Here is a 141,542-nt window from a genome sequence, read left to right on the forward strand (position 1 = left end):
AATTTCCAAAAATGTTCTTTTTAGGAAGTAAATTAATAAAAAAATGTCCCCTTTTTCAAATATTATCCTAATTTTCTCAAAAGTCCTTCAGAAAGTCCTTGTTTTTTATTTCCAAAAACAGTCATTATGATGCAAAAATGTCATCCCTTTTTGAAGTGTCCTCACTTTCTAATATGTCTGTATAAATTCCCTCACTTTCCTTCTGTGTATATGACAAAGTCTGACATCAGTCACTTCGGACTGAAGGTTAGAAATACAGCCGCTCGTAAGGTGACAGGGAGGAACATAGGCCCTGATGCTTTCACTGCTTTGTTTGGTGTGTGTCCTTCTCCACTCTCACTTCCTTCAGACACAATGGACTTGGTTGCTTTTACAACTCTGCTGGCCAGAAGGTCGATACTGTTAAAATGGAAATCATCAGTCCCACCTACTTACTCAGCCTGGGTTAAGGAGGTCCTCTGAAAGGCGAGGATGTCTGTTTTTGTCTGTATTCTTTTATTACTATCTTTGCTTAACATGCTTTGCTTTCGCTTTTCTTGCTGTTTGTTTAAATTTCAATCTGTGATTGTACATGTCTATTTTGAAGAAAATCAATAAAACAGATTGTTAAAAAAAAAAAGAAAAGAAGTACAGCCGCTCACTACGCTGGAAGCAGAGATTAAAGTTACTCGAGTATTTTTATTCGTAGTATTTTTTCCATGTTTAAAGGAGTTTCTGGGGGAGTCTGTCCACACCTGACTCGGGGGTCTAAGGACCGAGGGCGTCGTGCAGATTGTGAAGCCTCCTGAGGCAAACTCTGATTTTGACTAAAAATAAATTTGACTATTTTATTCTCAAGTCTTTAATTCTTTTTTTTCTTCCTCTTTTTAACTGTCAGGACTTTTCCACTGTAAATAATCTGATTTTCATTCATTTTTTTGCTTCACTTCTCTGCTTTTATTAAAGTGAAACTGTGACTCTTTTCACTCTGCTGTATTTCTGCTTGTATCTTAACGAGTTCGTCTCCCACTGATGCTACTAAAAAGCAGACTGAGGGTATCTGAGGAGATGGTAAACTGAAGTCGTACTGTAAGATGTCTCTCTCTCTCTCACACACACACACACACACACACACACTGATCAAGATATCCTCCCACAAACACAGTTAATCAGATCCAGTCGCCAAGCTATTCCCCTCAGAAACCGCCTCCATATTTTGTGGGCCTGACTCTAAACACCACGATGCATTTTGCTCTGGGTGACACATTCCTGAGCTGCATCACCGAACCACAACAGGCCAGCTGATACCGGGGGACTGGGAACATGGTGGTCTGATACCATGGGAACCAGTCACAGAGATCAGTAGAGTCACACACATTCAAACTGGCAGACAGCAGACACAAACAAAAACCGACAGGACCAGGCTTTCGGTTTGCTCGAGCGTTGGTGCCACTCAGGTACGCGCCACGTGTGCCGTGCATGGACCGGGCGGCTCAAAGCACACTTAAACACACAGCAGGTGTGCTTACTGTACGCAGACAGGTGAGTGCATTCCCTCAACATAACAAACAGAAGCGTTTGTCTTTCCGGTCGGTGTTGGACGCGATAGAAAATCAGTTTCTGTTCATTTCTGGAGGACAAACACGGCAACGGACTGAAAGTAAACATGAAGTCGTGGCTAAGTTTGTTTTTCAAATGTCATCTTGTTGAATTTGAAGTTTTTCTCCTCGTAGGACGTCTCCTGGTAGCTGTAGAGGTGGGCGCTCTTCTGCTGCTCGTCCGGGGCCGAGCGAGGTGGTCCAGACATCCCTCTCCATAGCAACGCTTTCCAGCTCCTCCTGGAGGACTCTGAGGTGCTCCCAGGCCAGATGAGATATATAATCTCTCCGGCCTGTTCTGGGTCTACCCCGGGGGTCTCCTACCAGTTGGATGCACCCGGAAACCTCCAAAGGAAAGGAGTCATCCAGCTTCTTGAGCCACCTCCACTGGCTCCTCTCAACACAAAGGAGCAGTGACCCCCCTTCCAGAGCCTCAAATGCTAATCCTCTATCAACAAAGTATTTTACTGCTGATAGCTGAGGACACTGGAGACTTTAGTGTTTTCTTTAGTGTTGTTATGTTTCAGATCTCTTCAACAATCCAAAGTCTGGTGTTGAGCTCATTGACGGCCGTTTGCAGGCGAGATCGAGGATGAAATCCTGCGCCACGGCCAGAAAGAAGGTTCTGAAGTGTGGATGAGACTGACACAACTTCTCCTGCAGAGGAAGCAACTCTTAAATCAACAGATTGTTTCAGTGGCACAGCAAACATTAAGCTAACTGCTGAAAGCATGAAGCACCACAGCTTCTGAACAACGGAGCAGCGCAGCGCGATCGTCAGGCTGGAAGACGTGAGCCCAGCCTGGTGAAGCAGCTCGAGCTGTGTGTGACGTAACTGATTCTGGTTCAGTCGTGACGTGAGGAAGAAGTCGACGCCGTTTCTGATCCCTCCGAGTGAACAGCTTTAAACGCCATCGTCTCGAGGAGCAGCACAATAGACAGCCGAGTAATTTGATTTCTGCCGTTTGTTTATCTAATTTGAGTTACAGCCTCATAAATGTATCTGCTGTCGCCACCGCAGCAGTTTCTCTTAACGCCCGTCTAAATTTATTCCTGAATGAGCCGTTTGAATCTGCGGCCAAGCTCTTTCATCAGCGCGTTTGTTGGTGTTGATCATTTCTCAAAAAGCTTCTCCCTCTCTCCGTCTGTCTCTGTCTCTTGGTCACATGATTACCACGGCACCACATCAGAGCCCCGGCGGCGTCGCGTGTCCCACATTTAACGTAAACATGAGGGGTTGCCATGGGGAGGCTGGCAGGGCTGCCCGCCGGTGCCCTCTTTCTTTCCTATCGTCATCATTATCAGACACCTCAAACGTTACACGACGCCGCGCTTTCCACCGCAGCGCCTGCCAGAGCTGCACAAACATCACTTATTATTCACGTCCGTCAAACACAACCTTTCTGGAATCCAGTGGATCCCAAAGTTCACAAACGTCGAGCCAGCTGCGGCTCGTTCTCGTCCCTTTTGGTGCCGCCGTGCAGGAATGACGGCTCCTGCTAATGTGACCTGAGCCGACTCCGGGCTTTCACTCACGAGGGCCTGGGGGGGACTAACGCAGATACATTTACTTGTCATACTCTTTTCCACGCTTTGTGTTCTCAGATTGTTTTCTAGAAGACCCAAACAACTGGAAAAACAGCTAAATCTCCTCCACTTCCACCAGCATCTGGTCCAAACATGGTCCATTCCACGTCTTGGTTTCTCAGCACGATGGAGCTTTGTTCTGTCTCCTCCGACTCGCCCTGTGATCTTTTATTTACTTTCTAAATGCAGCCAATCGCAGGTGTTGTCAATAACTTCTTATATGTCTGTGGCTGACCATCATCCAGCAGCGATTTCACAGGGCTCACTGTTCTCCGTCCACACTGCGACACAAAAGCACATTTAATTTGATCCACGTTGGAGGTTTCTCCTAACAGCAATAGACGTCTTCCCTAATTGGCGAATTTGTTTTTGTTTTTTTTTTTGCAAATGCATAGCACAGCAACCAATCTGAGCGTTTCGTTAATCTTTGGCCGCCATCGGTAAGATGAAAACAAGATGCAGGCGGTACCACAGAATTTGGTTTCGATCCTGCACCGAGCAGCACCGGGACCAGAATCAGCACATCAATGTTTCCTTTAACTCATCTCTGCATGTTAGAATCAGACAGTTCCTAAAGGTGCATAACAAATGCAACCAGGACTGATATCGTGACTGATGGTGTTAGACACCGCTGTGCAGGGTTTAGATGTCTGATGCGTCTTCAGACACTGTGTGATGAACTGAACTGGAAGCCTCCACCGGCGCAGCTTTGAACCTTTCCAGCGACGGCAGTCTCTTTGAAAACGATGCATTTCTGCACGTATCTGTGTTAGTGTGAACGCGGCCGTGCTGCTTCACACCCTTGAACGTTCTCTCTGTTTCAGCCTCGTTTCGCTCATCACACAGGTCCCCCGGAGCCCCCGTTAATAAGCATGTGTTTGTAATTACACCCCTCTAGCCACCAGTGACATAGAGGTGCCCTGGCACAGAATCACTGGCAGCCAGCACCCCACCACGCCAACCCCTGTGCCCAAAATAGTTTAATGAGGAGCTTTTTAATGCCTTTATTATGGCAGAAACTGGCACCGCGTACCGAAGCCTAACGCCGCGCCGCCCCCACCTCAGCTCGCTAACTAACCGCCAGAGGTAATACTGTGTGAGCGCCTTGCCCTCTGGATTGGGGGAACATTTAAAGCCTGTGTTGCTATTTTGTTTTTAATATGCGAACCCTTAACCACACGCTCCCGCACGCACCTTCCTCTGCATACATCTGACCTGCACGCAAAAACGCATCCATCATGCACGCACACACACACACACACACACACACACACACACACACACACACAGCTGTGCAATCAGGCATCCTCAGGGGCAGTGATTTACTACCCGGGACTATTTTATTAATTTAATTACACATTTACAATCATTCTTCTCAGAGGAAAACAGGGAGAAAAGTGCTGCCTGTGTGTTTTTTTGCGGAGGCAGCCAAACCTTGTTTTATTTTATGGGCGAGAGAGAAAGATGTTGTTTTATTTTACGAGTGGCCTCAAGGTTTCCTTAATGTGTTAGAAACACAAAGGGTGTGTCCAGTAAAGCAGAGGTCTTTAATGCTCTTTTTGTTTGTTTGGTTTCTTCTCTTTAAATTTCCACCAGCCCGACGAGGGAAACAATCACTCACCGTAAAACAAACAGGGAAGTTTTTTTCATTTCTAAACCCGAGCCGTCTGTCAGAAAGCAGCCGTCACAGCCGGAGACAACGCCGGGCCTTCGGACCAGCCAGCTGACGATCTGATTTCCGTTCCGCCGTGTCATTATTTCTTAAACTGCGGATCAAAGCGGGCCATTAGTCTGTGTCACATGGTTTCCCACATTACAGGAAGGAGAGATGAAATTTGCATGTTTCATCCATGACGTGGAAAAAATCTGTCACAACATTGTTGCTCACCAGGACGCGAGCTGCATGACAAACCGTGAAACAGTGCAGCAGCTCAGAGGGATGCTCGCCAACGCAGCCACGAAGTCTTTAGGAAACATATTTAGATCTCTGTCAGGGTTCGACCGACTAATCGGTTCTTCTCACTACATCTCACAAAAAGCTGAAGAAGTCTCGGTCTGTGATTTTAAGAGACAAGAACTCTGTCAGTCGAGAAGATGCGAACAGACGACGTCTGAACGATGACATGAAAACATCACTGTGTAAAGACTTGACGTAGTTTTACGTCTCAGGTTGTGTAAATGGGATCGAGGCCCTGCTCTTGTCAAGTAATTTGACAAAAACAAGTCCCATTTTCTTGACTTAAAATGCTCAGGAACACTACTGTACTCCCTCAGAGCTTTTAACGTGTTCCTTGTTTGCCTCAAATCGCCGTTCCAAACCACTCAAGTCACATTAACACATGCTGATATTACAACAGGGCCTGACAGTCCGACGTGCAAATAGTTGAAGGAGTTCAGATACAAAAAAAAAAACGTGCTCGTGAACCTGAGGTGTGCACTGATTGTCCTGAAGGCGTTCTCTCTCCCTTGTGTTGTAATCGCAACCAAAGAACCAAATCTCAGACGTCCACGGGTCGCGACCTGGAGCTGAGAAGTTGGTGGGCGTATCGCACCAATCATCTTATCACCTTTCTCCACGGGGGCCGGTCGGATACGCTGACATTTGCATGCACGGATCTGTCGTTAGCATGTGGCCGTCAGCTCTCAGGGAGGTTCGTCTGCGGTGGAAAACATCAGTCAGCCGCCAGCGTCTGACAGAGCTCATTACTCACGTTACCGGCTGACGATGGCAAGGAGCCTCGGCTTCGAGTCAAGACATCCAGCGTTGCCTGTTATTTGGGCCCTTCAAGTGCCGGGGCAGAACACACACAGACAGGGCTAAACACAGCCAGAGTAGCCACCAGGAATGTGTTTTTGCCTTATTTCTGTTGACGTGTAAGAGCAGCGAGGGAGAAGCATCTGTCTTCGTTTTCCTTGAAACTCAATATATGCAGAACAAGCCTTAATGCTGTCATTACACGTACTGTCTTATTGCTGCAAATCAAATCCATGGTCATGGAATTGGTAATAGATATGGCTGACAATCATTCTGCATGTGTGTGTGTGTGTGTGTGTGTGTGTGTGTGTGTGTGTGTGTGCGCGTGTCTGCAGAGGCGTGCACAGATCCTCTCAGGGCCAGGGGCAGTTCTTGGGCTGATCAGGGGGGCACTAAGGCTGATTAGAGGGGCATTCTGGTCAATCATAGGAGCACAAGGACCACAGGGAGAGACACTTGGTCATCCAGAGGGCTACTGGGGCCAATCAGAGAGGCAGGAGGGGTGAACGTAGTGATACTGAGGTGGACCAAAGGGGCAACATCAGACAGACCAGATGGACACTTTGGTAAAGAGGGGTACTTTGTGATCTGGTCCCATCCAATGGAGCCCTTCCTATACTAGGGCCTAACAGAGTGAACTCGGGTGAAACAAGGGGGCCTAACGAGGGGCAAACCAAGGATCACAGAGAAATTATGTCTGTATTAGATACACATTGATCAGCATCACTGCATGTGCCAGTGTTTGCCAGCAGGCTCATTTTCAACTGCTGCCTCTTGACCAGATGTTAAATTACCCATTAAAACAATAAAACACACAAAATGTAAAATTAGAACAAGAGGAAGCAAAACATGAAGCAGTTAAAAGCTTTGAGGAGTAAAGCGGCGTCATGTACGACGGGCAGTGAACGCAACACCAACACAAAATCACATGACATTTCGCACAATCTAGCACAATCAATCAGAGGAGCCACAGGGACTCTGGGGCCAATCAGAAGGACATTAACACCAAACACAGGTGTATTTGAGCCATTAACAGGGACATGTGACCCAGCAGGTGAGGCTCCTGAGCCACCACTTCAATCAGGGGGCTGTTTGGTCTGGTGGGAGTATTCTGACCCCTGAATGCTCCTCAGCTGTGAGATTAGAGAAAGATGAAGCGACTTTTAAAACCAAAAGGCAGCTTTAGCTTTTCACATGAGTCTTTTATGGCAAACAAGCTGCGCTCTGAGCTCCCCGTAACACACACAAAACCAACACACACACACACATACAGGTCCTCCACGACCGAAGTAATGATCGCATCAAACTGCGACACCTGTTCGTGTTCACGTCTGTTCACGCCTCCGCCGCCGCTCAGCTGTGTACAACAAGCTGACTAACCTGTGGCCTGCAGAAGGCAGATCACTACAAGACGTTAGCTTAATGAAAACAGACACGCACACATTAAGCCGTCACAGGAAGAATGACTCGCAACGGAGATTACAGCATCCTCCGTGAGTCAAATGTGTGATATGCTTTATAAGAGGAGGGGAAACAAGAACACATGGATCCACTTTGATTTTATAAATGGAGGATCTGTTGGCTTAACAATGTCCAAGGTCATGACACACACGTGCACAACACACACACACACACACACACACACACACACACACACACACACACACGCACATGCATACACTCTCCCAACCCATAATTAGATCTGAATCTCATTTGTGCCATAAAATATTTATGATTACACACACAGACGTTTCTAACCCAGCATGAGAAAAGTGTGTGTGTGTGTGTGTGTGTGTTGGGAGGGGGAGGGTTCTAAATTAGACTGTAATTGAAAACAAATCCACATAGTAGTTTTCTTGGAGCTATAATGAGGTTAAGTCACTATTTGCCTCCGTCAGTCAGAGTGAGGAATCATGTGAGACGGAGACGGAGTCGCTGCCCTGCGCTCTGGCTGCTCCTCTGTCATGGGAGAATAAAGCCAACATCACACCTCATCCATCCAAGTGCTGGACAACTGCCACACACACACACACACACACACACACACACACACACACACACACACACACACACACGGAGTTTACGGCTCTCTAATGCCTGAAACAAAAAATCTAATTCAACTTCAAAAACATGTCCATGTGGCACAGTTACCCCAAATTTGTTATTTGTAATTAACTCAAAATGTGTAGCGCTCCAAAATGTATCACAGCGTTCTTAAAATTTGATCAAACTTCTTATTTGTAATAATCCCAAACTGTTTTTGGTGACTCCACATCCTAAAATTTGCATATCTCAAGCTTGTTATTGTGCTAAAATCCAACATATGGCAGAGCACACTTCTAATCTGTCATGTTTCTTGCGTGACATCGTAAAGTTGCTTTGTGAAAATCAGATCTTATAAAAGCTGTGACAGGAGTCCATGTTGTTTGGTTCTTTGTTGGTTCTTACCTGCGTTCATATTTACATGTTAGCTCGTACATTTAATGATTTCTGCAGCGCACCTGAACTCAGCGCGCTGCCGCGTGCACGCTCGCAGTCGAGCGCTGCGCTGCATGCTGAACCCAGCCGGGAGGTAATGTATCACACTGGCGGGAGTTCGTTCCTCACCACATCTCCTCGGTGGTGGAGGATCCTCCGCCCTGTGATATTAAACCCCGGCGCGGCGCATCATCACAAGAAACCTACAATGTCTGGCAACCGCGCAAAGCGCAGCAATGCCCCCTTATTTTAGCTGAACAAAAGCTTCGAGCTGTCAAAAAACACCCATCTGGAGCTAAAGAGAGAGGCTTCATTGTTCTCCCTCCCTCCACCTCTCCTCCACGACCCCATCTTCCTGTTGTGCTGGCTTGGCAGCGAGAAGGGGATTTTTATTTTGGTTTCTCTGCTGGAGGTCAAAGTTCCCTGGGATGTGGAATCAGAGGAGACGTTGCCATGTTTCCCTTCCCTCATTTTTCAACCCTTCCCAGCAGTCCCTCTGGGATAGCGAGCAGCGCATTTCATCTTCCATGAGAAACGGCAGTGAGCTGCGCGGCGGAGGCGGCGCGGAGCTGCGTGATCACACGGCGTGCAGAGGTCTGTGCAAGCACGCAATCCCACGCATGATGCGTAGGCAAGCGTTTGAGCGAGCACATGTGCTGCAGCAGATGATTTTACACACACACACACACACACACTTAGAGTTGCTCAATCCTCCATGTTCAGATTTTTACAATATTTGTGTGGTTTTAGCCATAATTTGCATCAGTTATGGGAAAGATTTAAAAGTTAACTTTAACCCTGTTATCCAAAGGTTAACATTGCACCATTGCGCTGAAATCCAGTGTAGGCCCCCGTTTACACCACTTTGGGTGACAATACAGAGCGTGTTAAACTGGACTTTTGGTCACATGACTTCACCCTGTGGACGTTGTAACGTTGTGTTATCGTGTTTCTGTGTCTCTGTGATTAAGATGCAGCACAAAATGTTGTCAGAACCAATAAGAATAACGGTGAAAACACCAAAAAAGACCAAAAAAGTCTCTGGGTGGACGTGATGGAGCCAATTACATCATTATCTTAACCAAGTTGACTGAGCAGAGGCCTTGAGACCTTTTCCTGCAAACACAATCAGACGTCAGACAAACATTCATCACAGCAAACGGCCTTTTCTCTCCTCCTTCCACCTCTTTTTTTTCCCCATCTTTGCAGTCTTTCGTCGTGCACATGTCTCACGGCGGAGATGTGTTGATGACACACCTCCGCGCGATGCCAGGTAAGCGTCTGACACAGCGGTGAGTGGGCCGCAGACGTGTCCGCCGGCAGCGGCAGCAGAAGCCGCAGCGTTCCCGTGTTCGCGGCCGGCAGACGGGCAGCAGAGATGACTCTCCCTTGTTGTTGCACAGCAGAATGATGAGTCATTAAGTGTTTTTAGGAGGCCTTTGTAGAAGTCTGCTTCGCTCCCCGCCCTCCCGCCTGCCCGGTTCAGCCCGGCTGTTCGCTGCGAGTTAGGGGGGTTTAATATTTTCCGTGCGCTGTGTCCAGGACATTTACAGTTGGCGTCAGGGTACGCTGTTGGTCTGAGGGGAGGCACTTTGAAGTGTTTGCGGTTTCGCCACATCTGCAGGCAAGATGTGCATACGGGACTGGGGGTTCGGGGAATGGAGGGAGGAGGCGGCGCGGAGGAGGAGGTGGAGAGTTGCTGTCGGTGCTCCTAATGTCATGTGACAATGAACAACATCCCTTAACTCTTTCCAAGGATCGCTCGGAGCAGCCGGTGGTGGCGCGGCCATTAAATTCTCATTTCTCGTAGGGGAATGTGTGCAGCGTGCGTGTTGTCCGTGGACAACCAAATGTGGCAGGCATCATGTGTTTGTGTACACACACAGACAGGGATCCAGTCCACAGGAAGAGGAGGATCATGAGGCTGCGCTGGGACGGGGACTTTCCCAACATGTGCTTTTTATGTTGTCTATAATGTTGATAAATGCCTCACATTACTCCAGCGTTCAGACTCAAAACAAGAAAGCCAGCTGAGTTGATTAGACGCTTGTTAGGACAACTTTGCAGAGTCATTATTTTCAGTTTGTTTCACACTTTCTAAATATAGGCGGAAAAAGCTATAAAAGGGCAATCTGAACATCAGCATCATGGTTTTAAAAGTCCAACCACAGGGCAGGGGTGAAGCCAGGGTGGTGCCGCAGGGCCCCATTAAAGCGCACCGCGGTACCCGTTAAAGCTCTCGTCAGACGTCGGCCGTCTCGGTCTGCTCCTCTTCTTCGGAGCACAAACTTCATCCTGCAAGCCGCCAAAGCAAAGTGGATCATCTATGCAGAATTAAGCCCCCGCCGCAGGGACATCGATTTAATCATCAGTTTATGGAGCTGGATTTCGCTGAGCCCATAGTCGCCGCGCCCACAAGTATTTTCACATTTCATTAGCTCTGCCAGGGCGGCGGCGGTGAGCTGGTGTTGATCCCAACATTGGAATTTTGACTTCTTTATTTTCCACACTCTTATTCCCGCCATATTCGTCTCCCTCCCGCGCTCCCAGACGCCGGCGCTGCCATTTGCAACCATTATTAAAGTCATATTTCACAGCTTAGTTCATAAAATCGCTCAACTTGCTTCAAATTAGTAGGATTGCTCACCCACCTCCCTCTCCTCCGCCCTCTTGGCTCCCCCTGCACAGCAGCAGAGAGACTGATGGGTTAGCGGTGGATTTCACACAGTTTCTGCCATCGAGCTGCGAGCTGCCATCTCAGGTCAGGATCACTCGGCTCACATCGGGTTCAGGTTTGAGTCTTGGCTCCTGTACACATGGCAGCAAATTTCCTCACACCATAAATACTGTGATGATGGAGACCGTGAGTGTGACGGAGTCTCTGCCGGCACAGATACAGGCCGGCTGCTGAGGCTTTCAGCCAGTATGGAGCGTTTCGACTGGTGTTTTCCTGCAGCCTTTGACCAAACTGAGCTCACATACTGCTAATATAATAGATTTATTCAGTCAACATCTACAGGTGAGTCTGTCACAGCTCGGAGGGCAGAGGCTCAGGCGCAGATGAAGAACTCAGTACACGAATAAGTTTATACAAGAATTTATTTACAATAAGTGAATACAAAAAACCCAGAGTGCTAAATACAATAAACAGTGAGGTGAGACCAACTACCAAACTATTCCTAGCAGAATATTTTCACAAGTTCAATGACAAGCCCAAATGGCGATAATCCTGGACGGGAACATATAACTCAGGAGAAACAAGACTAGCAAAAAATGCTGAACACAGGAACCCAACAAAGGACACACTATAAAATAACTGGGAACCACTAAGGCTGCCAACAACTAACAAAACAGGACCAACGAGAGAAAAGGTTTTACTGAAGGAGGCTGAGGGATGGGTTTGGACGGAGCGGCTGGAGGTGAGGCTGACGGCAGCGGGTAGGTGTAGCAGAGGAAGTGGGTTGACTGGGGAACGGGCTGGAGAGTTGGAGAGGCAGAGTTGTCAGGAATCAGAGGTGCATCAGGCAGAAGGCAGCGGGGGTGATCCAAACTACGGCAGAGCAAAAGAAAGCAGAATTACTTTCAAGCGCAACAAGCAAACTTACTACTTTCGAGGAGCTGGCAATAAACTGACGGAGTGCAGAGGGAGAACAATGGAGCAGAGGTAGACCACGCCCCGCCACAGGTGAGTTGAGTTACTAATAGGCAGATTCACCGCACCTGTCTGTGCCTCACACACCAGCCTGCACACGCCCACCTGAGGAAGGAGTGAGAGAGGAAGAGGGAGAGATAGGAGGGGAAAGGGGAGAGGGCGGAGGTGGAGGTGGAGGGCGTGACAGAGTCAGTGCAGCTTATTCAGTTTGTTGTTGGAATTATCACAATTTTCACAGAAAAGCAGAATTAAGAGAAGCTGCTGCCCAATGAAACATCAGCACATTTAAAAAAGAGCCGTTTGGTTTGAGAGGAAATTCAACTCAGATCAGAACAAGAGACGACGTGGCTTCTTCTCACCGTCCTAAAAGACTGATTTCTCAAACACAGAATATCAGTCATATGATTTAATATCTGGCCTTTAATCCGCTCCATGATTTTGTAGTTAACTATTGATTGATTGACTGATTTTATCTTCTCGTTTGATCAGGGCCTGTGGTAGAAAGAGCTTTCTGGGGGTCAACAGTGTTGGAGATGTTGAGTGGAGCCACACAGATGATGATCCACGATCATGAAAGAGGGAACTGTTTGTTTGTTTGTTTGTTTGTTTGTTTTGGACTGTAAACAATTTGGAACTTTTCTCAATATATGCTTATTTATAGAAACTGCATTTCACAGCTGAGTTTATTAACAACGGTGTAAAGTGAGAGGAGTCGCTCGCAGTGATAAACTGACTAATAGCTGTGCAGCTGAGCTTTGTAGCATCTTTCAGCTAATCGTTTTGGTTTCAGCAGCTACACAGCCAGATATCTCCCTCAGGAGTTGGTGGAGACCAAACCAGAGCTAAAAGGAGGACACGAGTACCACTGCAATAGCATCACCATGTGCTTACAGCGCTGTCTGCTGGATGTGGAAGTAGGCAGTGACACATGCTGTTCACAACGGCTTCACTTTACATCCACGTTGTGTGAACGTGGCAGTTTGATGCCGCTTTTAGGTAAAAAGGTTCACCGTCATTAAATTGGGTGCAGCTGCAGGAAAAATGTGCTGTCATAGCACCAGCCAATCACGAGATGAACAAATCAATCCTCCAGCTGGCTCTGGTGATGGTTTTAATTAGACCTTCCTGAGTAGTTCTTCCCTGTTCTGGATCATGTCTGAACGTGTCTTTTCGAGTCGGATCATTTTCCTTAATTTTATGCTTTATGAAGCGCCGTGTGATGTCTGCTCCTCAGAGGTGCTCCGTCACTCTCTAACTCGGTGGGTTTTTATGATCCTTCCTCACATTCCCTTTTTAACAGCGTTGGATATTTTCCTTTAATTCTCTCATATGTGTAACTAAACAAACAAACAAATAAACCTCGTGTGACTGTTTCAAGGAATAAACAGTGATAAAATGCAAAAGAAAGGTATTTCCTCTCCACATCAGTCTGAATATCTGATGTCAACTGTGAAAACGCTTTGATGCTTGTTTTTACTTCATCATTAACTTCAGTAATTAGCATCACTTATCATCTCAGTTCTCCACAAATTACTTCTAGATATCCTCCCTCCCTGGAACAGCCAGCCCATATGAGGGGCAAATTACTATTAGGTTTGACTAAAAATGTCGCCATGTGAGTGCAATAAATCCCCCCCTCACATCTTAACCGCCGGGTGTTTCAATGCTCCCCTTGTATACAAGCCCAGGAACACGACTGAACAATGTCTCCCTCCATCATAAACTCCTTTAGTGTGGTCTTAAAAGTTCACATCCTGTTTTCCTCCAAATGCAAACACCCTGCTTGAGGTTGAGGATCTTCCAGTGGCTAAAAACCAGGAGAGGAAAAAAAAACACATAAGACGCTTAAAGATGCTGCTGCCCTTTCCTGTGTGGGAGCTGGGGGAGGGAGAGAAGAAGGAGTCGTTTCAGGCTGAAAGAGGCGTTCACTGTCGCTCCCTCTGTCTCAATGTTTGTGTAATTGATGCTTCAGGAACATCGAGACGTCCTCACCAGAAGAACAACAGCGTCGGTTGTTTGTTGAAACGCCCGAAACGGCTACAATATTTATGTCATCTGACAAGCGGCCGCTTGTGATCCTCTGAATTATGAGAGGAAGAGGAAGTAGCTCGATAGTGCAGACAAAGCTTTCAGGTGCAGAGCATGTGACTCCAACGCCACGATGGACATTCAAAGATTCCTTTGATAAGACTTTCATGACCCCCAGAGGGGCCACTTCACATGTTCTCCACTTCTTCAGTTCTTTCACATACAAACACTAAGCTTTCATAAACCAAACGTTGTTTTCACACCGAGCCAAACCAAAGCATAAAACTGTGAAATAAACCACTTTAATCACATCTGTCACGGTCTGGAAGGCACTGATAAACAGCTGTGTCATTGCTTCATATCAGACAGCATCAACCGGCTACACTCGGCTTCTGCCTGGAGACCAACGTTAGAGATGGGATTCATGGCTCTTTGAGGGGAGCCGTTCCTTTCAAAGAGCCGTTCAAAAAACTGTCTCATTGGCTAATCTTTATATTTATTAAGTTTTAAGAAGGCAGTCTGGCCTTAACTCGTTGAGTTTGAATTATTCTGAAATATTGATTATAACCTTATTTGACATGTGTGGATTAGATTTTAAACTCTGATCTGGATTAATTGTAAATATTCCACAGGGTGGCGCCACATCACTCTGCTTTGACAGTGGCGTGAACGGTTCCCAGCTGCGACTGCGGTTCCCATCGTTCATGTTAACGAGCCGTTCAAAAGAACCAGTTCGTTCGTGAACGTCACTACTAACCAACGTATCTGGACCCCTCAGTGCATCCTGGGAAATCTGCTAATGAAGACCAACAAAACTAGAACTAGAACTGCTGTTTCCAACCTCAAGAACAAACTTTAATGTTTAACTTTTAAACCAACGTGAACAAAAGGTCTAAAAGTGTTTTGGATAAAAATCAGAACAGCTCCTGAGATCACAAGGTTTGTAGGATTTCATCTATTGGCAGAAATGTGACGATATTGGCAGGTATAGATTCATTAGCATATAATCACCTGAAAATAAGAACGAATGTGTTTTCGTTACCTTAGAATGAGCTCTTTATATCTACAGAGCCATGTTGCACCGCCATGTTTCTACAGGAGCCCAGAACAGACAAACCAAACACTGGCCTTAATGAGGGACTTTTTGTTGTTGAGGGTAAGAAAATCCAACACGCTGGACCTTTAAGATGTCTGTCTTTGAGATTTCTGCCTCATACAGTGGAGGCTGAGTAGAATTCTGTTGGTGTCGCTCACAGCTTTGAACGGGTGGCGTCTGCAGCTCGGACTGCAGATTCATGCTTCACAACAACAACAGGAGTCCACACAGTCGCTGCATTTACTGCTGATATAAAAGATTTGATTAGTGGAGCTTTAATGACGCTTTTTGCTTTGTTAACCACACCTTTACCATACTGCAGTTGTCATGAAGGAGTATTGTGAGAATAACTGATTAAAAAATGGCGATAAAGGTTTAAAAACGTTGCCAATGAATGTAATGTGGAGTTTTATTACAGCTGTTGGCGAGTGGGCTGCATGCTCTCACTGTATAATGGCATCACACACACACACACACACACACACACAGGCTCCACAAAATGAAATTGAATAATAAACTGTTGGCATCAAACCGCAGCATAATATGAGGGCTGAACCCCCACCGGCAGAAATGAGCTCTGCCTCCCAAGATCAAGAGACAGGAAATACCTGCCGCTGAAGGGCCGACTTGCTCAGGTCCCAGCAGATTTACTGGAGCAGCTAATGGCTCCAGCAGCGGGGCCTGTTTCTCTGCCCTCCTTCTCATGAATACATCACATCACACTCACACACAGGCCAAACACACACACACACACACACACACACACACACACACACACACACACACACACACACGGGCACAGGTATTTTATGCTTGAAAAGTATTTGTAATATAAATACTACAATGACAAAAAATACTTGATTACATTAAACATTCTGAAAAATGAACTTATGAATAAAAGTAAAGAAATAAAAGTGCTGCATAAACAATATGCAAGGGGCTGCACTCGTGGGGGGGGTGCTGTTTCAGGTACCAATGACACAATGAAATTCAATCCAGGAAGTTTGAGTGACACATCTGTGAGTCTGAAGGTTTATCAGATGCTAAAACACTGCAAGGTGGTTTATAAAACTCCCACAAAGGAGTCAACAGAGGTAATTATTTTATCTTTCATCAAGACGATCACAAGGTTCATGTTACGTAAGGCACACTTGCATGAATTTGATTGGCCACCGCAGCTTCTCAGACCCCTCAGTGGCAGAGCCCCCGTGTGCAATGATCGAGGGGGCTGCAGAGTTTCAGATAGTGTTCATGGTTAGTGTGAGCTTCCAGTTAGAATCCTTATCTACCTGTGCTCTCAAATCAGTCGAGGAAGGAGAGGAAAGGAAGCAAGGAAGGATGAAAGCAAAGGACAAACGGGAGGAAAGACAAAAAAAGAAGCAGGAAGGAAACACTATCCTCTAAAAAAAGTAAATAGATAATGCAATATAGAGTATCTGGAAATATTCAAATAAAGTACCAGAACCCAAAAACTGCAGTAATCTACAGAAGTTGAGTAAAAGTACTGAGTTACTTTCCACCTCTGATTCAACACACACACACACACACAGACACACTCGACTCCCTGAAGACACACTCCAAACCTCTGCCTCGCCTGCTTCTCTCCTCTGACTCACGTAGGAAAAAAAGATTTAATCATGGGAGTAAATTGGCTCAGTGGAAAAATGATTCGTCGGGGCATAATGTGCATGTGCGAGCCATTTCGACTCATTACGCAGTGATCTGAAAGGTTATGGAATTGAAACCAGCACGAGGGACGGAGCTTCCAAGGGCACCGAGAGCGCGGGCTCCCAGAGCGGCTCCACATGTCGTCAGACAACACGCTACCACAGCAACACTGAGAGCGGGCGGCGGCATGAATTGTGGGTAAATCTAATTGGGTGGCTCTGCTCTGAAACCTCACTCAGAGCAATGAAATTAGGTGTTTGTTGTACCAAATTACGCTGAATTGATGTATACACTTGCACTTACCACACACACACACACACACACACACCAACTTGTACTTCTATACTTGTGAGGACCCTCATTGATGTAATACATTCCCTCACCCCTTACCTGTCCCCTAACCTACACCTAACCCTTAAAACCAGGACACACACACACACGGCTGCCATCGTGTGTGGTGTTTGTTTCCAGCTCTGATATCCTCTGCATGCTGTTTGGTGTTGGGAGCACTTGGTTTAAGTCCTTCCTTCCTCCCTGCGTGGACCTCGGCGTCATTTAACAGCGTCACCTGACTTCCTCCTTATCTCCCGTCATTATTACGTCGCCACCTGAATGTAAACAGATGCCATTTTAGGGGAACGTGTTGAAACAGGTGATGCTGTCGTTCTTCTCCAGAGTCTTTTTTGAACCTCCTGCAGGAGTTACTCACATTCAGACACAAGAGCATCAGTGAGGTGCAGCAGCGATGTCGGTGATCTGGTCTGACGAGGTTCCAGTTCATCCTAAAGGTGCTGGACGGGTTGAGGTCAAGTTCTTCCACACTGAGCTTGGGAAACCCTTTACTCAAGGAGCTGCTTTGTACCAGTGTGTCTATTACACAGCTCAAAGTTCACATCCAGCAACCTTCAGGTGGGTGAGGAGGTCTGGGTGGTAGGTGAGGAGGTCTGGGTGGTGGGTGAGGAGGTCTGGATGGTGGGTGAGGAGGTCTCTGTGGTGTGTGAGCAGGTCTGGGTGGTGCGTGAGGAGGTCTGGGTGGTGGGTGAGGAGGTCTGGGTGGCGGGTGAGGAGGTCTGGGTTCAGTTTGGTACATCACTGTGATTCCTTTTGTTGCCACAGAATTTAAAAAAAGAAGATGAATCTGCACTTCCTGTTGTTTTCCAACGCGATCTTGTGCGATGACGTGTGAACAGCACGCCACTGTTTCCACATGTCATATCTGCATTTAAAGTGTCATTTAACAGCGTCCACACTTTATGAGTGAATACGCAGGAAAGAAACGTAGTCAGCTGACTGTTACAGTCAGGTGACCTGCACCGTCATGTTAACAATCATAAACATATGATTAATGTTGTGAAACAGTCGCTGTTTGATGAGGTTTAAGCACCAAAACTGTTTTCAGATTCAGGAAAAGATCGTGATTTGGGTTTGAATGACTTATGTTCCATACGTGACCTGAAGTCTCATCCAACCACCTCAACTCCTACATGTGGACTTTCTCGCGCTTTAAACATTTTAAATCACCTGACGCCTTTTTTCTTGACGACATTTGTGCCTAAAATGACACACGAAAAGCTGCAGCCCATAAAATAGCACGTGAACACACCTGCAAATGTCACTGTGGTCGAGTTATTTGATGGTGTGTCTGTGCTCCTCAGCACCACTTGGTAGGTAGGTGCCATTTTTAGGATTTTAATGTGGTGATTACTTTTTTCTGCAAAAGGCCGAGCCAGACACAGACAGTTGCTATGCACGCCTCAGTATATGTGTGGAAGGATCTTCATCATTTGCACTAAACATGATTTTTGCCACACGTTGACCACGCTGCATCATTATTGGAATGAAGGAGCCGGCAGAAACAAACCAAGACCGAAAGTACCAACATGATGCTCTCAGCCTTTCAGTCTCCAGCAGATACACAGAAATAAAGAAAGAAGGAAAGTCAGGGGGAAACAGGGAGGAAGGAGCTTTCTGTATTTCTACAGGGAAGGAGTCAGAAAGGAAGAAGCAACACGTAGAAAGAAAAAGATGAAGAGTGAAGGAAGCATGTTTATTTTACTTCATATCTCCTTTGGTCCAAAACTACAAATGCTACTTGAATTTCATGTGCTCGTATTGTTCAATAAAACAAACACTAACAATAGATTTTTTGTGTGTGTGTGTGTGTTGCGAAACATATTTGGAAGGCGGACAGCAATGCACACACACACGCACACGCACACACACACACACACACACAAACACACACACACAGACTGCAGAACAGTGCGGCTGGTCGTTTACAGTGCAGGCCTCAGCGTCTGGCTCTGCACAGATAGCCGAGAACACACTGGCCCTGCGTTGCTCCCTCATAGTCATGGTGAATCACACACAAGCACACACACACACACACACACGCCTGTGGCAGCAGCTCCAGATGGGATGAAATTCCTACTTTCTTGTTGTTGTGAGCAATGCTTTCCGTCAAACGCTGCTCAGCAGGAAGGTCATTTTTGGGAAGAGAAATGAGTCCTGTCGGTATTGCAGTTTCTTTTCCAGTGAACTCAGATTTAGAAATCTGAGGGCACTTTAAGCTTAAGGTACGACCTCCTGCGTGAGCGCTTAGCAGTCAGGATGTCATCGTTTGTCATCCTTTGTTTGACTCAGAGATTAAACCCTTACAGTCAGCAGCACCTGATCCGAGCTCCAAACCCACATCGCTGGGTGAAATATTACATGCTCAGGGCCGGGCCTATAAAAAGTCTGTGTAACTAATCCCTGCCCTCTGAGCTGAGGAGAGCTGAGTGTGGCAAAAAAAAAAAAAAAAAACCCACCCTCAGACCCTCGACGACATGCTGGGAGAGTTAGAACCCTGAATGGGCAGCCAAAGAAAAAGCAGCCCAAAAATCATCAGGTTTTCTTTCAGTGACATGATTTACTATGAGAACTGGAGATGAAGAGAAAGCACATTCCTCTGGTGTGGACTCTCACAGGGAATGGAGGTTAGGCTTACTCCTCTCTCTGTCTCGTTGAAACCGTCTCGGCTCCAGAGACCCACTGAGGTTTCTCTCCGCTGCAGATTCCACAAAGACTCGGTCTGTTCAGGAAGAAAGCTCATGCTGTCTGAGCCGGTGGCTCTCTTCTGAAAAATGACCCCTCTGCTGCTTCCTGGGGGTGTTTACTGTCTTCACACGAGGGTGGAAGCTATAGTGTGACCAGCGCGTTTTACAACAAGAGGCAAAGCTGAAGACCAAAAGGCTACAGCTCTGTTAGCACCCCCCAGAGGCTGCAGTGTTCATTACAGCCCACATGAAGGAAGTACTGAAAACAACAAAAGAGCATTTTTATCCTGTTTGTGTTGTTTTACTTCTTAGCAAAGTTGGTCCAGAGGGTGTCACAGGAGGAATGTTCATTAAGATGAGGGTTTTTATTGAAAGGCTTTGGGCAGGTGGTGTAGGGGCACGATTCCTACCAAACACCACAGAATCCAGGGTTCAGTTGCTGGTTGTTGAAGCTGTGACGTGTTCCCCCCGTGTAGCCACATTTAAACATTTTCTTTAGATGATATCAATAATTTAATAGTATGATAGGTGTATGTTATAGATATTACTGTAGTAGTAATTATGCATTGTGTTTCCTATAAGTTTGTTATGTGGTCTTCAGAATGAATCATACAATGATTTGTTGTTCCTAACTTCGTCCTCGCTCCACATCAGCTGGCACACTGAAAGTGCAGTTTATCAAGTCACCTGTCACATCGTTTTTGGTTCAGGAATCACGTCTGTTTATGATCTCAACATACAAATAAAGCTTTCGGCCTGGTTGCACATAGAGAGTATAGACAATCTATGCTAACCTCGTTAAGAGCCACCATCGTTTTTGAACGTTTGTTTTTGATCGTTTGCTGGCACACCTAAACCACACCTGCCTGTAGCTGCAGGTGCGTCCTCACAGGACACTGATTGGTCCAAGCTCCAAGATCTTGGCCTGCAAGATTCTCACTTCACGTGATCTCATGTGATCTCACAGAGTCTCACAGGGCAACCTTCCCCGAGGCAGCTGTGACACTTGGGAACTACTTGTCTTTTGTTGTTGCCTTTGGAAGAGCTAATAGTCTTGGCCTTTGAAAAATATGCTGAAGTTTGAGCTTCTCCACCTTGCCAAACACCGGTGCAGGCGCCACCATTGCAAACTGACGGCACTGATGTTGGCATATGCAGCACATGTGAGATGGGTCTGGGGATACCAAGCAAACCAAAAGAGGTATTTATTTATTCTGTAGTTGGAGCCCTGGCTTTAGGTTGAACTGTTCCCAGCAGAGCTTTGCACGTTAAGGCGATCTCTCCTGCTCTGAATACAGTGCTGGTCACTCCATCCTCCTGTGGTCTCTGTCCTCCTCCTGTCTCTGAGGACGCCGTCTGGAATCGGGCCCAACGCTCTGCTCCGCTGACGTGACTGGACAAATTAGTGTTACTCCAGCTAATATATTCAAACTGCTGCCGAGCGGCTGCAGAAGACATTGAGAAGTATTAGAAATGATAGCCTTGACTGTCAGCGACGCTAACCACTCCTGAAAAGGTGACAGCACATTTGGCTGCTATTTGCTGGGGGAGGGAAAAAAATACCTACAAGTTTAACTTTGGGCCATTCTGATCTTTAATTCATATGGGATGTGGAAAATGTGTTTGGTACGTTCACATCTCAAAAGAGTCATTCTGGCGAGAGGAACATGCCGTGGAGATCATCTCACGCCATCGCGCCTTCGACACTTTGATGATTTTGTACTTTCTCAGTGCCAGTCTACTCATTGACAAACTATCCTTTCATAAAAAGCTCAGGGAGGAACAACTCCTCACTACTCCCGTCGAGCGCTTACGCACGCAAACGCTGAATATTTGAGGCGACTCCTGGATGTGTTTTATGCAGACAACATTTGACAGGCTTGAAATGAAGCCAGGGCAGATATGAAAGCAGGCACTGTCTGTCAAAACCAGGAAATAATCAGCCCCACCATCCACCTCAGGGGCCCAGCTGAAAGTCATTAGCCCAAAACAATGTGCTGCTTCTACTGTTGGTCTGAAAAAAAAAAATAATAGTAATAATACTTAGGAGAATTACCATAATGATTTGAGAGGATCTCAATTATCTGGCGTGTTTGGAGCCCACTCAGAAGATTACAGCGTGGTCACTGTCAGGGGTGTGGACGGCCGTACTGTAGGAATATTTAGGGAAAATTGGTCAGCATTTATCTTCCAGCCTTGATTATAATAGTGAACAGTACGTCTGTAATCTTATTAGGCTTTGTTTGAACCATGGGAAGAAATACATTATATATGAAAAGAGTATTCAAAAATCATAAAACTACATCCATGTGCCTTCCAAGTTTGACATTTCAGTTTTAGCTAAACGTGTGTGCATGGAGCTGATGAACGCTAAGATGCACAAAAATGTATTGATGGTGTTCTGGAAAGTAGAATCTAAACAAGCAAATACTGCAATCATTCTTATTGTAATTATGGTCTAAATTCAGGGGCCACACAGAAAGAATCAAACAGAGGAAAACATTATAAAACTCTATTCATGTCTATTCATGTGCAATGTTACAAGCAAAAGTATAAAACACATACTTACATAAATAGTGAATTAATATTTACACCGGACCAACCTGCACTGGATGACAATAAACAGTGAGCTACAAACGGTGACATGAAGACCCCATCTCCACCTGGCATTAACATGTGATCTGTATCATGTGATCTGTATCATGTGATCTGTATCTTCACTGGGAAAGCACAGCTTAATCCAGATGTAAATACACACAGCATTGCAACTGGAATACAGACAGACTGGCCAAAAACCCCACGAGGAGGTGACTTATTATAAAATCAATCTGTGGCCATAGTTTTAGAAAATTTGTGCCAGTGGCCACTCACGGTATTGCAACAAAAACCGAGCTCTGCTGCATTTTCCCTGTGAACCTCGAGCTTCAAACAAGCTAAACGATCACTCTTTTCTATTCTGAATTTTCAATACATGGAGGTATTTGTTGTATATATAGGTTTGGAAAACCTTCCACAGCCTAGAAAATATTTGTATTTGTGTGACATCATCCAAATGTAAAGTACATGGGTCGAGTAGGAACGTGCTGGCAGGGACGGTAGGCAAAAACTGATGCACATGTGCCATGTGCTGCAGGAAAAATGTGGGAAAAGTCAAGAATGCATGTATGTATGTAAAGGTGTCATTATCCGGATATGGTATCCTGCTAAAGATCACATGTTAATCATATTCCAAAATATAAAGCAATTAACTTTTTAAATCGACTCTAACATGACACATGATTGTTTTTCATATGTTGTACTTGTGCTGTAACATGTTGGATTTAGTCAGAAACTGATACAAAACCTTCACACAGAGGAGAAACCAAAGAGTAAACCTGAATCCACATGTTATTCCACTGATCCTAACGGGAACAAGCCTCTCCCACAGTTACACCCCAGAGAACTGAGGGTCTGTGTTTGAACTCATCAAGATACGAAACCTGGACGTGGTCAGCCGACAATAAATTGCAGCTTTGTGGACATACTGTGTGCTTCTGTAGAAATTTAATGTCCACGTAAAACCTTTATTTCATATCTGTGCCGAGCAGAGAAAGTAGTCTCCATAAAATCGGCCCTGTTGGCATCACACCACCCACGCCGCCGTTTCAGGATTTATCTCCTGATGACACTGTTCAGGTTTCTGTCTGTGTTGTTGTAGCTTTCAGAGACTTGATCACAAATCTCAACGAAACAAAAGAGGAATAACATTTAAATTAAGCTTTAGGTTCGACTTTCCTTCTAATGGAGCAACAACAATCTGAATCTTTATCAGTAATAATGTCACTTCTACTTCATAGCAATCATCCAGACAGGCATAATGATCTCAGGGAAGCCTTCCTGCTTCTCGATGGCCAGGATCTCCAGGCCGGCCATGGCGATGATGCTCTTCATGATGTCCAGGTGGCGGCTGATGCTGCTGTCAATGGGGTCCAGCTTGCAGCCCTGCCGCGCCATATTATCCTTTATGATGATGACGCCATTCGGACGCAGACTTCTCTTGCATCGAATCAGGAAGTTCAGCAGGTCCTTGTCTGTGAGGTGGCCTGAGGAGAGAGACGGAAAAGGAATGCAGACAAAAAAAAAACAAACACAACCGAGATATCTGTCCCTGTTCCTGTGATTCCCAACTGATGTGCAGCAAAACTAGATGGAGTCAACAGCACTTGACATAAAAACAGCTTATATTGCTTCATCTACCAGTTTACTGCAATCTGGTGGCCAAGACAAGTGACATGATCATATTATAGCATTATATTTCTATTTCAAGGCCAGAAGTCCTTGTCTCCAGCTCCTGAGGGGCCTCGAGGCATCTCCAGGTCTGATGGGATATAATCTCTCCAGCGTGTTCTGGGTCTGCCTCGGGGTCTCATCCCAGCTACACGTGTCCAGAACACTTCCACAGGGAGGCCTCCAGGAGGTTTCCTGATCAGATGCTGGATCTCCTAAACTGCAGCTGCAACAGTGGTTCTACTTCAAGCTCCTTCAAAGATCCTCGTGCTACCCAAAGGCTTTCAGACACTGTCTGTCCTCTGGACCAGAGGTGCTGGAATAGATCAACAGGTGAATTCTGAGCTTCGCCTTGAGGCTTCGCTTCTTCTTCGCTTCAACAGTCTGATATGAAGCCCACATCACTGCCGACCTGGACCCATCTACCTGTTGATCTCATGCTCCATCATACCCTCACTGGTAGACAAGATCCAAATATACAAATCTGCACTTTGGACATCATCAATGTCCAAATGGTACCACAGAAATCAGTGAAGCAAAAGTACAAAGTACTTACTAAAAAACTACTGAGGGAGGTTCAAGTCATAGTCCAGGTGTGTAGTCAGGGTGGTGGAAGGCTGGAATCTGACTCTTTTGTTAATCACGACCATACTTAACTTGTCAAAACAACAATCTTTCCTGGACAGACAGGAATCACTGATTAATAAAGAGCATTAAATACGCCCATTTACTCACCCAGACAACTTTGGTGGCATTTGGAGTCGTTTTGAAGAAATTAGCCCCAGAGGAGGCGCATATATCCGTATAATGCGAGTACTCGGGGCATCCATGTGCAGCCTCTATAAACGCATAATCTGCAGAAACTCGTTCATATTCCAATATTTAGTTATGATATGCTGGTGCTATTCCCCTCTGAGCCAGCGGTCGGCTAGTTTAGCTGTAGTTTGGCACAGCTATGGTTCGTTACTGCGTATTCGTAGCCGACCACCGCAGAGTCAGCCGTGTTGTGGCTGGCTGCTCGCAGCGCCCGGCGTTCGGAAATGACATCATCCACGTCAGAGGTAGTTGTCTAGAGATGCCGGATGTTGATAACATGCCACCACGGGCTCAGAGGGGAATAGCACCAGCATATCAGAACAAAATATTGGAATATGAACGAGTTTCTGCAGATTATGCGTTATATAGAGGCTGCGCATGGATGCCCCGAGTACTCGCATTATACGGATATACGCGCCGCTCCTCTGGGGCTAATTTCTTCAAAACGACTCCAAATGCCACCAAAGTTGTCTGGGTGAGTAAATGGTATTTAATGCTACAAATAAGGTCCAGGTTGTAAATAACCAAAGTTATCCTTTACCCCAACATAAAGGCGTAGCTTGACCTGTGGATATTGTCACAACAGTACAGTTTCTCGATAGGCCCAGCCTGAGCGATGAGCAGACTGCAAACTGAGATCTCTCTCATACTTACATGCCACCCACTGCATCCAGATGACGTCGTACTTGTGTTTCGGAGGCGTGAACTCTTGCAGGTTGTAGCAGTAGTAGGTCTCAATGCGGTCGGCGTCGTCGCCAAGGTACTCCTCGTGTGCGTGGAGCAGGAAGTGCTCCATCATGTCCGCCATCTCCATCTTCTCGAACACAGGAAGGAGGACGCCTTTGGTCACACGGCCGATCCCGCAGCCACAGTCCAGGGCGCAGTGTGTTCCAGCCTTACCAGGACCCTGTGGGGGAAACAGGGGGGGGGATTATTCACTGTGGAAAAATTCAACCTTGTTTAGAGGTTTATCTGTTCTAAGGACAGTCAGTACAACTCCTCAACTGAAGACTGTTCATAATAAATCTGAGGCAACCATGAAAAGAAGAGCTGGATTTGTGTTTCACAGAAAACTAAATGTCAGTTTCCCTGCAGCATGTTATTACCATTTCTACAAGTCATCGAGGAGCCTATTCTTTATTTCCTGTGTTTCCAGATGTCAGGCCTCCGAACCTCAAAGCACCGACAGCACAAACAAGTAGACCTCAGTTCCTCAGGGCAGCGAAGCTATGAACTTTACCAGGAGGGAACAAAAGTCACCTCACTTGAATCATGTTGGTTTTTCTTCCTTTTCATTTGGTATTCTGACCTCACTCCAACCCCTCAGCATCGGGGGCCCCAGTGTGTGATTGTATGAGAGATGGGGCCCCGAGGAGCTCTGTGCTTGTTACAGGAGGCTTCCTGGTTTCAGTGAATTACTGCCACATTGCTGCGTGTGTATGTAGCTCACTTTAATCTGGATGTATTCTAAATCTTTTTCGCCCACACTTGTTTTTAATGGAGATCTCAGGTTTAAACAGGAGCTGTTCACAGCCAGGGAGGAGATGTTGGAAGAGGAGGGTGTGCGGCTGAGCACACACGTGTAGAAGAGTTGGTGGAAGACAGAGACGTTCAGGGTCTGTGAGTCCACATGAAAAGCTCAAACTGAATGTTTGGACATTTGATGCACACTCAGAAAATGAAGCAAACATCACATCAGTCTAAGAGACATGTACCAACCACGTGTTAGCTGCTACAATATTCCACTACATACCTGCCAGCTCTCCCCTTTTTGCCGGGTTCTGTTTTGTTGTTCCTCCCAGAAAACTCCCATAATTTTCATTATTAATGCATACAAGGGTCCCTAAGTTTTGTACGTTTGTCTGACATCCTCCAAGTTGCCAGATCATCTATGAAATATTCCACACACACGATCCACACATTACACACGATTCACCCATCTATCAGCCCAACCTGGCAACCATTCAAGGGTCAGCTGCTCTCTGCACAGGCAGACGGGTCAAAGTATGAGGGCAGGATGGTGGTCCACCTGAAAATCTAAATACTATAACCAACCCACAGACCCCCCCTAGTTAATGATAAGTGTATATTTATATGTATCCTGCTGCAGCAGGTGTAAATAACCTCTTGTACAATGAATGATCAATAATTCAGAAAACCACCATGTCAACAATGTCTAAAATCTAAAATATATTAGGAGAAAACTGCTCAGATCTACATGACCCAGTCACTCACAGCTTCTCGTGAACTCTTTTTGGCTGTTTCAAAACTTTTATTTGATTTAAGTTTGGAGGTTAAACTCAAGTTTAACAGTAGAAAAATGTCCTTTGTTCACATGTCAGGATGCATGTTGTGTTCTGTCGCCTGCATAATAAACACTGGCCTGAAGTCTGAGCCCACTGCCGTAAACTGAGTGAACTGGAGCTGAACTGAGCTTTGGAGCTGAAAGTACTCATTGATTAATCAATTACTCAAGAGCAATTATTCACCAAAGCTTTTGCTAATTGGTTAACTGTCTATGTTGTTTTAAAAGCAATAATTTCTGATTCACGATTCTTAGAATTTGCTGTGATCAACCATTTTCCTCTAACAATTCATAAACTACTTGATTATTCCAAAAATTACAAACTGTTCAATCTATAATTTAAATAATCGATCCCTGATATGAATTGATTCCTGATTTTCTGCATCAATATCATCAATAACAGTTGGTAACCTCTCATGGTCTCCTGACAGAGAAGGGGCTGCATGCTGAGAATAGAAAACTGACATTTAACTTATTTAGTGAACTGTAGTGGTGAACACTGAACCACAACTGAGCTGCGTTAAATCAGGGCTTGTTGTGTTTACATTAGCACCAGTGCAAAAGAAGCCACTTAGCCGTCTGCAGCTCCTTTAAAGCATCCAATCTTAGCAGTTTATAATTAGAGCTCCTGTAAAACTGATCCTCTAAATAACCTGGTCTCTGGGCCAAACCCGTTGCCCTGAATTAGCACTTGGACTCTCCCAGCACCTAAAAAAAAACCTCCTCTAGCGCTCACTGACATACACTCACTTGAACAAACAAAGATGTGTGCATGCATAAAAACATGTTGAGACATACGAGCGTAAGGAGGTTCAAAAGTGCAGAACTTTATGACATATGTCAAAGGAAGGGTTGGACTTTCTGGGACTTTCTGAGAGTTTTTGGGACTTTTTGGATGTTCTTATTCTCTTTAGATGAGAAGACTGACTCTTGTACACTGAACATGAAGCTGCAGCAGCAGCAGGTCATCTTAACATAGATTAATAACTGGAAACCAAAGGTAATGCACCTAACAGCACCTCTAAAGCTCACTAATTAATACGTTGTGTCTTGTTTGGTTAATTTATACAAAGATTCATCATTTTACAGCATGTTATTGCCAGATTATTTCTTCATCCTCTTAGTTATATATAACACTGTACATATTTCTCAAGAGAAAACACAAAGAACATCTCCTCCGTCTTCACTGTAAACTAGTTCGTGTTTGTAAAAGTAGACGACAGTGCAGACTGATTAGCAGCTGTTGGCTCGACCCTGCTGGTGTTTATGGGGCTGGCATCATGCTGCTATTAGAAGCTGCACTGAGGCCTCCTCCCATGCACGTGAAACAAGATGAATTCTTGTTGTACAGTCAGGATGAATTCCTCACCCAGAATAGATTCTACATTCGATGGATCACTGCCGCAGTGTAAATCGATACACACAGCGAACTTCAACGTGACTCACCACAAACCTCTTCAGAAACTGCCGGGAACCCTCCAGATCAACATTGCTTATCTCCACAAAATCTCCCATCATGCCCTCCTCCGAGGCGGGCACGTCCTGGTAGAACTGCTGAGCTCTGTAGTAGAACTGTTTTTCTCCTTTGATGTACTCACAGGTGACAGGAAACAGTTTCACTGAGGACGCAGACAGACATAAAGAGAGCAGAGGACAGAAGACAGCGTCATGTTGTTTCAGATTTAACAGTTTAATCTACCGTTTAAAGAAACTTTGCAGACAGATTGTCAGTGCTGGTGTCGTGACTCTTTCAAGTGACGACACCCAGCGGTGATGTCACCGTTTCCTGTACATCACAGGTGAGAGGTCAGGTGTAAAGCAGGTGTAAAATACAGCTCAGTGGGATATCAGGGTGTGTTGTGCTGGTAGCAGCTACAGTAGCCACAGAGGTCTGGTGAGATCACTTCTTCCTAACTTGTTGTCTTCAGCTGAACCAACTCAAGTGACTTCACATGTTTCACATATGCAGAAATACCCCCCAACACCTGGGAACAAATTGTTTGCTGGGGCTCCTCTTTGGTCACTCTTCAACATGCACTGCAGCTATTTCATATTAGATTTCCATCCAAGCCAAAGCAGAGATAACCCTCAATGACATCAACAAACACGTTTGTAGGTGCCATGAAGGTGAGGTTAAGATTTGATTATGCTCTTGATTTGTTTTGGTATTTTTTTGTTGTGATTGGTGGCAGTGATTTGTGGAATCTGGGTCACAGGAATATGGGCGGTGTCACTTAGTTGATTTAAGCACCTGTTCACCGGTGTTCACGAGGGAAGAGGTTTGAGTGGGTCGCCGTATTTTTTGTTGACCGCACCATGCACGTTAAGTCCATTGATCGCTGTTTGTTAAGTTGCTACGTTGTTTAAGTTGATTATCTTTTTTATTAAAGCACTTTTCTCTAAGTTATTCCTGTGTCGGCGGATCATCGGAGAAGCGCGTCAGACAAATGGACATGACAGTTAGTGCTGGAAGGGATGGATAACCTGGTTCTGATGATGTGTCTTCAGACTGAGAAGTTTTTAGAGGTGGTGTGACTGCATAGTAAATCAATTCAAAGATACAAGTGGACAGTAGCATCTCAAGGATTTATAACTAATTTTTTTTAGTTACTGGAAGGTAAAAGAAAAGAAGAGGAAAATCTAAATCTCCAGACAAAACAAAGTCTCCACACCACTCCAGCGCCTGAGGCCCCGCCCACCTCCATCTACTCTGTGCAGATAAGCAGCGATCAGCTGATTCATCCTCAGGAGACCATGAAAATCCAACCAACTGGCCAACTACACCAGCTGACGTCACCATCACGAAACAAGTCAGGATGTTGAGGATGATCACCAGATCTAACGCTCAGTGACTGTAGTTTTAGTCAATCAGGAGTTAGTAACAGGTTATTTCCAACTGTAGATGCAACAGGACACTGGACTGCTTGTTGTGGAGTTTAACACTGTTCACAATCTGAAACAAAATGTAGAATGATAATTTGATTACCGAAAGACTATAAATAAGGACGTGCTGTGCTACTCTGACACTGTGCCCAGCTTCAAGGATAATTTTGTTTTTTTACAACCTGGACCTAGCATTAAATACGACCATTTACTCCCCCAGACAACTTTGGTGGCATTTGGAGTCGTTTTGAAGAAATTAGCCCCAGAGGAGCGGCGCGTATATCCGTATAATGCGAGTACTCGGGGCATCCATGCTCAGCCTCTATAAATGCATAATCTGCGGCGAAACTCGTTCATATTCCAATATTTAGTTATGATATGCTGGTGCTATTCCCCTCTGAGCCGGCGGTCGGCTAGTTTAGCTGTAGTTTGGCACAGCTATGGTTCGTTATTGCGTATTCGTAGCCGACCGCCGCAGAGTTAGCCGTGTTGTGGCTGGCTGCTCGCAGCGTGCGGCGTTCGGTAATGACATCATCCACGTCTGAGGTAGTTGTCTAGAGACGCTGGATGTTGATAACATGCCACCACGGGCTCAGAGGGGAATAGCACCAGCATATCAGAACAAAATATTGGAATATGAACGAGTTTCTGCAGATTATGCGTTATATAGAGGCTGCGCATGGATGCCCAGAGTACTCGCATTATACGGATATACGCGCCGCTCCTCTGGGGCTAATTTCTTCAAAACGACTCCAAATGCCACCAAAGTTGTCTGGGTGAGTAAATGGGTGTATTTAATGCTACAAATAAGGTCCAGGTTGTAAAAAACGAAAGTTTTCCTTTAACATGATATAAGATAACAGGCTGGTCGATTCGTCTCTACTGTTGTGTGTCTACAAGCCTTTTAGGTCACCAGTTAGCAGGAAGTTGATGTTGCCGGGAAGCCGTGAACCTCGAGGGACACAAGACCACCGCAGCCCCACTTATGCTTGTCATTGTTTTGAAAGCGTTCAATTATGTGTTGCACTGCAGCAGTTATGTCACTGACATACTGTGACATTAAGAAACTTAACACTGGGCTTGTTAAACTATCCCAAACTCTCTCTGCTTCACTTCTGCTGAGCTGAAATAAATCCGGCAGAATGAACGCGACATTTCCGAAGGCTTAGGTGACACGCTGCGGGCGTAGAAGGGTGGAGGTGGGGGTCACAGACTGAAGTCCACCCACTTGTGCAGGATCTCCAGTGGCAGAATTCATGACACCACTGTGAAGCATTAGGAGGGGGGATTCATTCCCCTCCTCCATAGACACATCAGGACGGGGCAAAGAGCCAAGAGAGGGAGTGAACCGCTCGGCACCTGGAAGTCACGTTAAAAACAAGGTGTAGAAACAGACAATTCATGCCACGGCTCTCCCGGCTCGTGCCAGGAAATGTTTGAGGATTTCGTCATGGCATCAGGTTTTATGGGCGCATCTGAAGCGGGCGGTTACGTGTCATGTGACGCCTCAGGAAGGCTTTCAGAGGAAGGGTAAGTATAGAAACATCGAGCGAAGGGGGAGACAGCGTGACGACGATCATGTCTGCCAAGGAAGTCTCAGTCCATGGCCTCCATGTTCCTCTATCTCACACCTGCAGAGTGAACCAGCTCTTCAGAAGCTGACTTTTGCCCTTCAGCGTAACAGAAGAAGACGTCTGATTAAACCAAAGGGACAGAAGATTAATGTTTATTTCTGTGATGCCCCTCCAACTAGTGTACAGTATGTTTATTTTAGGTAGATTTTAGATTGACATTTACTGTATTAAGACATAAACAAGACAAAATCTATATTTGATTCCATCCAGTTGTGGCTGTAAATAATCTCTGACTGTCATGTATAGTACTGACTGACATGAGTTAGTGCTCTCATGCTTGCCGTGCCATGCCATTAATGGGCCTCGTATCGAGTTAGTGGTAAGAAAATAAGGCATCTCAGAGCCAGAATGACCATCAGGTCAGGATCTCCTGTTTCTGCAGCTCGTGGTCTCATGTTGGACTAACGCATAACCCGGGTCAGGGTCAGGTTCTACAATGAAGAGTAGCCCACGGTTACCATGGAGAGCTTGTTATAGGCCTGTTAATTCACTGACCGGCGTGTGCTGTGAAAAATAGATTTTTACATAAACACATTCTTAGATTATATTCAGTGAAATATGCTGGTTTGGTTTTCAATGTATTTTCACTGCAAGAATTTCTTTAATCATTAATAAGATAAGATAAGATAAGATAAGATAAGATAAGATAAGATAAGATAAGATAAGATAAGATAAGATACGATAAGATATACTTCCCCAGCTGGAGAAATTCGGGTGATGCAAGATCAAGATCCATCTCATGACTGTGTGTTCAGTACAGAGCTGCAGTCAGGAGGATGTGGTTAGCTTAGCCTCTAGCTTAGCATAAAGATCTGAGGCAGAGAGAAACAGCTGGCCAGGCCCTGACCACCTCCACCTCTAAAACTCAGTGATTAACATGTTCAATTCAATTCAATTCAATTCAATTCAATATTTTATTTATATAGCGACAAATCACAACTGAAGTTGTGTCGGGACACTTTCAATTTAGAGCAGGTACAGACCAAACTCTTCATCTGCAGAGACCCAACAATTTCCTCATGAACAAACACTTGGTTTGCATCTCGTTTATTTATTGTTCATGCCACAGAGAGAAATGTAGATTCACACGCTGTCCTTTATTATACAGATTTGGGGGATATCATTAGTATAAACAGTTCATTTCGAGTGTTGAAACAAACTAATCAGCTTGTTTGATGTGCAGGGACACGTGCTCTGATTCTGGAGGTGTGTTGGTGTTGTTGTAGCCTCTATGACCTGCAGTATACATGAGAGGGAGGCATGCTGGATTTCTGGGCTCATTAAGAGGATTAAACTTTCACAGGATTGCTGTGAGAGCAGCTGAAGTGTACACCTTGGATGAATGTATCACATTCACACAAAGATGGACTTTGATATGAGTGTTATTAGTAAATGTTAAGTGATGGAGGTGATTTAATCTTTTGAGGAGCGATCTGAATAATTGGTTGAAAGAATACAGAACAGTGACATATGACAGATCGGAGTTGTATATGGGGGAACTGGGAGCAGCCTCAGGCCCCTCCTGATGAGGCTGAGAAGGCTGAAACATCCGATGAATAAAGGTGGATAAAGTGTTTGTGCATCTGAACTGAAGCTCCTGCTGGTCTCCACCTCGCTGTGTGTGCTCTCAGTGTAAGAAGCTGTTTAATTCTAGCACAATGTTCTTTGTTAAAGGCAGATTACGTCACCTTTGCTGAGCGGTGGCCACAGGTGACAATAACAAGATGATGGAACAGTGAATTTCACCTTATTTTCTGTTAGATTCTGTTCATACGCTCACACTCCAGATCTGACAGACGAGTTTGTGTTGACACTGGACGTCCGCTCAGGATGATGTGTTGACGGAACACACGGACCACATTAACGGTCCACGCTGGCATACATCCTGCATGCATGCATGCACTGACACGCAGCCCAAAATATCTCGCTGAAGTTCAGTAACATTTGCCACCATAAGCTGCTGGTCATATCAAACCAAAGCGACAGCAGCAAAACCTCTCAGTGCACCGAGCTCAGAGGGCTCTAAAGGTTGTGCCTTAATGCAATAATGTGTTCACATTTTACTGTCCTGGAAACTATAAGTTCATACACATTTATCTTAAAATAAAGACTGAAAAACTCATCATGTTCCAGGTTTCAGTAAGGCTGAGAAACTGGCTCTGCAGTGCTTTTATTAGCAGCACTTGCACTGAGCATTCATGGTGCTCATGCAGGTTCACTGTCTTGTTAATACAGGAAAAAAAACAACTCATAAATCCAAACATATTCACTTATATTTACATTTTAAAGCTATGTGTGCATCTATGCATGCAGATTCTTTTTAGACTTGATCAGTAACAAGGTGGCAGGTAAAGGAGTGGACAAATGTCTGATATTAGCAGGTCGAACCAGAGTGCTGGCTGCTCCAGTAAAGCTCGCGGTCATTATCAGTGTTTCTGTGTGTTTGATCCCGTTTGGTATGAACACTGTTCGCATTACATCTGACCACTCTCCAAACTTTATTTTCCTAACTTCCAGCGAGCCATTTATTGGATTCACTCCAACATGTAAAACAACTTCAGAGAGATGATGGCATTATGGGTAATGCAGTACAGAGTTTTCCAATCAAATGCAATACCTTTTGATGAAGATGAATTTAAATAATGAAACGCACGATGTTCAGCAGCGTAAAGTGATTTGTACTGAAATCATGTTCAACCACTGTCATGCTTCCTCAGCTCTGCCTCCTCTTTAATGGGGTCAAGGGTCAAGAAAAGGCTGTAAATGTTGACCTGTTGACTGTGAGACTGTGTGAGGTCGGACCCGAGCGTGGCCCTTCTTCTTACCCACAGGAATCTTCTCCAGCAGGTAAAGGTAGCTGGCGAAGAACTCGCTCCTCAGCGTGTGGTGCAGGTGGAAGGACATGCTGTGGCGACACATGGTGTCATCTGTCTCTTTCCAGCGATCCCTGAACGCCTGGTGAGCGCCCTTGTACTCAAAGTTGGGTGATGAGCTGCTGCTATCGTCGTCGAGCGAAATCTCCATTGTGGCTGCACGAGGCCTCGCAGAGCTGCGCTGTTATCCCGAAGGTGTTTGAGAGCAGGAGTAGAGGAGAGTGACGCTCCGCGGCTACGGTGCCCTGTTTCTGCAGCTGCTGCTAAATCTGTCAAGCTGAGTGTTCAACACGTCTCTGCCAGCACTCAAGAGATCGGCGGAGATCTTTTTCAGGATGTCCCGCCAGATTTACAGATCACCTGCTGGGGACTCTGACTTGGGAGGAGTTAGGGAGGGGTGCTGGGGTATGGAGGGAGACGCATGCCGCCTCAGGACGAACAGAGGCAAATGAACTTCGGGCTGCAAATTCCAGCAGGAGATGAGTCCATACGTCTGACCGCAAGCCCTTGTTGCCACATAACGTGGCCCTAAAATTAGCAACGTCTTCTTGTGTTCGTACGTGTCTCCAGTTTCATACTGGCGCAACTCCGCAGACGCCAGAGAACAAAGCTGCAATTTAGGCTCCAAGTCATCCCATTCTCTTACAGACCAAAGTGGACATGGGATTTTTCTGTCTGTAAATTAAAGGGACAGTTCACCCCAAAATCAAAAATACATTTTCTCTGTTAACTATAGTGCTATTTATACATCTGCTGTGAGTTGTGGACGAATCGGCTGCACCAAAAAAGACCCAGTGACTGCAGATAATCCTCAGACCTTCTGAGCAGTTTCATGCAGGAACTACTTTCTATCGACCGAACCACACCTGACAACCGTGACTGCACCCTCTTCAGACATTACTAGCTTGTGGAGATTAGTTTGTAGCTTTCGTAAATCACTTCCAGACAAACATTTGGAGGTGGTTTGAGATGAAGTCAGATCTCTACAGGTGCGTCTCAGGCCGGCTGCTCTGGCCGCTCACATCGGATTTGAAAGTGTCTGAGCAGCATCCAGCGTGGCAGTGTACACCCAGTTCTTCTCCACAGTGTGACATGATGGATCCACATTTTTCATGCTCTTGCATAACAGTGTGGACAGCCTGTCCTAAAGATCTGATTTGACAGACAAACCCAGTTTATCCCTGTCCTCTCTGGTTTCATCGCATGTTCTGGGTTGTTGTTGGTATTTTTTTGCACTGTTTCCCTTTTTTGTTCCCGTGCACCCACCCCCCCAGCCTGCTTTTCCCTCCACACCTGCCCTGCTCTCAGTGTTTTCTCCAGCCAGTCAGCTCCTGCCTGCTCCTCATCCCCACTCACCTGCTCTCTGTTCCCTCATCAGCTCCTCGGTTCATTCATCGTGTGTTCTGATCCTGCGCTCGTTTATGGTTCTGTCTGTTTCTGACATGTGAGCCTGTTTTTGAACTTTGCTTTATTAAAGCCTTTTTCTGTTCAGCTTGTGCTTCCTGTGTGTGCACGTGGTTCCTCCTCCTGTCTGTCCTGGACTGGCCAGCCTGTTGCTTTTCTAATGGTGGTTAAATGCAGAAGATGCTCGAAACTTTTCTATACAAGTCCAAATTCAAGTCCTAAACTTTGTTTTGGGGGAAAACTCAGACCTGACAAACACACCTTTCCCCCAGCGACAACACAATGTGATTGGCTGCTGATAGAGTGATTCAGAGTATATCCAGCTGTCAGGAAAAGGAAGGGTTGATTCACTGCAGACTTGTATTTATTATCTTCTTCCTCTCTACATATGAATCTTTTAGGCTTGAGGAGGAAAAATCGCTCCAAGTCAAACAGCTAAAGTCCAGCTGAGAGTCTAAGTTGAACTGCGTCTTTTCTGTCGTGTTTAGTCTGAAGTCATCGTTCATCATGGCTTGAGTTCAGTGTGACCGCCGGTTAAATAACTCTCTGGGTTCTTCAAAGGTCATCACTGATTTATCTTTCAAAAACAAGGATGCTTAGCTCCAACTCGAGCATAACGATAATACATGAGGCGTGAAAACTTTGAATTTTAAATAGTTTAACTTTTCCAAAAGTTTGAGCCTGTGGAGGTTGAAGCTTTGCCCGAGTGCCTCCGTTATTGTGAGTCGAACAAAAGCAAAGTGTGTTCTTGTAGCATCAGTAATCATTCAGTCACCAGGGAATTCTGCTTATTTTGACCCACATGAGCCGCAGGCTAAATTTAGCACAGTGACATCAGCTGTCTCAAGGTGAGAAACTGACTGGTGCTGAGACAAGCAGATACTTCCTGAGAGCAGATTTACTATGTTACAGTATTGATTACACCTACTTGTCATTAGTTTCTTATTTGTGACTTTAATGAACTGGATACGTGGCTGGTGGAGCTCATATGTTTATGAAGTTTTCAAAATTCACATGAAAAAGTTATTACTGTAGTCTGAAAAGTCTGATTTCATTAAGACAAATGATCTGCAAGTGCACTTCACGGGAAAAGACACAACACTTAGGAGGAATCAGATGACAAAAATCAGATTACTGCCTCAACAAGGAGGAAGCTAAAGCGCACAAGATGAAATATAACAACACAGTTCTAGAAAACACAGACTGGATTGTTTAAGTGATGAACCGCAGCTCAGCCAAAGAGAATGAGCTGCTGGACTGAACACACACAAAGTATAAATAGTCAAAAGAAAGTTAAAGCAGGTGTCAGGTTACCTGACAAGGAGTGAAACAAACCCCAAGTTCACGGATCCTTTTTTACCTCACTTCAGGTCATGTTCAGCGGTATCTAACCCCTCGCTCACCCCGTAACCACACATATCTGCACGTACATTCCTGTCTAAAAGAGGAGGAGCTGTTTACACCAAACTGCTTTCTTCTTTAAATAACACTGAAGAATTTCTAGATCTGACAGTGAGATTCGTTGCATATTAAGTGCTTTATGTATCGTGAGGCAAAGAAAAGTCATTGTGAGATAACGCAAAAGAATTTGAGAGAAAACGTTCCAAACATGACCTTTCAAGGCCTCCGTAGGACTGATTTTGTGTGCTCCTCCTTAAATGCAGTATAGACTTTAAAATGATTAAAAATAGCTCAACTGCTCTGTTAAATAGTGCAACCAACAATGATCACAAGGATTCAGCGGTGTATAGATAATGGATGGATGGATGGAGTTGGTGAGGTTTTTGTATTTTGTATCAGACTGCATACATTATTTTCTCCATTAATCGATTGATTGTTTGGTTTGGAAACATTGTGAAAATAGTGAGAAATGTGGTGACAATAAGCCCAAAGTCACGCCTTCACAATGTTCATTTAGTCCAACCAACAGTCCAAAGCTCCACATTATTACAAATACATTCAAATTGGAAAGGAAAAGCAGCAAAATCAAACATTTATGAAGCTGGAATGGAGTCAAATTGTACCTTAAATTGGATCAGAAGTACAGTATTTGAATAAATGTACTGAGTTACATTCCACCTCTGGCTTCAGCAGCAGTTTATGTTCTCCATGTCTGGTGCAGCGGGCCTGCAGCAGCCTGGTCCCCCGCGCCCACAGGTGGCAGCAGCGCGATCGTCCTTCACACTGCACGCTGGGAGCTGTGCTGCCGCCTGGCAACAAGCTGAGGAGAGAGAAAACATCCGCCCTGTCTGCATCAGCATCAGCCGGTGCAGCTGGGACGAAAGGCACCTGATGTGGGCTTCTCCTCGTATCTAAAATGGACAGTTTGCAGGCAGGAGATCCGCGGTATCTGAAAAGGTAACAGCCGCTAACGTTAGCTTGTTTCTGCTCGTACCGTTAGCGACCAGGTCGGTGAAGCGGACAGCAGCAGGATGCTCAGCCGTTCCCTGACGGTGTGACAGGCCGTTAGAATGATGGCCGCAAGGATAACCGACTGTTCTGTTACCAACATTCATGATAATGCGTTTTTGTGGAAGAACCACCGTGTTAAGGTAGCTGTCAGTAGCTACCGTTAGCCTGATGTTAGCTAACCTGTACGTCTGTCAAGATGACGAATCGACGATCGATCAGTTTGGGGGTTAAAAAAATCCCCAGCAATCTTCGATTCAGGAATTTACGAGCTAAGTTAATGTTCAACGAGGCATTTTACTGTGCTGCAGCAAAATTAATGTTTTAAGGAGCGTAATTAGCTTTTAAAGAAAAATCTGATCTACAGACACAGTGTGGCTGTTAGCATTAGCTTACTTTGAAACGGTTAAAATGAAACAAACAGTTTACATTAAAACACAAACCTAATGTGTATAATCAGTGCAGATCTGCTCTCAGTCCTGGTCAGAAACAAAGTGTTGTGTCTGCACTACATTACACATTAAACAGGATCTGTGACCTGCAGCTTTAGTTTAATACACACAGCACAGATACTGTGATGTTTAATACATTCACACATCAGTCTTCTTACAGATTAATGCCTGTTTTTAAAAAGCTGATGAATTAATCTGGTCAGATGTTCTTGAAATGATTTACATCAAAGAGTAACTGAACTTTGACTCTACCTGGTGTTACACCTGGAAATATTCTGCTGCCATTTTTTTAAATTTAATTTTATTTACTTTAATAATCCCAAACTGGGAAATTACCGTCACACATGCACCATGCAGTGAAACACACAGGTTAAGTGCCTTGGTCAAGGGCACATCAGCCGGCTAATGGAGGGGGAGAGGATACTCGACCACACCCAAATTTTTCCTGCCAGTCCGGTGAGGGAATCGAACCGGCGACCTTCCAATCACACATAGACACACTACCTGCTGCTACACTATTAATGCATTTGACTATAATCATTTTAGTTCATGCTTACTGAATAACATTCATTTTGGATGGACTGTAACTGTGAATAAACTGAACTGAATCAAACCACCACGAGCATTTAGTCTGTTTATCTTAGGTGAGAGAAATGAAACGCAGTGAAGTCGCTGTGGTACGTTAACATTAAGAACATGCTAACTTTGCCTCTTACAGGAGAGTGAAGGGCTGCACCCTCGATGTCCACCCGACTGAGAAAGCCCTCGTGGTTCAGTATGAGGTGGAGGCGACGATCCTGGGGGAGCTCGGGGGCCCGATGGTTGGAGAACGCAAAGAGTGTCAGAAATTGTGAGAATTATACACTATCACTAAATACAGGCTTCAGAACGTGCTGTCATACAGGTGTTCTTCTGTCTGTGTACGATTTAAATAAAAATAACTCAAGACGTCAAACAAAATCCCAGTTTGTATCTGTTTAATTTAACTTCAGACCTTTAGACGTCTGAAAACCAGCTGTCTTCTTACCTGCTGTAATTTCACTTGTCTGTATGTTTATTTCCTCCTCAGGATTCGCCTGAAAAGCTTGAACGCCCACACAGATACGTCCTCTCTGGCCCGGAAGGTTGTGGAGGAATGTCGTCTGATTCACCCGTCGAAACTCCGCGAGGTGGAGCAGCTGCTCTTCTATCTGCAAACCCGCAAACAGTCAAACGGTACTGAAGAGTTTGTGGTCGCCACTCTGCAAACGGCACTGATGTGTTCAAAGTTTCAAATACTCCTCAGAGTTAAAAAGGAAGTGATTGTGATGCTGAACGTTTCCTTTCGCAGACAACCAGGAGAAGAAACGCATCTCACCTCGAGACTTCACACCTTATGCAGGAGTGGAGGTAAGAGCTGAGAGAGGAACGAGTGCGAGTGTTTTTATGTGTGTTTCTGCACATGTCTGTTAGGGCTGCAGCTGACACGTGTTTTCATTGTAGATACAGTACAGTGTGTGTGTGAGTGTGTGTGAGTGTGTGTGTGTGTGTGTGTGTGTATTAATATACCTCCTGATGCTGAGCTGTTTTGTTTCCCTTCAGTTGGACGAAGAGGCGAGCATCAACAGCATCGATGAGTACGTGGAGCTGCTTTATGAAGGCGTCCAGGAGAAGATCAGAGGAGCTACACTCATCTTCCAGCTGGCTCGTAACCCTGACAACCTGGAGGAACTCTTACAGAACGGTACCTCCCACTGTGTGGCAAAGAATTACTTTATTCAGCTTCAGGGGTCGCTTCAGCCAATTACAAAGAAAACTAATTTCCTCTTTATTGTTTATCTGTCACACAGAACATGTTTACAACCACCACCAAGATAAGATAAGATAAGATAAAACTTTATTTATCCCCAGCTGGGGAAATTTGGGCATTACAGCAGCATGTGTAGCAGCGGGAAGAGAAATAGCAGCAGAGGTAGAGAACATTTGAAAAAAAACAAAATACAAAATAAAAAGTAGACTATATATATATGTACATATTATACAAACAAAAAGAAATTTGACTATATAAAAGAAAAATAAGGTATGTAGAAAAAAATTATAAAAAAAATATGTAAAAAGTATTTATTGCCCCAATAGCTGTGGAAAACGAACAATGTTAGCTGCCTTCAGATTAAAAAAAATAATAAATAGTGTTCCTACTATTGCACAGAAAATAAAAGTATACAAAAACAGTAAATGATATGTAATATTGCACAAATAGTAACTGTCAAACAACAGTGTTCGGGGACCAGTCCAGTTCATTGTTTAGGTGCACACACAGGTTTTTGTACTCCTCCACGATCTCAATGTCAGATCCCTGGATGCACACCGGTGTAGTCTGTGGTGCTTTCCTGTGGAAGTCAATCACCAACACCGAAATGTTGATTTTCCATCATAATATCAGAACATGATGCTTCTATTCAGCTGCTAGTTTAACAGTTTATTACGAGACAAGATGACATCCTGGTGTTTATCTGCTGTTTTTTTTAATCAGACTCAGAGAGCGAGGTGTTGAACCTTAATACTGTGATGTAACACAGTGGCACAGTGTGTCAAAAACTGGCTTTGCACATCTGGTCAGATTCACCGTTCTGTTTACTTTCTTTGATCGCGGAGCTCCAGATTCAAATCAAAATATCATCAATCGTAGATTTTATTTAGACGAAGCTTCTGCACAGCCAAACATGTTGGCACCAGTATGAAAAAAAGTCTCTAATGAGACCCAGTCCTCCAGTTTCAGGTCCAGAGAACACTGAATAAAAAAGAAACGTCACATGACAGATTTAAATCAATACATTCATTCACACTTCAGTTAGTAATTAGTTGACTAAGCACAATTTATAGCTTCTACATCTGGGAGGTAATGAAGGTCCACAAAGGTCCATTTGACATAAATGTCATCTGATCACGTCAACAAGAGTCTACAAGTGGACCGTCGACAACAATGGTGTCCTCTGCAGGCCCCCAGTGGAGTATAAACAGTATGTCCACTGTCCATGTCCATTTCTTGTATATCTGTCCCGTCATATAGTTCTGCTGTTTGACAAAACACTGGTGGAGCTCCAGTAGAGAGATATGCTCTGCCAAGTCAAGTCAATGTTCCTGCCTCAGAGGGCTTTACAATCCACACAGCAAACCTCACCTCCTTACACTGTCAATTCAGATAAAAAACCTCCTGAAACCCCTTTAACAGGGACAAACTGGGCTGCTCCATGCCAGAATTAGATTTTCACCTAATGGTTAATCAGAAGTTGACCTAAAAAACCTCGTGAATGGAGTTTGTGTCATGTGATTGGCCTCCCTGATCTTTTTCTGGCCATCCAGCCACTGTTGGTGTGACAGCTGAGAAACGTCCATGTGCAGAGGAAGACCTTGAGATGTGGCTGACAGCGCTGCAGAGGTCAAAGATGAACTTTCACGCTCAATTATTCAGAGTGTTCATTTTCTGAAAACAATTTTTCTGTTGCGAAAGTGGATCCGATCGCCAAAAAGTTCAGAAGTGCAAACCTCGGCCGTGTTCCGAACTCAAGCTGGAGCACGAAGGCCGTCTTTTTCTGACTGGACCGATCAGAGTGCTGCTCGAGAAGAATCCGCTGGCTTTTATCAGCTCTGCTCCCATTTTAAAGAAAACACAGCTCAGCTCCAGTTCGGCTCCCTTCCCTGACAACCGGCCTGTTTCTCCCACAACAGCACGGAGCCGCCGTCCTCTGCAGCCGCGCTCAGATGGCACGGCTTCATTTGTAACTGTCATAATGTGCCGTCAGCTCGCTCCGTCTGCCGCACCGCATCAGCCGGGCCGATGTTGATAAGAGCCGCGTTTTCGTGCGAACCGCGAGGCCCGGGGTCAGCCTGGAAAGAGGAGACGGACCGTGGGACGCGTGTCTTTACGTGGAGAAGCACCTATAGCTCAAAACTCCCAGGAGCCTCTGACCATAGCACTCCCCCACGCCGCGTCTTTAGATGAAGCTCCAGCTGCACACGCACACGCACACACACACACACACACACACACACACACAAACACACACACACTGATCTTAGTGTTCCTTTCTCATCCGTAGCTTTTCATTCCCGTCCGGCTTCCTTTAGTCTGACCTGTTTTTATGTGTGTTTGTCTATGTGCATCATGTGTCTTTACTGATGTGTGTGTGTGTGTGTGTGTGTGTGTGTGTGTGTGTGTGTGTGTGTGTGTGTGTGTGCGTGCTCAGAGACGGCCCTCGGAGCCCTGGCCAGAGTTTTGAGGGAGGACTGGAAGCAGAGTGCGGATCTGGCAACAACCATCACTTACGTCTTCTTCTGCTTCTCCAGGTAAACTGACGCCACTCGTGTCTGCATCAGATTCTGTCTCTTTGTTCCAAAGTTGCATTGAAATATTTTAAACCTGGTGCTTTAAGAGCCGTGGTTTTGTTTCATCATAGCTTTGATCTGTGGCCGCAGACTTTGAGGGTTCCAGTCCAGACTGATGTTTTTTGGGGAGTTTTAAGCTTTATTTATAATGTTTACCTCTGTCGACTGCACCTTCGACGTGCAGCCCGACATGTCTGCTCACATGGAACACGTGTGCAGACATCCAGCGTAGTAAAACCAGCACTGAGTGCTCGTCCACAGTCTGTCTGTGGTCCACGTCTGTCTGTGGTCCACAGTCTGTCTGTCTGTGGTCCACGTCTGTCTGTGGTCCACGTCTGTCTGTGGTCCACAGTCTGTCTGTCTGTGGTCCACGTCTGTCTGTGGTCCACGTCTGTCTGTGGTCCACGTCTGTCTGTGGTCCACGTCTGTGCCTTTGACTCGTTATGATTTACATCAATACGTTCTCAGTGTTTCTGAGAGAGTTTCCCAAATACGTCTTGTTACGTTTTCATGAAATCAGATACTGTAGCGTGGACTCATCCATCACTAGCAAGACCATACATGGCCAAAAGTATGTGGACAGCCGAACAGAACGTCCATATGAGACGGTTGAATGTGTCGTTCCGAGTCCACGCGCATTAATCAATGAGGTCTGGCTCACAGCCGGCGTTCCGCTTCATCCCAGAGGTGTTGGATGGGGTTGAGGTCAGTTCTTCCAGATCAGACTGGTGAAACAACTTCTTTCTGGAGATGCACACAAACTAGCTGGAGGGACACAGTGTAGAATATCATGGCCTGCTGCAGCGTCAGGATTTCCTTTCACAGACCGAAGGAGCCTGAAGTAAGAAAAACAAACGCAGGTTTAAAGTACACGAGACCTGTCCACGTATCGTCTATATCCTCATGAATTTGAAGCAGAAGCATTGTGGCAGTCGTATGGACGGTCGCCTCTTTGTCTGCAGTGTTTCTACATGTCAGACTGAACAGTCGGCTGCCTCTGCTCTCCTCTCCCCTCACTGCCCCCCCCCTCTCTTACAGTAGTCGTCCACCTCTGGCAGCATACCTAGTACTGAAGTTTCACTCTCCGACTGGAGGTTAGGAAACACTAAAATTAGCCCTCACTAGAATAATACATAAATGTCTGTCAGAGCTGATTTAGGCTGCGGGGGGACGTCTGTGTCTGAAAACCGATCGTCACTCTTGGCTCGTGTCCATCTCCGTGTTACGGTGTTTGGATTGTGAAACGGTTCAAGTTGGACTGATTATAAGTCAGACCAGGACGTACTGTTTGACTGAACGTGTTTTGACTTTGACAGTTTACTTTGTAAACTACTTCAGGGGTGACGGATTGGGTCATTTTAACGACAGCTCCCAGCGGGGATCCCACACCCCCCAAAAAAAGTTTTGAAAATGGAGTTTTGGATAAATGGATGTCTTTTTTCCTCCCTCCGTCTTAATTCTCTCCTCTAGTTTCTCCCAGTTCCATGGCCTGGTCACACATTTTAAGATTGGGGCCCTGTGTATGAACATCATCGAGCACGAGCTGAAGAGGCATGACCTCTGGCAGGACGAGCTGCAGAAGAAGAAGAAGGCCTATATCCTTTTCTCAGAGCCATGAACTGAAATCTTTTCATCTGAAAACCAGTTTTTACTGATGGTGTCTGTATGGAAACTCTGTTATCCATCTCAAACTCAGTATTGTGCTCTGTTTAATGTTTTTTGTGTAAATTTGAGCTCCTTGACTGATTTTACATGAAGAATCTTCTGAGAACCAAAATCTGAAGAAAGAACACGAGAAGTCTTTCAGAAAGTACCGGAGTCTTCTGAACAAGCAGGAGCAGCTTCTCAGAGGTACTGACCGCGCTCCTCAAACCTTTTTCTCCATGAGGATGCCAAACGCATCTTACCTGCGGTGTCCAGCAGGTGTGGCTGCATCATGTTCTGACTGTCGCAGCTGCTGAAGATGATCCAGCCATCAGTACGTGCTGATCGTGTTTATGCATCTCTGAATCAGGACATTCACTTAACTTTAAAGCAGCTGTTATCAGTATATTTAGAGTGAAATCAAATTACCGTGTGAAAGCCATCCCTCGTTGCTTATCTGTCTGGCCTGGAGTTCACTGTTCTGGGTCACTCTCAGCGTTTCAGCTGTGAAAAGCCTCTGATCACTGCCTGCTGAGCAGCAAACAGCAGATGAACACTGTCAGAGACCAGCTGGTGAACATGGTGGAGCATTGAGCAGCTAAAGAGCAGATATTAACCTCAGGAGCTGGTTTCATCCTGTCAGTCACATGCAGCAGTCGACTGAGCGGAGCCACCAACTCTCTTTAGAAACAGAACAAGCTGAAACTACATGTACTGTCGTTTTTTTTGTTTTTAGGTTACTGGAGTAGTTTTCTCCAGATTTAACTGAATTTGGCGTCTGTCAGACTGTTTTGAATAAGGTGCTATGAACCAACAGCAGCCTCCTCGCAGCGACTCCAGCTGCGTTTGTTTAGCCTCTGCGGCCGTCCGTCCTGCCAGCGAGCCGAACGGACTTTATTTACAGTCTCAGCGGAGACGTTTCCAGCTATCAGATATGTTCGGCATCTACAGTACGTGTGTTTAATGCAGACATTAAAACCTTGCTGTCATTGGTATGAAAATTATTTAACTGCAGTGAAGATTGTGAAGTTTGTGAGATGACACAGTTTGGAAAGTTGCTTTTCTTACTTTGTCAAGATTCAGATTTTAGTCAAACAGCAGTTTTCTAAACAAAACTTGCAGAACATATCAAACAGGAGGATCGTGACAGAAGTGCTGACGTGAAGTGATCGCCAGGAAATTAATCAGTGACAAATTTGATGTTCAAGTCGTTTATCCAGCAGTAACTGGAGACGCGTGTTTGTTTCCGGCCTCTCCAGTGTGAAGATTTGCAGCTTCTCTCTCATATCTGTCAATATCTTTGAGCTTTGGATTGTTGGTCTGACAGAACAACTTACGATGTCACTCTGGGGGTTATGTTGGGCTTTTTGACACTAAACAATTAACTGATTATTCAGAAAGATAATTAAGAGATTAATTGATGATAAAAAATAACTGTTGCAGCTACAAGTGGCAGAAGAACAAGTCAGTTCGATTAGGAACGACGTGAAAAAGCAGAGTGATGTTGAGAAAAGCGAGTGATGTTTAACGGATGATCGTGTTTGGCCCCGCAGTCGCTCTGTGTCTGCTGCTGAACCTGGCCGAAGACACCCGCACCGAGCTGAAGATGAGGAACAAAAACATCGTCCACATGCTGGTGAAGATCCTGGACCGGGAGGACGAGGAGCTGCTGCTGGTGGTGGTCTCCTTCCTCAAGAAGCTCTCCATCTTCCTGGAGAACAAGAACGACATGGTGAGAGGGCGAAGGGGAGAGGACGAGTTCAGGGGGGGGTTCAGATAAACTGTGTGTGCCGTGATGACATGAAGTCAGTATTTCTGTTTCACACTTCGCTCTTCGTCTGCTGGCATCGTAGCACCCCGCAGCTGTCACATACAGGTGGAAAAGCGAAGGCGTCCACATAGTTTTGGCCTCGTGTGGCGACGCTCTCGCTCTGTTTTGCTTTTTGATATTTGTTGATATAAAAATGATGTTTTGTTTTACAGTATACCCTTGTTTTTCACGGGGGTTACGTTCCAAAAAGAACCCGTGATAGGCAAAATCTGTGAAGTAGAAACCTTTATTTTTTTTTTTACAATTATTATACAATTAAATACTCTATTATACATTGAAAAGAAAGAACAAACCATTTTACAGGCTCAAGCGTTTGTTTCACAAATAAAAGTACTTTAGAAACGTTTTTTTTTTTAACAAATAACTTCTGTACTGTACTGTCAAATAATAATTCTAATCATCGATGTGAACAGAAGACTTCAAATTGCGGAGATTAGCACCGCCCACCGCGACCCGAGTGATTGGATTAAACGGGAGAAAATTAAAAATGATTATGAAAAAATACAAAGTAGAGTCGGACAAATAGTGACTCAGGTGTATTTCACTGCTCTTCAGACTGAGCCGCTGCATCCTGACGTAATGTTTTTTTCCTGCAGTCATTAATCCACAGAGCTAATGCAGACTCCATCTTTACCATGGTCTTGTTGCGGACAGTTGCAACCCTTTTTGCATCCTTATTAAACCTTATTGCTGCTGTCGTCCTTATGTTTTTTTCTTCCTTCTTTATGGAACGAACGGAAGATTCATTAATTCCGTAATGCCGACCTACAGCCGCAGAGCTTTTACCTTCCCTTAGCATGTCCAGAAGTTTAACTTTACCTGCGATAGATAGCATCTTCCGCTGCCTTTTGGGCCCCGCCACAGGTGCTTTTGTCGGTCCAGAGCGTTTTGTCGACATTATGGGTTTTAGAGAAACTCGAAATTACAAGAGAATTTGCACGTACGTAATGTAAATTTGGCGAGCTGTTTTACGTACGTGTACATATTAAACTGCAACGTTATTGACGCACAGGTAGAGAAGAAGCGGAGTGACTTTTTAGCCAATCAGAATGCAGAACACAGTGCACGATGCAAATCCGTGAAGTAGCGAAACCGTGAAAAGTAAACCGTGTTATAGCGAGGGATCACTGTAGTCCTTTTCTCTCTTTGAAAGCAGTTCAGGGTTGTTGTGGATTCTGGATTTTAAAGAGGCTGATTATTACACAGACAGACCCACAAGCATTCCTCGAACTCAGCGTCGTCACAAACACATTCATCAAAGAAAGTGATCCTGCAGTGAAGCTTGAAGGAAAACTGCTCTTGGATCATCAGACTGGTTTTATCGATCGACTGCTTGTCGGAGCAGCTCAGTCGAACTGTTCAGTGTTTGAAATTCACGGCGTCTGTGCGTTGTTTGGCTTTTTTTAATCATGGTTTCTACCAATAGAATCACCTCATTAGACCTTCTTTACATCTCTAATTGATGTGTTCTTTCACGGCATGTAAAGTTAATTAGTGAGAAGTAGAGGAAGCAGCCTTCATTTGTTCTGCGAGGTTATTTTGACAAATATCTGGAACGCTGTAGAAATGCCAGTCGAAACCACGCTTATCAAATTTCAGTTTAATAAATGCTTAGAAGGTCCACCTCTGGCCACGTGTCCCACGGCGCTCGCACAGGAACTCCACCGCTCCGACTTTCCCTAATCCAGCCCCACCTGGTTCCAATCTCACTCAGTCTGCGGGTCTTTATCAAAGCCAGACCCTGTTAGGAACTGGTTTTATCTCCTTGTTTCCCCTTCAGTGTATCTTTGATTCAGATTAAAGAACCCTTCGGGGGGTTTAGACCCACTCCAGCATGTGTCCAGCAGGAAAATAGTGGTTTCAACACTTCGACTCCGTGGAGTAGATCAGTTTACACGAGGGAAACGAGTTTCCATTTAACGACGCGGATGTTTCAGAAAAGACTGACGGCTTAATGATGCAGAAGTGTGTGTCATCAGGTTTGATTTACTCTGCAAACATGTTGTGTCTTTGTCCTCGTCAGATAAGACGTCAGCACGGCCTGATGAGTTTTTTTCCCGCCGCTGTCACTAATGGAGGGGGGATGTCAGTGGTAATTGACGCAGGCTGCAGTTGATTACGCTGCTCGAGGTCTGGTTCGCGAGGGTGCGACTGGAGCTGGTTTTGCACACAGTAGCAGTGGGAGCGTTTTAACTGGGAGCAGGTTGCGTCACAGTGATGTCTGGTTGTGGGGAGACCACAGGAGAGGCGAACAGACATGTTAACGAGCAGCACCGGACGGACCGGTGCCGCCGCGTCACGCCGACCGTCACGGTGACGGCGTGCGGATCCGGACCAAACACGTTTTCACACCTCAGTTTGTCTCTGAGCCGTTTGGTGTCGTCAGCTCAACACCTCCACCTGCCTGTAGGCCATGTGAACCTTCTCCAGGCTGGACAGCGCGCTCACACCAGAGGAAAGAGTCAGTGTTACGCAGGTGTTTACTGACCGTTGTCTCAGATAATTCAGTGATATAATTCAGCATTTTTCCATAGAACCACGACAGTGTCCTGTGTTTAAATGCAAGGCTGGTAGGACCGCACAGTTTAAACTGGAAGTCAGTAGAAGACAGTTAACATTACATTTTGTGTTATAATTTAACTTATTTTTAAGGCTGCAGGTTCAAGTAGAAAATAAAGTCTAAATTATTATAACTGTTAAAAAGTAAATATGATTTAATTTGGCCAAGAAGTATAAAACAAAAATACAATGTAAAAAAAAATTAATGATCCTACATTTTAAATAGTAGTGTAATAGTGGACTGTATTTACTATTATTGGATTATTGTCAATGATGCATAATGTGTAAACAGCTTTTTAATATAGTTGGTTATCTACGATTAGATCATTTAATCTGGATGGATGAAATCTGATTTATTATTAAAATTTGATTAAAAAATCAATTAAAATTTGATCTATTTGGTGTTATAAGAAACATTTTGTTCATTTTAAAACAAACCGAAAACCAGCTGATTTTGACAGAATAATGTTCAGTTTCAGGGAATCAGAAGACGTTATACTGAATACTTTTTGCACATCAGTAACTAGTTACTGTTGCTGCGTTAAAGATGAAAACCTGTGGAGCTGTTTTTATTTTTTTGTTTTTCCAAGAGATGCAGTTCAGTCGGCGTTGTATTCCAGAACAAAGTGAGGCCAAGCTGTGGGCAGATTAACGTGCTGACATCACTTCCTGTCTTTCATCAGGCTTTCTGAAGAAGCAGAACATGTTCCTGGAGTCGAGAATCTACTCCACCAAACCTGTGATTTTAGTAAAGTGAAACAGCAGTTAATTTGTTGGGATAAAACAGCTAAACTCTGAATGTTGCGAGCGTATATCATCCTAACTGTTTCTCTCCTGTCCACGAGATCCACCTGCACTCGCCTCAAACATCATCGTTCAGATATTTCAGCTGCAGCCTTTGCTTTCTCAAATCTCAGCACTTCACAGAAATATCGCGCAATAATATAGCGCAGCGTTGGGAGGAGTGATGCTGCCGCGCTGGAGTCATCTGTTGTCACTGATGTCCGTGTGTTTTTCTTCCACTCCTTCTGTCCGCCGTCTGCAGGCTGAAGCGTTCGCCGTGGAGAAGCTGGCTCGGCTGCTTCGCCCCGAGCACGAGGAGCTCCGGAGCACCACCTTACGCCTCCTGCTCAACCTCTCCTTCGACACGTCGCTGCGCGGCCAGATGGTCCAGACGGGACTCGTTCCCAGACTCTCCTCGCTGCTCGGTAATTCATCCGCCCGCTCGCTAAAGATGGTGTGTTCCTGACCGTCCCTGCGGATGTGTTTACTGCTCGGCTGTGTGTGTGTTTATGACTGTTGTGTGTGTTTGCTTCTGTATCGGGGGAGCCAGACTTATGTCATCCGTCGCGAGCCGGCGGCGGCGCCTCTGATTTGTTATTTCTGAGGCGAACGTGCAGGTGCAGCTTTCACGCAGCAGCCACAGCTCGAGCCGCCTCTGGTGACCATTAGAGCAGTGACCTCCCGAAAGCTCCGGAGCACGTGATTGGTGCGTCATCTCATCGGCGGGCGTGTGACACAGTCAGAGGCATCTCTGACAGGCCTTTTGAAGCCTCTCAGGGGGAGGCTCGGGTAACGGTGCATAATTAATATAATATATTTGTTAGAATAACATGCCAGAGCCTCTGCACAAATGTTGTTTTTGTAGGAGCAGGCCGGAGAGGTGGAGGGGTCTGCAGAGATTTAGGCAGGGCTGTTTTTTGGGAAGTGGCGGGTGGGGGTTGCTCATTCAGGAGGCGAGGCGCACACATAATATAAGTTAACGCTGAAATATTACGCCCGCTCACAGGTCTGACACTGTTGAGTTTGCCGTGTTTGCGTGTTTGCGCGTGTGTGTAATTCGCCCTGCGTGCGAGCCGAGGCGTCATCAATCATCTGCTTTCACTGCCGACCGTCCTCCTTCCTCCTGAACGAGGACCCCGGCCTTATCTGTGAAGAGGGAGGATGGCGTGGGGGCCGCTCTGTCAGCCTCCACCCGCTCCATCCAGACCTGACCTGAGGCCACGACCCCTAGTGATAAGATGAAAGTGAGGGAGCCTCCACTCGTCATCATCACCCCTCACTCGACCCCTCCCTCCACCACCTGAACCCAGCAGAGAGACAGAAGATTCCTCTTTGTCAGCTTCATTTTTTCATTTATATTTTACTGCTGCAGAAATGTTTTGTCGGTTTGCTGACAGAACAGAACTGAGGATCCACTGATCAGAGAAAGATCTCACTGATCAGCGATCGTTAGCTGCAGCCTCGTTTGCAGCTTCGTCGCTCATCCAGCGTTTTTCGTTCTGTGGTCATCACGTTGCATAAACAAATTAGGGTATTTGAGTGGGGGAGGGGAGCCTGTTATGTGGTGTGTGATGTCTCCGATGACCAAACCCAGCTCACTTATTTATCCAGAAAATGCAACAACAACGGAGCGGCGCTGTCCGCAAACCGAGCCCAGACGCCTCTTAATGTGCGCGGGTGTAATTTTACGAAGGTTAGGCGGTTTTAAATCAGGCTGGGGTGTAATTGGAGTTTAGCTCTCCCACTAACTGCCCATGAACAGTCTAGTTAATTCTTAACAGCTCCCCCTCACCTTTTTTTTTCCTCTCTCTTGCCCCAGCCCTACCAGTGTTTTGAACATTTAATGGGATCTCTCTCTTCGCCCATAAAGGATCCTCCATCCTCCTACCAGCAGAGTGAGGGAGTTCGCCAGGCCTGGAGGAGCTGATAGCCTGCGTGTGTGTGTGTGTGTGTGTGTGTGTTGTTTTCATGTGCATTTTAAGGTATTGGTTGAGGTAAAGGATCGCTAATGAGAAGCACATGTTCTGGCCAATGGCTGGCTGTGCTGGAAGGGCCAGAGCAGCGAGCAGCGGAGCTTTAACTTATTAAAGGCAGTAAAATTGATGCTTCCTCCTGTTTTCCCAATTAAAGCTAGAAGCCGTCCCTCCTCGGCCCGCTCTCCCTCCTGTGATTCCAGGGGTTGGCCGAGCACATCTGGATCTAATACTCGGCGATAAGGCTCCCCGTACGGCCGGTGACTGAACAAGGCTGGGACCAGTTTTAACTGGACCTGGTTTGGGCTTTGGAGGCTGGTGGGCATTACAGGAGGTCTGTCAGTGGTTCTGGTCCAGTGAAGAGCCTCTCTCTTAACACTTCTCTTAATGAAAAGTTCCCGGGTCAAACTCTGGTCTGAACTCTATTAATTCTCCCTGGCTGGCTCCTCCTTCAGGCCCCCAGCCCCCCAGCTCCGGTCAGAGGTCAAACTCATAAAGGTCCTGGGCTCACTGACAGTCTAACACTCAATCCATTCTGTCTTTATCTGCCTCACGCTGCTGCTGAGGCTTGATAAGCTCACAAAACTGTAGCGACAGGGAATGGACTGATTTTATTGGACAAACAGTAAAGGGTCAGTTCACCCAAATTCCAAAAAGAAATGATTTACCTTGAGCAGGATCCATCGATGCAGATAGTTCTGGTTTTATACGTCCAGGTGTTGATATATGTGCCTGTTAGACCTCTGGCTACACCACAATACAGTGGAGGTGAATAGAATTTAATTTGTAGCACTCACAGCGTTATTCTATCAATATTTTAATGTTTGCATACAGTCAGTCGATCCATTGTTATGTAAAAGGTTTCGCTCATAGTGATGAATTACCTCCAGACTCTACATTCAGAGCTTCTCAGCCTCTTTTTGCTCATAGTTTTGGTCAACACTTTTTCCGTGACAAGGTTTGAGGTTTTCAGCTTGTTCCACTGCCTCCAAGTGAAAAAAAAAATATATATATATTAATGCAGCTTTAAAGAAAATTCAACATGAATGTGTCTTTCCACAAACAGTGTCCCGGTTCCTCTGGATGATCCACAGACCTCACCGTCCACAGTTTTCACTGGAACTGCTTCATACCGAAGAAACGGTCCCTGTGTAGGCCGTCCACGGTGAGGTCTGTGGATTATCCTAACGAGGAACTGGCTCACGCTTTCTGGACTGAGGAGGTTTTTTTTTAAATGATAATGCTGCACATTAGTCTGTCCGCAGTGGTTTGACTTCTCTTCCCTCTGTGGCTCCATTGGTTCCTACTGAAGAACAGATATGTACTGTCATTATAACAAACAGGAGGAAATAGTGCATGAGCAGTGCTGTATTTTCAGCAGCCGATTAATCCACATTTGGTGCTTTAAGACAACAATGGAGGTCTATGGCAGAGTTAGTAGATACATTCACAGCTGGTTTCACTCTGGGATGTGATGATAGTAAGTAAAATACAGGATATCAGCAGGCTTGATTAAATGATGTGAGTAGCTCAAATTAAGTTCCATTCACTTCCATTGATTTGAGATGGAGGCAGAAATCTAGATATCTAAATAACAAATGAAGTTGTGAGAAATTTTTTTTTTTCTAATTTGGGATAATCGTCCCTTTAAGCAGCATGAAAAGCTTACCTTTGTCAGCCAGTAGTCTGCTGCAGTTCCACATTCATCCCTTAAATATCGTCTTTCCTCTGGTTACCTGCCGTGAGACGCGACAAGCTGAGAAACTGCAGTCGACTGATGCTGATTCTGCACCGAATACCCTCTGACCTCCAACAGGAATCACTGTTAAAAAGGCCATTCAGCCCATTAATATTTTCTAAAAACACACAGCTCTCCTAGATGTGGTCATTGGCATCCTGCAGAGCGTTACGGCACAACCAGTCATTCATCCATTGACTTTCCTCCTTTTGCTCTGTTTACGTTGCAGCTGACGAGGGCCAGAGACAGCTCAGCATGTGCATTCTGTACCACATCAGCATGGACGACAGATTCAAGTCCATGTTTGCCGACACAGACTGCATACCGCAGGTAAGACTGGCTAATGTACACCGCCGGCAGACCAAGACAGACACATTAGCATCGGCAGCTAACGCACCCGGGAATTAATGCATGAGAAGCAGAGCGAGAGGGAGGGAAGCATGCCACATCTGGAACCGAAAACCACCAGAGGGCTGCTGCTCAGTCTTTGCTCGCACTGCGATGACAACTTTGTTTTTTCTCCTCTGCCTCTCTTTCCACTGAGTCCTGGAAAGATCTTTGCCTCGTCCTTTTCTGTGTCTTCATCACACATTATCCTCTTCATCGCCGTTCACAAACCGGGACCTCAGCACACAAAACTGAATTGTTTGTGATCGCGAAAGTTAAGTTTAGCGCTGAAGCTCGGACCCCTCCAGGCCGATTTCTTTCAACTTTGGATCATAACATTTTGGTTGAGGTAGACCCCTGCCTGATTGAGTTGACCCGGTCAGCCGCTCCTCTCCTCGTCAGCGATTAGCTAAACGTGCGTTGTGTTTGTTTGTTGGGATCGGGTGTAAATGCCGGCCAGATGTGGCCGGCAGAGTCGGCTGTTTGTTCAGAAGGTCACGCCGGCAGCAGATCTGAACCGCGGGGTCCCCCATGGCAGAAAGGATGCCGGCTAGCAGCATGACCAGGATGTGACCTCTGACCCCCGCCCTGAGGCCCGCTCTCTCTGCCCTCCTATACCCCTTTTCTGAAATCTTGTCCATCCATCTCTTGCTCTGTTTTGGCCTTTTGTCTGAACTAGGCCTTCATAACAAAAACTGCCATTTTTAAAAAATGTACACCAGACCATCATGTAGAGAGGGAATATTTGCAGAAAAATGAGACTTTTATTCTCCTACCCCCCAACACCAAACCCCTTTCGGCCCGTATCATAGCGACTGTCCCCCCCTCTGTCCTGTTAGTAAAATTCATTCTCAACATTCTGCTTCAGCCCATTTCCCACCTTTCATCGTCCCTCACCTATTTTATACTTTTAAGAGCTCTCTCTTTTATCACTTTCCCAGGCTGGTGACTGACCTGCCCCTTTCCCCCCTCTCCAGCTTTTAATGGGGTCACTGTTTGGAGCTGGATGTGGGGTTCCAGAGCAGGGATGTCAGGCGCGAGGGAGGAGAGGGACAGAGGTGGAGGTGGAGGTGGAGGTGGGGGTGGGGGCGGGGGCGTTTGCGTCGGGTGGACTGCAGCGTGGCGCTGCGGCCCTGACTGGGCCCCCGGTGGCTGTCTGTGGTAAATAAGCAGAGGCAGGTGCCAGAGAGTCTAGACGGGGCTGATTTGGGGTCCGGGGCCCCTGGTATGTGATACCTAACCCAGGCCCAGCCCAGCCTTTCTCTCCCTCGCTCTGATTCCTGACTCCTCACAGGGAAGCAGTGCACCTCTGCCCCCCCGCCACCGCCCCCCTCGGCTCAAAGCTTTTCCTGTTTAATGTTAAATCAGCGCAGGAGAGACGGACAGGCCGAGGGAGGAGGTGGACGAGGTGGAGGAGGTGGGTGTTTGGGAGGCTGCCTTCCTTTTATCTCCAACACTCTCCTTCTCTTTCTGAATCACAAACTCACTTTTTATCACGACTCGTCTTCCTCCTCCTCACCCCCCCGCTCCTCTCCAGGCCTCCGGCTTCGATGGCTGGCTGTAGCATGGTGGTAGGAGATGCAGGAATGCAGTTTAAAAATCTGAGGCCTTTTACAACCAGACACACACACACACACACACACACACACACACACACACACACACACAGGATGGAGAAATGTTGGTCACTCTGCACGTTTTGTGACGATTCTGCACACGATGACCACGTGACCACTTCTCTGTGTTATTGACTTCTTTGGCCTGAGTCTTGGAGATTATCTGACATCAGTAACCTGTGATTGACAGCTCATGAAGATGGTGTTCGACTGTGGGGAGGACAAGATGGATGTTGAGCTCATCTCACTCTGCATCAACCTGGCTGCTAACAAGAGTAACGCTCAGGTGATCTGTGAAGGTATGAGCCCCAAAGACAGGATAAATTCTTTTACCCTTCCTCGTGTTGTTAAAGTCTAAAATGAGCTTTTCCTCCTTGCATCCCTCCTCCCTGTTGCTCTAGGTAACGGTCTGAAGATGCTGATGAAGCGCGCTGTGAAGCTAAAGGATGTGTTGGTGATGAAGATGATCAGAAACCTTTCTCAGCACAACGGGCCCACCAAAAGCCTCTTTCTGGTCAGTACCTGGTCTTTTAAAATCACAGTTTGGGGCTTCGTGGTGGTCTAGTATTTAAGACGTACTGTGATCCAAGCGCTCTCCCTCTGATTCTGACCAGTCGTCTTTGATGTGCATCACCCCGCCTCTCTCCTGCACCACTTCCTGTCTGTTCCTATAACTTCAGACATTGTCTATTTTCTGCATTAGCAGCAGTAACTCATGTTCATGGTTACAGTACAGACGGGACCTGCTGGTAGTTTATGCTGCAGCACATTTCATGGTACAGACTCATCAAATTGTTAAGAAATAAAGAAAACAGGGCTCAGTAGTTAACTCAGTGACTCCACGGTAACGTCACGTTAGCTTACCCCGAGGAATGATGGGAACTTCTTCAGTAGGTTTTCTGACTTCTGAAGGCTCAGAATGTCCAGTCAACTTATGTCCCTTCATATCGACAGATTCACTATGCGGCGAATCAGAAACTTTATTGATGGCACATCTAACTGTCGTACCTTACCCTGAATTCTGAGCGTAACAACATATGACGTACCTTGCTAGAACATGTAGTGAGAACACTATAAGCCTCAAGATAAAGAGGGTTCAAAGTTATAGTTGAATGATGTTTTTTGGTTTCGTTTGTGTATCAGCCGTCATTTAAAACTCTCCTCTCAAAATGTTTCTGTAAGTGTGTAATCCACTCCCACTCCTCTGCCTGCTGGTAGGATCACGTTGGTGACCTGGCGGCTCAGATCAGCGAGGACGAGGCTGAGGAGTTTGTGATCGAGTGTCTGGGCACGCTGGCCAATCTGACCATCCCCGACCTGGACTGGGCGCTGGTCCTCAAGGAGTACAACCTGGTGCCCTTCCTGAAAGACAGACTCAAACCAGGTGTGTGAAGCACTCGCTGCATGGATGCTGATCTCCTGCACCGTCTGAGAGTTCGTTTTTTACATGGTAACTTTGAAACTCACTGTGAAAGAAAAGCTTTGAAGAGACAGTAAAGCATCCATGGATGCTCCAGCACGATAACCCTGCCACAGTTCTCATCTGTCTCCCTTTAAAACCAGAGGCCAGGTCTCTTCCCGCCCTCACTTAACCTCCAGCTGATCCCCCTAAATCACCCTATCAGTGAAGTGTCACTGGTCGTGGATGATACGAGGACAGGGGACCCTCATTAGGGTCTGGACCTTATCTTTACCTTTCATGACCGCTGACCTCCTAACCCCGTTTCCCTTTTTTGTCTTTGTTAAAGCAGAATTAAAAGTCTAGAGTAACATCTTTAGGTCACTTCATTAACTTCAATAATGACAAGTGACACAAACAGAAAGTATAACATTATTATTCAGTTTCCTGCTGAGTCACCAGGACAGCCCTCCATCAGTCTGTTTCCTCTTCCTGTTCCTGGTCCATGCGTCATCATTTTTTGAGTGTGAACTGTGATGTTATTGGGTGGATCGTCATGCTGCAGCCAGTGTTGCAGGTCCTCTGTGGTCTGGATGGTGTTTAATTATTTTTTGTTTGAACTGCTTGTTTTTTGAAGTGAATTTATTGGAACTGGGTTTTCCTTTTAGATCAAGTCCAGATTTTGCACCTGTTAAGATGTACGTGGAATCTTAAAAGATCCATGTTTGTCCCTCTGATTCGGCTTTTCAGCCAGGCCCAGCGGCACCTCTCTCACTGGGTGTTTTGGTTGATAGTGCCGACACAGAGCCAGAGAAAACTTATTTTGATGTGTATTTGTACCAGTGAACAAGTGTTTCTACAACCTCGTTTTTCATTTAACAAAAGACTCCAAAGAGGACAGTTCTAGAACTGATTGACGACTCAGACATCGGGCCGATGCTCAGGAACTTCAGTCCTCTGTAGTCCACCACTGAACCCCTGAAGAACTTATTCTATGAAAACCGGTCCCTCAAACAGGAAGTGCTGATGAGTCATTCATTGATCTTCCAATGAGCCACTGGTGATCCGTTAAAACAGAATAGACGTCTTCAGACACAAACGGAAAAGAGCCGTTTTATAACCTTATTTTTCCAGCGTGGTTTTCCAGACGGCGTTGGTATGAAGACGCAGCAGTGAACTCCAGCAGCTCTGCGTGGACACACAGATGTGTACCCACACTGTCAGAACGGGGATGTTTTCCCTGGCTCCGCACCCTCACATTCAGAGGCCAACTGTTTTACAGGATCAATGAGGTTTCTCTGCCCGTCGGCCACTCAACTTGTACTTTTCCCTGATGTCAGGTTCTGCTGAGGATGACCTCATCCTGGAGGTGGTGATCATGATTGGCACGGTGTCCGTGGATGACTCTTGTGCAGCCACGCTGGCCAAGTCCGCCATCGTTCCCGCTCTCATTGAGCTGCTCAATGGTAAGAACCAAATCCTGCTGCAGTGTTTCCTGAGCTTTGGGTCAGGAAGGAAAAAACTGCCGTAAGCCAGTTTCTGCTCAGACTTCAGCTCTGTTGTTGACTGTAATTCCAGGAAAACGATGATGTGATGATTGTGAAACGGCTGTGACTGTAATTTGTGTTGTCTGAGCAGTAAATCAAATCGTCGTTCGCATGATTGTGTTTTTGAATGACTGTGACTGACTATAAATTACTGTATAACACCAATTTAGCACACTGCTCAACAGCAGCAGGATGTCTTCTGCTGCCTCTGGAGGAGGATGCTGCACAGATATCGACCTTCTTTTTAATCTGGCTCTCACAAGTCCCCAATTTTATGGAAGAATGATACTAAATTGGAACAGTTATTGTCTTCTATCCACCTAAAAACACTTGTCTGATTTAAGTTAACCAACCGCCTCGATAAAAGCCTAAAGTTTTAGAGCAGCAGTGATAATTAAGGTCATCTAAGGTTAAAAGTAAAAAGCTTCAGGAGTTGAAATGTTGGTGATTCTCACCAAATGTTAGAATGTGACAGCGGTGAGGAGGGGTCTGTTTGGTTCTTCCTGACCTGCACAGACTGATCCAGGTGTCTCTGGAGGTTGATTTGATTGGAGGACTTTTAATAGTATTGGGGGAAAATGCATTTGAATGTCTGGAAAGAGGTGTTGAGTCAACAAATCAGAAGAAAACTTGAGAGAATCGTCTTCATTTTGTTTCCATCTCAGCCCAACAGGAGGACGATGAGTTTGTGTGTCAGATCGTCTACGTCTTTTATCAGATGGTCTTTCACAAAGCCACCAGAGACGTCATCATCAAGGACACGCGTATCCTTTTCCTCATTTCCGAGGTATTGTGGACGTTTCTGTCCCTTCAGATGAGACACGTTTTTAGAGACATGAGACATGGAGAGTGTTTGAGTGTCTTCCACCGCAGTCGTGGTGACTCTGTCTGTGCAGTGACCCCTCCACAGCTGCTCTGGTGTCTCCAGAGTTACTCTGTTTTCACTGTATGTCGCCATGCTACCTCCCAGCACCACCCTGTATGTATCTCTCATCACTGTTTATTCCCATCTGCATCACCATAGCAACGTCTTTAACCCCTTGATATAGTTTTTTTTAACCCTCTGGGTATTCTGAGCTGCCTGTAATTGTACACAGTTGTGGTCAAATTACAAATATGCTCTCTGTCAGCGTGTCCTGATTGATGTTTTTCTTTCTGTGTGAAGAATATAACGGGAATATCTGGTTTAAGCTCTGCTGTGGGAGGGAGGGGCAGAAAGTGTTCTCTGTCTCTCAACCACCACATCCTCATCTTTCCCCGTTCCATCAATGAAGAACGTAGAACCGATTGATCGGGAATAGAAAGATCCCCGAGAGCATGAGATGTTTTCTTTCCTTGAGTCATAATCACAGAAGCCCCTGCTTACCTGATCGACCTGATGCATGATAACAACGCAGAAATCCGCAAAGTCTGCGACAACACGCTGGATATCATCGCTGTGAGTATCCAGAAGCCTTTTAAGGTGCTGTCGCTTCTCCAGCTGTTACTTCAAATACAAGTTAGCCCGATTTGTTTAACTAATCACCGAAGTCACAAGACTTCCGAGACTAGGTTTAAATAAAAATACATACATAATCCTTTCAAAACTGAGCTCACAGACTGCTTCAACAGCAACAGATGAAGAAGAAGACAGTATATATGTGATGTGCTCTGATTTGGTTCCAGCAGCAGTGTGCTCGTTCACTCCTCAGCTGGGATGTTGGTGAAAACACAAATGGAGATGTGACGAGCACCAGCTATAATAATCCATCTTTAGGGTTTTAAAAGGAGGTTTTGATGCAGCATCGGGTCATAAAGCAGAAGCTGCAGCGCTGTAGTTTGTCAGATTACCGCGAACCGACGTCACGCAGTGAAACAGACGCTTTTCGAGGTGTTTGGAGGTCCGGGTTCAGGGCAGTCTCCAGACCTGGAGAGGAGGTGCTCGAAAACCCAGAAAATGCCACGCAAGATAAATGAGATAAGATTCAGATTTTATTATTAAAGAACAACACAGAGCGAGTCAACGGTTCCTCCCGTGTTCTTACACAGCAGTCAAACGTTCTCACCTGCTCCTGATGTGCTCGAGTCCGGTTTGACATCAGCGATTAGCTAACTGACGAATTCCTAAATCACCTCGTGACTGACAGGTGTGGTCAGCTCCAAGTCAGCGCGTGATCGCTGCCAGACCTCAGATCAGCGTAATTAGCTGTAGATTACAGCCAGGCGGCGTGGCGGGGCAGAGGAAGTGTTTCATTGAAATTATCAGTGAGACCTATTAAGATGTGAACCACATGAAAGGCAGCCGGTGAGCTCTGGAGAGTGTCAGCGGCTGGACAGCAGAGGTGAGACAGAAAGCAGAGCCGTGGACACACACACACACACACAATCATTACTGCTTGGCAGTGCGGGCTCCTTTTGGCCGCACACGCCATAACTGTGCGGTTCTGAAACGTTCGCCTTTGATCAGTGTGGCCCCCGCTCGTGTACAAACACACACAAACACCCACACATGGCTTCACAGGCGACTTTGTAGATGCTCCAAGTGGGACAGAGGCCTAATTCACAGGGATATTCTTAGCATGGCCATATTTCCAGAGTTGTTACGCACTTCCTCCCCCCCGCTGTGATGAGCTCATTCTGTCGTGAGCTCAGCTGCTAATAACTGATTAGTCATATTAAATAAATTTAAAAATCTAAGTTGGTCAAAGCTGAGTCATGTAGTATTTCAGCCTGTGATGAATGTGACTGAACGAGTGGCTGTCAGTGCAGCGCGGGGCCGGCGGCAGAGAGCGGGGCCCGCGGCAGAGAGCGGGGCCGGCGGCGTGACCCTCAATAGGCCCGTTTGAGTCGGGGCCGTCGGGTGGCCGTCGGTGCCCGCGGGGCTCTGCTCTGCATCTCAGTGATTAATCTCTCAGCTCGGGGCGTCGCGCTCTCAAAGGCCGCCTTTATCGCTCCCCCTTCAGCCCCCGCGGAGAAAAGAAAACAGAGTTTTATTAGCTGTAGTGAGAAGGACGGAGACGACACACATACCTGCACAGACACACACACTCTGTTTCTCCTCCTGACACACACTCAGGAAGCTCTCTGAGATGGATCATTCTGCTGATCAGGATCACTTCACTTCACTATTGATAACCTCAGACAGGAAGTGTCTGATGAGACTGCAGGACTGCTGCATCTCTGACTGCTGTGGCTCTAAGGAGGGTGGTGTCAGTCTGTCTGTCAGACATTTCAAGATTCAAGATTCTTTATTGTCACTGAGCATCACATGTCAGTGAAATTTTCATTGCAACCCCCATGTTAGAAACAAGATAATAAGAAAGATAAGAAAGATTAGAAAGAATAAAATTAAGATAACTACAATAAAATAAACCAACATGCAATAAAAATGTTCGTAAATATAATTAAAAATATACCAGAATGAGAATATACTAAGGCAATAAAATATACTAAACAATAAACAATAAAATATACTCAGTGAAATGTACCGACAGCAGCTGAAATATACTAAAATGTATATAAACAGTAATCAATAAAATATACCAATGAAATTCTGCACATCCATCGTTCTGCACAGAGAAGCTGAGGGTTCAGCTGTAGGAACGAGAAGAAAAACACATTTTTGACTGGGGGAGGACTTGAAGATGAACGATCCTGTGACTGTTCCTGTAGCGCCACCAGCAGGACAACGTTTTCATTTGTCCTGTGAAAATCTGTGGATTGCCACAGACACTCTGAATCTCTTTACTTTAGCGCCACCATGAGGTTGACATTTGTGACTTAGATTGAAATTTCTCAACAGCTGTTGTTGGACGGGTTGCGTGAAGTTTGGTTCAGACGTTCCTCTTCTCCTCACACTCAATTGTTATCTCTGGTGATCCTCTTCATCTCTGGTGATCCTCTTCATCCATCTATCATCAGGTCAAAATTATTATTTGATGACCAGACACCTCCAAATAATCACACTCCCCATCAATTGTTAGCATGCTAACATGCTAAAGTAAGATGATGAACATGGCAAACATGAAACCTGCTGCAGCATGTTAGCATTGCCATTGTGAGCATGTTAGCATATATAAGGCTGTAAACCTGATTTCCACAGTTAGTTATGACTGTAAACACGGACAAACCAGAACCTCACCAAACAATATGATGACGAGTTTGTTTCTGTCACCTGCTGTGAGTTGTGACAGTGATTTGTGGACAAACGTCTCTGATATTCCGTCTCACTTCACGTCACTGCAGGAATATGACGAGGAGTGGGGGAAGAAGATCCAGACCGAGAAGTTCCGCTGGTACAACGGTCAGTGGCTGGAGATGGTGGAGAACCGTCAGATGGATGAAGCAGAGGAGCCCTTCCTGTACGGGGAGGACGGAGAGTCCTTCATCGGGAACGGAGACATCCTGGAGGGACCCGACCTGTTCTACAGCGCCGGTACTGAGAGCGGCCGTCTGTTGGAGAACAGGCTCATTTGGTATCAACACTTGAGTTTAGCATCGTTTCATATTTTAACCCTTTTTTTTACTGTTTGATCCAGACGGGATCATCTCAGCAGACGGAGCCATCAGCCCGGAGTTCTACACCGACTTCCTCAATGGAGAGCTGGGACAGACTGGATACCTGGGCAGGTATGGAGCTCGCCGTTCACCTAAACCCGAATCCAGTGAGAGATTCTGAGTCGTTTCAAATCCCTGGTGTGTTTGTGAGTTTAGGTTTAGCTTCAACATTTGTGATTGAAATTAGAAATAACTTCTTTGATATCTAACCTGTCAAGTGGTGAATATTCTGATCCTGGAGCCCATCAAGAAAACAAAATCCACATCGATCTGTATAAGCCACTTATATATCGTAACCATGGTAACGTGTATGGATGAGGGTGCAGAGATTTTGGAAAGTGGAAATGTGTTCAAACAGAGGAGCATCGTTCTACCTGTTCATCATTATCAATGACATATGGACCACATGAGACCCAGAGAGGTGCTGCTGGGACCTGCTGGGACCTGCTGGGACCTGCTGGGACCTGCTGGGACCTGCTGGGACTGGGAGGTCATGTCCCCACGTGGGTCCATGTGGCGCTGATAATGCAGGATAGCAGTCGTCCAATCAGTGAGATGAAGAGTTACCTGCCAGGCGACATGACTTCATGTTTACAGCTTCTGGTTCAGCGTGTGAGCACAGAACTAACAGTGAAGGCAGCTGTTGATCCTTTTTCCCTTGATGGAGTGAACTGAACATGTGAACCGCGTTTCATTTGGTAAAAGTGACGTCAGCGTCGGCCAAGACGGAGAATCCTGAATGTTTTATCGCTGCTCTTTGCTGATAGAAAACAATGAAGATTTTTAAGACTTTGTTTGGCGCCCTGATAGCTCACCTGGTGGAGCCCAGCCGCCACCCGGAGCCCTTTGCTGCATGTCTCCCTCATCAAATACAGACAGAGAGGCCAAAAAAGTCTTATAAAAAGACATTTGTTAGCCGCTGAGCTCAGGGAATAAGGTTATCTACTGAACCTGAAACTGGAGACTGAGCTGAGCCAGCTATCAGACCCGGACCCAGCCCTGCACCCCCCTCACACACACACACACACAGTATGTGGTGGTGGGTGTGAGTCTGATGGAGGCTGTCAGCAGGGCAGGTTGTCTTCGTCCAGGAACACTGACTGTGTCAGAGAGGAAACACTAAACTGTGAGTGTTCAGCTTCAGCTCATCCCCTGGCCGGCGCCGCCCTCTCTTCTTGTTATTCTGAATCACTATTCGCTGATCTGTGTTATTGAACCAGGCCGGGCCTGAGTCAACAGGCCTCGCCAGTCCCAGAAGGCATCGCTCCACCCTCGATACTGCAGCTTTGAGAACAAACACTCCCAGGCCGTCTCTCTGCCTCCACCTTCTTGTTTCTCTCTTTCATTCCTCTGTGGCTCCAACATATCAACGGCTTTAGTCCCAACACGCCGCCGACATTCCACAGCGAAACACGAGACCGGAGCCTGGGAATTAAAAATCAATGCTGTTATCACTGAGATGGACTCTGAGTTTCCTCTGAAGCCGTCTGTAGTCCCGTTACCGAGCGGCGGCTAATTCCACTCGCTGCTGAGATGATGAATAGTTGAGGAAGTGGGGGGTTTATTCTGAGTAATTTGTCTTATTTATTATCAAACTGCTCTTCGCGTGCGATAAAGCTCGTGCCGATGGATTTTTTTTTCTCCTCCCCCCTCGCCGGCAGGAATGTTTAGCTTGGCTGCCGTTGAGAGGCTGACTGTGATTGGCTGAATCCGCGACACAGTCGGTCCAACCAGAGGCCGGCCAGAGAGAGAGAGATCCCGACCCGCTCATTTCTGTATTGTCTGTTTTCGCTCCGTCTCTCTTCTTTCTGGCCCCCTCCCCTCTCTCAGCTTTGTAACTGATACCTCTTAAATATACCGAGAGCGCCGGGGGAATCGGCGTCTGCGAGACTGTTTTAATTTGGCCGCTGTACTCTGAGCGATCCAGGTTAACACAATAATCAAAGCCAGCTCCGGCGCTTATTTTAAACTACGTGTGAACCACGGCGTGAACGGGGCCTTTAAAACGGACGCAGCGCCGTACAATCTGCTGTTTGTGTGAATGTCTCAATGAGCTTCAACACCAGCGATGAGCGGCGTCATCAGTGGAGTTTAGTGCAGCGTGTCGCTGTTGCAGTATGTGAGCTGACGTGTGAAGAGACAGAACAGGAACCTTTGAATAGAACCGTAAAATGAGGTTTAGGTTAAACATGAAGATGCATCAGATATGACTTCTGTGTAGAAATAAGACTTTACAGACTCTGAGGCCGGATGCTGCTCGACGCTTCGGTCGGAGTCTCCGTCAGTAATCGAGAGGCGCGTGATGAAGTGAGGCCATGTCGGCCATATTTAAAAACTGTCACACAACAAGTGTGTTTTCACAATGTCCAGCTAAATGATCTTTATCCTGGGATTTATGTTAAAAAACAAATATTACGCCACGATTTTTGTAAATACTCAAACATCAGGAGGACCAGCGGGGGTCTGGTTATATTGGTGACAGGATGTGCACATTTTTTCATTTAATTTATGTAAAAGTTCTGATCTTCTTCTTTTTTTCAAAGAGGTTTTTGAGTCTTGAATTTACAACCTTTATTGACACTGATTGAGTGACGTCACGGTGACGTTTACCTTTTAAAGTTTCTGGTATATTTGCTGATAATGTTGTCGTTGATCTTTACTGGACAGTTGATGATACACAAGAAAAACAGGAAATGAGCGGACAGATGGAGACGTGCAGGACGGGGACGTTTTGGTTTTACGGCATCTGTGAAACATCCGTCTCACGACATCCACATCTCCTCAGTAGCCAGATTTACGGGTTAACTCTTAATCTCTGAATGTTAAATCTTTTCTTCAGAGCAGCGAGCGTTAAGTCCTGCTCAGGTTAAACGCTCTGAACTTTGTGGTTTACGGACAGAAGGAAAGATTTCCCAGAAGTCTTAGCGGTGCTTTAGTCGGGTGGTCCAATAGAAAGAGGCGTGACAGACGGACGGTGTGTGACCAGAGGACCGAACCCCTCCCAGTCCGTCAGGATGTGGCGGGGGCGCCGGGAGTGAAGCGAGGTAAAAATAAAGGAGGAGAAGCAGAGCACCGTCACAATCAGGTGAGAGGTGGAGGTATGCAGGGAGGGAGGGGTGGCGGGTTAGCCGTAACCTGAGCAGTGACAGCAGGCGGAGATCAAAGCGGGTTCCTGCAGGACAGACGCAGGGGGGGGGCGACGGGTCACACCGACGGAGGAAAAGGGCCTGATTCCCTTTCCTGTTCACTACCGAGGAATGTCCTCTGTGGGACGGGACGCGTCCCCGCTGCCCAGCCCGCCGCTCCTCGGGGGCCAAACTGGCATTCGTGGGAACACTGGGCCCCTTGTTTCAGTGACCCCCCAGCCACCATCGCCTCATTCTGTCACACAGGCAGGCTCATTTGCATGTTTGATACAGAGAAACATCACAGCCGACAGCAGCTGCATCAGGCGTCATTCGATCAGCACTGAATGAAAGCGCCGCTCGCCGTCTGCGGCCGCAGGTTCCCCGATTCTGCTTCTGACTGCGTTTGAGAGCCGGTGTTCCAATCAGCTTTCCTCCTCAGTCTGACTGTTTTTGATTCCTGTCGTCCTTTTTCATGAATCACTGGACACATGCAGACCCCGTCCAACACTGCAAACAGCAGCAGAGGTGTCAGCTTCACCCGCAGGTTAGCATCCAAAATACGAAGACTAGGAGAAGAGTTCTGATCCATTTTCCTGTCCAGACTTCCTGTCGTTAACATCATTATGACGTTCGATCTCACCTGAGCTGATGATGTTTGAGGCGATGCTGCACTCGGTTGAAGCTAAAGGAACCGTGAGTCCAGAAGCTCTTTAGAGTCACGATGAGGCTCGATGAGGCTCGATGAGGCTCGACTGATCAGACGTTTCTTAGCTTCGGTGTGAAAGAAGCTCATGATGGCCTGAAGTTACTGAGCTCAGACTGACGTGATGGAGCTTCTTCACTAGTTTATGACATTTTATAGACAACACAATCAAAACATGAATTAATAATGAAAGTTCCAGTTTACAACAAACACTCAGTGCGAAGCTTCATGGCGATGAATCCAGTTTTTACTCAGACGCGTTCGTTGTCCTGGTCTAAACTTTAAAACCTGTGAATGAGAACAATGAGTGAACTTCAGGACTCGGGTCCTGCACGGGTCCTGGAAGTCCAGGGCGGGGTGCAGCTGGTCAGGCGGGCGGGCGGTGTGACTCAGAGCTCCAGTGTTCTCCGGCCTCCTTTAGCCGGGCTCTCAAATCCCCCCTGACAGCCGTAGCGTGCGGAGAGGAAAAAGACATATTTCTGCCCGGGGAGGAGGGAGAGGAGGAGGTGGTTGGAAGGGGGGGGGCAGGGGGCAAAGGCAAAACAGTGAGGAGGAGGAAGGGGGGGGGCTGCAAGCTGTGTAACTGATCGCTGGAAGTGATTTGGCTAAAAACAACACGTCATTATAGGCGCTTGCAGGGGCAAAGCAAACAGCTCGTATTTTAGAGGAGCGGCAGCTAAACGCGCTTTAAAGGAAAGACGGGACATGTGTGAGGGGGGTGTCATCCATCAGAGCCCAGTTTATCCATCAACCCCTCCGTCCTGCTCCGGCCGGGCCCGTCACTGCGACCCCACCGCCAAGACCCAGACTCCCAGCAGCTGGTCAGAAGATGGAGCGTGAAATCAGCCCCCACCACTCACATCCCCATAGTAACTGATTTATACGCTGCGGACGCAGGCCTTTTATCATCCCCCTCAACAGGCCCCCGTTGCCGGGCGGAGGCCGGCCAGGTCCTCCAGGTTTGGCCGTCAGCCCCCGCCCTCGACACGCCGTTGTGTTTTGACATCTCTCCGGTTTTTATGGCTTGGCCGCTCCGCTGTTTACCCCTCCAGCCATGAGCCGTCTGTAGCCCCCACACTCACTGTGGATGTCCAACACCTGCAGCACGGCAGATGAATATTACATTAACTTTTTATGAGGCTTTTTTTCTCTTCTGGTACTGTGACTGAGTGAGAGGTCTGGCCCTGGAGTGATGGGCGGGGGGGTTGTTCCTGAGAGGTGTCTGGTGTCTGAGCGCCCCCTGCTGGTGGTGCTGTGCAGTTAATGGCCCTGAACTGTGAGCCTGAACCTCGTGTCATTGGACCATGACGCTATGTGCACGGCCAGGTGTGACCGTGTGTGTCCCACCCCCCTAGGACTCTGTGCAGACCAGTTAAGTTCTTCCACCCCAAACTGGGAAAGTTTCTTCATGGAGCCGCTTTGTGCACGGAGACGCTGTCATGTTGAAACAGGAAAGAGACAAACTGGTTTCAAAAGAAAGAACAAGTCCAGTACATTTCGTGTGTTTTACTGCAGTACATCCGTCTGATGCTATAAAGCATCATGTGACATGTGTGAGAGCGTCTGATCTCACCTGCACATCCATCCAGTACACCTGCAGAGCACTGAAGTGCTTCACTGTGATGCTGCGCTGCGTTTCCACCCACAGTCCTCGGCTTGTTTTTCTAATTCATCTTTGTTATTTTTGATAATGCGCTCAGATTTGTGCCATCAGGCCGTCGTGCTTACTCCTGATTCTCCATCTGTCTTCTCTACGCACACATATCAAGATTACCTCTCGATTGGCCAAACACACCTGATCCGGCCAACCAGGTGTGGAAGAATTATCCGAGCTGCTAACGTGTCTTAATTAGCCAAACAGACACTTTCGTGCTTTTGTGTCCAGCTCGTGTTTTTCAGTCATTCAGTGAGTTAAAGTACTTCTTCTCTCAGTCGTCACCTCATCCATCAGTGTACTGGTCAGTGTATTCTGTGGTTTCTAATCCATGCTCGTGCAGCAGTCTCTGTGTGAGTGGATGAAGAAGCTGTTCAGCCCACGGTGGCGCTCACACCCTCATGAACAGTAATGAAAGGATTTGTGTGCGAGCTTCCGTCTCCTGCATCAGCTTGTGTTCATGTTTCCTCTCTCTCTCCCTGCTTCAGTGCGTCAGAGCAGTTCGTCTCGGCCGATCGACCCATCAGCGCCTACGGCTTCCGCCCCGACGAACGGCTGTTCTACAACTACAGCACCGCCTCCCGGTAAACCTGCGGCACACTGACTCGCACGCACACCGTACAAACGCCGGTACCCGCCGAGCGCTGCGGCAGCTGCGTGTAGAGCAGCAACATCGTCGACACGCGTCTGTTCTTCATGCTTCTGTCGCTGTAAAGACTGATCGTCTCTACACTCAGATGTATGTTTCTTGATGTTGAAGCACCAATAGTGAGTCAAGTTTTGTTTAAATATACTGACGCTCATTCAGGGAAAGTTCCTGAAACAAGGGACTGTGAAGGGACCAAGTGGAAGAATCTCACCCAATGAAAGGTTGTTTTTAGAATATGGAGTCAGAACTTAAATATGAACCCTTTAAACGTGACAAACATTTATGTTGTCAGTCTTAGCTTTCATTATAGTTTAATGTTGACTTTGTTCAAGAACACAAAGCTTGATGTTTTCCTGTCTGATGGTAAACTGGGCAGCTGCACTCTGATTTATCTGAATGTGTCTTTGTCATAAACTTTAGACAAAAGAAAGCATCAAAAAATGTTTTTAATACTGTCATCAAATCTCATGTTCAGACTTCCTCAGTGCTGTCTGACTTCCTGTCTGTGGCTCTCCGCTCCGAGCCCATCGGTTCCTACTGAACATGTAGCTCTTTCTCACTGATGTGTTTTTAATGGAGGTCTATGGCTCAGAGGAAGAAGAGGTACACACAGTTACTGTTAGCAGATACTTTCACTGCTGCTTCGAGTCTGAACATGAGATTTAATCAGAAGAGGAAAACTAAACAACATCACCACATTTATGCTCTAACAGAGATCATACCTGTCAGTGGTTCCCGACTTATTTTGCTTGTGGCGCCTCATCACAGGTCCATTTTGATCTGAGGGATTTTTAGGAACTTGAAGAGAAGAAAGAGAAGCGTCTTAAAAGAAACAATGAGAAAAAACACACTTTCTGTCTCGTTTTTAATCAGTTTGGTCTCAGAGAGTGAGAAGTTTGGGAACCACTGAGGTATGCATTCTGCAACAAGTAGTTGCATTAGAATAATTTGCACTTTATGTTACTGCTCAGTGCTTTCTTAATGGATTTTTAGGATGTTTGCTGTAATAACTCTGTAATTTGGTACATATTTATAGGGAAAATACTGTATGTAGAATGTTCAGTTGGTACAGATTCAGATTAACCAATGCCTGTTAATTTAACCCGCAGAGGCTTTTATGTGTCTACAGGAACGCATACAGTTCAACATAGGAATAAAATACAGTGGCCAGTAATAAGTGAATAATTAGTAAATATTTACTCGGGCTTAAAAGGAGCTTTTCTTTCAAGGAAGTTACTCTGGAATGGTCTTTTACAGCATTGTCTTCAGTTTCTCTATAATAAGTACCAAATTAGGCCGTTCTTTCCAAGAAACTTGCTAAAAATAATGGACCATAAAATAAAGAGTGGCCATTACTCTGTTGTTTTGCCTTTGCACACTCACTGTCTCTCACTGGAAGCCCTGCAGTCGACTGTAGAAAATCTGGGCGCTGGATTAAGATGTCATTTATCTTTATTTCTCTGAATGTAATTTAAGAGGAAATATTAACAGCCTTTATTGTCTTATCTTGAAAAATGTGTTTTAAATATGAACAAATGCTCATAAGAATCTCCTGCGTTCTCGTCCTCGATGTGCCTGGAGCGCCGCTCGCCTGCTGAAATATGAGATACTTCTTCTGTGGTGCAATATATCAAATAAATGGAAGGAATATTATTGTAGTCAAACTGTATTTGGTATCTAATCTGTCACAGATGTTGGATCACTTGCAGGTTTTTTGATATTTCTCACTGCGGTGTGTCTGTTATTGGTTAAAAAAAATGTTGTGGACCATAAATAAATAATGAAAGCATCATGCTGTATTTGTTTTACTGGCAAATAAAACCATTTATTGTTTGTGTTGTTTTCCCAACATTGAAACCAGAGAGTGGAGAGCTCACACACGTTTGTTTATAGACTTATTTTATTATTATTAATATTATTTCCACACACTGTTTCCATTAGCCAGCGTTCCTCTGCTGGACAGTTTCAGATGTTCCTCCCTGTACTCACACTGAACTGTCCCACTAACCATGTCTGTAAAAGATGCTCTGCACAGGTAAAAGGCACTTGGCAGAGCCGATGCTCCGGCACAGCTGTTCACACTCGGACCAGTCTCTACGGCAACCGCATCCACGCGACAAAGACCGTCATCATGTGATTTAAGGCACGTGGCGGCAACACGGAGGTACTATAAAGGCACTTTGATGAGCTGCTTCTTCACTTTCCCTTTTAGTTAAAATCCTTCAAAAAAATCACATTAAGGAGAAGTAAACGGCCTGAACTGCAGCTTTAGCATCAGTTTGTTAGTGGTATTGATCCAGCTGATCCATGTATGTGCTTCAATATATTCACATATCTGTTGCATCATTTCTAAATTAATCTGTGACTCTACTGAGGAGTTTCATGTTGTCGTATCAGTCTCACGTCTGTGTGAAGAACAGAGCTGGAGTCAGAATGTGGTTAGCCTAGCTTAGCATACAGAAACAGCTAGCCTGGTTAGCCTGAACGTCGCCTCTAAAGATCACCAGTTATTATGTTCTATCATCTTTGTTCAACCGAACACAAACAGAAATATAAAATTTGTGGTTTTAGGTGGATTTTTTTGCTGAAACTGTTTATCTGTAACAGCTGGTGGTGGAAAGTATGTGTACTGAATTTTGGGGTTACTAGTATTCTCAGTTTTTGGTACATCTCTACATTTTACAATTACAATGCATCACTAATAATAATGCAGTAAAAACTATATATACATATGACACTCTGAACAGTGCCACACCAGCTGCCCCAGCTTCCAGTCTTAATGCTAAGCTAGGCTAACCACAGCCTGACTCCAGCTCACATGTAGACATGAGGCTGATATCCACAGAAGTCTTAGAAACAAATTTTCCAAAACATTCAGGATCACAGCATCGTGGCATTTCCAGAAAATTCTTCACAATCAGAATGAAGTTTTAATGTTGAATTTCTAAAATTATTCGGTACTAAAATAATTGTGTTAAAAAAAAAACTATTCTGTCAAAGTCAGTGAACGAGTCTGCCCCGTTGGTTTTATACACTGCTAATATACTGATGTGTGTAAATGATTTGTATAAATAATTCACCGTCATTTCATGCATATGTGTTAAAAATGTTGGTGGAAGCTGTTGTGAGTGTTTCTGAGGACAACGTTTCATCGTCAGGACGGTTTGAGGCGACGGGCAGTTTGTCCACGAACGGACGCCGCCGTTGTTTTCTGGGACTGATGTGGTTTCCTTCAGCAGAACATCCTGGATGGACAGTGATGCAGTTATGATTGGGCACGATGCTTCATTCCTCTTTAGGACCTCCACTGGGGTGACACTACACCAGCTCCTCCACCTCGATCACTTCCACCACCAGGTCCCGGATCTCCTTGATGGAGTCCAGGGGCTGGGCTTCAGGGCTGGAGGGAGTTTCCTTAGAAGACTGTGAGGTCGTAGCTTCTGTCGCCTCCACCGATGGTTCCACGCTCGCGCCCGCCTCGATGCCCTCACCTACTGCGACGTCCTCGCTCACGGCTTCTGTCTGGGCCCGAGGAGCCGGCTCACCGCTCGTGGTTTCGTCCTCAGCTGGATCGTCTGAGCTCACAGGAGGTTCACTGAGGGTAGCCTCGTCCTCCAACACGTCAGAGGGCGCTGAGGCTTCACCCTCGCTGCTTTGTGCTGCTTTGACTTCCTCCATGGACTCCACATCTGACGGAGCTGACTCACTTCCTACTGACACACCCAGAGAATTCTGGTCTGAGCCAGAAACTGGTTCTGCTTCCTCCTGCTTCAGGTCCAGGCTGATGTCTGAAGGTGTGAGTACAAGCGTTTGACCACTAGAGGGAGCCTCTAACTTGATTTCCGAGCTTTCACAGTGTGTCTTCTTTTCACTGCTGGTGACAGTTTGGGACTCAGTATCTTCTGCTGAAGTGTTCGAGGGTTCATTTGTCGAATCGGGACTCGGCACAGCGGCTTCTATCTGAGCTGCTGCTGCTTCTACATCTGTCTTTATACTTTCTTCTTCTGGAGTACCTGTGTTCTGCATCCGAGGCTCAGAAGACACCTCGACTTTTTCTGCTTTGACAGAAATCACTTCCCGTTGGACGACAGTCTCTGGAGCTGCCTCTGTGTGTACTTCCTGTGTCTCGCTCTGGTCGGTTGACTCTGACGCTGCAGTCTGAGGAGCAGCGGGGGGTCCTGCTTCTGCCTCCTGACTGACAGCCACACTCTGAGCTGCTTCTTTTTGTTCAACCTTCCCCAGAGGCGTCTCCACGACTGTCACGCCTTCGCTCTGCAGCACGCCGTTCTCGTTCTTCTGGGGCGTGCACGACTGACCGTTGACCGCGAGAGGAGACGGGGGCTGCTGCTCAAGGGGGGTTTTAGTCGGGGAGGCGAGCGCCATGGCGGGGCTGCTGGGAGTGGAGACGGGCGGGGAGGAGAGGCTGGAGCGGCTGGACTGACTGAGCAGGTCTCTGCTGTCTGTGAACAGGTTGTACTTCTTCAGGCTCGCCGCCTCCTTCACCACTGCGGGACGAGGAGGAAACAGGAAGGATTAGAGATGTCTGCCGTCCCCCTGAGGGACACTGTGGAGCTTGTGAGCACTGTCATACCTTTGTTGACCTCCTTGTCCAGAGTTTGCAGGAGGATGCTCTCATAAACGTTCTCAATGTGGATGAAGTTGGAGTGGTCAGCGTAGATGAACTGTTCGAGACCCTGAAGCTCCTGGACAGACAGAGACACACCGGTCATGCTCTGGTGTGTGTGTGTGTGGGTCAGTAATCAATAATCGATCATGTATTTGCATCTTTAGCCAAAAACTATCCAGGAGACAGTTCTAATTTTACATTTTCAGTTATAAATCAAAACACACTTTAAATATTTTGCCCAAAATGATTTAGAGGAAGTGGGTTGATTCATTGAGCCCTGAGTAGTGTCTGCAGGTCTCCCTCTGAGGCTGTGGATGAGGATTCTCCACCAATCAGAGGGTCAGATGAACCTGCGTGTTGCCTAACAGGCAGAACTGAGGGCAACAAACAGACTCAAAGCCCTCCGTTTGTTGCTATGAGCACAGAGAGCATAGCAACGAATGAAGGTCACTCAGATGGGAGCATCCTCCATACACGACGTCTTTCAGAACTTCAGGTGCTTAGGGCCTGCTGGAAGTGTTGTGTAAATGACAGCTGTTACTGTTGCTGTGTGTGTGTGACTCACCGCCTTGCAGGTGGGGGCCAGGCTCTTCTTGATGAAGGGCAGAGTGATGGAGAAGAGAGCCTCCCGTGAGATCCTCTTCCTCACTGTGCTGCTGTCGTAGTCATATTGCTGCAAACACACAGAGGAGACTCGTGTCTTGTTCTGTCTCTCAGGTGTGATGACACGTCACCACCAGCATCACTTCATGAAGCTTTTCTTCATCACAGAGTGTCTGGATGTCTCCTGCCGTGCTGAGCTGCTCGTCTGCGACTTCACTTCCTTCATCTGACTCGTCTGAAAACCTTCCCAATGTCTCGTGTTCGATGTCGGAAAACAGCAGAGAAAAGCTGCAGGTCGTACTGTGTGTACTGTGTAATGATACTGCAGTATCTGCTGGGCTTCACAACAACATTTCAGCCACATCACCTAATTTTCATTTTCTTACACTTACACATTTTTATTATCTCACAGTTGTGAGAGTTTCTCGTAACCAACGGTAACTGCGTTGTCGATGCACGCAAGATGAAGTATTCATGAGGTAGAATCTTATAATTACGACTTCATTATGAGATATTTGGTCATTGTGAGAAACATTCTTATAAATATTTTCTGAACAATGAGTCTCATAATGAGCCGGTGTGTTAGAACTGGAGAAACTTCTCCCCTATTATAAAATAATGAGTTATGAAACTTCGTATTTTATGTTTATAATTGATGAATTATGAATATGGGGAAGATAAAAAGTCATTATGATGTGGAAAATTGTGCAGATTGTTTTAAGTAGCAGTAATAAGCCTCCAAAAGAGGATGCAGAATGATCCTTTTTATTAAACTCAGAGCTTCTGTTGATGAATCAACAAGTTAATGAATGAACGAAGTGGTGTGTTCTGTCCTCTGACCTTCAGCACTCTGTGTTTGGCCTTCTCGATGGCAGAGCAGGCGCTGTCCGGGTTGTCCTGGATGGCTTTGTAGAGCAGCTGCTCAAAGGTGCAAGCTGCATTCTCCATCAGCTAACACACACACACACACACACACACACACACACAGACACACACACGCAGGATGAGATCAGATCTGACTGCTGCTTCACACCACAAATACAGAGCAGGAAAAAAAAAATACAATGCAAACAGCTGGAAGTCCCATCAGAGTGAAGCATCAACAGCTCACATCTGATTCATCTCGTCTTCATTCACTCAGCTCTGAAACGCTGAGTCGGTGTGTTCAAACATCACAAGTGTGTCATAAATGTTGGCTAATAAAATGAGTCAGTCAGAAAACTCCTCCGCCCACTCTGTCTGAGTAGATATGTGAGCGCTGGAGGGCGAAGTGTGTGTGTGTGTGTGTGTGTGTATGTTTCTCTGTCTGTCTGTGTGTGTGCGTGCGTGTACCTGCTGCAGGTCGATCTGAGCGCTGTGAATCACTCCTGTGATGTTTGAGAAACCGAACCTCCCCTGCAGGTGCTGCAGCTTCTCCTGCAGCGAGCTGATCTTCTGGTAGCAGCTCAGCAGGTTCGGCCTCGCCATGTTAGCTAGAGCCTGAGAGGGGGGGGGGGGGGGTGGGGGGGTGGAGAGAACAGCCTGTCATGCTCCTGTAGATGCAACTGAGGGTAACACACACACACACAACTAATGTGTGCCTTAAATGACTGAGTGTGTGTCATTTGCAGGTGAGGCAGTTCCAGGTCTCTGCTCCTGCAGTCAGTTTGGGCGGAGCAGGCGGAGTCCAGCAGGGATCAGCTGGACTGATCACATTCACCACGTTTATCCCGACCCCGCCGCGGTCTTTGTATACAGATGTGATGTAACAGCGGCCAGCTGCGGCTGCTGTCAGCCTCAGCACGTGCAGCTCTGCGTGGCCCAACGCAGCGAACAGTCGCCCTGAATGAGCAGCTCGGATCTCACACAGTTTTAATTATTCTCATCAGTCCATGTGAGAAAAGGCTGATTACAGTTTGATTAAAGCCGAAGTCGACTGTCCGACCAGCTGAAGCCCAAATGTCAGTTCACTGTCACTGCTCCAAATACGACACTGACCATTATTCACATCAAAGTTACTGACAATTAATTTTCTATCAATTAATTTTTATGATTTGATTCAAGAGCACAAATGACATCTTTCCTCCTGACAGCTGCTGGACCCCTGGCTCCTGGCGTCCTGATACTGAACAGAACCAACAGCAGAGTTCAAACTGACCCTGAGCCAAGAATGAATGAATATTCATATTAATAAATTAGGCCGAGCTCATTCAGAAATAAAGTCTGGAGGTGACAGTAAACGGTCGTTTATTACTCAGTTTGACTCTTTAGTCGTCCACTGTCCACAGGACATTTATTCTTAACAGACCTTCTTCAGTTGCTCGTTGTCTCGTTGCAGCCGCTCGTCCTGACACACCTGGTCCATCATCGTCTCACTCAGCTGCCGTCCCTCCTGGAAGCCGGAGCTGATTGGCTCCATCAGTTCCTCCAGCACGGAGCCCAGGTACGGCTGGACAGACTCGGAGCACAGCTTCTCTGCAGGCTCCGACACTTTGTCTGGAGGAAGAAATGAAGTGAGAACAGCCTGAAGGGGGTCTCTGCATGATCCTGCACCTCAGGGACCAGATGAGAAACCAGGTACAAGACAGTCTAGAACAGCCATGTCCAAACTATTCCATAAAGGGCCGTGTGGCTGCTGGTTTTCGTTCCAACCAAGGAGGAGCACACCAGGCTGGACTCATTTAATCAGCTGATCTCCCTTTTCAGCTGATAACTAAGGGATCCCTTGATGTTGATTGGTTGGCCTGGTGTGCTCCTCCTTGGTTGGAACTAAAACCTGCAGCCACACGGCCCTTTATGGAATAATTTGGACATGGCTGGTCTAGAATGAGAGCGTGTCACCTCACGCAGACCTCAGACCAGTGTACACAGTCTTATAGAGAGACCTGCAGGCAACTGTCCGCTCTGTCACTGTGCTAACTCTGCTTCAGTATGAGCTCCAGGTCTGCATCTGGTCCTGGATCTGTTTCATCCACATTTATCACAGAGGAGTTCAGCTCTGAGCCGCGAGGCCGACAGACCAATGAGAACGTTACCTCGGACTCTTTCCTCCAGCTGCCGTCTGGAGTCCAGGATCGGGTCCATGTCGGAGTGGATCAGGACCTCCTCCTGCCGGACTGATGTTCGGCATTCCTCCTTCAGAGCTGAGAGTCCCTCCAACAGATGCTCCTGGACCAGGATGTACGCCGCCTCCACCGTCTGTCGGTGAATTTGTAAGTCAGTTTCTTACAGTTTGTAAATCTACACATGCAGCGGCTTCATTTACAGCCGCAGCTTCACACAGGAAACAGCAGAACGCGTCCTGGATAACTTCAGCTTTTACTCTGAAATGAAACAGGATGCACGAGCCGAAGCTCAGTCAGCGTCAACGAGGAAGCAGCGGCGGCAACAACGTGACTCACAGCGAACCAGACTCTCTTCTTCTCCGTCTTCTTGGCTTTGAGACGAGGCAGCATGTCTTTCTCCAGAGACGGCAGCAGCTCCTCCATCACCAGGTTGGCCATCACCTGCAAACACGCACACAGACACACACACACGCACACACACACACACAGGAACTGTCAGATAACGAGGTCCAGAGTCTCAGATTAAAGTCAAATACAAACGTATTACATGAGTGCAACATTAAAACATTTGAAACAGCTGAACTTTGCCCTGCTGATCCGTCCTCGGTCAAAGAACTCAGACTACAGAGATGTGATGTGAACATTCTCTGCAACAATCAGGTGTGAAATAATCCGCTAACGAGTTCAGGCCTCAGGCGGTGCTGTCCTGTGTATGTGGCCTGATGTGCTCATAAAAAAACACCTTTTAACCAGCAAATCCTCACAGTGAAGAAGCTGATGTCTGCGTGCCTCTTTGTCTTGGTTTTTAATAAATTATTTAAATGATTACTAAACACAAACATGAACAGTCAGCACGCACACGCACACACACACACAAACATATTTTGAACCGACTTTGCAGCAGGTTAGAAAATCTGATGAAACATGTTGTACATGCTGCCAACATTTCACTCATTCCTTTCATTTCTCAGCTCTGACTCGTAGGCGTGTGTGTGTGTGTGTGTGTGTCAGACGAGAGCTATGTGCAATAAAAAAAAATGTTGGTGAGTGAGTGCAAGCATGAGTTCTTTGGTATGTATTTTTACTACACGTGTGTCGAGTTGAAAAAACAGGAAATGTCTGACGTATTGCTCAAACAAATGGACTTTAAATAGAGTGTGTGTGTGTGTGTGTGTGCGTTCCTGCAGGCAAACTTCCTTTCACCTCCAGCTAATTTTGAACAAACACAGTATGAGCGCAGAGCAATACAATGGGGCGTTTAAAGCGTCACTGTGGGAGGATTCCTGCTCGGCTTTAAACAGCAGGAAGCAGAACAGCAGAGAGGAACATAAAGACAGACGAAGAGAGGAAGCAGGACAGACTGACGCTCCTCTATCAGTCAACACGCTCCGTTTGCTGGAAGCCACAGATTAAATGAACTGGGTGAGGGGATGCAAATGAGCCGAAGCTACGACTCGTCCTCCATCCTCCCATCATGCAAATCCCCTGCAGGCTGCAGTCGGGAAGCTTTTCTGCCGTTTGTCTCTGAACCCCTTTAGCGATTAATCAATCAGTCACTTATCAATGACTTTCATCAGGGCACACATCAGCATCACATTGATAACGTAGCTGAACTTGTGCAGGGACAAGCAGCCATCTTTCTTTTTAGCGTGCTATAGATGTGAAGTGCGACAGACGATGAGGTTTAAACTTTCAGCGTTGAAGACACCAGAGAACGTTGCTGGAAATCACAGACGAGGGCAGACCTGCCAACCTGCACTAAGACACCTGACTGCGGGGAAAAAACCTTTCTGACAGCATGAAACCACTGAATGTCTCCTTAATGTGGGACATTAAGAGGATATCGAGCTGAGGAACATAGAACCATGGAACATAGATAATAATAACATAGATTAACGAGTGAATAACTAAACTGTTCATGTAGAGGAGAAACATACCCTGACATCACTTCCTATCAGCATGTCCCAGGCCTCGTACTTGTCTTTGTCCTGTCTGTAGAGCTGGATGGCTTTGAGGAAGGCCTGCACTTCACACGTCTTCTTCTTCAGGAAGTCTGCACACACAGAGAGACAGACAGGGAGTTGTTAATTACGGGTAAACTGTCATCATAACGTCTTCAGTGTGTGTTCACTTTGATTCAACCCTCGACGTGACGTTCATCAGCTGAATCTAACGTGAAGCTTCATCAACTCGCTCGGCTGCGCAGAGCACAGATCTCTCGTTCACCATCAAACATGATTAAAGTCCTCCTCTGCTCCTCGGGGCTGGTGCCGTGAGTCTGTTGTCATGGCAACTGCCGAAAGTGGTTCAAGTGATGCTACACAAACTAAAACCCGTCTTGCGAGAATCATCAAATACTGGTTCCAGGATTCTCACTGATGGAAGACAGCGTCTGTGTGCAGAGCTTTGACTTCATCATCAGTGACTTACTACTAAACTCTGAATGTCAATCATTTCTAATCACCGTGATGCTGTAGGCTGGACCACAGAGTTCAATATTTGGGCTACAACTACACTGATTTTCATTACTGATTAATATGCAGATTCTTTTCTGTTTAACTGGATCATCAGATTATAGATTATAGTCTAAATATGCTTTAACAGCCCCTAACAATTCAGTTTACTTATCATGCTATCAGAAGCAGTGGTGGAGGAAGTACTCAGATGGATCCATTACATACGTAAAAGTACGGCAGTATTGTCAGTGTCATGCAGTAAAAGTACAGCAGTATTCTCAGCTTCATGCAGTAAAGGTACAGCAGTATTGTCAGCTTCATGCAGTAAAAGTACAGCAGTATTGTCAGTGTCATGCAGTAAAAGTACAGCAGTATTCTCAGCTTCATGCAGTAAAAGTACAGCAGTATTGTCCGCTTCATGCATTAAAGTACAGCAGTATTGTCCGCTTCATGCAGTAAAAGTACAGCAGTATTGTCAGTGTCATGCAGTAAAAGTACAGCAGTATTGTCAGTGTCATGCAGTAAAAGTACAGCAGTATTGTCAGTGTCATGCAGTAAAAGTACAGCAGTATTGTCAGCTTATGCAGTAAAAGTACAGCAGTATTGTCAGTGTCATGCAGTAAAAGTACAGCAGTATTGTCAGTGTCATGCAGTAAAAGTACAGCAGTATTGTCAGTGTCATGCAGTAAAAGTACAGCAGTATTGTCAGCTTATGCAGTAAAAGTACAGCAGTATTGTCAGTGCTTTTACCATCTTGTCCTGAGCTCATCTGCAAATCATAAATGACTTGTCCTGTTAATGTCAACCGTTGGAATAGTCCGTACATGTTTATTGGTTCTTGAAACAGTTTTGTTTTCTCAGCTAGCTGTTAGCCTGCGTGAAACAAACATGGCGACAAAAAATAAATGGGGTCTCAGGTGTGAACAGGGTCTCAGGTATGAACGGGGTCTCAGGTGTGAAAAGGGTCTCTAGTATAAATCGGGTCTCAGGTGTAAACTGGTTCTCAGCCGTGAACGGGGTCTCGGATGAAAGTGGGTTCTCAGGTGTGAACAGGGTCTCTGGTGTGAACGGGGTCTCAGGTGGGAAAAGAGTCTCTAGTGTAAACTGTGTCTCAGGTGTGAACAGGGTATCAGGTAAGAACGGGGTCTCAGGTGTGAAAAGAGTCTCTAGTGTAATTCGGGTCTCGGATGAAAGTGGGTTCTCAGGTGTGAACAGGGTCTCAGCCGTGAACGGAGTCTCAGATGAAGGTGGGTTCTCAGGTGTGAACAGAGTCTCAGGTGTGAACAGGGTCTCAGCCGTGAACGGGGTCTCGGATGAAAGTGGGTTCTCAGGTGTGAACAGGGTCTCAGGTGTGAACAGGGTCTCAGGTGTGAACAGAATGAAATTCATTTTGTTTGTTTTTAAAATGACTTAAATAATTCACTGATCATGAAAATTGGTTGCTTAATTTTGATCAGATTGTGTCAGCTGTGTTCTCATTATTCAGCAGTCTTGAGATATTAAAAAACAACGAGGAACTTGAGTCTTGTGTTTTTGAGGCTGTGGTCTGAACGTCAGCACCTGAAACCACCTGAAATGTGGTGAGTCTTGTAGCGGAGGACGACACACTGTCGACCTCTGTATCTCTGTGTCTCGTCTGTGTCTGCGGTCTCGGAGCGTCTCACCTTGGTTCTGGTGTCTGATGCAGTCTGACAGGATGGACAGGAAGGCGTCTTGTTTGGCCTGTTGTCTGAAGCAGAAGTAGGAGTCTCTCCTGTAGGGCAGACGCAGGTAAACAGGAAACTGTCCGGGCATCCCCGACAGAGGAGGAGCAAAGTCCTCCTTCACATCTGAAACACAGAACACGACGAGCTGTTTGATGAAGTCGAGACCAGTCCACGGTTTTCTGGACACAGTGTCCAGTGACGTTTGGTTGGCTGGTTTGAGCGCCATCAACGGGTCAGACAGGATATCTACGATCCTGAATACGAGTAATAAATGTTGTTAGCGAAGTTAGCGGCACCACACTTTGGTCCAGACTGAAATATCTCAACAATGACTGGACAGCGTGCTGTGAACTGTGGTTCAGACATTCATGTTCCCCAGAGGATAAACCCAACCAATACTGGTGATCCTGTGACTTTCCCTGTAGTGCCACCATCAGGTCAATATGTTAATATGTCCATTACTTTAATTTATGGCCAACTACCTGCAGAACTAATGACATTCTCATCAGGCTCAGCTGGACGTTGTGCTTAGTGCTAATTAGCTACTGTTAGCATGCTAACACTATAATGCTGAACATAGTTAGCATTGTCACTGTGAGCATGTTAGCTCAAAGCACCACAAAGTGCAGCCGGTCTCGTCAATCATCCTGCAGCTCGACTGCGACTCGACTGTTAGAATTTAGCGTGACCCTCGAGATGCTAACCTGCGTCATGCAGAATCGGATCTGTCTGCCCGCCTGCAGGCACAGGGGCCACCTGGTCTACAGCGGGACACTCAGCACAGCGACGATGTGATGCGATTAAAGGAGCATCCCACCGACACGCTGCCTGCAGGCTGGAAGAGCAGCTGTTTGCAACTGAAACTGGATTTCAGAACATCTAGAAGCTGCTTCCTGCTGACGGCAGGACGGAGGACGCTGTGCACACCGTCCTGTCCAAGCAAAGAAAAAAATCCATCAAATAAATGAACAGGTGAGCTGCAGCAGGTGCTCTGCGTGGCACATTTTCAACTTTTTCTGCTTGAATGTTTAATGAAACTGCAGGTTTGTTTAAATATTCTGAATACAAAGATTTTTCTACTTCAGATCAGTGCAGTTTAGTCCTGTTTGTGTCTTAAACAACGTTCTTACTAAATTCCTTCAGTCCTCCCACCTGAGCTGCTTTTAGCTTTGTCGAGTGGGCGGAAGTTTACTGTTCTAAATCTTGAAGTTTCTCTTCTCTCAGATGAAGATTTGAGGCCTGAACGGACGAAGGTGTGAACAATAAATGTGATGAGTGAGCCCTGTTTAAAGAGCTGTTTTGTCCTCCATGTCTGAACCACATCGGCAGCAGTCTGAACACAAACCGGTGTCAGTAAACCTGTTTCAGTCGGCTTTCTAACCTCACCGCGCATGACGACATCTTTCAGATCTTAATGACAGATGATGACGATTAAGATAACGATTCAGGTGTGAGTCTTCCTCATTCTTCCTGTCTGTGATCTGGAACAAACAGGTGGACAAAGCTCACAGGGAAGATACTCAGAGCTGCATGTTTGTGTGACGCCGTTACATAAGAAGCTCGTCTGCAGAGGTCACACACGGCTGCTTTCACAGCAGACACGTTTCAGCCTGAAACCGCCTGATAATTAATAGGTGATCAAATAATAACAAATACACTTAAAAGCATTTTTAGGTCCACAGTCAGACGACCAGCGCTGTGAAGCTGTGACGTCCAACACGACAGAGACACGTCTTCAGTTCATTAGACAAAACATTAACACACGTCCTGAAGTCAATCTGTTACTCAAGTAGGAGTATTATCAGCAAAATGTACTTCAAGTGTCAAAAGTAAGAGTACTCATTCTGCAGAAGTATTATATAATTACAGAATATCATCATATCATTGTCACTAACAAATATCTGTAAGAGCATGACACAAATGGTGAAAATCAGTTAATTAATGAATCCAGATTACATTAGAATAGAATAGAAGAATAATATATTGCAATAAATGCTGCAGGACAGCAGACGGACACATGAAGCGCAAACCTTCAGGAGGTCTTTTACTCACTGGTGTCATCGGGGAAGCAGCGGTCCACCATGGCCATGTACTTCTCCTCTGTGGTCAGAACGCTGCCCCCTGTAGGCAGCAGCTTCTGGCGCGGGGGAATCCCTTTAACGAACGTCTCCAGGCCGTCATGACACTCCAGGCAGTAGTTGGCTCTCACCACCACGTACCTCTCCCTCCACTTCCTGGTCTCGTCAAAGTAAAGGACGCCTTCCTCATACAGCACCTCGCCCTCCTCAGGAGCCTCCTGTTTCTCTCACACACACACACACACACACACACACACACACCATTTCATTGGGTCAAAAGTTGGACTAATAACGTCTGTTAACTTTTCCTTTCTGTTAATTACTTATTCAGTGCTTCTATCTGTAGTTGTTTGGTATGATCCACCTGTTGGCTTCATCACATCTTCCACATCAAATCTGTCTTCATGTACTTTAAACTGAGGCGTCTCACACAGCTGGACAGCACCACAGGTGTTAGTCACACCTGCGGACGAGCTTATTGGTGCAGTTATCCTGCCAACCTGAGACCAAAGCCCCGGCTCATCAGATTCGGCGCCTGGCGGCGGTTCTCGGCCACGTACCCGCTGTTTGAGCAGCTGCGTGAGCTTCTCTTTGTGCTGCTCCAGATCATCTTCCACCTGACAGAGGTGAGCCACGGAAAACTGCTTCCTGTAGTACGGACCGAACTCCTTCAGCGCGGCCTCGGCCTGGCCTGCAGGGAGACGGAGACAAAACCGGATTTACTGCAGAATTAGAGAAACACGTCAAGGTTTAAAAGCAGTGATTGAGCTCGCTGGCAGTGGGGGCGGGATGTCACAGGTAGAGGGTGAAACATGAACCAGGAAGTCCAGTATGAAGCCGTCTCGAACACAGAGACACATTTTGTCCTCGCGTGAGACCGACCGACTGACAGGAAATGAACCAGCAGTGATTCACAGGAGGCAAACTGCAGCAGAATTAAAGCTCGCTGACACCAACAGGAGAAGACCGAATTATAACCACATGTTGGACAAACGGGAGAAGAAAGTCAAACGTCAGTCGGATAAAAATGAAGCCGTCAGGAAGGCGTGGGAGATTTCTGTCGTTTAATTCACATTTTTCACTGAACGGAGCCGAATGAGGAGCATTAATGAGAAGAAAGTCTGTTGAAATGGTTAGGAGGTCTGAGCTCTCTGCTCGTAGCTCCTGTTCGTGTCCCCTGCTTCCTGTCCTCATGCTAAGCTAGGCTAACCATGTCCTGCCTTCAGCTCTGTTCTCAGCACTCAGTCATGAGGCTGACTTCCATCTGTGTTTCTCTAAATGTTGAACTACTTCTGTGAGATTCATTTGCATGAAAAGAACAAACCACGTGCAGCTGAATTTGTCAACTGCTCAAACTTTGTGGACGTCTGTGCGGCGTCGCGTCTGCCAAAAACCTTCGCACACAACAAACCCTGAGCTCATCTTTCCGCTGGTTTTCCAGCTCGTCCAGCCCGGATAACGAACAGCAGATGATATCACCCCGTACCCGAGCTGATCTCTGCACAACGCTGCAGTCGGGTCACCGAGGCTGCCGTTAGCGTCTCTGGATCGTATGAGTAACTGCGATCCAATCAGACTCCGCGGCTCTGCCCGGGTCTCCGGGGCCGCCCTCCCTGCACAGCATCAAGCGGATCCCTTTCACTCCTCGGTCCCTGCTGTGGTTTGTCAACCTACGACTGCTGGCAGGACATTCTGATGATTACTGAGAGAAAAGAAAACCCTCTCTGATTTCACCCCATTCGTCCTCGAGCGGGCCAGATCCCCGACGCGGAGGGGTTCGGTTTCTTAGGAAAAACAAAGCAAAGCTCGGCACGCACACAGAATGAAGCTCTGTCAGAGTCACCGGAGAAGTTTTCCCATTTTCTCTCTGCACGGCTGCAAACCACATCACCGGGACGAGAAAAAACATTCAATGAGTATTTACCCAGACTTAAATGCTCAATATCCACAAACTATTACAGGTAATTTCCAGTGACACATCCTGCACTTAATGGCTAAACATGTGGCTGCTGTTCATTCTCTCTCTCTGTGCAGTCAGTGCTAATGGGGGGGGGGGGTGATGGCTCTGTCATTACCTCTCTGTGAAGCAGCAGGATGTTTTACAGCAGGGACGATGGCAGCGGGCCACAGCGGCCGGCTGCGTGTCACTATGGAAACAGAAGCTGCAGCACAGCGTGTGTCTGGGCTGAAGACGCGTTCAGAAAAGCGAGTGGAGACGTGAAAACACGTGCATGCGTCTGCAGCTCGGTCACAGGGGGGGTTTTTCATGTTATCGATGATAATCAACCGATTTTCAACTTCAAATGTTCCCCGCTAATAAAGTGCAAATAAAGGAATTAAATGAAATTTTTAGGGGGTCATAATGCATTGTTATATATTCAGATGATAATTCAAGGATAATTAATACATAAATGAAAGTATCGTTATATATTAAGGTCATTAATGCAAGGATGGAAAAATTATTGTTCATTTTTTACCTTAAACGACATTCATTTACTCCTCAATACTGATTTAATTTAAGCATTTAATGAGATTTTAAGGGGAGAATACACTGATAAATTGATGGACTGTGATACATTTACAGTACAGGTATTGTTCATGAATCAGTCGGGTGAAAATTCTGGGATGTTTCATGCTGCTTGGTAAATGTTGGTGCACTTTAACACTTTAAAAAACTCTTTAACCATCAAATTAAGATCTTTTTAAGGGAGCTGTAATGTTATTTTGTCTGCTGACTGGATCCAGAAAATGCTTTAAAAAGGCGTTAATACATTACAGTCCATCAGTTACTTTAGCCCAAAGCTGGGATAAGCCTGTTAAATACCTGAAGGCTGACTAATAATCCCTTCATGTGTTTCAGAGCCGTACAGGAAACTCCCAGCGTTTCATTTGTTAAATAAGAGCTGCTGGTTTTTCAGATGTTTATTTTTGGTGTTTGGTGCGTTTTTGGGGATAATTTAAGGGTTAATTGAGGTTATTTTAAAGGGTTGTTGTCACTGTGTGAGTAAGGCTGAGGCCGCCTCTTCATCAGCAGCTGCAGTGTGGAGCTGATGATGGAGGATCTCCGGGGACCTCCTTGTTTTTTCCTCAGTCTTTAACAATGCGGCGTGTAAAAGGTTAGCTCCCCGACGAGGCCGATCCACTGATCAGCTAATCACAGAGGACATCCTGCTCCCACGCAGGGACGGTTTCCATCTCCTGTCCGTTAACACTCCTCAGGGACGGTGTTCACTCAGAACGCCCAGAAGTCTGGACCAGAAGAAGAGACCTGAATGTTCTGCTGACCTTTTCTGTGACGACGCCATCAGTACAAAAAAATCTTTAAAATCTAATTTGAAACTGAATCTTTCATGACGATCCAGTTTTACTCCCTCTACTTTAGAGGTTTACAGCAAAGTCTCTGCAGACCCGTTCATGGTCTTTTCCTTCCACGTTAAAGTAACGTGTCCGACCTGAGAGCAGCTCGCAGAGACTGGAGCAGACTGACACCGCACACCTGCTGACGTGCACACACAGACTCTGCAGCACAGCGACGCTCTTTCTTTTTAACGCGCTAACCTTTCACCCAACACAATCTTTACATTTTCTGCCCTGCTTCTGGTTTGGATCAGCAGGGGGCGCTGCAACACACTCTGGAAAAGCTCAATGAGCACAAACGGCGTACAGAGAAAGGCAAGAAAGAAGGAATCCCCAAAGACACCAGCCTCCTCCACTGACACCCTGCTATGTAACGGCTGGAAGCTGCAGCCTGCTGTCCCACTTCTGCACGGCAGCATCCGGCAGGTTGGAGGTTAACCTTTTTCCAATAAAGCTGTGAGTCACTCAGGGATCCTGAAAGCTGCAGGGTTCGTGTTTCAGACACTAGAGAGCTTCTATTCTTGTGTTTCTGCACTGCAGCTCTGAAGCCTGAGAGCTGGTTCGACCCCCCCCCCCCCCCCCCCCCCGAGTCTTGGTCTGCGCTGGCTGGCAGCTGTCACAGACATACGCTCTCTGTTATATCTGACTCATTCTCACACATTCAGCCTGGGGAGGAACTGCAGCGTTTCCTCCTCCGGGTTCATCCTGGTTCACGCTGTGCAGAGTTGATTTTAACTGCCGTGACGTCGGCCCTCATCCGATCGCTCGGCTGCTGTTTACGCAAACCATCGCCACCCTCAGTCTGTTTAATGCATTCCTGTTAAATGCATGGTCCCGCCCCCGTCTCCACCCACTGGACAACCTGATATTTTACAAACAGAATCAATTACTCATTCAGACAATCACAGATCCCTCCCAGGTGCTGCTTGTGTCATCTTTCAGGTGCAGCTCTTATTCATCTGTATTTCTGTGAACGCAGCAGTGAAAGCCGGCTGCTCATTAGCCGCCTTCCTGCGGGACCGAAAGCGTTCGCGCCAGTTAAAATGAAGACTGTGCAGAGCGGAACAGAGAAGACAAAAGTGTCATGAAAATATAATTGTCTCATGTGGAGCAAATGAAGCACAGCAGACAGACTTGGCCTGGAAACATCGTCTGTCACATCCAGACAGCAGCTGACTCGAGTCCCGCCAACATCACTGTGTTTACATGCAGACTAATAACGCGGTTATATGCAGGCGGGGCCGTGTCAACCACACACTCTCATTACGCTGATGACACTGTGCTCATAGCTCGGCTGAACGTCCCCGTCGTCTTCTTGTTAACGCTGAAGGGCGTTTCAGCCTGTAAACACTGCGGTTAATGAGTGAACTTCTCGTCCAGGACGGCGAAAACTGAGTCTAATGAAAGCTCATCCAAAGACTTCACACACACAAAAACTGCTCCTCTGGGCTTCAGGAGCGTTTTACTGTCACAAAGACTTCGTGTTGTGGAAGTTCGGTTGGATTCCTGCTGATCCTTTCAGACAACAGTTGACCATGATCATATCTGCCCGCAGTTCTCACAGCAGTCATGAAACGCCTCATTAATCAAAGCACTGCATCCATGCATCATGTATATCCTGTGCAGGAGCCTATCCCAGCATGCACTGCTGCAGACATGCAGTCTAGGACAGAGCTAACATGGAAGTAATCATTCGGTCTGGGCTGTGATTACGAGGCAACACTAATTCTTTCAAAATGTAACGAGGCTCCATCATAAACACTTTGTTTTGTGCAGAGAAGGAAACCAAACTTCCTTCAGATGAGAGACCAGCAGTTTGGGCGTTCTTTTATGACGACGTCCATGGCGCCGTTTGGTTTTATCTGAACTGAACCAGACCGCAGCAGACTCGGTCCAACTTGACCCGATCGTCATTACATCCCACACGTATTTATATTTTAACAGTCGGGATGCGTGACTCCGCCTTCTCAGTCTCTACCTGCCTCGTGACAAGAATGGGATCGGCCAATCAGCTTCGTCAGCTCCTCTGCAACATTTGGTGACTGCGAACGCCTTCTGTGAGTCGACCGGCAGAGATGAGAACCATAAGTCCTTTCTGAGTTCATCAGTAAGTCCCAACAGTCACATGTTGGGACTGAAGACACAATCCAACAGTCTGCAGGTTAAACACTCGACTCGTCTTCGATCAGCCGTGTGAAAACACTGCAGGACTGTATCTGACTGTCCCACCTGTTGCACACCTGTGCACTAATCCACATTATCTGTGTGAGTAAAGCTGCCACTGTTACTGCGGTGGCGTCTCAGAATAATCCTGCCGTGTGTGTGCAGGATTTCACTTTTTAGCCACATTTGTGCAGAAGTTATCCAACGAATACATCAGGCGACGCTGCAGAAAGTGCTTCATGTTCAAATACAGTTGCTGTGTCCAAAAGTTGAATGTGATCTAAATAACAGAAGCAGGCAGCCCATCCCTTCACTGAAACATACGCCGGTATGTGAACTATGAGTGGGGCTTGTGTGCAGTGTGAATGATGCAGCTGCTCAACAACAAGCCCCCGTTTCACTGGAGAGACCTGCTCCTCCACCCAAAGCGCTTAAACACACGAGTTCTAACGAGTTCTTGCAGGTTTCATCCATCTTACCATTTCAATCGTCTCAGCTGAAGTGAAAAGTGAAGCCAATTAATCGCTGACGGTTAGAAATCAGACAGCTCAGTCCTCCGCGAGGCTGCACAATCTTCAGAATTCATTTTAGTAACAGAGCGTGTCGACATATTTTAATGCAGCACCAGAGTCCTCACAGTGACGGACGGTCCGTCAGATTTCAGTCATTTACTCACGTCCAGCGCTTCCAGAGTCATTTTCCTTTTTAATCCTCTACATGCACCAACAGCTAACAAACAAACAGGCCTAAAACCTGCAGCACAGAGGAATAAACTGGAATGAAAGGTTTCCCACAGGCTCGTATCACAGAGGGGGACCCCTTTCATGAAATAAAACCTTCAAGACTAAATGAGCACACGGGAAATGCCATCACACTGAATCAGAGCAGCTATTGTTCAGGCTGTCATCTACTAATTAATCAATGTGAACATCTGATGTGGCCGGCTCTGCTGAACGATGTCAAAACTGAAGATGTGATCAGAAACGAGGGAACGAGCCACAGCTCATGAAGTTCACACACTGACAGACGGACACAACCAGTGGCCGTCTTCACTGTGGTGTGCTGAATATTTCCTGATCCTGAGGCCGGACGCTGCCTGTGTGTGTGTGTGTGTGTGTGTGCGTGTGTGCGTGTGTGTGTGTGTGTGCGTGTGTGCGTGTGTGTGTGTGTGTGGAGTCATTTTAAAGTGTGAAACCAAGCATTTAAAAATCTGCTGACTTTGACTGTGGATTTTTTTTGAACACCTTCTGGAGTGAAATGAGTCACGGAGATCTCTGAGGAGAGTCAGATTTAAAGATCTAAGACAGATAAATCACAACGAGCTGGAAAGAGCTTTTCACGTCACGGACAGTAAGAATGTGTCCCTGTGGGGGTGTGTGCAGCACCGACATGTCAGCACATGTCGTTTGTTTTCACACACACACACACACACACACACGCTAAGATGCATGATGACAAGTGGATGAGTCCTCAGAGACACCGCTGACGTGTCATTGGCTGCTAAAATCCACACATCAAGTCAGAGCTCATTAATAAAACACTCACAAACAACGACGACAGTGAAAAGTACAACAAGAAAACAACTTTGTTGTTTTCTTCCTCGTGTGGACGCCGCGCCGGCCCGCTGCTCGTCTGAACGTCCTCTTTGTGTTGCGGAGGAAAAACCCGACACGCCGAACAAGTCGCTGCACGGCAGAAACGTGTCGGACGAAGACACAATGAGGGTGTGTGCGAAGAGGAGGGGGCTGCTGGACGCTGACAGATATATGAGGGTGTGCATTTGTGTTCGGGTGTCTCGTTTTTCACTTTGGGAACACAAACGCAGCAAAAAGCTTCAATTTAAAGCTGAAAAGATCAGACAATTAATCAATTAGTCGAGCGACAGGAGAGTCGCCAACAATTGTTAGTTATTCATTGAATAATAAAAAGACTAGAGGCTCTGCAGGTAGGTGGACTCACTCACATGTTGACCTGATGATGGCGCTAGAGGAAAAGTTAATAGATGACCAAAGTCATTACAGTTGATCCTGCGGGGAGCATAAACGTCGAGATATTTCACTCATGGTGGCGTTCGAGTCGTCCTCTGTGGAACATTATTTTAAGTGTTTGTTCTGGAGCAGCAGATCCATTTGGCAGAGGAATGATCAATAATGATCAACAGCTGCTCTTGGAAAGGTTACGTCGATAAAGATCCGTCACAGAGCCGATGGGTCTTACTGGCCTGATGCGATGCTCTGTCTCTGCAGCTCACGCCCTCGTTAATGAGGGCGTCACTGTTTCAGAGCAGCTCAGAAACAATAAATCTTTTACGAGTTGCAGAGCCTGTTTGACGCTCTCATACCTTCATACCTGGATACCGCACGGTAAGAATGTCAAGGTTTTCACGCCCTGCTCTGCCTCCAGTCCTCGTGTTCACACTCACATTAACCTGCATGAAGACGTCAACCTACAGCTGTAAAACCCCTCGAACAAGAACAAGTTCACTGCTGCAGCCCACAATAATGTTTGAAATGAGTCCAGGTCCATGAAGAAATGGCTTTCCCAGTTTGTTCTGGAAGAACTCGACTGGTCTCCACAGAGTCCCGACCTCGACCCCATCCAACACCTCTGATGAGCTGGAACACGGACTGTGAGCCAGACCTGATCTCCTGATCAGCGCTGGACCTCGCTGATGCTCTGGTGTCTCCGGCTATGTCATAATCAGCACATGCTTCAGTGTTCAGATGTCCACATACTTTTGGCCATGCGGTGCGGAAAGGCAGCTGTCCTGCAGCCAGAATTCTCCAGACACAATGTCACAGGCTCGTCCCTCCAGGCTGAACTCAGATCAGCCACAGATGAAGCAGCAAAGCAGGAGATTCAGTCATGAGATACACAGAACAGCATCTTCACACCTGAGCTGCACTTACAGCATGTAGAGAATCACCTGCTGTCCTTCTGACACTGACATCATAAAACTGACCTCAATCAGTCTGTGTGGTCAGAACAGAGCTGAAGTCAGGATGTGATTAGCCTAGCTTAGCATAAAGACTGGAAGCAGGGGAAAACAGTTAGCCTGGCTGTGTACCATCACACGTTGTGTGTTTATTCTGTACACAAATACTGAAAACACACTTTGTGATTTACTGGAAATATTTAAGGAGCCGCTGCAGCTTCCTGAAGCTGCATGAACACAGTGAAGCTTCCTGGTTTGGTGCCATTTCGTTTGACAAAAACTAAAACCAGCGCCCACAAGTGCATTCGACCACCTGGACTGTAGCTGCACAGCAGCACTGGGCGGATGGATACGCTGCTGTTTATCAAGAAATAGTTCCAGCATGTGACGTGTTAATCAGTGAGCTTTAGAGGCTAGCTGTTTCCCCCTGCTTCCAGTCTGTATGCTAAGCTAGGCTAAACTCATCCTGACTCCATCTACCTAACTCAACATTTATATTTATCGAACATCTCAGCAAAAAGGTGCTTTAACCAAAATGTTGAACTATTCCTTCAAATGAGAAGGTTTTTTGTATAATTTAGGTGAACAAAGCTTTGACTGGATTCTTATTAGAGACTTTAGAGCGGCTCCAGTCTCAGTCTTTCATACTTTCAGCCTGCAGCCTTGTACTTTCCTTTCACTCAGACTCAGAGATGTGATGTAGATCGCCTGTTTCTGGGCTGGTTTCGACTCATTTTAATGGCAGCAGTGTTCTGCAGTATTTGCATTCTGAGTATTTGCGTTCCGTGGACACAAACAGCAGGTGTGTCTCCAGCAGACGCTTCCTCTCTTTGTGGAGAGCGGCAGCTTCGGACCCGAAGGAGGAAAGTTTCACAGAATGTCTGAGGGATTGTGTCATGGCAGCTGGAGGCCGAGTGACACAGCATGAAGAATGCAGAGCGGGGACTGCCAGAATCTCTGCAGCTGCGTTCATGAGAGTTAGCTTCCAGTCGCTCCGTGACTGGGAATAAACTGGCCTGTGTTTTAATCACAAACACACAGACTCTTCTCTGGGTGACGTATTTACAGTCTAAACAGACGACGTAACGCCGCTCTGTGTTTCCACAGTTAGGTGGATGAGATTTTACATCCTTTGAGGCCATTTTGCAGACTTGCAAACACAATGAAGTGCCGCTGCTTTAACTGCAGTTAAAGTTTCACCATCAGCAGCGACTCACCACACTGTGTGCACAGGTAGTTAGTGGCTCCACACGCAGCGCATGTTAACTGAAAAGGAAGTTTCCTTAAAGGATAACTTTCATTTTTTACAACCTGGACCTTATTTGTAGCATTAAATACGACCATTTACTCACCCAGACAACTTTGGTGGCATTTGGAGTCGTTTTGAAGAAATTAGCCCCAGAGGAGCGGCGCGTATATCCGTATAATGCGAGTACTCGGGGCATCCATGCGCAGCCTCTATAAACGCATAATCTGCAGAAACTCGTTCATATTCCAATATTTTGTTCTGATATGCTGGTGCTATTCCCCTCTGAGCCGGCGGTCGGCTAGTTTAGCTGTAGTTTGGCACAGCTGTGGTTCATTATTGCGTATTCGTAGCGGATGTTGTGGCTGGCTGCTCGCAGCGCCCGGCGTTCGGAAATGACATCATCCACGTCAGAGGTAGTTGTCTAGAGACGCCAGATGTTGATAACATGCCACCACGGGCTCAGAGGGGAATAGCACCAGCATATCAGAACAAAATATTGGAATATGAACGAGTTTCTGCAGATTATGCGTTATATAGAGGCTGCGCATGGATGCCCCGAGTACTCGCATTATACGGATATACGCGCCGCTCCTCTGGGGCTAATTTCTTCAAAACGACTCCAAAGGCCACCAAAGTTGTCTGGGTGAGTAAATGGTCGTATTTAATGCTACAAATAAGGTCCAGGTTGTAAAAAACTAAAGTTATCCTTTAAGAGCAGAGCTGCTGACAGTGAACAGCAGGACCCATCAGACCACCAGGAGCCCTGAACAGCGTCTGACCTCCTGTGCTGCTGTTACTTTCATTGGTGCACGTGTACATGGATTCAGGTTCATTCACATGCAGGCGAGGCAGCACGGTCCAGTCCAATCAGCATCACCTGTTGGCAGGTGGCTCTCAGCAAAGATACCAACAGAAGCAGAGAAGAAGAAGACTGACGGCTCGTAAAGGCGAAACAGTTCAAACACTTTAAAAAAGGAAGTCATTCAGTAAGTCCGTCAGACGGTAACTCTGAATGTTAACACGACTTCAGTTTGTTTACCAGAAAACTGTGTTTGGGTTGAGCAGCAGCAGAAGATTCAAACCCAGTTTTGTCCCAGCAGGTCACCTTTGTTACCACTGTCACCTGTGACGCACCTGTTTTCCTCCATGTTGACACAGTTCAACCTGCCTGCCGTTCTGTCACCTGATCGTGCTGACACGATACTGTTAGCAGACGCTCAGCGGGAAAATTAACCAATGAATGAATGACGTCGTGCCGCTGCGATCCGGTCCTGACCAATCAGGAACCAGAGCAATGAGAGAGTCCACAGAGCTGACGGCAGAGCAGATGTGGCTCCGTGCTGAGCTTCACTGTTTGTCCTCAAAACAGAAAAACCATGTGGATGATAAACATGAGTCACCACTCAGACACTCCGTCATAAACATCAGCACTGTAAAAACCCTCCGCACTGGTGGTTTGGAAGATTTCTCTTTGAGGGATCCACATGTTCCTGGTCTCTCGGAGCCTGGAAAATATCCATAAAGCTCAACATGTTGGAGCAATTAGTGAAACTCGGCCTCCGGAGCCTCGTTATCAAGCATCCAAAGAAGAAGCTGAACATTCAGTTTTAATCACCGTCGTCTATTTCTCTTCACATTCCTTCAGAAACAAAACCAACCGACCGACCAATCGACGAGACATCAGCTGATCAGTGCACTGCTGACTGTAATTACTGAATTCTAACAATCATGATCATAGAAGTGAAAACATTTTAAAGGATAAAACCAAAATAAAAGTGAGTCATGAGAAGAGATGAGTCAGGATCCACAGACTGAGGATCCACCCGAGCTCAACAAAGTCCTGGATGGTGCCAACAAACCAGAGCTGGACCAGCAGTAAGCTGTTGTCACAGTACACGTGTTATAAACCCTGACTGTCCTCATGTTAATCACATCACTTATCCCTCATTAGTGTTATTTTAAAGCACCAACAGAGACAAATGAGGACGAACAGTGTGGAGGGACCAGCCTCCGCCCGAACTGGACTGACGTCAACTCATGAATCATCTGCACTGAAGCAGCCTCCCTTCATCCGACCCAACCCAGTACACTGCCACCAACCGACTCCCAAACACACCCATCCTCCGCCCTCCACCCTCTCCACACACACTGAGACAGAGGAATGTTTCGGGTGCACGGCGTCGCCGCTCTGAGCGAGCCCTCCGCCACACGGCAGCCAGGAAAAACTGACGAGGAAAACACGAAAGTCCCAGAGTGTGCAGACTGAGGCCACTGACACATTTCAAACATATGATACTGTAACCACGGCAACAGCAGGGCAGTGTCAACATCACAGGCCATGGTGTTTTCTAACTTCAGCTGAAGGAGAGCAGATCATTGTGCCGTTGCCGTGTTCTCTTTTCAGCTCGCTCTGACTTTTCACCTTCAAACAACAGCCTGCTTTCACTCAGCGCTGACAAACGGCCGACAGCAGCCTCCATCCTGCACGCCTGCTTCGAGAGACTCGTGAATGAAGCGCTAGAACTCTCTGTTCACTGATGGAGACAAACCAGCAGCTGGTCCTTATCCAACCTCAGCCTAACTTCAGCTCAGTGCAGACTGTGTGCGTCCAGCTGACGATTATCAGACTAACTCCACCTGACTGAGCTGAGCTGTCGCCATTTTCCCGACATCTTTTTCTGATGTTGTGCTGGAATTAATGCTGCTCTGATCGAACGGTGTGATCACCATCACCTGCTGAGCAGAGGCAGACAATCCTGATGGATTTCAGGTCTTAATCACGTAGTTACGAGGTCTAAACAGTCGATTCACACCTTCAACATTTGGCCTTGGCTGTGTGAACCGGTGCATCTGTTTGTCCCTCTGAAGCTTCATGAAACTAATATTATGTTTCATACAAATGTAGAAATTTAGCCCCAAAAACACGTCAACCCTGCACATAGCAACCGACGATGATCCATCCTCCAATCAGGAGGCATGAATGTCACCTGCGCACACCTGCTAACGTGCAGCGAGCAGAGGTGAAACCCTGCACATAGCAACCGACGATGATCCATCCTCCAATCAGGAGGCATGAATGTCACCTGCGCACACCTGCTAACGTGCAGCGAGCAGAGGTGAGCGCTGAAGGCGACGCTCAGCCTCAGACACACAGAGAGACTTCGGCGTGACAGCGAGTGCATCATCCATCCCTGCAGGACACCGACGCATCCAAACATTTGGTCGGTCCAGATTCTCAAATGTGAAGATTTGCTGCTTTTGCTTTTTCTTATTATAGTAAATGTAATCGCTCTGAGTTTTGGACAGTTGGTCAAACAAAACAAGAAGACAGTGATGAAGATTTTGTCACAGCTTTTTCATGGTTTATAGACTCAGTAATCAAGATAATATTAGAGATAATATTACATCTGGGCAGTATCTTATATATTTTACTGTACAATCGTACAAAAACATTGTATTTCATTTTCCACATCTTGCTCATGTGCTATTCAAAATCTTCCATTATGAAACTGATAAACTGTTTTTAAGGCAACATTATCTTTAAACTCTTCTTGTATATAATGTAAAGATAGATTCTTTTTCTGTCTGTAACAACTAAATAAAGTTTGATCTTCTCATTATAATTGTCAGATTAGTCAATAATAATAATTAGCTGCAGCCGCACAGCAGCTGGAGTGTATCCCTACAGTCACAGGTCACATAACATGCTAACATGCTAAGCTATGGCGCTCAACCACCTGTGTTAAGTCATCTTTTCAGATGCATGCACAGCCGAACTCCAGCAGGCGTGGCTGCAGTCTGAGAGCTCAGCGTGTTTTTAATGTCCGGTTAAACTCAAACAACCTAACGATTCGCTGCTTCTCAGTTTTTTATCACAAAAAACAGACAAACTGAATATTTGGGCTTTGTTTTCTAGACTTAAAGACTGAAGGAATCGATTCATTCAGGAAGTAAAAGACTCATTATTGTGGACACCGATGCTCCTTTCCACTCTTTTGTATTTTCCCATTTAGATTTTTCTGGTATAGAATCAGCTGGTCTCATTTGTTGAAGCAGCAAACAGTCAGAGATTAGAAATGGCAGAAATGGTTGGAGACGTCGAGTAAGTGGGAGGTTTCTGAACCCTGTCAGACGATGAGCTCTGTGATCAGTGTACATGAGCTTCTGCACAAACTGTGGCCACATCTGTTCACGCTCAGAGTTTGAGCCACCAAACACACTGAGGGTGGAGCAGAACGGCCTGGATCACAGGACGGACACAAACCGCTCCGGTCAGCAGAGGCTTTGCTGGCATTAAAGTCACAACATCACCTCCATCAGGAGCAGCTTCCTGCTCAAATACGTCTGAAAGAGCTGAGCTATCCGGCCTCTAAATGTTGGCACATGCAGGCCACCATCCCTGCATGAACACCTGCTGGCACCTCCACCTGTCTGTGTCGTTCACACACAACAAACAGCAGAAGCATCTTTTGTCCTCTGTGCACATGAACCCGCGGACACACCCAGAGGCAGAGGACACGCAACACAAAGGGGGAACCGGTCTTGGCACTCTCCCCCGTCTCACTTTTCTTTCCCCTGCAGGACCTGAAAGACCTGATTAGGGCCCGCAGGAAACTGACCTGAAGACACTGAAAACTGTTTTAAATCCCCTCCTGACTTCATAACGCGCCGCACAAGCTGAACTCAAGTCTGGGAGAAAATTTTTGTGGGAAGACGCAAGAAAACCAGCCTGACAGGTTTCTGAGGAGCCTGAGTGAGACCCAGGTCTCTGGAAACAAGTTCCGCTGAAATGAATCAGCTGTTTGATTTCCAGAGAAAAAGCTTTTTACATGTGAAGTGAATGAGACGCTGATTCCGTTTGATCCGGACAGAACGGATTCCTCTGAGGCGCAAAGCAGAAAGCGCGCTTCTGTGCCTGATGGATCGATTTCCACTGATCAGCGGCAGTTAGACACGGAGCTCCCGGACAAGACAAAGCCGGAGAGGCGGAAGTTTCCTGGGGCAGAGGAGCAGAGGCGACCCGCCGCGTCTCCTCACTGCTGGATGAAGCGCGTCCAGGACGCGCACGCGCCGCTTTTTACCTTTGATGTAGTTGGATTTGGTCTCGTCCAGCAGACTGGACGCGGAGATCCCCATGGTGCTGCTGCTGCGACACGATCCACAGGTGGGCTTCGGTCCTCAGGTACTGACACCGTCACATCGGTCCGCAGCGGCACAGGGAGGAGGAGGAGGAGGAGGAAGAGGAGGGCGTGCTCCCGCTCCTCCTCCTCCTCCTCCTCTGAACCACTGTGTCATTCAGTGACGCTCACAGAAAAACCAGCTCACCGTCTGAGAGTCACCCAGGATGCTTCCCGATCATCGATCACTGACCCTGATCATCGATCCTGATCAGATTAATAACAGCAGCCGTTTGAACCAGGAACTTCACGTGTGAACACAGACAAGCTGATAAACAGGAAGACTCAGACTGAAGTACATTTACTCACGTTACTTTAGTATTTACTCAGTACTGAAGTTTGTACTTCACTGCAGTTATCTGACATCTTTAAACATGTGAAGTTTCTAAAATCTGATGTTTCGTTATGAATAAAACAGTTTATTTAGCTGAAATGATTATTAATGATTCTTAACTAACTCTTCATCAACTCTTCTGATGAAGGTTCAGTGATTGTTGCTGTAAAATCATTTGATGTTTGAGCTTCAGATGTTTGATTTGCTGCTTTTCCTCTGAATGATCTGAATGTGTTTGGACTGTTGGTCGGACTAAACAAACACTGTGAAGGTTCATCGGGGTCCAGTCCATCAGTCGGTCACTTCGGTCCCGGACTGAGAATATTTGACCAGCTGTTTGTGTGTTTGTGAAATCCAGCGGTTTACCTTCTCAGGTGTACCCGAGGAGGGGGTGATGTCACTGATGGGTGTGGTCAGAGGTGAAACTGCAGCATGTGGAGGAAACTCGATGCTCACCTTGTTTTAAATGTTGGCCGAGCCTTCTCTCTTTGGTTTCTTCATCAGTGTGTTGTTTGGATGCTGGCGGCTCGTGAGGGAAACTAAACCCAGTCTGCACAAACTGGTGCTGGTCTAGTCCGGTTTTGATGCTCTCTGAGAAAAGAACTGAAATGATCCGGCCTGGGGGCAACAGATTTCTTCCTGTTGCAAACTGGAGGTGTGAAGTTTGAAAGATGAGGCTGTTTACTCTCCATCGCCAATGAAAAGTTGGATTATGGGAAATGTGGTTTTGAGATGCACCGGGGGGGAGCTGACATCTTGTCTAAAACTGTTTTCTTGTGATTATTTTCTGAACTTTGCACCTCAGTGTAACCCTCAAAGCTTCTCTCAGTCTGTAAACTGAGGACTTCTAGAACTTTCTCTGCTTTAATCTAACAGAATATTCAAGGATTTTAACTGTGGAGGATGGACTCTGACACGTAGAACAAGGACTGTGCGAAACATGAGAGGCGTGTGTGTGTGTGTGTGTGTGTTTGTCTGTTCAGACTCAATAAAGAATTACAGGACATCAACTCAGCAAATTCAGTTTTTATTATGTTTTATAAGAAAAGAAAAAATGACAATAAACCAGGTAGAAAAAGGAAAAAAATGAGAAGAGACATGTGAAATAAATAAGCAGCGGATCAGTGGGCTCAGAATCCGTTTGAACAAAGATCCACATCAGGTTTGGTTTCATTAAAAACTTTGTTCTAGTAAAAGCTCGTCCAAACAGAGAGGTCTCAGTGCAGTCCGGACAGAAACAGCAGCTGTGGAGCAGAAACGAGACGAAGGGCCGACGGCGTGTTCGAGGAGCTCTGCTTCCTCTCACGCCGTCTTCTCCGCGCTCACGCTCGTCGGAGTGGCGCTGGCGTTGGTGTACGTGGGCACGCTGTATTTGGTGAGCACAGACTTGAACTGCTTCAGCGTGGCGTCCGTTCGGACCCCCGTCGGGTCGAAGTGGGTCCGACTCACCCTGAAGCCGGCCTCCGTCAGGTACTGGAGGAACTTGTTCAACCTGCGCAGAGAAAAAATGAACAGAAATAAAATGTTCCTGCGGGGTTTAATGTCTGTATTGAAGGATCAATCTGATGTCAGTCACTCTCACATCCGTCAGTCCTGCCTGCCCTCCTGACGCTACATTCACTGCTGCTTTGAGCCTGAACGTGAGCGCTGCTGCTGGAAACTGTTCCAGCTGACTGCAGCTTTTGTTCATCTTCCTGCTGTTTGCTGTTGTCCACTTTCCAGACTAAGTCTATAAACTACCGAAGACGCTCCCGGCTCATTCCGGTGCACTCTGGGAACTATCCAGTGCACTGAAAGAGTTTGAGCAGTGGGACACTAGAAAACAGCTGACTGCTTCACACCCAGAGGAAACGAGGTCAGAGGTCACCTACTTGGGCATGTTCATGCCTCTGATGCTGTGGCGGTGGATGCTGTAGTAGAAGGGCGGATGTTCCAGAGACGCATCAGACTTCAGCTTCTTCACTACGTTCCCTGAGTCTTCGCCCGTCTTCCTCTTTCCTGCAGAAAAACTGAAAAAATCAGACCTGAACAGAAAACTAACCTGAGAGGAAACACGTTTCATTGACCTGCAAAACCAAACTCATGTTGTTTCGTCAAACTTTGTACGCAGCTTTATTTGAAATTCTTGTGGAGATCCCAAAGACAACAAATCAGGCTGAAGTTTGAGGAAATGTGGGGAACATAAAGCACAAGACAACTAGAATATTTCACTTGCTGTGATGCTGCAGCTACAGCAGGTGTAGAAACACTGTGTGTGGAAGTGTCTCAGTGTGGGAGGAGGTCTGGAGTAAAAGAAAGTCAAGGTAAAATCATGACTTTAGGAGGTTTAAGAGGTCTTTCAAATTGAGTTTTTCTCTGCAGAGCATCTCTGTCTTAAAGTCTCTGTTGAGCTGCACTGCCCCCTACAGGACACATGCAGAGCTACAGTAACTTCTCTGTGCTCAGGCGTTTGGGGTCATATATGGGCTCTGAATCCCCTCAAGAGGATCCTGGTGAGATCATTAAAGAGTCTGGACACCGCTGGCTGTTACACAATATCTGTGAAATGTGACGAGGGGAGTGGAGGCGAGGTGGGGGCAGTTTTACATCACAGAATTTATTTGGATTAACTGACTTTTCAACTCTCAGGAGACACATGCAAGCTAACAAACCTCCAAACCAATCGACCATCTGCATGATAATTTACTGTATATGTGATTACTGACAGTCCTCTGGGTCACGGTCATCCAATGAGGCTTGAACGAGGAGCAGCTGGACCTGGCTGTGAGGCTGTGATGATGGAGGTTTATGAGACCTGTGACGACTCACCGGACTGATCAGCAGAACCCGACTCCTCTCCGCTCTGCAAGGTCTTAATGACGACGCCACACTCCACTGCAGAGAGGAAACAGACGGTTCTGGAAACACAGGCGTGGTCACAGGTCACAGGTGTCAGGTGACAGGTGGGATGTCTGGTGTTTACCTTGGTTGGTGAGAACGGACGATCCGTGGACTAAAGACTTGAGGGTGGTGCACTCGGACTCGCAGATCAGAGTTTTGACGAGCGGCTGGATGTCGTCCATGCTGTGCTGCACCGCCGCCGACAGCATCCTCCTCAGGAAGCCCGTGTTAAACAGTGGACCACACCTGGACACACACACACACCTGTAACTGTACTCCACCTGTGAGGACCTGCATCTTACAGACTGTATTTCTGACCTGAAGTCCAGTTTATATCTCAGTGGTGGTTTTTTAGCATTCACACACACAGTTGGTGGCGTCACTGTTACCACCAGGTGACGCTAAAGTGTGTGTGTGTGTGTGTGTGTGATGGATGCTGAGAGGTTTACCATAGCGGTCCCAGCTGCACTGCGGTCTTTCCTGGCAGGCTTCCATGACAGTTGCAGGGCAGCGTGTCTGGAGGAAACAAACAACACGATTCACCTCCAGGACCTGATGAACGTGACGTCTGAAGCACCCTGCTGTTACACACTCACCGTCCACCATGTTTCCCTGTTTGAGGAAGACTCTCTCCTCGCACCACTGACAGTGGACCAGTTTCCGCAGCTTCTTCGCGGACTCGTCGGCCTGCGTGGGGCCTCTGAGGACCCTCACCACCACCAGGACGAAATGCTCCAGCGCCACCGCCAGCAGCACCTCGATGCCTTTGTTACAGCGGGCCGCCGCTCTGCGACAGACAGGAAGCCGTCAGGATTCAGTTCTGACACTTACTCAGCCTCAGCGTCGGCTCGGACACACACAAACACGGCGCCTACCTGGCCACGGTGGCTACGACCATGCGCGCGGCCAGCTCTTTGTAGTACTCGGTGCGTACGATGTGGCAGCCGTAGTGACGCAGGGTGACGTTGGGAGACTTGGAGTACAGAGAGCCCGTGTCTGTGGACGTCACCGAGATGATGCCCAGGTTCCGGACGTTCCTGAAGGCAGCGTCCAGGTAGTTCACAGCCGTCCCGTACGGGTCCAAGTGACTGGAAGAGTCATGAAGCGGCTGATTACATCACCAGGTGTGTTTTAGAAAACCTGCATCCAGACGAGCTACATTTATGTAAACTAGAGAAACTTGCTCACATTTAAAACCATTTTTTTCTATGACTGAAAATGTGTTTTATGAGGTCACAGTGACCTCTGACCTTTGACTGAGTCTGAACAAGAAGAAGAATACCTGAACATCACCAGATTTAATGTTTTAATTAAACAAATATCATAAACCAGAAGCTAAATTGAATAAATGAATAAGTATTCGCTCTTTTCAGCCAATCAGAAGTCAGGAAGTATTCAAAAGAGACTCTGAATAACAATAAGATACTTACATGTAATCAAAAGGCCGCAGGTGCATGATGACGTTGGCGTCCATCTTGGCGACCTCCACCGTAGCGATGGGCACTCCCTTGACTTCGCCGCCGGCCCCGTCTGGCCCCCGGGGGCCTCGTGAGCCTCCGTCCACCCGGATGTGGTTGAGCTCGCAGTTCTCCTTGATCATCTTGACGCACGTGTCGCTGATGTCAGTGATGGTGACTTTGACGCCGTTACGAAGGTGCTTCGCCCACTGGAGGCCCATAATCCCTGAGAGACAGACGGGGGAGGGGGGAGCGGACAGAGGATGGAGGGAGGGAACATTTCCTCAAACAAAACATCAATTCGGACTTTCTGTTCCTTCGACTGAGAACAGGTGATCAGGATCAAGAACGGGTGGTTAAATACGATCAGGATCAAGTCTGATGGAAGACGTGTGTGATCTGATCTGAGCGCAGCCCGAACCGAGACACAGGAAACACCAACAGGTGGAGGACGTCAAGTAAACCGACCTGTTCTGTGGTTCAGGATCATTCTGGTCTCACCTGTAGCTCCAAAAGCATCCAGACACTCGAGCGGGTTCCTCTCCTCCACCAGAACAGCCAGCGAACAGAACGCCAGCTGCCTGAAACACACGCACGCACACAAACACACACAGTAAACATCTGCACACACCTGTGTAACACCTGGTCTCAGGTGTGTGCTCACCTGTTGGTCTTCATCTTGCGGTTGAAGTAGGTGTCACTCTTCTGCGGGGTGGTGTGGTTCGGGAGGAGCTGGACGTTGGTTCCAAGTTCTTTCATGATTTCAAAGGCCTGACCAGACGGAGCTGCAGAGACATTAAACCACACAGGATCATCATCATCATCATCATCATCATCATCATCATCTTCGTCGTCGTCGTCGTCGTCGTCGTCGTCGTCGTCGTCATCATCATCATCATCATCGCAGCATGAGGAGTCGTGTTATATTATCTGCGGCTCTTCCTGTGTTTGTTTACAGCCAGAGAGGCTGAACAGGGACCGGATCCAGTATCTCTAGAGCTGACCCCCCCCCCCGAGGTCTAACAGTCTCCACCTTTCCCGCTTCAGCTCAGACCGCCTGTGTTAATCTGTGAGTCTCATCTCGCCTCGCGTCCCGTCAGTTTATTACCCGGCTCCTCGAACGCCACGTCCGAGCTCCCGGAGTAGCTGGCCTCGGTCTCTCCTTTGTTGACGTGTCTCTTCAGGTGGCTGATCATGTCCGTCTTCCGGGCGATGGTGACGGAGCAAACGACGCAGTGGTAGTGAGCCACGTGTCTCCCGGGCGTCTGGAAGTTAATAAAAAAAAAAAACTATCCGTCACAGCGCAGACAGAAGCGTTTCTACGATGTTTCTATGAACAGCCACGTCAGTCTAACGAGGGACAGTTTAATCTGGCTGTCGGACAAACTTTCTCATTTCACTTCTGCTTCCTGGTTCTTACATTGTCATTGTCCTTAAAATCACCAATTCACCATTAACCTCAATTAACCTCAACCCAGAGCTGGACTCTGGCGGCTTTAATGACCCGGCAGCAGAACGAGGAGCCTCCTCAGGACTGGACGACAGACGTGGAGGCAAAGTTTCTGTTTATTCTTTTCTTATTTAATACACATGTAATTATTCATCTTCTAGACGTTTCTCTCTTCATCTGCTGTAACGCCTGCGTTTCCCCTCTGGACGTCTTTCTGTCTCATCTCATCGTGTATTTCAGTCGACCCCTCGTGTTTCTGGGTTTGGGTGGGTTACGAGACTGATACATTTCAAAATAAAGACTGTAAACCATAAAACGGGAAATCACAGGACTCTTTGCTGTGGACGGACACGACCGAGTCCACCTGTGGCGACGCTGCTCGAGGCCTGCAGGCAGTTTGCGTGTCGTTTCTCACCTGGTCTCCGCTGAGGCTGGGCTTCAGGTTTCTGCAGGGCAGGTGGCAGATGCACATCCTCTGGCCTGTTGAAGGTTTAGATTTACTGAAGCATCGGCACAAGTTGTCACTTTCAAACTCACTTCTATGCATGTAGCAACCAGAGTATATTTACTCTGAAATGGTAAAAATAATGACAAGCGTCCAAAGTTGAGTCTTAAAACTGCTTATTCTGTCTCACTGAATTCAAATTACGACAATATGAAACAACTGAAAGCAGGATTTTCTACAGCTGTAACCATTAAAACTGAGACTTTAATGATGAACTGAGATAAAATCCTTATTTCTTAGCTGTTAATTCTAATTATCTGTTTTTTTATCAGAAAATATACAAAAGTTTTGCTTATGGCTACAGCCTGTCCACATACTTTTGGCCTGTTTCTCTTTGTTACAGTGCAGAGAAAACTTAATGCAGTAAAACTGTCCACAGTTTGAGTCTCTTTCCTGTTCCTGTTCAAAAGAAACTTTGGCGTGGAAGATCTCGACCGGCCTGCACAGAGTCCGGACCTCGACCAGCTGCGAGCCGGACCTGATCCCCTGATCAGGTCTGGACCTCACAGATGCTCTGGGGTCTGAATCCCTGCAGCAGGTTCAACGTGTGCTGGACTGAAACCAGCAGAGCGGAGCCACCGTGCTCCACATTCCTACCTTCAAACTCCACGTAGACCTTCCAGTGCAGGTTCTGCAGGTGTCGGCGGAGCTTGTGGCTGTAGCAGGCTTTAAACTTCTCCTCTGGACACAGAGGACACGACTTCCGTCCCGCTGACGAGTGAGAAACACACGAACAATCATTTCCAATACCAGTTAATCTGCAGATTATTTAACTGGTTCACAAATCAACTGTCTATGAAACTTCAAAAAGCTGTTTTTTACATGTTAAAAATGACAGTCACACAGTCTCACGGTTTTCTAAAATCAAACATCTTAAATATAAAACTCAGATATTTGGTTTAAAACACAAACAGCACCAAAAATGACCAACTGAGAAGCTTGAACATCTGAATTTTCTGCCACTTTTGAGTGAAAACATTCCTTAAAAAACATTCCGGCTCTAAAAACCTCGAGTTCGTCTTCTGTGTCGTCTTTTCTCACGCTAAGAAACACAGGAGGAAGAAGAGAAGAAGAGATGAAGAAGAAGAAGTGGACTCACCCCCGTTGAGGTCGACCAGCGTCTCGAGGCCCTCCAGTTTAGTGTGGATGGAGATGTGTCTGTCTGCGTGAAGAAGAGGAGGAAACGTGTTATTCTGTCAGAAAACACCTGCAGGAGGCCGACGGCCATCAAAGCGGCTTTCATTCAATCACCGGCGGTCGTGGTTGAGGGTTTGGCGTCGCTGTCTGCAGCGGCTTCGCTCTCCTGTCCTGCGGCCTGGTCGCCAGCCGAAGGTGCAGCTCCTCCATCTGCACCGCCTTCACACACAGACAGCAGGGACAGACACACACCTTCCAGTTAGTCTGATGGTTTCAGGGGGGGCAGCAGCGGCACGGTTCATCAGGAGGGAAATAAAAAGAGAGAAACAAACCGGGCTGCAACCCCTGATCCTCATTATTCAGCTGGTTCTTTGTTAATTGACTCTGTTGAAAATGTTCGTCTGGCTCGATTTTTGTCCGAGCAGCAGCTCATAACTCACAGGTACTGAGTTTACTGTGACAGAGAACGGAGAGAAACGCTGTGCTGCTGTTTCCGGTGTGATAAATGATTAATTATCTGCAGCTCAGCTAATCGATGAACGGACGAGCGGGACATCAGTGTGACCGTCGTGATGATGACACACCGCAGCGACTTCGTCTTAAAATCAGAAAACGTCTGTTTGTCCGGTCGGTTTTAGTCACTCGTCTGTCATGAGGATCTCCTCCTTTAAAAGTCGAGCGAACACAGACTGAGAGGAACAGAAACCGCTTTATTCCAGGAGATAAAAGACTGTTTGTGGGAGCGAAGCATCCAGATCCAGAACTCTGGTCTCTCAGCACTTTGGGGGTCTCCAATACAATGAGACTGTATTTATTTATATAAGGCTCTTCTGTTGGTAAGAATCACTTCTCTGGCTTTAAAACTGGAATTAGAGGCTCTAAATTAGAGCAGTTAACAGTTTATTAACACTGAGGGTCAAACTCTCTCTTTTTAGTCCTATTTCACAAATGTTCACTTTTTTCACTGAGTGTATGCTTACAGTCAGGGTACACTTTATTTTCTACACACTGCCATTTGCTGTAGATATTCTTTTTTGTGCAATACTTTTTCATTACTACTGTTTACTATTTTATTATTATGTATATAACCTTTTTACTGCTCGCTATTTTGATACTTTATTATGTATAGTTTGTTCTTTATAGTCTTATTTTCACTTATTTCACTGTGTGTACTGCTGCTGCTGCACTGCAATTTCCCAGCTTGGGATAAATAAACTATATCTATCTATCTATCTATCTATCTATCTATCTACTCCTCCAGCTCCACCAAAAACTCTTCTATTCCCTCTTTTTACATTTATTTAATTGATTCTTATTATAAAAATGTCTAAATGCTGTTCAAGAAGGTGGAAATACCCCAGAAAAGTACACGTACCTCAAGTACCGAGTAAAAGTACTTAGTTACTTTCCACCACAGGCTCGCAGCATGTCTCTCTGTGATGAGTAACTAACGGCTGCGGACAGCGCCAGTAAAACAGCGTCGATGTGCAAACTGAGCGGCTGTGCGGTCCTGTAGTGCAGCTCCGCGATGAGACCGTCTCAGCCCGAACTGTGGGACCATCACAGCCCAAACTGAGCGCTCCGACGCGGCCTGTGCGCACAGCTGCGCCGCCGCGGGTGACCGCTGACCCCCGCCGGCCGGCCGCGCTCAGCTTCAGCCTCTTTGTCGCTGTTATTGTTGACTATTTAGGCCCTATGGCGGAGCTCCGTGCTGAGGCCCTCGTTTAGTTCAGCAGTTACAAACTCAAATTCTCCGTGAATTCACCGAGCGGCGCTGATGGAGACTAAACCACAAATTATTCTCCACTTTACGGCCGCAAACTTAGCGTTCAGACGCCAGACAGGAGCAGTTTACTTACGTTTGATATCGACGTCCTCCCGGTGTAGCTGAGCAGCGTCTGCCTCTTTGAGTTCCGCCATTACAACTACAGCAGCATACGCAGGAAATGTTCGGCCGTACGCAGTTTACGTAAACTGCGCAGTTTTTAAACGGAAGTGTGTCGTTGAGTTTTGCCGAAATTTGACTCATTTAACGATTCAAAGAAATAATAACAAAATAAAACCAACAAATTAAACATATTAATTTTTTTGACAGTGTGTCAGCTGGAGAACAACGATTAAACACGACCGTTTATGTCGAAGCGTTTTTCTCTGAAACGGAGCCGTTAATGTGAGCTGTGACAGTAAGCAGCTCACACCACCAGGTGGCAGCAGAGCGCCGTGTCTCAAACTGACGACTATTCCACTTGAACTGCCAACTGAAATGAGTTTAATTAATGCACATAACACCTTCATATTAACATCTGATGGGAAGCTTCAGCCATTAAAAGCCATTTCACTCAGTGTTGCATCACAATGAACAATAAAGCTGACTTTGATTATCAGAATCAGAATCGGCTTTATTGGCCACGTATGTGTGCACATACAAGGCTTGTGACTCCGGATTAAACATTTCACTATATTACAACTTCAGGAAGAAAACAGCTGTTTCAACTTTAAATCGACTTCAGAGAAAACGAAAGGAGAAAATCTCATGAGTCATGTTTCTGTTTGTCTGTTTCTGTCGGATTTTATTCCAGGGAAACGAAACTCGGGGCGCGTTCACACCGCAGGAACGCTTGTGGTCCGCGCCGCGTTATTCGCGCGAAACTGTTCGCGCTGCTCAACAGTCACCAGGAAGCAACATTTTTCGGTTATTTTCCTCCACACTCTTTGTCTTGTCTCTCCGTCTTGTCTTCCTGTCTTCCTGCACCTCTTTTATTTCGCCTCCAGTCGGCCGCGCTGCAGCGAAGTCGCGTCTCTTCGTTTCGCCTCAGACTTCGACGTCCCGCCTCTAAAACTCGCTTCGCCTTTGCTTGTGAAACATCGTCACATTATTTGCAGCAGAGCAGGAGCTGGACACGATCACACTGAGCCGTCGGAGCCAAAGCAGCATCAAGAGCAACAATCAGCCATCAGAGAGGGACCATCAGAGACCTGCTGGGTGGAGGAAACAGCTGGAGGATGAGGTGAGAAGCTGCTGCTGCTGCTTTTCATTCAGGACTAAACTAAGAGCATCATTATGGCTCATTTCATTCTTTCTTATTGAGTCCCAGAATACCGCTTCTTCTTTTCTTTTCTTCAGGAGCACAGACCTCGTTAAATTAGTATTTTAGTATTAGTATTTCTCTCTTTTAAAAACATTTGATTAATTGTTTTCTGATATATAGTCTAGTTCCGGTAGAGAAGCACTAAACACTGTAAACATTAACACTGTATGTGATGAAAAACTCACTTTTTATCAGCTTGTTACTTCTCATTTGGGATCAGAAAACCTCAGTGACTGTAGTTGCATCTTTTCGACCTTCACTCACGCTCCGATCAATACTGTGATTGGTTTGTGGAAGGTGCCTGAGCTGCTCCAGCAGCTGCAGATGTGGTGACAACATATTTTCCTCTTGTGTAAACTGTTTTTCTGTCTTCTAGTTCAGTAGCATCAACGTTAGCGATGCTCACTTCTTTTTGCCTGCTGCAACTTGGCAGAACTAAAGTCGTCCTGCAGTGTGAGCGTGCCCTGAGTTTCGTTTTGCAGGAATAAAAACTGACAGCCACAAACCTTTCTGTCACACTGAAGGAGGAAAACATGACTCGTGAGATTTTCTCTGAAGCAGATTTAAAGTTGAAGCAGCTGTTTTAGTTGAGACGAAGCCACCGTTACCTGTACTTGTTGCTTCCTTTCTTTGTTCTCTTCTTTTTCCACTCTTAATGCTTCCTTCTTTCCTTCCTGCCTTTAACCATGCCTTTCTTTCTTTCAGCCGTCACCTTGATTCTTTCCTTCCCGTCCTTCCTTCCTTATTTCCTTGCTGTCTGTTCAGTGCTCCTCATCCCTTCCTTCCTTCTGTCCAGTCAATGTTCCTTCCTCCGTTTCTATCCTGGTCATTGAATGCACTTTACTTACTCCCTTCCATCCATCCTTCCATCACTCCTTCCTTATTTACCTTCTGTCAATTCAGTAGTCCCGACTTTATTTTTTTCCTTCCTCTCCTCCTACCCCCCTCCTCGTTAGTTTGCTGTCTGTTCTATGCTTGTGCATGCCTTCCTTCATTGTTTCCTTGCTATCTATCTCCTTTCTTCCTTCTGTCCTTCCTCCCTTCCCTCCTGTCCATTTAATGCTCTTTCCTTCCTCATTTCCTTGTTTTCCATTCACTGCTCCTGACACCACTTCTGTCCTCCATCTTCCCGTGACATGAACAGTGTTTATCTGAACGCTGCAGCCTTCAGAGTGTGTTGACTGATGATGACTGATATTCTTCCTCTCCATCAGTGCTGCTCGTAGTCAGTCGACCCCGGGGTCCGAGCTGGAGGCCCTGCAGTGTCACTTCACCTGGGATCTGGACGCCAGCAGGCCCAAACTTTTGCGTCTCAAGGAGAAGCTGGAGGACGTGGGCACCGAGGAGGGAAACGCTTGGCTGGGTCACCTTTACAACCTGCGGGGGTACATTCAGCACAAGCTGGGGTTCACCGAAGACGCCCAGAGTTTCTTCAAGAAGGCTGCAGAGGCCTTCCGCCAGACAAGAGAGGCAGCCTCAGATGAGGGTCCCTGGTTAGTGGTGAACTACGGGAACCTGGCCTGGCTGCACCACCACCTGGGAGAACAAGCAGAGAGTCAAGCTTACCTGTCAAAGGTCGACGCCCTGACGAATGAATACCCGTCTCCGTCCCAGGACGAGCTCCATCCGGAGATCTACGCCGAAAAAGCCTGGACCCTGATGAAGTTCAGCGGGGACAAACAGCTGCTGGCTGCAGATTGTTTCCAGAGAGCCATCAGGATGCAGCCGGACATGGTGGAGTGGAACAGCAGCCGTCTCATAGGGTTAGCGAGGGCCAGTAAGCACAGCGAGACGGGGCTGGAGGCTGACGTCTTAGAGGAAATGAGAATCGCTAAGGAACAGGATCCGGAGAACTTGTACCTTGCTGCCGCCTACCTGAAGCAATGTGCCGAGAAAGGAGAAAGAGTTGAAGATGAGGCGCGAGAGTTAGCCAGAAAGATTTTGAGAAACCCCGTCAGCAGCTACAGCGGTATGAAAGCAGTGCTCAGGGTTTACAGGAGCGCCCTGTCTGTCGACGAGGCCATTGGTTTGGCAGAGGAGGCTCTGGAAAACCACCCAGATGTACGTTTTCTGAAAAGATGCGTGGCCCTCTGCTACAAATGGAAGATCATTTTTAACAGCGACAGTCGGCCAATACGAAGCACGATAGACAGAGCGATCAGTCTCTATCAGGAGGTGATTTCTCTTTACCCTCACTCTTCACTGGTGAAGAAAATAGACCTCGCAAATATATACGCAAAGGCAAACCAGGCTGAAGCTGGGCACATCTACCAGGAACTGCTGGAAAGGGATCTGGAACCGGCAGACCAACAAATGATTTACCACCACTATGCAAATTATTTAAACTTCCATCGGCAGGATCGGCGCGGGTCAGTGAGGTACCACATGAAGGCGGCTGCGATACCGCATCAGTCCTTCTTCCGTGACAAGAGCGTCAAAGTCCTGGAGAAGATCAGGGACAGAGGCAGGAACCGAATGTGTGGAGAGATCGAGGAGTTTCTGGCAAACCTGCCGCAGCCGTAGTGTTTTCACCTGCACTGCTTCTAGTTATTGCTTTAACCTAAAAAAAGTCTGCACACACGCAGTAATTTGATTACACTTCCTGCAGGAAGGATGACTTCTTAAAGAAAAAAGGACGTGAGAAGCCCCACTGATGGCAGTTTGCGTAGCATTCACTGTGGACGTGCTAAAATGTCACTACGAGAATTCAGTTAATTCCATAATTAATTAAAATCCTTTGATTGATGATCTTTTTCTGAACTGTAGCCAGTGTTTATCATTGTTTTAAGTGTTTTAAGCTTATATAAAATCATAATTCTCTGCATGAAACTTGCTTTGCTTGAAGCTTTGACAAATAAAACTGATTTATGATGTAATGATCTGAATATTATCACCAAATGCAACTAATGTCACGCTGTATTCTACACAATACTAATAAACACACACGATGCACACAAAGAAATCTTCTGTAAGTTGCTTGTTTTGATGGTTGCACTGTAAGAAATCCATGTGGCTGACGAGAGAAGCACACTTGTTTAATTTTGACCTTTCCAAAGATTAATTTAGCATTTTTTCAGACGTCCTTTTCGCCACACGGTGAAGCACAGCTGTAATATTTTCAGCACGTGTTACTTAACCTGATAAAGTTCTTCCCGTCAATCAACGTCAATCATGAGTCGTGAGTCTTCGTCAGGAATCAATCAAATCTCCACAAACACACGACTAATGAATCAGCGTTTTTATTTCTATGAACAAACAGAGACATGTTTCCGACATGTACACAGTTCCTGAAGGGGTCAATAAACGGCCGTAATTATCAGCATTATTAGATTTTTCTCTCTGCAGATGAGCGAGGGGTCAGATACTGCACATACACACTGCTGAGCTTTACATCTGTAATATCTGACAACATCCAAAACTGAATTATTCAAAAAATGTAATTTAACAAAGTGAAAAGTCAAAAAGATTCAAAAGACAAGATCTCTGACAGTTACGAGGTAAAAATAAAAAAGAAGAAGAAGAAGAAACAGACGGAGATATGAAATCACTCGTTTCCTCTTCGGCTCTTCTTGTGACTCTTCTTTGAACTCCTGTGGTGTGAAAGAAACAAGATGAGCCGTTCACACCTCATCACTGATGATCAATCACAGCAGATGTAATTACAAACAGGAACAGAAACATTTCACTTTCAGACGATTCGATCGAAGCTCCGGAAGCTTCGACGGCGAGAATAAACAACCACAGAGGGGTGAAAGCTGTGACTGACTTCCAGGTCAGCGTCGTGAGTTATTCAGGATTTAAACGAGTTATTAAAGTTGTGGTTCGGCAGCTCGTGTTCATGTGACCGGAGCTTTGGTAGTTTTGGTGAAGCTGCAGAGGACGCCGGCCTCACGTGTCACTCACCTCTCTGGAGACTTGGAGTGGCTGCGATGTCTGTGGCTCCGGTGGTGACCTGTTCAAAACGACGAGAACCAAACACCTTCATCAAATCATCACACCCGGTGAGACTGTTCCTCTTCTGCAGAATCACTGTAACTACGTTTATCTGCTCTGATTCAAACTTACAGTACTTTAAGTACAAATTCGAGGTACTTGTGCTTTACTTGAGTATTTCTATTTTATGCAGCTTCATCCTTGTTCTCCACGTCTCAGAGGTAAATACTGTACTTTTTACTCCACAACATGTAACTGACAGATTCAGCTACTACTTCCTGTCCAGTGAAAAGCACGTATCTCCACGTGTTGACTGTTTGTGATGAACTGAAGGGTGAAGGTTTTCTTTGTGTCTTGAGGAAATTCTCGTCCTTCTTCAGCTAAATAAACTCTTTAAAAGCCTCTTGGATCAGCTGGAAAATGCATCATCACAGAGCTGGCAAATAACTTTTTAGAGATTTGCAGAAGCAGCAAGTTTTTGGTGAAAGTAAAAATGTGTCATAACATTTGTCAAAATAATCACTTTTTTTTGCACGTCGCTCAGCCAAACCACAAACATACAGTCAGGGGTCATTTTCTGAGGTACATCTGGACAATCTGCTTCAATCCAATAACCGCACACGGGCATACATTTAACCTTTCTTATGTTAACGTGGAGTGGAGTTATACGTGTTTGACTGAGGTCACAGTTCAAAGTGGAGTTGAAATGCACTTCATTATATGGAGGTCTGTTTTTGTTCTGATGATGCTGCATTCATGACATCACATAAAAAGAGTCTGGCTCTCTGACAATAAACTTGGTCTTCACAGGAAAACTGAGACACTGAAGCAACAAAGGCTACTCCTGCTGCCACCTTCTGGTGGAGCAGTTCTCCACAATTTACAATTACTAAGCTTTTTCTTAGCTCCCTGTGTGCATTCAGGCTGCGCTCATGCTAACATCCATCCCACAGCTTTTCTCCTTTGTTCACCTGGGGATTTGGAGCGGTGGCGTCTGTCTCTGGACCGGCTGCGATGGCGGCGCGGACTCTTGCTGCGATGGCGGTCTCTTCGGGGCGAGGGGCTGAGTACATACGACAATGGACATCGATGAGTGTGGGCTACAAACATTATATTTAAAGGCGACTTAATTTCAAGGATTTCAGCCAAAAGCAAACATACCTTCTCCTCTTTGGGGATCTGCTCCTCCTGGAAAATAAACCCAGAGGATTTGTTTTAGAGCTGAAATCAGGATTTAGAATCAGTTCACAGAAGTCCACATTCAGCTGTGAAAGTTAATGAAAACACAAACCGTCTGGGCGAGCGACTGCGCCTGTAACGAGGTGACGGCGATCGACGAGGTCTGTCGTTGTCACGGTAACTGCGTCTGTGGGGTTCGGGGGTCTGGAGTCTCTCCAGCTGCGGGCGGAAAAACGCGAACATTTAAAAACCCGCGGAAAAGTCCCGCGTGACAACAAACTGATCCTGCTTTCTGTCAGTCGATCAGCAGTTCGTTGATTATGAGTGAGACCACATTCAAAAGCTTCAGACTTCAATAACTTCCATGGCAACAATCTGTGGGACTCAGTGGGCCTCTGACATGTAGCCCGTTCATCATATAAACTAAATACATGTATATACTGCTGCCACAACCACTCAACATACATCTCAGGGCTTACTTACTATCATTTGAACACAGAAGAAATGAAATATTCAATCTCTAAAGATCTGAACAAATTTAAAATTCACAGTTTTACAATCACTATAAAGCTTAATATAATCACATAATAAAACTCATGAACAAGTGCGTCAGATCAAAAACCCATCAGATAAAATCGTACTGAACTTTTCCTGATGACGGTCTGAGGACTGAACGTTGTTAATAAAGTGAGTATCACTGTGTATCGGGGTCAGGAAACAACTAGTTCGCCGACGTGTTGATACCAAACTATCTGAGAAGAATGTGATGAAGCATTTTGGTTTCAACATCAGAGGTAAAAAGTTCATGGATGAGGGTAAGACTGTTCAGCTGCCTTAGAGCAACATTATTAATGTGATTACCCAGGTGAGGCAGCAGAACGTTAACCCTCCATCGCTCAGGATTAAAATAATCTTCAAATATATTTGAACAATTGCTGTTTCAGGTCTCGTTAACTTGAGTTTGGTTTTCATGAAACATGACAGCTCTAATGGACCAAGAGGGAGAGTTTCATTCACTCTGACTGCCTGACAGAAGCATGGAGACACACACAGTGTACAGCTGCTCTGCCGGCCTGGGGTGGGGTGGTTAGGATCAGCCGGGCAGGTTGTTCAATGTTTCATTATTACCTTCTCTTCTTCCTCGTCTTCTTCTTCACTGCTCTCCACCTCATCCAGGTCTTCCTCCAGAGCACTGATACGTGGATCCAGCATCTCAGCCTCCTCAAGGACGTGTCTCTTCTATAACACGCACACACACACACACACACACATCAGTGGTGTAGGCACTAACATCGAGCTGTGTGTGATAGACGTGATGTCAACGTACCTGTAGGCGGGGCAGAATGATGTCACACATCCTCTCTGCATGAAGAAGCTCATCAATAAACTCGTCCACGTGCATCAACTCAAACTCTAAAACGAGAGAAAAAAGGTGAAGAGGAGCGAAAGCAACCTGAACGTCCACAACATAATCAGAGTTCAGACAAAAGCTCTAAAAACTACCTGGAATCTAATTTTTTCCAAATTAAACTGCTAATTGTGGCCCTGCCCTGAATAATGACTGAAACCAGTAATGACTGCTTACGGGGCTGCTCTGGAGAAGTCAACCCATCAACATCAAACACGGCTACGATGAGTTGATGAATGATTCGTGGAGCGATTGTCAACCCTCACCTCCGTTTCTGTTCTGGCTCTTGATTTTTCTGTAGTCGTTGTACAGCGGCTCCAGGTATTTGTAGCAATCCACCGCAGTGCCAGTTAACCTCATGTACATCGCTCCGAGCAGACGAACGTATCTAATAAAACAAAAAGGCAGCATGGTAACGATCCAGAACGAGCCCAGCGTGAGTACACAAATATCATGTCAGCTTGGCAAGTACACATAATGTCTGTATATTCATTCTGATGTCTTTGTGACCACAGTGCATGAAAAACACCTTTTCAAGATATCAACCCATCTGAGAAGTGATGTGTTGTTTCTAGAAGTATGTGGTCCTATGACCAGAATGTTTACTTATTTTACACATTGTTCACACTTTGTAACCCTTAAGGTTGAAAAATCCCTTTTTGTTGATTTGTTTGGTTGGCTGGTTTGTTAATGAAGGGAATACAGCACCAACGTCCACTTTATTCTCCCAATAGATTGAAACTCACTTGAAATCCTCATTTTTGATGAACTCAACAATGATGTCTTTTTCAGGTTGAATCTGCAGCATCTTCAGGGTGAGGCAGAGGAAGGGCGTGGGCTTGATGTTTCCACCATAAACTCCACCAACATACTTCAGCTCCATGGCTTTGTCAACAACCAGCTCGGCTGTGGACGACACAACAACATGCACACGGGCGATTAACATTGTCACTGTGAATCAGAAAAGGCCAAAGAGGCTCTTTATAATCTACAGTATAAGTGTTTTCTGTAGCATTAAGATTTGCCTTCACTGGAAAACTGATCTAGAACATAATTAAACAGAAGTATGAGGGCAGTCTCATATTATCACTGCAAAGTCATGTTAAAAGAATTAGCTACTGGACAGTCAAATCTCAAATATATACTAGTTATAGCTTTAAAATGTTTTGTTTTTATTAGTCCTAGAGCTGCACTGATTTGTTAATTAATAATAAACAATAATAAACTATTGTGATTATTGATTGTTTAAGACCAAGTAAAAAAAAAAGGTAAAACTATGAAAACATTTGATGGCTCCACCTTATCTAATGTGAAGATTTATTGTTTACTGTTTTTTCAGTCTTCTGTTATAGTACTGGGAGGGGGGCGTTTGGTTGGACAAAATAAACAGTTACGAGAACAAACTTTGAGCTGCAGCCTTACTTGTTATTTTTGTAACTTGAATACATCTAAAGTAGACAAACACTGTTAGCTACGCAATCCAGGTTGAAAAGAGACCAAATTAACAATACTGTTACTCAAGTAAACTACATGGTTCCGTAAAAGTGAGGGTTGTTTCACATGAACTGAAATATATCAACGTTAGGCGAACAACAGTGGGGTGAAATCTGCCGGGTTGTCGGTTAACGTTATTACACTAGCGACAGAAAGCTAACGTTAGCTCCCTAGCTAACATGCTACTCACCCGTCAGACCGAAGCACTCCTCCTTCCAGTATTTAGACTCGTATATTCGCGTCCGGGTGATTTTCTCCACCAGATACTGCGGGTTAGTCCCGTGTATACTGTTAGCATCTTTAACGGTTCGATTTGCCATCGGAATGAAAAAAGAGTTACTGAACTAGCATGGACACAGCAGCAATAGCAGCAGCACCGGCGGAAACGTACATAACACTTCCGGTTACAGAATTATCCGTAAATAAAAACAGATTAATAACAGAACAAAGTTGGTTTTTAATCAGAAAATACAGGAAGGGCTTTTTGAGTCTTACTCACAAAATAACAACACAACAAAAAAAAAAACAACAAACAACGGACGCGTCTTAAACGCATGCGTGTATACTTCCGGTACAGTAGGTGGCGACATGCACCTTTCATGCCGGTTTTATTAACGCCATTAAAACTAGCGAAGAAGAAGGCGGAAATGACGGAATTTTCGCGCGAAATGTTGTTTTCAGTGTAGCGTTGACTCGAGATTGAAGTTTTCTTTTTTCGATCCAGGCTTTGAATTAAACCATATAAACGGCGCAGATCGGGACCACCCTTCTACAAAAGTCTTATTTTTGTTTTGATTGTCGTTTTATCGGAGCTCGTGCAGCAAGCAAACCGCGAGGAAACGGGATGAAATATTTCACCAGACTGAGAGTTCGACGAGCCTACAGTTGGCTGGAAGAGCCTTTACGGTTCAACAGGAAGTTAAAAACCTATGAATATCGGTAAGTAACGTTAAGTTCATGTCTTTGGGAGAACAGGAACTATTTCCACCATTTTCGTATTGAAATACAGCTCAATTATTAATCTTTGTCTGCATTTTATATGACTTATACATCTACTTTAATCATGACTTGAATCGTGTTAGAAAAAAGTGAAAAATTGCTTTTAAGTTTCCTCTGATCCATTGGTGACGTCTTCCACTGTCTTGTTTTGTTCGATCAACCGTCCAGACCTTAAACATATTGATTATTTTAATCACATAAGACAAGGAAGAACAGCAAATTATCTTATTTGAGAACCAGGAAATCAGTCATGTGATTTATTGGTTTTAATGGGCTGCTTTCTTTATAACTACATAATCTGATAAAAGAATCAGAATGGTTACACATTAATTTTCAATTGACTAATTGATTAATCAACTGATTGTTTAGTTTTATTACCTGTTGCCCCTTTTTTCTACTTGTTGTATTTTTCTATTTAAGTTTGAATTAAGGTGAAATCAATTAAATACGCTCTTAATGCCGTTTGGAAGAGATCCGGACAAGTCAGGTACAAAAAGGCGAGCTTTTGTCTTAAATTTATGGTGAAATGTGTCGCACTGACCAGATTTGACGCTGCATTGATCCTCCAAACATCCAGGCATGAACAGGGCGACTCAAACCATTTGAACAAGAAGAAATTTCACAAAGACACAAACACACCAGAAGTTGTTTGAACTTTATGCCTCGGTCTTATTCCACAAATACATAAATCTCTGTATGGATGGAAGACAATAAAATAATATGACAGAGTGGCAGGTGTCACACTGAAGGATCACTTAACTTAAGACAGATACAGAAACCATGTGTCACACTAAAAGAGTAAAACAACACTTAGACCAGCTTAAACTGGGTATTTAAGATCCCCATGTGACTCTTTACAAGCTGGTAATTGTTGATCACGGCAGTTTTATTGTGAAATTCCGGCTTTTGCTTCCATAATCAAAGTGCACTCATGTCTTTTTGTGCGTCAGCTCTTTGGCCATCCGAGTGGAGGGTCTCCCGAGGACCACCGTCATTACCACCGGCCAGCACATCCTCATCGAGGGAGATGATGAAGACAACCCGTACGTGGCCAGAGTCGTCAAGCTGTTCGGTGACGGTGAGTCGCGCTCAGTGTGTCCGGAGGGACTTGACGTGGCTCAGACGGTGTGGCTGAACGTCCTGTCGTTGTGTTTCAGAGAACGGGAAGCAGAAAAAGGCGGTGGTTCAGTGGTTTGTCCGTGTGTCCGAGGTGCCTTTGAGCAAACTGAAGCTGCTGGGCAGAGAGCCCCACCCACAGGAGATCTTCTTCTACCAGGGTCGAAGCTGTGACGACGAGGTCAACGCAGAGTCCATCCTCAGACCTGTGCAGGTGAAGGACGGAGGGACGCTATTAGATGTTAAGTGTGTATCTGACACACTGAAATAACAGCTGCAGCCCAGTGTAGCTGCTCTTTGCTAATGATAAATGCACTCAAATCATTTTTCACATTAACACACTGAAATGTTAACTTTACGATGCCGAGGAGCAGCACCAGCAGGCTGAGGTGGAGTTCAGGAAAGAAAGGATCGGGCTTTGATCGGCTTTATTTCAGCTAAGATGATCCGTTAAAGCTTGTCTGGATCAGACTCGACACCGATCATCAGGATCGGACGTCTCTATTTCAAACGTGACTGAGTTAGAACAAAGGAAGATCACAAGCGGGATGTGCTCCTCCTGAATTTAGCTGAATTAACCCTTTAGCTTCCTGTTTCTTTCTCGGACAGGTGAAGCACCTGGATGGAGCGGCTCCGTTCCCGGACTCTGGTGATAAAGACACTCTGTACGTGAAGCTGTCCTGGGACTCCAAGACCTTCAGCGTGGTGGACTCTGCGCTGGTGGACTCTGGCGCCTCTGAACATGCACCAGCGTCCTCTCTTCCTCCCCGTCCCAAACCCTCCCTCCCCCCTTCGCCCCCGTGCTCCCCACCCACGGCGGCTCCGGCGTCGCGGGGCCCCTCTCGACGCGCTCTGCCGACCCCGGACCTCGCCGTCATGCGCCGGGCCTTGTCGGGGGAACCGAGGCACAGCAGGGCCACCATGAGCGCGGGGAGGGCCGGCGCCGCGGAGGCCGAGTCGCTGCACTCCGCCACCAAACTGTCAGCTTCGAAATGTCTGAGCGCCAAAAGGAGGAGCTCCTCCGCCAGGACGCCCGGAGTCCGCAAGAAACTGGAGCTGAGCAGTGAGTGAGGACCAGCAGAGTCCACAACGCTTCGCCGTACCGACTTCTCCGGCTGTGGTCTCACTAGATTTTAGAAAACTACACAACATGAAACAGAGAGAAGAGAGCGGCCACTGAATGTATCAGCACTATGACAACAAGCTCCGCCCTTTGATCTCTAAACGGCAGCTTATTAAAAGTGAAGTCAAACACAGGAGAGCTGTGATGTCAGCTGAAGGTGGAGTTACCAGTTTAGCTTCATACTCGACCAGTGGCGTGCACAGAATATTTGAAGGGCAGGGGCGAAAAGGAAAAAAAGGGCACATATAGCATGTCCTCGCCACTGAAGAGGGCACTTTAGAGCGCGTTTTGGCTCCCAGGGGGCACTTTAGCGCGCCTTTTGGCTCCTAAGAGGGCACTTTAGCATGCGTTTTGTCTCCCGGGTGGCTCTTTAGCACGTGTTTTTCAAAAACTGGGCCACGAGGAGGGGCAGTCCCCCCCCCCCCACGCCACTGTACTCGACCATTTTGGTGAAATTCAGACAAAAACACTATTTATGACCATACAAGGTCGACATTTTATAAAAAACACATTTTCCCGCCACTGTTTTGTTGGATTTGTGGCCCGATGATTGAAAGAAATTGAGACAAATAATAAAAATTCTCGCTGACTTTCTCCGTGAAACGATCCTTCATCATTTAAGGGCTGTTTAACGATCATCTGATGTGTAATTTTGACTCTTTCAGCACAAATGGTTCACTTGCTCACTCTTCACTCTGCTGGTTCTCGTGTTTGTCTCCTCGTCCGTCAGGTCCAAACAAGACGTCGAGCCGCGAGGAAGTCCTGAGCCAGCTGCTCGACCAGGAGCTGGAGTCGGAGGTGATGCTGGCTCAGAGGCTGTCGTCTTCTCCTCCTCAGGTGCTGCCCCTCGCCCACGGCCTCACCCCCCTCAGGACGGCCTCCAGAACGCCTGCTGCTCGGTGCCCCTTCCCCCTGAAGCCCTCCGTCGTCGTCCTCAGCAAACCGTCTGTGTCTGAGACGATCAGTCCGCCATCGTCTGCCAGAGACGACTCCGCCAGGTCAGAGTCCACATGATGCCCACTGATGGCGCTCTCTCCTCTAGCGCCACCATGAGGTTCACATGTGAGGTTTAACTGACATCTCAGCATCTGTGGGATCAACATGTTAACGTGTCCAGTAGTCGGTGTTTTCTGCCAGTTAGCACGCTAACATGCTAACATAACGCCGTAAACATATTACCCGCTAAACATCTTCATTTTCATTGTGAGCATGTTAGCATTTAGCCTCACAGAGCTGCTAGCATGGCTGTCAGGACCGTCTGTACCAGACGCTTCAGCGCTAACAACACATCAGTTCTAATCAGTTTCAGCACACATGGAGCAAAAAGGTTCGTTCACCAGTTCATCAGCCCGATCTCTGCAGACAGCTGTCAGCTAGCCTTAGCTAGCGTTAGCTACCCAGCAGGGAGAGCTTTCCGAAGCAGAGATGAAACTTCATCAACAAACAGACCTCAGATCAGTGTGCAGAGGCTTTTTCAGTCGTTCTCAACCTCTTTCTTTTCTATCAGTGAGTACAGCCCAGACTAAAGTTACATATTTTATGAATATTTAAACTTTATATGATGAACTGTACAGTGAAAGACGGCAGGAAGTTTGGATGGATTCTATTTCCCGATATTTTTAGTAACTTTCTATACAAATATCCACATTATGTGTTTTTAATCTTTAATAATCATAAATACATATTTAATAGGCTTAATTTTCAACACATTCAGTGTTTCTTCTCGGACTCTTGGCCGTTGTTCAGGATACTGTGGCATGTGAACACCTGATCCAGGTTTGTGGCTCACTGTCAGCCACGTGGACAGACGTGTCCTCTGCTGGAGTTTCATGGCCGGTTGTAGTTAAGGTGCTTAAACAGATAAAGTGGCTTCAGTTGGTTGTTTTAAAAGGAAAGAGCCAGTTTAAAGGGTCAGACTCACTGGTGCCTCTTCCAGGCAGCTGACGGATAAAAGTCCTCAGCAGGGTGATGGGATGGAGGCGGGGTTACCCACCGGCTCAGGGAAGACGCTCAGAGGACGAAATGCAACGCCGAGGAGGAAGCCCGCCACCAGGGGGCAGACGTGAGTCACACACTGCAGGCCTGGTGGCTGGTTAGCAACGAGTCCTGGAGCACAACAAAGTGGTGTGTGATGAAACCGGGGAGAGGATCTTCACACCTGTAGTTCACACCTGTAGTTCACACCTGTGGGCATGTGGTGGGTTTTATTTTGTCAGTCTTCAGGTGCTGGAGGTGTGAATATTCACAGCCGGTGTTACTGTTTTAGTGTCAGCTGTCTCACATCATGTGATGAGGAGGATGAGTTAGTGTCTCCACGGTGATTTAACCCAAAAAAAAACAATGTGTCTCCAAACAGAGCCTCCACTCCCTCTGGAAAAAGGGACCCGAAAACCCTGAAGGAACCAGCACTGGCAGTGCTGTGAGTACTGTGAGAGTGAGAGCGAGAGTGTGTGTGAGAGTGTGAGTGATAGACTGAGAGTGTGAGTGTGTGTGTGTGTGTGAGAGCAAGAGTGTGTGCGCGTCTGTGTGTGAGTGTGCATGCGTGCGTGCGTGTGCGTTTCTGTGCGCACGTCTGCCGCAATGCACTCTGGGGAAATCAGTCCGATCATGAACATGTGACTGATCGCTCCTTTGTTCTGCTGCTGTGTGTTGATGTGCGTTGCGTGATGATTTGTGATGATGTGCGTTGCGTGTTGTGTGATGTGCGTTGATGTGCGTTGCGTGATGTGCACAGGGCCGAAGTGGACAATGAAAACTCTCCGATGCTGCCGGACGCCACCACGCCGAGGAGCTCGAAGAGGAAGTCGGCCCAGCTGGTGTCGTCTCGCATCAGGAAACAGCTGTGAGTCGTCCGTGGTGACGCCGTGACGATGGGTTCATTCGTCTTCTGTGTCCTCAGAGAACTGAACTCTCTGTCTGTGATCAGGAATCTTCTGGACGGCCCGCTGGACCTGAACTCAGACGCAGAGGACGAGGACGAGTTTGTTCCCTCCAAGAAGGAGCTGCAGAGCAGCAGTGAGGAAGATGATGAAGAGGAGGCCGGGGCGGATAGTGACGAGGAAGTGACGTTGAAAAAAAGCAGACATGCTGAGTCGGGTTCTCGAACTCCCCGATCGAAGCAGAAAACTCGCTCCTCGACCAGAACGCCACGAAAAACGCCCAACAGGAAGGTAAAAGTCCCGGAAGCACGCGAATCTGAGACAATCTGCTCGCCGCTTTTTGCTCACACTGTTTCCTGTTTCGACAGATGACGGCCGGCACGGCACGGACTCCCCGCTGCGCCACTCCCAGCATCCCCAGCCGGTCGCTGCCGGCCCGACAGCCAGCGAATGTTCTGGAAGAGGCCAGAACGAGGTGAGACGCACCAATCGGTGACCTCTGACCCTGACCTGCGTTAGTGTGTGTTCATGTGTGTATTAATGCATTATGGTGTGTGTCGGTGTGTGTTGTTGGTGTGTGTGGGTGTGTGTTGATCAGGCTGCACGTGTCCTCGGTGCCGGAGTCTCTGCCCTGCAGGGAGCAGGAGTTTCAGGACATCTTCAGCTTCGTGGAGAGCAAGATCATAGACGGCACCGGAGGGTAAGATCCACGTCCTGACGCTGGTCCGGTCCTCGACCCGTGACCCTGCCGCCCCCCCCCCCCCCCCCCCCCCCCCCCCCATGCAGCAGGCTGTCAGACATCATGCCCGTTAATTATAGACCAGAAGTTTCCCTCATGTACAAACTGTCAGGTGTGACACTCAGCATATCAGCGGCTTCTTTATTCTTCAGTAAATCAAAGTCCAACTAATGATTCTGTTATTAATCTTCTGATTATTTTCTTGATTAATCAATTAATCGCTTGATCTGCGAATTATTAGACAATTTTGAAAACCTTCATCATAATTTTTCAGTGAGTCGTCTTCAACCAAAAGTCCAGATAAATCTCTCAGTTTAGAATAAAACGTGTTTCCATCGATTGATTTAATGATTGAAGGCTGAGGGAGAATCGATTCTCGCTGTCTGATTTGTTGTCTTGTTCCCGCTGCAGGTGTATGTACATCTCAGGCGTGCCAGGCACCGGGAAGACGGCCACAGTCCACGAGGTGATGCGCTGTCTGCAGCACGCCGCCGACGTGGACGAGATCCCTCCTTTCCACTTCATCGAGATCAACGGGATGAAGATGACCGATCCTCATCAGGCATACGTCCAGATCCTGCAGGTGAGACTGGCTCTGTGGGAGAGGAGAGTGATGCTAAGCTAGGCTAAACATGCCCTGTATCTCACTCCTGAGAAGGCAAACAGCTGTTTTCCTTCCTGATTTCTGTTTGATCTGAATGAAAGCGTGGTGCGTTCACTGACCGGCGGTCTCGTCTGTGCAGAAACTGACGGGTCAGAAGGCCACGGCCGACCACGCGGCCGCTCTGCTGGAGAAGAGGTTCAGCAACGCTGCACCCAGGAAGGAGACCACCGTGCTGCTGGTGGATGAAGTAAGAACTTAAATATTGTGTGTGTGTGTGTGTGTGTGTGTGTGTGTGTGTGTGTGTACTAGGCGTGTTCTGATTTTCTACACATTCACATAATAATAATAATTAAGATGTTTGGTTGTGAAACAGAATTTCAGAAGCTGTGTCTAAGCTGGAGGTCATCATGTGACCGCTGACTAACCCTGTTCCTGCTGTGTAGTTGGACCTGTTGTGGACCAGGAAGCAGAACGTGATGTACAACCTGTTCGACTGGCCGACGCGGCGCCACGCCCGCCTCGTGGTGCTGACCATCGCCAACACCATGGACCTGCCAGAGAGGATCATGATCAACAGAGTGGCCAGCAGGCTGGTGAGGCAGCGTCCACCTGAACGTCCTCCTTAAATTGTGATTGGTCCAAAACCTGAAGACGTTCACTTCACTGTCCCATAAAACAGAGAAACTCAGCAAACCTGCACACTCAATGAGCTGAAACTGAGGAATTCGTGTTGCTTGAAAAATGACTGAAACGATTAATAGGCAATTAGAATAGTTAGTCGATTGACTAATCAATCAGCTAATCGTTTCAGATCTAATCTTAATTATAGAACGAGAGCAGGTCAGAGCCTCTAAATACTGTCACTGTAATCTGTCGTGGCGATTTGTCCTCAAACAAATAATAAAAAGCAAAACAAAAATCAACTAAATCAAAATCAGTCGGCCTCTGCGGCTCCAAGGGAGCGAATCAGACGCAGGGAAAAATGAGTCCGCTGTCCAGGCGTCACGTTTAGTGCGCTTTATTTTACATTCAGCATCAATGTAAATCAAGTCTGCGGCCTCTTGCCCTTCCTGGTGCCCCCGATCCTCTGCCTGCCCACCCATATATGTTCACCTGACCCGCCCAAGTCGCCCAGCAGCTTCAAAACAAAAGCATTAACAAGTTCTCAAATTAATTAAAATACTGATGCTAATGTTGTGATCAAACTAATTAAAATATATTCTTCAAACAAAACAGCAACAAAATAAATGATTTTATTTTATTACAAAACAATGAAAAGATCCAACAACATCCAAACTGCATTCAGTGTGTGTGTCTGTGTGTGTCTGTGTGTGTGCGCCTGTGTGTGTGCGCGTGTGTCTGTGTGTGTGCGCGTGTCTGTCTGTCTGTCTGTCTGTCTGTGTGCGCGTGTATGTGTGTGTGTCTGTCTGTGTGTGTGTGTGTGTGTGTATGTGTGTGCGTGTGTGTGCTTGTGTGTCTGTGTGCGTGTGTGTGTTTGTGCGTGTGTGAAGTCTGGTCGACACAATCACAGAAGCTGCGGCTCAAGAAAGTTGTTAAAAGTCATAAATGTAATGGAGGTGGTGTTCAGGTGTTCAGTCTGCCGCCGGCTCCGATGTGTTTCTGCGACTGCAGGAGACGTTCTCCACCTCTAACCTGAGGGTGGGGTCGTCTTGACGCCGGTTGCACCGCGGCTGCGACTCGTGTCACTAACTTTTTGCAAAGTTGTTTTAAATTCATTCGAGAAATGATGACGGTTAACCCGCAGTCACATGACGCTCCGCTTGTGCTCCTGGACGCAGGGTTTGACCAGGATGTCGTTCCAGCCGTACAGCTTCAAGCAGCTGCAGCAGATCATCATGTCGAGGCTGAACAAGGTGAAGGCCTTCGAGGAGGACGCCCTCCAGCTGGTGTCCAGGAAGGTAAACGACGTCTTTCACACCTGCGCTGAGCTCATCCACAGGTGTGACTAACTCCTCCCCCTCCGCTCCGGCAGGTGGCCGCTCTGTCGGGCGACGCTCGCCGATGTTTGGACATCTGTCGCCGGGCGACGGAGATCTGCGAGCACTCTGCCGCCGACCCTTCCGCCACGGGATTGGTGGGAATGAGTCACGTGATGGAGGCGCTGAACGAGATGTTTTCCTCCGCCTACGTCACCGCCATCAAGTGAGAGTCTGGCTTTGGTCACATTCAGGAAGCGCTGATTCACTGTAGCTGAGACGAGATAAAGTGACCGCCATGTTTGTTCAGGTGTGCGTCGGTGCAGGAGCAGCTCTTCCTCAGGGCCGTCATCGCTGAGTTTCGCCGGCTCGGATTGGAGGAGGCCACCTTCCAACAGGTAAGGCTCAGCGAACCAGATGAAGCAGTGCCTCTAAACAGGGATTTTCTCTTTTATTTTTACTAAAGTAAAAGTTTGATGTTTTGGTGGAGCTCAAAGGTCAAAGTTTAATTCTGTTTTCTGATGTCGTCACCATAAAAGAAGAAGTTCAGCTGAGTTTAATGAATAAAACTCTTCAGTTCTGTGTAGGATTTTTTTGTAATGTAACAGCGTCAGAGCTGAAATAGGTGTTTTGTGGTCATATAAATGTCTTTATGGTGCTGTTAGACCGTCCTGAGACGCGTTCGTCCGTCTGTGTGCCGCAAACAGTTTTTTTACTGCAGTGAAAATGTTGTTTTTGAAGATTTTAACACCAACAGAGTCAGAAACAATCCACAAATAATACAATAATAATGATATCAGAGTATCCTAATCTTTCCTAATCTCATAATCCTAATCTCATGCAACGCACGAAACTGCGGTTCTTCTGTCGTCTTCATCACTGGAGGGCTCTTCTTCAGAGCTTCTCCAGCGGCACCTGAACTCACCACAGACACTTGACTCGTCTCTGATCTGCCGTGACGTTCAGGTGACGGCGGACATGCAGTGCACAGGTGGTGGTATATGTGTGTGCATGTGGGGTCGGGTCAGCAGGGGCTCGTACAGGCTCATCTGGCCCTGCGGGTGACCGTGTGGGCTACAGTCTACACGCTTCTGGATTGATTTGGTCCAGATCCTGGCCTGGTCCCGAAGCACAGAACCTGGGTAATTGTTCCTGCTTCCCCCTCTGTGTCGTCTCTCAGGTGTTTGTGCAGCACCAGGCTCTGTGTCGGGTGGAGGGTCTGCAGCCCGTCAGCGTGTCGGAGGGCCTGGCGGTGTGTCAGCGGCTGGGAGCCTGCAGGTTACTGCTGCTGGAGCCCAGTCGCCTGGGAGTCCTGCAGCGTGTCCGGCTCAACGTGAGCCAGGACGACGTGCTCTATGCCCTGAAGGCGGACTGAAGGACGTCCTCGTCGGCTGTCTGTATGTACTGTATACAGATACCTGATACTTTATCATCATGTTGTATTTGTACGTTTGGCACAAAGGGCGTTTTGCTTTATTTGTCTCTATTTGTCTTTATTTCTATTCAATTTTAGCCTTTAGAGATTATTCAGTGTAAAAATAAAATCTATCCAAAGAATGGAACTGGAATTACTGTTTTTCCTCAAATATCCCTGAGTCATGTCTGCAGGTTTGCCTTCCAGGCTCTGCAGCGTGAAGACAACCTGTATGTAGCCTTAGGGCGCAGGATGGCGACTGAAGGCCACTCAGATTAGAATATCGACCGTTTTATCAACTCTTCAGCAAACTGGACTTTGGTGGCAGGACAGTAAGAACCATGTTACACTTTAGTCTAATTAGGACAGCACAAACGACATGGCCTACATGGCACTCCGTCCCTCCGGGAGACGGTCATGAGCTGTTAGACCACACATTCGTCTGCAGCAGGAACAGGACACTGGGAAGCAGCTGTGGCTGATTCATGTCAGTGGAGTCTGCTCTGGTAGACATTTGGAGAAGCAAACACCCTGAAGGTAGGGTTTTACCTTTTTGTCGAATAAGCGTTCATCATACTCCAGAATAGATCTCCTTTTTACTCCTAAGGCAGAATCTTATAGAGAAGTTGTCATAAAGATCCTCCCAATTACATTATCCGATCACGCCCCTCTTGTGCTGACATGGAACATCAGCAACAGACCATCAACTAAACAACGGCGATTAACTGCGTCGCTCCTTAATGATAACGAATTCATTACATTTATAAAAAATTAGCTAAAAAATTATCTAGATACAGATACTGAAATATCTCCCCTTATCCTATGGGACTGTGCAAAGGCATATATTCTTTGCAAGTGCCAGAAAAAGAAAAAGGGAAGAAAAACAGTGAAAATTAGAAGACAATAAGGCAGCTTGAGCAACAACAGCAAATAAATCCAACCTCAAGCTTGATAAACAGGCTTAAAGAGGCACGCAGGGATCTGAACAGCTTAATTAATGAAAAACTAGAGGGCAATTTAAGGTTTACGAACCAAAAATACTATGAAAATGGCAATAGGGCGAGCAGGTTACTAGCTCTAAGACTTAACAGAAATTGAAGGATAATACTTTAACTCTCAACAAACCGGATGAAATATGCAGAATTTTACAAGACCTTGTACAAAAATACAGATACTTGTACAAATGATGAGGAATTAGTACAATTTTTAAAAGACATTAAAGTAAAACAGTTACCTGAACCTGTGGCAAGAGCACTGGATGAGCCAATAAAGGACCTAGAAATGCGTCAGATAATCTCCACTCTGAAAAATAATAAGAGCCCTGGCCCAGATGGGTATATTAATGAATTTTATTAAGTATTTATAGAGATTATATCACCCCTACTACTACATGCTTACCATCATGCATTTCAATCTGGAACCATGGCCCCCTCATGGAGAGAGGCTACAATAGTGGTAATCCATAAGGAGGGCAACGATCCCACCAAATGTCAGTCATATAGGCCGATCTCGCTAATACAGATGTACGGATCTTAACGGCTATCCTCGCAAGACGTGTCAATAAAATTATTACGGAAATTATTCATCCCGATCAGACAGGACTCATAAAGGGAAGATATTATGGGGATAATGTTAGAAGGTTGCTAAATTTAATGACACATCCGAAAGTTAAAGAAGAGGAGTCAATGATACTATCCCTCGACGCTATGAAAGCATTTCATCGAGTATCCTGGAGATACTTAATTCAAACTCTGAAGCGATTCCAATCTGGCCCAAACTTCATTTAATGGATACAAACTTTATATTCGGATCCACAATCGGGAACGTGGTTGTAGACAAGGCTGTTCACTATCTCCCTTGTTATTTGATATCAGTATTGAACCACTAGCACAGTTGATTAGGGATGATGATAATGTAAAGGGGATCATGATAAATGGAAAACAGCACAAAATTTCAATGTATGCAGATGATGTACTGCTGTATCTCACAAAACCTATAACAACAATACCATATTTAAAGGACCTTATTTTCACGTCTCGGGCTATAAGTTAAATGTGGATAAAACAATGGCCATGGATATTGGTGGCAGCATCTCAGACGCAACTTAATCGCATAGCGGGTTTAAATGGCCAGTAGATGGAATTAAATATCTGGGCATTCATATATCACCTTCATTAGAACAAATGCACGATCTCAATTCCAAAAGTCTCATCCAAAACATCAGTAAGGACTTGGATCGATGGTCAATATTGCCTCTGTCTCTATTGGGCCGCATTGAGAGTGTCTACTCCCTGAATTACTGTATCTGTTTCAGATGTTACCTATTGACATTCCCAAAACTACATTTGACAAATTAAACAAGCTAATCTCAGTTTTTATCTGGCAAAGAAAGCGACCAAGAATTAAACTAAAAACGCTACAGTTACCTAAAGCAAGGGGAGGGTTCAGACTCCCAAATTTGAGATGTTATTTCTGGGCTGCACAACTAAAACTGTTAATAGTCTGGATTCAGGACTCATATATACACGTTGGCTCAATATTGAAAAGAGCTTATGTGAAAGACCTCTAAAGGCCATTTTTAGATGTCCATTCAAAAAAAGTAAATATGGGACAATGGACCAAAAACATGTTAAAAATATAGAAGACAATAAAATGTACATTTGGCCCGTCTAAAACATTTTCAGCACTCACTAATATTGGATATATAAATGGGTTTGTGCCCTCTAAATTAGATGCAGGGTTTGGAAAATGGTCCAAGTGTGGGCTTGCCAACTTACATCAACTCCACAATGCTGGTAACTTAAAATCATTTGCACGGCAATCTGGGGATTTTAAACTACCAAGCACAGATTTCTTCAGGTACCTACAGCTGAGGGATTTCTTATTAAAACACAAGGACTGGGCTGAAGTTGTTAAGCCAACACTAACTGAAGAATTGTTGATAAAAGTACAAATAGGAAAGTGGGATAAGAAACTAATAAGCTTTTGCTACCAAATATTCTTGGGCATGAATTTGAATAGTACTACACAGATTAAAGAAAGATGGGAAATTGATATTAATTCCAGCATATCAGCATATCGTACGGGTGTACATTTGGTAACCAGTTCGAATGAATGGAGGGAATTTAAATGGAAGATTATCATGAGGTTCTTTCGGACACATGAAATAATGGCCAAATTTGACAATATACACTCAAACAAATGCTGGAGAAACTGTGGCCCACATATTGGCAATCAGACTCACATGTTTTGGCTGTGTCCGAAACTGGAAAGTTTCTGGAAAGAAGTGTTTAAAACATTAATGTAGTATGTGGGGTAAATATTGTAAGGGACCCATTGGTGGCTTTACTAGGTCTATTACCAAAAGGCATTAATGGAAGAGCCAAAACATATCTTTTACTAATACTACGAGCAACAGCGATTAAATGCATCACAGTAAAGTGGCTGAAGCCTGACCCTCCGACATACAGTATGTGGACTGGAAAAATAATGGAAGTATACCAAATGGAACAAATAACATACTCCCTGAGACTTCAAAAAGATATATTCACTAGAAGGTGGAGCCCTGCAATGGGTATACTGTTACAGTGAGGAACCCATTTGATCTATATTATTGATCTGATATCAATATATTATTTTTTTACTCTATTGTTATTTTATTGTATTTTGTCTATTTCATTTATTTATTTTTTCTTTGTCACTATAGCTCCGCCCTCATTTTTATTTCATAATTGTTATTATGCTGCAATAAGCACGAAGTTGTCATGAAGATTTTGAGGGGAAAAAAAAGAAAAAAATGGCAGATATGTTGAATGTGACTACTATATATGATCAGAATGAAACTGAAATAAAACTCAGCTGAATGAACACCTGTGTTGTCAGAGCTGACTGATACTAATACTGCACCGCTGAGGACCGATTGAAAATAAGATGAAGTCAGACTGACAGCTTTCAGTTTCCTGCAGCGCTGACGAGAAGCAGACAGCCGAGTCAGGTCAGTAAATTCACACAATGACGTTAAAGAAATGCTGTTTTCATGTCAAAGACTAGAAACTACAGAATGTGACTAAAGCCAAAGATTAAACTCTTGCATGATAGCAGGTGATTGATGAAATAAGTTTTTGACTTACCTGGATTATTATTATTAGTTTGCATGTTCTCCCTGTGCAGCGTGGGTTTTCACCAGGTTCTCCGGCTTCCTCCCGCAGTCCAAAAACATGCTGAGGTTAATTGATAACTCTAAATTGTCCGTAGGTGTGAATGAGTGGTGTGCTTGGTTGTTTGTCTGTATGTCTGTATATGTAGCCCTGTGGTAGGCTGGCGACCTGCCCAGGGTGTCCCCTGCCTTCGCCCGAGAGACGGCTGGGATAGGCTCCAGCCCCCCCGTGACCCTATAAAAGTATACTGATATAGAAATAAAGTATACTGATATCAATAATAAAACACAAAAATAGTAAGTAAAAAGTAAAAATAATTTGCAGAATCATTCCAGTAGAAATGAGCCTAAATCGTCTGTCAAAGAAATACCCAAAGTCAATTGATAGTCATTCATTTATTTGGAGAACATGCATCATTTTAGCCTCTTTTGAAAAGGAAGCATTTTATAAAAGTCAGAGTGCTGCTGGCATTGACTGAGAGAAGTGGAAGTTTATCTTTTTCTGCCGAATATTTCTTATGCAAATAAATGCTTGCCGATGTCTTTATGTGGGACTTCTTAGCTGGAAAACACAGTGGGGGCACAGTGTGAAGCCCTACCCTGGTCCACAATCAGTAAACACTGATAACAATACCACAGAAACTTGGTAACTTCAACCATTGGTCTTTGGTTTGTGGAACATGCAAGGCTCTCTGCTCCTCACATCCTCCATCAGCTTCATGTTGATGTTTTTTGTGACGCTACAACAGCCGAGTTCATCAGAATGTGTTGTTTGCTAGATCGATGCATAGAAATGCATTTCCAAAGTATAAATTGGCCACTTCGTTGTGTCTTTTGATTAATTTTGGTTTCATTTGTGAACCCAAAGCATCATTTGTTCGTGTGGTAGGTTGTTGTTGGTTGAATTCCTAGAAAGACGGATAGAGGAGGGACTTTCCCTGCTTGGTTTCTGGGCATGGTTTTGGTCTTGTGTGAAACTGCAGGGTTAGAAGCTCAGGCCTACAGCAGGTCTATAAGAACGTGTGGTTTGCACACTCGAAGGAGAAACAAATGAACAATACCAAAGTACCAGTTTCCTTTTGACACCTCCAGCAATAATTATCCTCCATATGAGCCATTCTTTGAAGTCTATCTGTGTATATTAATACCTGTGAATGATTCTGTAGTGCCTGAACTGGGACTGACCGCCCAGCATCAGCTGCTATGGTTCTCTTAAAACCCTCATTTTGTCACATTTTCACAGCTACCATACAGTTTGTCATCATCTGCAACTCTGAAGCTGACGGCACACTCCTCAGCAGATTAACATAGAAACATATGAGGATCCTATAGAATAAGATGCATTGCTGTAGATTAAACCAGCCAGCAGGATATAAAGCAGTTAATTTTATATTTTAGAATGACAGGAAATGAGTTTCCAATTTTTAGAACCCTTTGAGACAAGTGTGTCAAGTGGCGATGCCCCCCCCCCCCTTAATATCTGAAACTAGAGTGTAGTTAACACGATCTCTAGAAAACAAAGAAATTATCTATTTTGCTGTTCACTTTATGTTTAAATACCTTCAAACAGGAATAAAACGTTTTTGTTTCTGTTTGCCAGAAAGCTTTATGCCTCCAAATGACTTGATTTCATTCTTGAGGGTTATATTTTAAAGATTATAGCTCACCTAGTCCTATTTACCAGCTGAAATAACTTTACAGGGGAAATCCAACCATGAGATGCACTCTTCTACCTGCCTGGGGTGCATTAATGCATTAGTGCACTGATCATTTTCCTCGTCACATTCATCTCTGGATCAGAAACCTGACTAATGTTACTGACACTGCTTCTACTCAGAGGGGCTGCAGTCCTCGTAGCTGACAAGAACCGTCACTACAAAAATCAATGTTACTTGACGAAGTTGTGTTATGAGTTCCTAATCGTGACTGTGCATCCTGGGAGACGCTGACAAATCCTTTCAATCCTGTTAACAAGCCTGGTCATCCTATCCAGGCATCTCATAATTAGTCTATAAGAGACATTCAGATACCTGATGTCATCTGATCTAATTTACATGTATTGTAATCAGTCGGAGTGATGCAACAAAACATGTAAGACTGTTGTCCTGAGTGGTTGAAACCTGCAGCACTGACACACAGGCAGAGACCCGGGGGCTGCTGCACCCACAGTGGTTTGGCCTCAGGTTGGCTAATCCTGGTGGAAGTGGTTTCTGATGTGTAATGTCCTGGACTGACAAGCTGTTTATAAACCACACACATCATATGTCAGTAAGAACTGTTAGATGTCCATGAGAAGCGGTATATGAGAGTGAGACGTTAGTCATTTAAACTTTATAAGTACCATAAACTACTAGAACAGCGTCAGAGACCAGAAGTAAAAAACTCACAGTCGACACGAGACTCCAGATCAGGAGGAGCGGTTTGATCTCAGCGCTGTTTTCATCAGTCAGACCCCTGAAACGTGTCCTGTGTGGGTGTCACGTCCAGAATCTACGAGGGAACTTCTGATGACTTCTCTCTTGTTACTGCTGTCTCCCAGGATGCACTGCTTCAACTCATCTGATCCAGTTGCAGTGAACGCCACGGTGATGTTTGATTTTGACAACGACAAAGAGAATCTGTGGAGCAGAAGCAGTCAGGAGGTCCCCCTCCCTCCCTGCTCCTCCTCCTCCTCCACCCCTCCTGACTCCCAGTGCGCCGTCTGTCTGGACCGGATCGTGCACGCCGTGTGCCGTAACCTGGCGGGTGGTGCGCAGGTGATGATGGAGGCTGGAGGAGAGCAGGTCAGAATCTCAAAGAGCGGTAAGAAGCGGCTCATCTCATCCTGATGCACCTTGATTCCACTGAGAGAAGCTTCGGCGTGTCTTCATCATTAGCAGGAACAGCAGCAGTGTTAGCATTAGCAGCTGTAGCAGTAATAACACTGGAGACAATGATTAACAGTGGCAGTACTGACAGTTCTAACACTGTAAATTATTTCCCCGTTAATTTACAGTAAAATACTGGCAGCTACATTTGCCAGCATGATGCTGTTCTTCTACAGTGTACCTACTGTAGTCTACAACAACAGTTTATTACCGTAAAAGATATGACAGTAGTGTACTGTAGAGAATATATTTACTTTACAGTATGATACTATAATATTTTTTATGGTAATAAACTGTTGTTGCATATTACAGTAGGTACACTGTAGAATAACAGTATCATGCTGGCAACTATAGCTGCCAGTAGTTTACCGTAATTTAACAGGGAATTTGTTGCCATTATTTTACAGTTCCTACTGTAAACTGTTTATGGGAGATTACCATAAACAGTTTTACTGGAAATGCACATAAGTACTGTAGAATGGAATTTTTACAGTAACATTGCTGTATAGAAATGCCTCAGACAAGAGATGGTCTAACAACATTTACTAATGCCAAACATCTTCAGTCACTGAACAATTTAAGTAACGAGGAGGCCAAACTGTATAAAATTACATACAGTACAGTAACTGCATCCAAACGCCAGGAAATTTCAAATAATAAAATTGTTTTAAACTGCATTCTATGAAGAACAATCAATCATGTTACAGTAAACAGGATCAGAACAATCTGTATACAACCTGCCTTTAGTGTCCATAGAATATTCCTTCACTTAAGATCATGTGCAATAGAAGAATGAAGTGAACAAAGAAGGAATTTCCCCATTGAGACAACTGATAAAAGTGAACTGAACAGAACAAAATGCTAAGATGTGTTATCTTAAAATTCAACATGAACATCTGCCTGCTGTATTCAGGTAAACGTTTTTACCTGAAATAGTCACACAGAAAAATGTTAAAATATAGCCCAGTCCCTGATTTTATAACAAATACAGAAATATAAAATGTAATGACCGAGCAGGCTAACATCAACAGTGGGATTTCAGTGACTATGGTAGGCTAAATCAGATGTTCATTGCTTGCAACATGTAGCCTAGCCTAGTTCACAACAAATAACATGAAGCGGTAATTAACAAAATAAAATGTATATTCAACAGGAAAATATCTTGTGAGATTGCATTTACCTTGCTAGTGAGCCACAGGATCATGGAGCAGGATGTCAGATGATGGTACCTGGTGCAACGTGATTTTGATTGTGACCAGACTGCTCAAGTTTGACTTGACAAAGAGAAAAATACTGTAGTATATCGTAAAATTCTACACTTGCCGTTATTTTTTCTCAAACAGTTATAAACTGTATTTAAAAATAATGTAAAAACCCTGTATTTTTACAGGTATAATTTCCCATTGTACTGTATTGTACCGTTAAATCTTACAGTAGTCTACTGTTAATGTCTGTTCTTGGTTGTGGCTCCAAAAGTATATAAATTTACAGTATTTTACCATATTTAGAAACAACGGTACATTACTGTTAGAATTTGGCCGTATTTTTTACGGTAATAATTTACAGTATACTAGAAACAGTGGTTTCATGGTAGCAGCAGTAGAAGTAGTGCTACTTGATTGTAGAGTAATGGTTATATAGTAATAGTAGCAGTAATAGTACTACAGCAGCAGTATCTCTCTGGCTGCCAGCCAACTGGGATCCAGTTCCAGCCCTTAAAGCTGACTGGAAACCACAGTAAATTCACCAAATCAAGCACCATTCACTCAGTTACAGGATGTCACTGTGAGAGGGCGCCACACAGCTGCTGCAGCCCCCCCCCCCTTTTGCAGCTTTTTTTTTTTACTGCACTTTCTCTCACGGTGTGGGGAAATTTGTGTGATGGAGGATTTATTGTTAATGTGATTCTGGCTTTGTGAATAAATTCATCTCTCTCCCTCCCCTCGCTGCAGAAGTATGGTTTTGTAGTTGCAGCAGTAGGAGCTGTCATCACAGAGGTGATAGTAATAGATTACTTGAGCTAACACAAATGTGATAGTTAAACAGCTGATATTAGCAGTAGAAACAGTGGTTTCATTGTTAACTGTGAGCTCTGTTTTATTGCAGGATGTCCCACACACCCCCCTGATGGTAAGTGTCATTTACATTCAATCTTCAGCACTTTGTCTGTCACACAAGTACATGTAGAAATACCACAGAGTAGCAGTGGCGTGCGCAGGGGGGGGCGACCACCCCCCCTCGTGGCCCAGTTTTTGAAAAACGCGTGCTAAAGTGCCCCCTGGGAGCCAAAAGGCGTGCTAAAGTGCCCTCTTCAGTGGCAAGGACATGCTATATGTGCCCTTTTTTCCGCCCCTGCCCTTCAAAAAGTCTGTGCACGCCACTGCACAGTAGAGATACTTCATTACAAGTAAAAGTCCCAAATTTAAAATTTTACTTCAATAAAAAATAATGATTATTTGTAGGATTTAAATAAATATATTTATATAATATAAGTCACAGCAGAGCGCCACCGACTTAGACGAAAGTGTACTACCTTAATGTAAAGACTGTAAAGAAAGTTCACATCAATTATGAGCAAACAACAGGGGGGGGTGGGTGTTTAAATAAAAACCAAACATGTAGCATTTCCAAGTTACTACGTTTGACCTTCTGCAGCTTTTGCTTGAGGCACAAACTCAGGAAATATGATTCAGAACATGTTAACGGTTACAGAGCTGATTAAACATGTGCTGAAACATTTCCAGCACATGTTGAATCAGCAGAGAAAATATAGCAAAGAAAAAATTACTATAAAAATGTACTGCCAAAAAATCTGTAGCATTTCACAGATTTTACACAAATTGCACAACGGTAGATAAAGTCATTAAGATAATAATAATAATAATAATAATAATAATAATAATAATAATAATGCTATGGTACAGAAATAAATATGCTCTTAGTGTTACATGTTTAGCATACCAGTTGGCTTAACATGTTTTTTTTTTTATGTATGTGGTGGCTCAGCATGCTACTTAGCTTACCATGCTAGCCGCCTCAACATATTTGTTGTTATTTTGTGGCTCAGGCAGCATGCTAGCTACACAACTGACTATAATACAGTGTTAGCTGTGTTTAGCTAGCACGCTATTGGTTAATGTTGCTATGGTGACATATAGCCATATCATCGTTTGGTTTATTTGATGGATCAGTCAACATGCTATTCATGATTATCTGTAGGATTTGAATATGCAGCACTTTGGCACTACAAGGGGAGAGCCGGTGCTCACGTACTGTTGTCAACCTTGATTGGTGATTGAGATCAGGTGAGGTCAGCAGACGAGCAGGTGGAGTGAGTGGGTGGAGCAGAACTGCTGCTTGCAAAAACACACCCACACAAACAGGTAGAGACCCAAAATACAAAAGACCTAAAGTTTCCTAAAGTGTTTTATGAACACTCAGTCCAAATTCCTAGATATTCTTCAGCTGACCGGATGATGTGAGAGCCCCAGAATCTGTATGAACTTTTGTTTAATGAAATGGAAGAGGACATTTTGAATAATAGATTTTAGTTAAAACAAACACCAGGTTTAGCTGTGTTTTTATCATTTGTAAGCTGTTTATAGTTTTATTGTATAGTTACCTTGCGGTTCGACACATCCACGTTTCATGCTGGACTGAATATTTCCATAAGTTTGTTATGTTTTCATCATTTAAGGACAAAATCAAGCCAAGTCTGAGCTCTGCTTCCTCACTGATGTCTGACAGATGGTCCACAATTGCAGCTGTCCGTTGCCATCATCATCATCATCATCATCATCATCATCCTCATCATCATCATCGTGGGTTTGTTCAAGTATTGGAAACGCTCCAATAGTCCACTGGAGCTCAGAGGGTAGGTGTAGTTGTAGTCGGTGGTGTCTAAACATCAGGAAATCAATGCATTTAATATGAGACATCAGTGTGACGACCACGAACGGCTATCAGTCAGCTGACTGAGGCTGCCCCTCCCCTCAGAGCCCCCAGGTCAGACCTGGAACTCCAATAAATACAGCAGAGAGGAAATGCTGGTTCTCTCAGGACGCGGTGATGAATGATCAGATGATTGAACAGAATGAGAGAAATGCATTTATTCAGTTCGGATACTTCATTTTTATTACTTGTGCCTTGAAAACAACTATGAGGAGCTGCGAGGACCCATGAAAAGTAAAAACCAAACCTAGAAAAGGACTAAAGTGGTGGACATCAGACGCCGTGGACTTGAGACTAAATCAAAGATTACAGTTTGAAATTTACCTGCATCAGTGTGAACATGGACTGAAATATTTTAGTCCCGTCTTGAGAAAACTTCTTCCCTTCCCGGTGATTTCCATTCTGCTGAGTACAGCAGGGAAATCCCTGTGGGGAGAGAGAGAAGTCCCCCTACCTCTGATTTCTCACCTCTGACCTTTAAGAGGGGATCTTTTTGTCATGAAAACACAAACATGAACATCTGTCCTGTGGTTACAGAATGGAAATCTAGAACGCGAAGAAGACCAATCATCCGCCATCTCTGCCGGGCCGCCATGAAGGAGACTGAGACCCACCCGCAGCCTCGTCATCAGGACCTTTAACATGTATGATGATAAACTACTGAAGCACTTTTACCGTTAATAAAGCGAATATAAAGAGCAGAGATCTGTGAGTTTGTGTGATATTTGACAGACTTACAGTCGCCGAGATCATCTTTTTTCCTTTTTTACATCCTTCCCTTGTTATTGCAGAAACACCAACTACCCAAGACAGACTAATGACGGCCACAGATATGTCCTAATCCTGTCCTCTAACCATTGCCAGCTCTTGAATGCAGCCCTGAACTGTTTACCTGTCGTTTACCCCCGTCAGGTGGTCTGAGGAGGGCGGGAGCCTCACGTTAGCATGTGACCGGGAACGCGATGCTACTTTTCTCATTAACGTTGACTAGCTGCTCTCTGGTTAATACTCTTAACAATCTTTAAAACACGTTTCTTAAGTCCAGGATGTTTATGTCACTCACACTTACAACCCTACTGAACACTTAATGTAAAGAAGGACTCGGCGTGACGCGCTGGTCCGGACAGACAGCAGCTGAATGAAGCTAGCTCCACTTACCACACAAATCAAAGTCACGTCAAACCAGTACAAACCAGTCTCCTCTTCGTTATCGTTAGATCCTGAACCAAGCTGATGATAGAAACACGACTTTTACAGTCTGCAGATCGAGAGCGAGAGGAGCAAAGTTAGCATCTTGCTCAGGCCTGAGCTGAGCTGGTAGCCGCAGTTGCACCGGAGCGCCACCTACTTACATGAAAATGTATTACCTCAATGTCAAGACCAAATATAGCTCACATCAATTATTAGCAAACAACAGAAGGTGTGTTTTTTTAATAAAAACTCCGAAAAAAAGAGAGGAGCGAGAGACTAAGGAGGAGGAGCGGAGTTGGACCTTCAACTACCCAAAGATTTTTCACACCCAGTTTTTTTTACAGTGGACGTCACATGACCGATCTTGTCGTCTAGTTTATTTGTCATTTTATTGTGTTGTTGTTTGAGCTTAATGCTCTGCTGTACATATTTGCTTGTTAAGCTTAATGTAGCATAAAGGACCATGTAGCAACAGGCAGCTGGCTAAGGCTGATGTGCTGTATGTAGCATTAGTTCATGCTACACATAATCTTAAATCTTAAATAAGTGTTAATCAGTGGTCCTATGAGGTAACTACACACATGGGGTCATAAATAACAAATGTCCTGATGATCAGTCATCTCTCATTAAATGCAGTAAGTGCTATGGAAGTCCTTCTCATCTTCCCCCCCTTCAGTGTTACCGTCAGCATTGCGTCAGTATCACTGATGTTTGGGACAGAAGACCAAAGACAGCTGAGGGACGTCTGGGTCTGTTCTTCAGAGTAACATTTTGAATGCAGGACTTTAAACATCATCACCACAGTTGTGACTTGCAGACGACTTTAAAAAGCACCTGAAGAGTGTAGAAATAAATAAAGGAGACATAATTTA

General features: G+C 45.9%; 7 protein-coding genes and 1 long non-coding RNA gene across 8 annotated transcripts; 4 read left to right on the top strand and 4 right to left on the bottom strand.

Moving 5' to 3' along the window:
* Positions 1-23,675: 23,675 nt before the first annotated feature.
* On the bottom strand, positions 23,676-34,807 carry ntmt2 (N-terminal Xaa-Pro-Lys N-methyltransferase). Its single transcript, XM_041934663.1, has 4 exons — positions 34,609-34,807; positions 28,713-28,885; positions 25,616-25,868; positions 23,676-23,961 (listed from the first exon to the last, which is right to left on the bottom strand). The coding sequence occupies exons 1-4, from the start codon at positions 34,805-34,807 to the stop codon at positions 23,705-23,707; spliced, it is 882 nt and encodes a 293-aa protein (XP_041790597.1). The 3' UTR covers positions 23,676-23,704.
* Positions 34,808-38,294: 3,487 nt separating this feature from the next.
* kifap3a (kinesin-associated protein 3a) lies at positions 38,295-71,289 on the top strand. Its single transcript, XM_041934662.1, has 20 exons — positions 38,295-38,418; positions 39,640-39,771; positions 39,991-40,136; positions 40,252-40,310; positions 40,503-40,644; positions 43,148-43,247; positions 44,757-44,881; positions 45,039-45,137; positions 46,484-46,662; positions 50,366-50,528; positions 54,044-54,144; positions 56,008-56,116; positions 56,219-56,331; positions 57,036-57,201; positions 58,557-58,682; positions 59,429-59,527; positions 60,116-60,201; positions 62,988-63,177; positions 63,281-63,371; positions 69,273-71,289. The coding sequence occupies exons 1-20, from the start codon at positions 38,378-38,380 to the stop codon at positions 69,370-69,372; spliced, it is 2,367 nt and encodes a 788-aa protein (XP_041790596.1). The 5' UTR covers positions 38,295-38,377; the 3' UTR covers positions 69,373-71,289.
* Positions 71,290-72,324: 1,035 nt separating this feature from the next.
* Positions 72,325-98,863, bottom strand: niban1a (niban apoptosis regulator 1a). Its single transcript, XM_041934661.1, has 13 exons — positions 98,733-98,863; positions 84,508-84,638; positions 83,922-84,165; positions 81,828-81,992; positions 79,645-79,760; positions 78,044-78,148; positions 77,678-77,840; positions 76,951-77,138; positions 75,996-76,142; positions 75,504-75,614; positions 74,626-74,733; positions 74,025-74,136; positions 72,325-73,938 (listed from the first exon to the last, which is right to left on the bottom strand). The coding sequence occupies exons 1-13, from the start codon at positions 98,785-98,787 to the stop codon at positions 72,752-72,754; spliced, it is 2,832 nt and encodes a 943-aa protein (XP_041790595.1). The 5' UTR covers positions 98,788-98,863; the 3' UTR covers positions 72,325-72,751.
* A 1,310-nt stretch (positions 98,864-100,173) lies between these two features.
* trmt1l (tRNA methyltransferase 1-like) lies at positions 100,174-108,511 on the bottom strand. The gene is made up of 16 exons (XM_041936095.1): positions 108,451-108,511; positions 106,706-106,810; positions 106,554-106,616; positions 106,052-106,165; positions 105,365-105,429; positions 104,608-104,764; positions 104,164-104,284; positions 104,001-104,080; positions 103,473-103,725; positions 102,918-103,130; positions 102,639-102,829; positions 102,492-102,558; positions 102,125-102,288; positions 101,971-102,036; positions 101,034-101,160; positions 100,174-100,654 (listed from the first exon to the last, which is right to left on the bottom strand). Exons 1-16 carry the CDS (start codon positions 108,509-108,511, stop codon positions 100,465-100,467), a joined length of 2,037 nt encoding a protein of 678 aa, XP_041792029.1. The 3' UTR covers positions 100,174-100,464.
* An 827-nt stretch (positions 108,512-109,338) lies between these two features.
* Positions 109,339-112,651, top strand: LOC121605200 (interferon-induced protein with tetratricopeptide repeats 1B-like). Its single transcript, XM_041935019.1, has 2 exons — positions 109,339-109,599; positions 110,895-112,651. The coding sequence occupies exons 1-2, from the start codon at positions 109,595-109,597 to the stop codon at positions 112,201-112,203; spliced, it is 1,314 nt and encodes a 437-aa protein (XP_041790953.1). The 5' UTR covers positions 109,339-109,594; the 3' UTR covers positions 112,204-112,651.
* Positions 112,652-112,909: 258 nt separating this feature from the next.
* prpf38a (pre-mRNA processing factor 38A) lies at positions 112,910-118,065 on the bottom strand. The gene is made up of 10 exons (XM_041935622.1): positions 117,885-118,065; positions 116,947-117,106; positions 116,467-116,588; positions 116,120-116,205; positions 115,921-116,031; positions 114,905-115,011; positions 114,775-114,801; positions 114,585-114,676; positions 113,584-113,632; positions 112,910-113,270 (listed from the first exon to the last, which is right to left on the bottom strand). The coding sequence occupies exons 1-10, from the start codon at positions 118,012-118,014 to the stop codon at positions 113,225-113,227; spliced, it is 930 nt and encodes a 309-aa protein (XP_041791556.1). The 5' UTR covers positions 118,015-118,065; the 3' UTR covers positions 112,910-113,224.
* A 305-nt stretch (positions 118,066-118,370) lies between these two features.
* Positions 118,371-128,628, top strand: orc1 (origin recognition complex, subunit 1). The gene is made up of 17 exons (XM_041935558.1): positions 118,371-118,633; positions 119,644-119,771; positions 119,851-120,023; positions 120,419-120,872; positions 121,663-121,930; positions 123,289-123,351; positions 123,667-123,774; positions 123,859-124,102; positions 124,180-124,286; positions 124,410-124,511; positions 124,962-125,133; positions 125,294-125,401; positions 125,598-125,747; positions 126,954-127,073; positions 127,148-127,317; positions 127,402-127,489; positions 128,272-128,628. The coding sequence occupies exons 1-17, from the start codon at positions 118,539-118,541 to the stop codon at positions 128,464-128,466; spliced, it is 2,745 nt and encodes a 914-aa protein (XP_041791492.1). The 5' UTR covers positions 118,371-118,538; the 3' UTR covers positions 128,467-128,628.
* A 6,700-nt stretch (positions 128,629-135,328) lies between these two features.
* On the top strand, positions 135,329-139,323 carry LOC121604919. Its single transcript, XR_006006781.1, has 3 exons — positions 135,329-135,463; positions 137,635-137,658; positions 139,276-139,323. It is a non-coding gene; the product is annotated as an uncharacterized LOC121604919 (long non-coding RNA).
* Positions 139,324-141,542: the final 2,219 nt, after the last annotated feature.

The sequence above is a fragment of the Chelmon rostratus genome, chromosome 4 (assembly GCF_017976325.1).
Source record: "Chelmon rostratus isolate fCheRos1 chromosome 4, fCheRos1.pri, whole genome shotgun sequence".
In the NCBI taxonomy this organism is placed as follows: domain Eukaryota; kingdom Metazoa; phylum Chordata; class Actinopteri; order Chaetodontiformes; family Chaetodontidae; genus Chelmon; species Chelmon rostratus.

What these genes read in the sequence shown, in the direction of transcription:
- ntmt2 (XM_041934663.1), bottom strand. Translation starts at nt 34,807, where the DNA reads ATGGAGATTTCGCTCGACGACGATAGCAGCAGCTCATCACCCAACTTT. An exon ending in GCTGGAGAAGATTCCTGTGG is followed by an intron (nt 28,886 to 34,608) that starts GTAAGAAGAAGG and finishes CTGCGTCCTCAG; the next exon opens with TGAAACTGTTTCCTGTCACC. An exon ending in CTGGATGCAGTGGGTGGCAT is followed by an intron (nt 23,962 to 25,615) that starts GTAAGTATGAGA and finishes CTCTCTCCTCAG; the next exon opens with GCCACCTCACAGACAAGGAC.
- kifap3a (XM_041934662.1), top strand. Translation starts at nt 38,378, where the DNA reads ATGGACAGTTTGCAGGCAGGAGATCCGCGGTATCTGAAAAG. An exon ending in GGAGGAACTCTTACAGAACG is followed by an intron (nt 40,645 to 43,147) that starts GTACCTCCCACT and finishes GTGCGTGCTCAG; the next exon opens with AGACGGCCCTCGGAGCCCTG. An exon ending in CAGACTCTCCTCGCTGCTCG is followed by an intron (nt 50,529 to 54,043) that starts GTAATTCATCCG and finishes TTTACGTTGCAG; the next exon opens with CTGACGAGGGCCAGAGACAG.
- niban1a (XM_041934661.1), bottom strand. Translation starts at nt 98,787, where the DNA reads ATGGGGATCTCCGCGTCCAGTCTGCTGGACGAGACCAAATCCAACTAC. An exon ending in AGAAGAGAGTCTGGTTCGCT is followed by an intron (nt 77,841 to 78,043) that starts GTGAGTCACGTT and finishes ATTCACCGACAG; the next exon opens with ACGGTGGAGGCGGCGTACAT. An exon ending in GGACAAGGAGGTCAACAAAG is followed by an intron (nt 73,939 to 74,024) that starts GTATGACAGTGC and finishes CTCGTCCCGCAG; the next exon opens with TGGTGAAGGAGGCGGCGAGC.
- trmt1l (XM_041936095.1), bottom strand. Translation starts at nt 108,511, where the DNA reads ATGGCGGAACTCAAAGAGGCAGACGCTGCTCAGCTACACCGGGAGGAC. An exon ending in GCTGGTCGACCTCAACGGGG is followed by an intron (nt 106,166 to 106,553) that starts GTGAGTCCACTT and finishes CTCACTCGTCAG; the next exon opens with CGGGACGGAAGTCGTGTCCT. An exon ending in AGAGGCATGAACATGCCCAA is followed by an intron (nt 100,655 to 101,033) that starts GTAGGTGACCTC and finishes TTCTCTGCGCAG; the next exon opens with GTTGAACAAGTTCCTCCAGT.
- prpf38a (XM_041935622.1), bottom strand. Translation starts at nt 118,014, where the DNA reads ATGGCAAATCGAACCGTTAAAGATGCTAACAGTATACACGGGACTAAC. An exon ending in CGCAGTCGCTCGCCCAGACG is followed by an intron (nt 114,802 to 114,904) that starts GTTTGTGTTTTC and finishes TTTATTTTCCAG; the next exon opens with GAGGAGCAGATCCCCAAAGA. An exon ending in AGATCCCCAAAGAGGAGAAG is followed by an intron (nt 114,677 to 114,774) that starts GTATGTTTGCTT and finishes GTATGTACTCAG; the next exon opens with CCCCTCGCCCCGAAGAGACC.
- orc1 (XM_041935558.1), top strand. Translation starts at nt 118,539, where the DNA reads ATGAAATATTTCACCAGACTGAGAGTTCGACGAGCCTACAGTTGGCTG. An exon ending in TTAAAAACCTATGAATATCG is followed by an intron (nt 118,634 to 119,643) that starts GTAAGTAACGTT and finishes TTTGTGCGTCAG; the next exon opens with CTCTTTGGCCATCCGAGTGG. An exon ending in CCATCCTCAGACCTGTGCAG is followed by an intron (nt 120,024 to 120,418) that starts GTGAAGGACGGA and finishes TTTCTCGGACAG; the next exon opens with GTGAAGCACCTGGATGGAGC.